This window comes from Aplidium turbinatum, chromosome 11 (assembly GCF_918807975.1).
Source record: "Aplidium turbinatum chromosome 11, kaAplTurb1.1, whole genome shotgun sequence".
NCBI classification, from domain to species: Eukaryota; Metazoa; Chordata; class Ascidiacea; order Aplousobranchia; family Polyclinidae; genus Aplidium; species Aplidium turbinatum.
Window position 1 is genome coordinate 11733497 of NC_137482.1, and position 144179 is coordinate 11877675.

General features: G+C 37.2%; 7 protein-coding genes across 8 annotated transcripts in view; 3 read left to right on the forward strand and 4 right to left on the reverse strand.

Annotated features, from left to right (window-relative positions):
- Positions 1-1085: 1085 nt before the first annotated feature.
- On the reverse strand, positions 1086-31886 carry LOC145779963 (uncharacterized). Its single transcript, XM_082591658.1, has 44 exons — positions 31398-31886; positions 30460-30681; positions 29723-29944; positions 28422-29257; positions 27206-27257; positions 26330-26422; positions 26120-26202; positions 25821-26015; positions 24385-24532; positions 23639-23817; positions 22685-22937; positions 21871-22013; positions 21167-21245; positions 20448-20636; positions 19744-19827; positions 19068-19234; positions 18582-18853; positions 18083-18209; positions 17220-17489; positions 16295-16389; positions 15794-15915; positions 15528-15639; positions 15355-15410; positions 14884-15004; positions 14405-14520; positions 13642-13790; positions 13196-13345; positions 12748-12855; positions 12218-12244; positions 11818-11910; positions 11017-11136; positions 10765-10845; positions 10175-10249; positions 9496-9549; positions 8976-9050; positions 7973-8044; positions 7112-7186; positions 6257-6328; positions 5774-5845; positions 5465-5539; positions 4719-4814; positions 4516-4599; positions 3338-3558; positions 1086-2249 (listed from the first exon to the last, which is right to left on the reverse strand). Exons 1-44 carry the CDS (start codon positions 31759-31761, stop codon positions 1910-1912), a joined length of 6639 nt encoding a protein of 2212 aa, XP_082447784.1. The 5' UTR covers positions 31762-31886; the 3' UTR covers positions 1086-1909.
- Positions 31887-35759: 3873 nt separating this feature from the next.
- On the forward strand, positions 35760-39976 carry LOC145779657 (putative tRNA (uracil-O(2)-)-methyltransferase). Its single transcript, XM_082591296.1, has 7 exons — positions 35760-36594; positions 36982-37158; positions 37347-37525; positions 37814-37997; positions 38156-38408; positions 38590-38711; positions 38839-39976. The coding sequence occupies exons 1-7, from the start codon at positions 35764-35766 to the stop codon at positions 39061-39063; spliced, it is 1971 nt and encodes a 656-aa protein (XP_082447422.1). The 5' UTR covers positions 35760-35763; the 3' UTR covers positions 39064-39976.
- Positions 39066-54150, reverse strand: LOC145779656 (uncharacterized). The gene is made up of 20 exons (XM_082591295.1): positions 54034-54150; positions 51368-51481; positions 50742-50843; positions 50076-50174; positions 49593-49728; positions 48809-48912; positions 47948-48088; positions 47633-47777; positions 47378-47440; positions 46184-46323; positions 45489-45643; positions 44814-44961; positions 44454-44631; positions 44075-44235; positions 43328-43468; positions 42998-43168; positions 42791-42915; positions 41752-41911; positions 39630-39721; positions 39066-39423 (listed from the first exon to the last, which is right to left on the reverse strand). Exons 1-20 carry the CDS (start codon positions 54049-54051, stop codon positions 39066-39068), a joined length of 2751 nt encoding a protein of 916 aa, XP_082447421.1. The 5' UTR covers positions 54052-54150.
- Positions 54151-58874: 4724 nt separating this feature from the next.
- LOC145780098 (uncharacterized) lies at positions 58875-95131 on the forward strand. Its single transcript, XM_082591813.1, has 18 exons — positions 58875-58925; positions 59050-59211; positions 65512-65598; positions 65945-66154; positions 67199-67237; positions 74336-74460; positions 74682-74799; positions 75162-75509; positions 75835-75922; positions 76451-76623; positions 79935-80091; positions 82646-82850; positions 83233-83385; positions 86765-86882; positions 87247-87335; positions 87528-87695; positions 93024-93491; positions 93795-95131. Exons 2-18 carry the CDS (start codon positions 59118-59120, stop codon positions 94047-94049), a joined length of 2895 nt encoding a protein of 964 aa, XP_082447939.1. The 5' UTR covers positions 58875-58925; positions 59050-59117; the 3' UTR covers positions 94050-95131.
- A 478-nt stretch (positions 95132-95609) lies between these two features.
- On the reverse strand, positions 95610-116901 carry LOC145780097 (calpain-15-like). The gene is made up of 17 exons (XM_082591812.1): positions 116322-116901; positions 114134-114416; positions 107780-107904; positions 105640-105734; positions 104022-104156; positions 103462-103569; positions 103041-103132; positions 101444-101627; positions 100108-100258; positions 99664-99874; positions 99308-99466; positions 98984-99148; positions 98484-98604; positions 98250-98352; positions 97709-97866; positions 97154-97332; positions 95610-96440 (listed from the first exon to the last, which is right to left on the reverse strand). Exons 1-17 carry the CDS (start codon positions 116875-116877, stop codon positions 96257-96259), a joined length of 3009 nt encoding a protein of 1002 aa, XP_082447938.1. The 5' UTR covers positions 116878-116901; the 3' UTR covers positions 95610-96256.
- Positions 116902-129339: 12438 nt separating this feature from the next.
- Positions 129340-138716, reverse strand: LOC145780043 (small integral membrane protein 20-like). 2 transcript variants are annotated; one of them, XM_082591748.1, is made up of 2 exons: positions 138444-138582; positions 129340-131453 (listed from the first exon to the last, which is right to left on the reverse strand). In XM_082591748.1, exon 2 carries the CDS (start codon positions 131330-131332, stop codon positions 130619-130621), a length of 714 nt encoding a protein of 237 aa, XP_082447874.1. In that variant the 5' UTR covers positions 131333-131453; positions 138444-138582; the 3' UTR covers positions 129340-130618. The 2 variants fall into 2 exon arrangements, with proteins under 2 accessions (XP_082447874.1, XP_082447875.1); XM_082591749.1 differs by having other exon boundaries at positions 131195-131453; positions 138444-138716.
- Positions 138717-142623: 3907 nt separating this feature from the next.
- Positions 142624-144179, forward strand: part of LOC145779524 (small ribosomal subunit protein uS3-like) — an 8787-nt gene continuing 7231 nt past the window's right edge. The window contains exons 1-2 of the mRNA XM_082591131.1: positions 142624-142741; positions 143102-143326. Of these exons, the coding sequence (XP_082447257.1) occupies positions 142712-142741; positions 143102-143326 (255 nt within the window). The 5' untranslated portion in view covers positions 142624-142711. The remainder of the gene's footprint in view (positions 142742-143101; positions 143327-144179) is intronic.

Sequence of the window (144179 nt, forward strand, 5' to 3'; positions counted from 1 at the left end):
TGAATATGCGTCCCAAACACAGCAGATTGTCAGACAAACGTTTTGATATGCTTGTTTTTCTGCAAGGAAATAACTAATAGGCTGAGCAGCTAATTACAATACAGTCTCAAAACATAATACCTGCTCTTTATTTATAGCTATTGTTAGCCTGAACTTGGTTGAAATATTTCCGTTTTATGAGATGCTGGCAAAAAATAGCGCTAGAAATTAGCGCTGACGCCGTCAATTTCTTTAAGAGCTTACGCAGTCCTTTATGCCGTAAAGTTTTTAGGCAATTTGCGCTGACGCTGACACCGTCAAATTATTTCAATGACGCCTACAACACTGGGTAAACAATATAACCGCATGCAATAAATAATATGCCACAAATAAACAATAAAATGTGGAATTATCAATTTGAAGAAAAAGTAGCCTGGCCATATGGACGTGGAGGCAGTAACAGCAATACATACGTAGATAGGTAAGAGTGGCACTGTGGTAAACCATTAGCCTAGCACCTTGGTCATAATTTCGTGCAAATTTTCACACTATTAAAAACTTCACACACACAATGCTATTATTTTAATATGAAAACGTGTTTTTACTTGTTACCAGAATATTTTTGTTGGCGCAATACACCACAATTCAATTATAATCAATAAATTTGTTGAGCATTATCAGAGTTGCCAGTTCCAATCAGACCAGTTTAGCAATCAGGGTGAGGGTTAAGATCATATGGTCCGCCAATCCCTGAAAATGCCGACGATTTTTAGGGTTGCTAGTTTCGAGGTTCAATCGCGAAACTAGGCCAATTTTTCCTTCTAATTGCGGAAAAATTTTAAAAGTTGCGAATTGTGGTTGATTGAATCTTTAAAATCTCGGACTGGGAAATCTTCTTGAAAAGCTTGATCCTGGCAGTTTCGCATAGGCTACTTGTAGACTGTAGAGGTTTTAAATTACTGACGCGTGCGTTGCTCAAGCGCACACCCCGAGAGTCGAACCAGCGCGCATAATCTTAAAGCTGCTTCGTTGTAGGTCACGCGCTAACCAACTGATCAATTATTATTCCATTGGTTTTCTTAAGATTATGTATATTTCGAACCGACTTCAATAGAATAAACATCATTTTTACTTGAATACATCCTTCAAAACTGATAATGAGTATTTAGAGTCTAGAGATACCCGGGGTGCGCTTGAGTAATGGATTTTAATCAAGGACAGCTCTTCATGCCGATGGTACAATTCAGACAACACTTTACAAACAACATGGTGGTTGCATTTGCAAACTGGTTTGTGAGCAACAACTAGACCTTCCACTCCAACAATCCAGTGCTTTGAATCAGATCACATAGATGATAGAACATGTCTGTGCCATCATAAAACTGCAAACTTGAGCGAAAATAAAACCAACGCAGGCGCCAGGCAGCCTAGGCTAACTTGTTCAACCCGATAAATAAGCAAGCGATTTGAATTAACTGATTAAAATCCAAAAAGAAGGACATTTGGGTAAGCTTTGACATTTTTGGAAAAAGTATTTATAAAAAAGGATATATCTTCCAAAAAAGGGACTTTCGGAACCTTTAAGTAGCCTATCGATGAAGAAACTTAAACTTATGGTTGCTTTGGTCAAGTGAAGATTTGTTCTTTCGTCAGGGACAAAACGAGTCGGACTTGCAAATAGGCTACTCTGCCGTGTTCGCTGCGCATTGCCGAAAGTCAATTCAATAATTTATTATTTCCACAAGGCTATTTAGTTAAGAGCCAATTATTTTATAGCTAGGCTATTGGCTCTAGCCCAGATTGATTTCTTTTTTAAAGGTTGACTCCACACAACAAAAAAATTAAAAAAAAATTTTCATACAGCACAGTTTTTTTTTCAGAAACGTTTTTTCAAATAACAACGCATGCATACAAACTTTTCTAAAATTACTTAAGCTAATTCGGGAAAACGAGTTATGCTGATGTGGCACGGTGGTAATTTCCACTCGTAGACAGTTTCTTGATCTCCTCTCTCCTGCTTTGACTTTGTGATGTTGCCAGAAACTGGTCTTGAAGCATTTTTAGAGCAATCTCCAAGGTATTTAACCACTTGCTTTTTGAGTGTTACAATATTAATATCTTTATTTCCACCGAACATAGGCGAATTTCCAGGTACTTCGAAGAAACTGTAGTCTGCTCTATCTGTTTGTTTGTCTTCATCGTCGTTTCCGAAACTGGGGTGTTGACTAGTTGGCTTTGGTGGCCTCGGTTTTGGGGGCAATAAAATAGATCTAAAAATAATTGGATGGGCGAATCAGTAAGCTAGGTTAAAGCACTAAGTTAGTCTAGGCCTACTCAGTTTGGAAATGTAGGAGAGAATAAGCTGCATGTTGAATGAAAGGGTCAGATTGAGCCTAATTTTAAGAGTTAAATAGGGTTTCCGGGACGCTAAATTTTTTTCCCACGACATTTCTGTCTCATTGGTTCTAGTCACTCTAAAAGTAAGATTTTCCGAAAGTGTTTTGAGAGATTGGTTGATTCAGATTGCGAAATAACTATTTGCCAATGAAATTCTGCAATGATAATAAAATATAAGGTTTCCCTAACCCTACTTCTTTTGAAAAGCTCTTGTGCACCGCAAAGTTAATTTAAAGAAAACAAAAGTTTGACTTCGAACCCTCGTTCTGACGATCAGTAGGCAGACGATGAAACCACTGAACCAACCGTGCCAACGTCGAAATGTTGCATTCACACGGTTTTAATACAAACTTTTACCAAAATATGCAAATGAGACAGGAATGTCGTGGGAAAACAAATTTCGCTTCCGGGACAGCACCAGAGTAAAAATTTGACCAAGTCTGCATGCTTTTATTGAAATTGCCTAAATATACGTACCGGTATCAAAACAACTATCTGCGTTTAGCTTGAAAAAATATAGCCTACCCATAACTGCAAAAAGAGACTCTGTTTCAAACTGGTAGCCTAATGCAGGCTATGGCATTGCTGTAAGTTGGGAAACCCGCATAACTTCGAGGTCTCTGTTTCAAACTGGGTTTCTGCTTCAAACTGGTAATGCATCTGGTCTCTGTTTCAAACTAACATACACCTATAACTGAAAAAGAGTCTCTGTTTCAAACTGGTAATGCAGGCTATGGCATTGTTGTAAGTTGGGAAAACCGCTTAACTTCAAGCCCGGAAAAAGAAAACTATGATAGGCTAGCCTATCTCATCGCAAATTCAATGACAATTTATTTTTTTCACATTGGAAACACGCATGCCACGTGTAGTTTTTGTTAACCTAACGCATGAAGATACCCATATTTTTAGAAAACGTTCATAATTTTACGTTATAAAACTATTTAGTATTCACACAACTTACTTGTCTAACACAGGCTTCTTTGGCTGAGGTAAAGTGCTGCTTTTCTCTCGAATGTTTTGCAAAATTTTCATTATATCATGCCAATCAGAAGAGTCTAAATCTTTGATCTTGATAATACGGCCATCTTCGGTGAGCCAATAGCCTGATAAAATGACCGACAGCTTTTGCTTGAAAAGCTCGGGCGAAGAAGACGACGGTAAATTTTTCAAAGACTCAAAGATCTGCAACAATGTATTTTCAATCCATCTATAAGTACTAAGTAAGCTACAAACTACAGCATATTTACTAGAATTTTTATTAGATTTTGGTAGCCTACTTGAGTTGAAATCAGAAGATGATCTAGCAATACTGGTAACAGGGAAAGACCTATTCTTTTTTAATGTGAAACTAAGCGTTTTAAAGTGATTTAAAATTCGGGAATCCGAACTTTTAGAACTCGGATGGAACTTATTAGTTATCAACACCTCACTGTTAGCGTTTATGCGAAGAAGATCATTCTCGAAAACGAGGAATATAAACATCATCACAGCAGGTAGACGTAACAGACTCCAAAAGAAGAGTCAAATGGAAGTAGTTGAGATGCAGGACAGTAACAAATTATTAACAAGACAGTTAATAACTTTTAAACGGAGAATTGATCACAGGTAGCTTGAAATTTGTGCAAATACCTTGCATATTGCACAGGCTAATGCGAAACAGATGGTAGCCTACTTTGTGTAAACAACTATTTTCATCAACGAAACACACCAAGAACAAGTTGAGAGCAGAAGCTACTGATAACACCACACGCATGATGTTACTGCTTATTTCTATAGTATAGGCTACAATTACATGCAACTCACTACCGAAAGTTCAAGAACCTTCAAATCAAAAGCAGCATCAAAAACGATGTTAACATGTGTTGTTTTCACTGTGATGGTCAAAAATAAAAACAACTGAACTACATTTATGTTGTGGTATCAAAAAAAGTAGACTATGCTGGTTTTGTGCTTTCGTTATAAACTGTTGATCTGAACAAAACTTAATCCGTTTGCAATTTTAAGCAAGATGGACAATCAGCGAGACCTATGGCCCACTGAAATCTTGCTGAAGTTAGTTTTTGCCCGTGGCTGGGAATAGGTTACCGACCCCTAGCATGGACTACAAGAAACTATAAATAGGTTAAAAAGAAATTTTACCTCATCTAACTCTTGCTTGCTTGGTTGTAGCGACACAACCGGCAAGATGGGCTTGTCTTTTGTTGGCGTAATGATAGATTTCATCTGAAATGTGATACAACTGAGTTCTAGTTATTACGTCATGCAGTACAGCCTACGTCACAGGCTTGAGTTTTCATTGAACATTTAAGCAAAAAAAAAATATGCTGAGCTTTTTGTCTCACTTGATTTGACGATTCTTCGTCAAGCGTGGTTAGAACAGGTGAAGCCTTGTCATTCTCTTTCAGCGGCTGTAAAACTTCGGTTTCTTGTGAAGTTTCCTAAAGTTAAAGAACCTTCTCATTGCTGGTAGTTGTAAAAACTTACAAATGAGTAAAACCAATTAAGTGCCCAAAAGCTCAATCGCTCGCGACAAGAGTTGGGTTATTAATGTGTTAAGTTCATAGTCTGCTAGAAATACGATTGTTTTTTTTTTAATTTCTAAGACACAAAAGATGCGTCAAGGTAGTAATAGTCTGTTGCAAACATCAAATCATGTTGCTGACATCACCGGATTACTTTTTGAATGTTTTTGATGTCACAGATCATACTTTTAAATCATTTGCATACTGTTATAAATACAGCATGTAACTAATGGGTTCCAAGACAGCAAAATCATCATTTTTAAGTTGATTCAATGTCTGCAGATGTTGCAGTTGCAAGATGATGTCAAAGTAGGAATAGTCTGCTGCAAGACTCACACCATGGTTGTGACGTCACCGGATTGCCGTTTGAATGTTTTTGATATCACAAACCATACTTTTAAATTACTTGCATACTGTTAAAAATACAGCAAGTAACTAACAGTTCCCAAACAGCAACATCCGTCATTTTTACATTGATTCAACGTCTGCACACGTTTTTTTAGATCAATCAACTTTTCGAAAACTGAAAACTTGGAAAAAAACACATGCTGTTCTTGTTCACTCACACGCTGTCCTGCTTCAGAGCGCTTTTGCATTTCCTTGAATTTATTCAAAAGAATGACATCATTCCAACAACGACGCTTTAAAAAGAAACACGTTATTCCCAAACACCTTGTAGAACAATTTCTAACAAAAATTTTACAATTACAAAGATTCCAACAATCAATCAATTTATTTTAGTATAGTTCTTGTAAGTTATTAGCAGCGTGAATGTACATACTTTTTATATCCTAAAATAGCGTTATTAAAACCGATAATAAGTTTCTCTTGTCCAATCATTTAAACCTAAAAGTCAACAGAATTAGCCATCTTACTTTGGTTGACGGAGTTGTAGGTCGAGATTTTTGATTCAATGAAGCTGAAACTTCTCCGCTTCGTGAAATTGCCTGGAATTTACAATATTTGATCTACATACTTTGTAGAACGTCTCCAGAAAGCTCGGAGTCAAGTGAACAAACAAAACTACTTTTGCAATCTTTGATTGTAAGCCAAGTACCTATATACGATTATATGCGCAGCGGATAAGGCGCTCACTTTCTAATAATGCAATCCTGGTTCGACTCCTTCGACTCACCTGGGTTGAGGTGAGCGGTTGAAAAACACCGCTCACCTCAACCCAAGGTGTAATAAATTGGGTGGACGTAGTTGCTGAAGGAAAGGCGGCCGAAAGAAAGGAACTGGCCACCCTACTCTCGTTAATACCGACGGCTTAGTATAACGAGAACCTTGTCTTCTCATTCCCCGATGCTTAGATTAGATATGGGACTCATCTTTACCTTATTTACTTATGTACTCACGTGTGCTTCTAACTGAATTTTCTGGGCGCTGTTTCTTAGGTTAGTCAAAACTTTGTCATCCGGCAAGCGATTCTTTAAAATGTATAAGTTTAAAGTTAAAAATGTGTTTAGTAATAGGCTACTCGATATGTCGGCCAACATACAGTAGACACGGAATTTAATGATTTTTGGCAAGACCTTGGGAACAATATTTAGGTCATTATCGACAAAAGATATTAGTTGACTAACAACATTCAAGCTCCAAAAATATCCAAAACAAAGCGACAAAACTTTAAAATTTAAAGAAGTGGCATTGAAATAAAAACAGTCGTCTAAATAAAATGAAGCCGTAAAGAAGTCTTCCTAACAAATAACTAGTGTTTTTATAAGGGGTTCGGAATCTAGATTAACAAGTATTTTCTATATTCTTTAAAATATTAGCAGTAAAGTAAAGAAGCATTCCGTGCAATGTTAAGCCTTTAGCTGGAAATCAAATGAACGTTAAACAACACAGGCATGATCGTTGGACCACTTAGCATGCAGCAACTCAGCAAGTGCTTCAACTCAGCAATTACATTTCAGCTACTGCCAAGTCAGCAAATGAGATTTACGTGCTCACGTCGCACTTGCTTAGTCATCGCTTGCTGAACTGAATTTACTGACTTGAGACATGTCAAGTTATGGCTTGCTCAGTTGGTATTGCTCAGTTTCATCATTCACCAACTTCAGCCACTTGCTCAAATGTTGCTAGCTCAGTTGTCACTTGCTCAGTTGTCGCTTGCTCAGTTCACAACTGCTGACTTGTAGGAGACTCCATAGGCCTACACTATTCTCGTGTGCACTTAAGCTTAGGTTTAATGAAGCTGAAGCACTCACGCATGTGTCTGACGGTGTTGAAGGTTTTAGCTTTTCTTTTACTGGTGGTAAAATGTCTGGTTTTTGTGAAATTCCCTGAAGTTAAAAACATTTTATAATTTTTTAGTAAAATTATCAAACGTTCTAAAAATTTAGAAACTTTGAAAAGATAAGCACCAAATAAAAGCCATCACATGCGTCTTGACATCAAATAGACAAAAAAAACTTGTTGGCATCACGATGATCACGGTTGGCATTATTGGGAAAATCACATATCCCAGTTTTTATTTGTACAATGAGTTCTTGTGCAATAAACTTCCAATACTATTATTGTAGCACACCAGAGATGGATTTGTTAGATGGTTTACAAAGTCAGTCAATCTGCACAGAAAAGATTTTTTGTCTACTTGCTTTAAGTGAATTTTCCCCAAAAAAGATTGTTCAGTTAAGAAAAGTCAACGCTGTAGTTAGACCAGAAAAACTACAGAAAACTTCTTCTGGCTTTAAATCTAAGATGTGGTGTCGTCGGTAAAAACTTTTGTTTTCTAAAGATGTTCTGTACCATTTGCAAGAGGAGAAAGATGCAACTCTAAGTTTATTGGAAAAACATGACATTAGCACGGAGACAGTTGTGGGGCAGCTTCCGCAGTTGACGGTCAAACGTCCTCTTTATGCCGAAAAAAGTGTAGCGCTTTTATTTCGGCCACAAAGTCGGATCAATACAACAATATATACATCTAAATGTTAATAAGACATCTGCAACAACTTGAGCTTTCCTTGACCCCCACCCACCGATGTCAATTGAAGAAATGCTTTTTGGAAGCTTAATAGTACATTAACAAACAAGTTTAATAAACATTTACTTAAAAGTTAAATACTCACGCATATTTCCAACTCAATTTTCTTGTTACCGTCTTTGAGATCAATGGGAACTTTGTCGTCTGCTAAGCGATTCTTCAAAATATATTACAAGTCTTATTTTGATGTAGCATGCAAATAGCATAATGCAAATGCTATTTTTACAAAGTGCTTGGAATGACCCAACAACGTCTCAAAACCCATCTGCAGACTCGAGGGCAATTAGGCCCACCATGCTGCACAGCGAATCGATGAGTTAATCTATTTTATACATTTGTAGCAGGAATATAAATTGTAGCCACATAATAAGTTTGAACAATCGGCTTATGGAAGACTATCATCCAAACGGCGGTTGTTTTGCTCGTTTAAACTGTTAAGTTTAAAAAACAAAATAGTGGAGTGACTTGCTTTATTTGACAGAGTTGAAGGCTGGAGTTTTTCTTGCAGTGGAGTTTTCTAGAGTTGAAAACATTTCACATCATGCCAGTAAAATAGACAAAAATCTCAAAAATATATAGCCTAACAAGACACAAAACAAATTGCAGGTAACATAACAAGAAAATTTTCTGCTGTTTTGCTTATTTGATTTCGATGAATCTGCCAGAAAACAAGATTAATCTATCTGAAAAGTTTAAAAAAAAACACAATATTTTGTCCAAAAAGGTCGGTAACTGGTGGAAGCTGACTGAAAATTAAACGGTGCAAAAAGCTTGCCTCTAAAAGTAAGACACTATCCACCTAAAAACAGCGGTGCTACAATAGCGTGAGGTCTACCGTCATAAGCCAATTGACCTGCCCTTATAAAAGAAAATAAATGCAGGAATTAGAGATTGAAAGCATGTCTACTTTTACTATTTAAAGCATGAGGGAAGGATGGATAATGCAGCGGTAGACCTCACGCTGTAGTGACACCAAAACATCTTCAACGTCAATTGAAGAAATATTTAGTGTACTTTCAACAGCTTTTGATTTGAAAGTCGCAATATTTATAAATCTCATTCACTCATACACTAACGCATACACTCACACATGCTTCTGGTTCACTTTTCCTTTTGCTGTCTTTGAGACTGGCTGACGAAAACTTATCATTTGAGAAGGGATTCTTTAAAATAAATTTTAAAGATAAGAGTTTATTTGTTGATTGGATGTAATAGAAAATATAGTATGCAATTAATATAAAATAAAAATAAAGCAGACGCCAGAAAACCATAATGTTGAAGCTGACTTGGCAAGTGGCCTTAAAATTAAATGAACAGAGGAAGTAGTATGTCACCAAATGCTACAAACATGCATCAACCGACGAATATTTTATACTCCAAAACAAAAAATACTGTATATATGTGAGGAATTGCTGTGTGCTTTGGTAATTGATAAATGCTTCACTGTTTGCCAGGCATTTGCTTTGATAAAAAAACTCGTTACGATTAGCCTCAGTCAAGCCTTTTTTTTGCTTCTTCAATTGGCAAGTTTTTTTGATGAGTGATCACTGATCATACTCTTGTGTTCAAATAAAGAAAAGCGCACAGTGAAAACTCTGTCTATCTTACCTCATTTGTAGATTTCTCAAGTGTGAAGGTGAAAGATAAAGACTTGGCTTTATCCTGAAATGGATGCAAATAGTTGCATTTTCTCATTTTTGCGAAGTTTAAAATCAATCAAGCTTGAAGCAGCATCAATCCAGACAGCAAAATCCGTCATTTTTACATTGATTTAACGAATGTAGACGTCTGTAAAGGTTGAATAATCAGACGTCTGCAGACGTTAAATCAACGTAAAAATGAAGGATTTTGCTGTCTGGAAAGCTTTCACTGTTATGTCAAGTTGTCACCAAAGTACTTAGCGATGGTATACAAGGAAACTAACGTACCACGTTTGCAAAAAAACTGACACTGATGATATTGTTACGTCTGAAATAGTCCACTACGAAACAGATTCTCTTGATCACCACACGACAGTGAAGACACTGAGCCAAGATTTTCAATATCCAAAGAAAATCTGGTAACTTATCAAGTAATAAAGTATCAAAAACAGGGCAAGGCTAAAAAAATTTGATTTTACTTTACTTCCCCAAAAACTGTAACTAAAAAAAAAATTGTAAACACTTTGTCCAAACTACGTAATGAACGATGAAAACATTTATGTTGTAAAAAAGAAAATTTTCCACTTGTGAAGTAAACAAAAATAGCAAATAGTTTAAAATGTGTGCTTTCTTTGAAAGCTGCTTACATGAGTCAGGTTTTGGAAAGGATTTTCAATTTCCTTAGATTTCAACCAGGTATTAGCGCCATCCGACAAGCAGGGCTTTAAAATAAATAAGTCGTTTTATGTTAAACTTGTAAAATCGCATGCATTGCAAATTGCTACAGAGATTAAACATCATAACTGATAATTAGGCTACAAGTAAAATGCTGCTATTCCACTTTGCAAACTTGGTCATTTCTGCGTTAAGTCAACGTCTACGCTACAGACGTGGCTGGAATTGCATATCAGGCTAGTGCAAAAACTTCAACAAATGAGGTGATTAAACAAGACGTAAGACAAACAGAAATGACACCGTGAACGTCATTTTGTTAATGTCTAAATTACGTAAAATTCAACAAATTAGAGAAGTTATGTGACGCTTTTGAATTGATAGTGATGTTTTTTTTATATGCTTATTGCCTATACTATATGTATCAGTGCATTACCAACATACACAAACACAAAAAATGCACAACAAATAGTTATTTGACACATTTGTAACGGATAATGATTTCATTATTGCGCATTTTGAACAGATAATACAAGATTATAAGCAGGTTTAATCCATAACATACCCTAGTCAAGTTTTGCTTGTTCATCTCAGACAAGATATAGTGAGCCACCGTATTTCTCCTCGGTTTGTAAATCGTTTTGACCTGAAATTAAGATATAAATAACTCTGCAGTCAAGTTAAGCACAAATTCAATGCGTTGTATTCAAAACGTACTTATTTAGCTGAAAATTTCCACGACCTGCGTAGTATATTAGTATACAAAGAAAGAAGTGGTGTGCAAAGGAAGCAGTTCCAACGTTAGGTGAAGGCTCACCTTTGGTAATTCAAAACGAGGAGATTCTGCTGGAACAGAAGGTTCGACATTCTCTTCTGGTAATTTTTCTACTGTTGCTGACATCTTTTTCCGTAAAACAGACTGAAGATGCAATAATGCCTGCGGGTGAACAAGTGTTATGTAAAAACCATGAATCATCACAAAACAATCGTTATAATTCATTGATATTATTTGCCCGGACAAGAAAAAATGTATATAGTGATGGTCTTTATCAAACTGGGCGTGATATTAAAATATGTGATTATGAGTTAGGTCATTATATAAGCAGACATAACTGAGCAACAACACAGGCATTTGACATTATAAAAACAAAAACATTATCGCAACGTTTTCGGCCATGCATCTAGCCCTTATCAAGCCTTTAGAAGTCTGTTCAGTGTTCAACTGTTCATGCATAAAAAAAAGTAACTTCCCCACCCAAATTAAATCAGTACATGTTCACATTTAAACAACTGTTTAGTGTTTATGTGTCAGTCGGGTGAGTAGCCTCGAAGGTGGTGATCAATAATGTAAAAGGACGACATTTTGTGGTGGCGAATCACGTAGCGGTGTTTGAAAGGTTCCGCAAGTAAATGTCGTTCCTTCTTGGAAACAAACTTCAATTCTACACCGAGCGATAAAAAGCAACCAACTGAAAATTCTTCTTATCTGAGAAGACAGCTAACTAAACCCGGCAATGCTGGCCGCGGTTAGAAAGATAGATCGTTTATCCAAAGTGGATATCAAGAAAAATAAGTATATTGCCATGACAATACATTGCCAAGGTGAATCAGCGATTACTTCGGTCGACGCTTGTAATTCGTCAGTGGATGGTAAAGGTTCGATCTTTTCTTGTCCAGAGGCGCAAGAAGCTTGAGAATGAACAGAGGCAACCTGCGTTTGATGCAAAACGTGAAAAACTGGACCTTTGATGCAGTGCAAAAAGTTTTCAATATTTTGCAAAGCAAAAACATTCGAGTAATGAATGAACGTGATATGATCAACATAGCTAACAATCAAAAGATAGCGGTAACTTTTGAATAGAAAAAACACTGTGACAAACGGTAGGGAATAAGTAGAATGTAATACAAGGGAGTCAGTAAAACGACTGAAACATCTTGACTATTGCTCTTCCAAACGAATGTTAGCAACACAACCTAAAACAAATTTATTCATTAAGGTCGCTTCATTCAATACTTACAACAGGAAGATTCTGCTCTGACAAAACCTGTAAAAAATACAACTTTGCAATACGACAAGGTTTAAATTGGTCTTTGCTGTAGTAATCAAACTACTTGTTGCATAAAAAGTAAATATAAAAGTAGTTAATTAATTTTCTAGCAAAAAACACTGATAAAAAATTTTATGAAAAGTTAGCAGGATTGTCGGAGCATGCCATTCAATGGTAGTAATTTTACGCGAAACCTTCCAAATATTTGAATATGCACAAGTAAAATAACATTTACCAAAATTTAAAGATGTAGAAACAAAAAACAAAACCGATCTAACGCAATGCATTGGCTTGGTTTAGTTGCGAATCAGATCTCCAACGAAATGCAACATTTGCGTTAAAACGAAATACTCAGTCAGATTTTCAATTTTTATGTTTCGAACTCATGCATCAGTGATAGTTGCAAAATTGACTTGCATCTCGTTTGATCATTATTACTTGAGACGTGTTCCAACATCTATAAACTTCTTCATAAACCAACTAGCCAAATCGCAAATGACCTTGTCTGGCGATGACAAACTGTGGTGGGAGGAAGGTGCATGTGAAAAGGAAAGCTCCTCTAAGTGTGAACCAGCCATTGTAGATAAAAGGGTATCGCCTGATTTTGACTAAAAAACACAAACGTAAATCTTCTTTAATAAAATAAATTTCGTTGTTTATTTAGCAGTAAAAGTCCAATACTAAACATTAGTAGACGATACTAATTAGTTCAACGCAATAAGTTCGTACATGGTAGTCTTGGTCGGACTACACATATTTCTCTACTAGAACGGGCCGCAGACGATAGGTCAGACCTTCTGAAACTGTGATCAACAATATTCATTAAAAATATATCGACTTGGATCATATCAACAGAGGCTTTGGTCAGTCACGAGAGAAGTGCAAATGCTACAATGCCATCCAGTTTGTCGAAACGAACGTTGCAAACATATAAAATGCAAAGCCTACACTTGCTGAAGAAGAAAGGAGATTCGTATCTTGTGCTTGATCGTCTGCTTCTGGGACAAGAGCTGTTTGAGGGCTGTCAGTGCTTGATATCAAAGATTCTGAAACAACTTTCGTTTCAACGAGTAGCCCAGCTTCATCTCGTAGAGATCCCTGTTGTATTTGTGATCGACATTAAGACATAAAAATTAACTAAAAAAGATGATACAGTGATGCATTTTATTTATTCGAGAGCTGGGAAAAGGTAATTCACTCTTCTTCTTCTTCTTCAATTGCCTTGCCTGAACCAGGCATCGACGGCCTCAGAAAGAAGAGTTTTCAAAACCAACATTTTTTAAATGCAAACTTTTAGTATGCAATACTTTATACAGTGCATGAGTACAAAAGTATTTTGATCGTATCTATTCTGGAAATTATTATGCACTCAATTAGAAACAATCAGTTCTTACTGTGGCAGTAGCAGAATGGGAAAGAGACTTTTGTGGTTGCCGTGAGTCAGAAGAAGATATGATTGTTAAGGAAGAAATGGATGGCTCGGATTTGAAGCGATCTAAATCTCGTTCAGAAAATCTTTTCTTGTGTGTTTCTTTGTGTTTTTCTATAAAAGGACTCACTGAATTTCAGAAGTGATCTTTAACGCCATTTTCCAAATTTAATATTCAGTCTACTCAGTCAATTAAATTGGTTTTCGATAGGAATAATAGTTTATATAAATCCCACTAACGAAAAGCGAAGTTTTTATGACAGTAACAACCAAAGTACTGAAAATCTATAGTTTGCAAAGAACAAACCAGGATTTTTTGTGCAGTGCAGTTGGTTAAAATCACAGAAGTAACAAAAATGCTAATTAAAAAACGCGAAATCCAACCGCTTCGCTTCAAAGTTTAATTTATTCAAATAATGTTACTTAATGGGTGATCTTTAGTCGTAATAGAATGCGTTATAACTATAGTTACTAACCGCTGCTTATGTTTAACTTTATTTTTGAGGCAGGTGAAGCATGATCAGATAAAGTTTTGTGTTCACAAAAGGTATAACAAATTTTATAGAAGATAAGGCTACTAAAAATGGATTTTGGTGACCACTGTAATAAAATTATTTCCTTCTGAAGTTATTGTTTACTGAATGCAAATCGGTTGATGCCAATACGCTATGCAATCATTATCCTGAACATAGTGCATCAATGGCATAAGTCAATTAAATTGGTCCTACTTTTTCGTGCCCTGGCGTGACTGTGATCACTTTTCGTCATTATTGAGGTTCTACGTAAGTTGCGAAGGATTTGCAGCGACTCTCTGTTTGAGTTGCTCGATCGAGAATGAATTAACCTGTAAATATCAAGAAACATTTTTTTCAGTACAACATCATAATAGAAAATGCATTGATTGAATAGCTGTCAGCTGTAGGATCGAACGTTGAAAGCGAATGTACGCTTGATGTACGACGCTGGAATGAATCTAGGTTCTACAATGTAAGAGGACCTGGCTGTGTCTTCGAAACTTTTTATTACCATGTTAAAATGAGTGGAGCTGACTCGATAACTTTCTACTGTCTGTTATGGTGTATTTGAAAATACACTTTAGACCATTGTACGTCGACACAATGGTTGACACAAACAAAAATAGTGATTGCTTTTAGACCCATTGAAACAAACTAACCCTTTCCTACCACTGTTGACTGCTGCAGCCTACCTGTCAGACCTTCTAGATGACTTATGTTGTGTAGTCCTTGAAGTGTTACCACTGCTGTCGGTTAAATACACATAAGAATCTGAATCTTCTGACAAATCGTCACGTCTCTTCAGTGCAAGCGCTAAACAAAATTTGAACATCACAAACTGAAAGAAAAAGTTATAAGCATCATCATCCATTTTGCTTCAGAGTCGACCAGTTGTCTGCAGTGACTCCTCTATCTCTCTCATTATAAGCTATCATGCTAAACTTCCTTTTCAACAACAAGTTTATTGCAACTCCGTTCGTAGTCCTGTCATGCACCATAAAGGAAAAACTTTCCATAAAAAACATCCACACACATAAATAAACACAAAGTACACAGAAAATAACTCACCTTATGTAATAAGCATATATCATAGTATACAACAATAATAATATATAACACATTATAATCAATAATCATACATTTAACATAAAACTTATTCATACCTGATCGTAAAAAAATACTTGAAGAAGAGCTGGACAATGCTTGGTCGATTTTGATGCTGTTTGAAATCATTCAAAAAATATTTTAAAATTTTGAACAAACAACCAACACAAAGCTATAGTTGAAGCTGTATTTCATTTCATTTGCATTTCATCAGAAACTCGAAGGAACCCACCTTGATATCGATGGTTGGTCGTAGCCAGGTTCATCAGCAATGTCAGTTCCAGCTTCATCTTGATGATCAAGTGAAGAAGTAGAGTCCACAAAAGATTTGGAGTGTGGTATAGCTTCGAATTAAGAATTATTTTTGATTTCACTTTAAATCCGGTGTTACAAAATTTCAAAGCAAAGTCATTTATCACATTTCTTGATGACCAACATTTTCTGCGATGAGCAAAAAGCAACAAAAAGCCTCATTAGCAACAAAAGTTAAAGAGCTACCTAAAAACGAGACAGTTCGCTTTTGTTCAACATCTTCCTCCTGTGAATCAGCTTCATGTGATATCTGGAATAGATCCTTCTGTGATGTGGATGCAACACTCAAGGATGAACCTTCCGGTGAACTGCAATGATGACACTTCATAATGCACTTGATGTTTAATTAATTTATAAACCTGGTAATTTTATAACGGTTATGACGCTGAAAAAGCTCTTTGAAGGAAAATCTAAATCAAGCTAGAACCACCACCGCAACCGCCTCAGTAACTAACCGGCAGAACAACGCGTAGTTCAAGGTAAACAAAAAATACTTAAGTCGCTCCGTACAAGAAACACATAACAGAGCCGATCGGAGCAAGAAGATTACAAATTAAAACCCTACTTTGTTTTATATTACAATAACTAGCTGTCATGAATGGTACTTAAATTCGTGAGTTCTATTTGAATAAGGTCACCTTTCAACGTAACAAAACTTTAACAATTTGAAATAAGCATAAAACTTACTACAGTGCTGCATCTGAAGGTATGGCGTATTTTTCTTCTTTTTCTGCAAGACCTGGTTGTTTTGAAAGTAGTGGAAGGATAAAACTAGACCAGACCTAAAGAATAGAACAGGCTACTATTAGTGCACGGCTATTAGCGAGACTACGCAAAAATATAAATATTTATTAAAAACAATGAAAACTATTAATACTACAAAAAGTGCTCAATGCTAAGCAAAAAGGCAAAGCAGAGCGAATTAAATCAAATATAGGTTATTACTATCTGAAGCCTTTATATTTTATATGAAATATTTTAAAGCATACTCTATTATTATCGTTTGAACATTAATATACCATAATACAGTATTTTCTCATTAATATACCATAATACAGTATTTTCTCATTATATTTCCGCAGACCTAAAATAATAATAATTGTTATTAAGTTTGAAGTTCTTTTATTTTGCATCACCAGCATATGCGAAAAAAAAAAAAACGAAAACAATACAAGATTACAAAGTGAGCTAGGTTGTTTGCTGATGATGATAGGAGTGGCAGAAGGACCGAACTGGTCATCAATTCTGCCACAAATTAAGCCTAATCGATTATAAATAAATGAGTAATTCAACCTAATAAAAAAATAATAGGCTATTATATATTATGTCACATACTATTACATATCCATATTTTAATCTACTTTCACCCAAATTCATGCTGTGTCATATAAGATCCATTTTTCAAAGTCTTGTACTCTTGCACCCAGATAATCATTTCATAACTGCTTATTCACTTTGTATTATGCCTGAATGCGTATGGGAATAAAATACAATCAAGCATAACGGGTATTTCTCAGATTGTTAAAGTTACTGCTAGCCAAATATCAAACAACCAAATCAAATAAAAGTGAAAAAAAAAATAATAATCACTAGAAGGGTCTCGTTTACGTACTGTTCCATCAATAACATCGACTCCTGCTTTTAAGAGTGCCTTTGCCAAGCCAGAGGTACAAGCAACTTCATCATACTTTTTTCCACGATACTTGTTTACACCAATCATGCGTGACAACGTGTGGACTTGACCAATGTCGAGTTCCGTGGACATGAACTTAACCGCACGAGCAGCAGTGGCAACCACAACTTCTTGGGTTTGGAAAGATAGCAGAGGAGTGTTGGGGATTCGGCGAAGAAACTTTGGCATAATTGCAGACATAATGACATCCTAAAGAAAACAAGAAGATGAGGTAAAGCAAGAAAAAGAAAACACTTTACAATATTGTTGGAAGGTCTTTATAATTTCTATAAAACCTTAACAGCGGTAACGGTTTACGTGTACCAAATTTGATTTATGACAAGTATGTTGATCACGACCTTAATATGTACTAAGCAACTGTTGCTTATAACAAAATGCTCTACAAAAACGATTTTTTTTGTCGTAAGCAGGCTTACAACCAATAATCAGATTAAGAGGATAGAAGGTGAATCTTTGTGTTCATCTTCAACCATGCCTTTAAGTGTCTTGCCAAAGACACATATTCTTGAGCAGTGTCGAACCAGCGCCCTTTCGAACGTCAAACCAGAGCTCTCACCACTCGACCATGATTAACATGTTTCAGCTTGAAGGTTTAAAAAGAAATAAACATTGCAATCGGATATTTTATTAAAATGCAAGCAAACCAGCAGTTAAATCAAAATGATAGGTATATTGTCGTTACCAAATCGTAAGAAAGTGGTGCCTTATCCCATAGGTGCAGTTGAAACCTTCATAAATTTGAAAGCCGTTTAGATTAAGCGAAACTTCCTTTAGAAACTTGCCTTCAATACGTCATTTTCGAATTTGCACAGCAATTCAACTGCAGCTTTTTGTAAAGAAGGCAAAGTGCTTAAAAGCATGTCTTGAACAGCCTCACCATATCTTTTTTGAACTGGGAGCGAGAAATATCTAAAACAAGTAAAGTGGACAGGCCGGTGATGATTTCTTCAACTAAACTTCTAAAGCATCGCTATTTTCTTATAGCAGACCTCAAGTCGTGGTTTCACTTTCCAACTTTCTTTGTTTGTTTCATCATTTTAAACATCTTCATTCCTTCTTCATTTCTACGTTTATGCCTACGAAGGTGTATAACTTAACAATAGATAGAAGAGTTAACAAAAAAGTCGTTTTTTGTATCCACCATCAAGCGAGTCATGAACTGGTATAACAAAAATATAAAAAAATACATAGACGTGTTCTCAGTGGATGTGACGCTCACAACTTCAAGAAGGTCTCAGACATCACAAGACCACATAAATTTTCACATCAACGCTAACCTACCTGTGGTAAATTTTTTTCCCCTCTTTGCCTCTGCATACATCCCACAACATGCACAAAAATTTGCAAATTTCCACTGAAGTTCGGGCACTGGCATTTATAAGAATATCTGCTATTGCAAAAAGAGCTTCGTCAAGATTCTTCAACGTGACTATGGATGGGCACCACGCTTCCCTGCTCAGAACTTCAAGCAAATTGGTCAGCTTGTCAGGAACACGTGGCGAGTCCATTTCTTTTCCGCTTACGAATGACGATTTTCGCCTTTGCTTCTTCCCCTGGAAAAAGCCAACATGTTGCAAACATCAAATTCAAAAAAATGCAGGCAAAATAGCATAAACAGCTAAAAACAATATTTAGCCAACGATCTTTTAAATCCTGATACGTAGTTTTGCAAACATCAGATTGACAGGAAATGCCTTTTTTCTCACGTTTGGGACGGCGGCGGAAGCTTAGGCTAGGTGTTAAAATTTATTTATAATAAAGTTATACCTTAGCGTGTTCAGCTTGATTTTCTTTTTTCCTTGGCCTTCTGACAGGGAATCTATTTTGTAATGATTGACTCTCCAAGACTCCCTCTTTTCTCCTACCTTTCAGGTAACTTTTCAACTCCATCTCTCTTGTGACACTGTGTCTGTTAAAGGGTCTATAGCTGGTACCTTTGCACAAGACGTCAAACGTTAATTTAACGATCGTATAAGGTTGTGATTACTGGAACAAAGCCAATCTTCGGGTTCAAATCAAATATATCGTTACATGGTCTGCCGAAAAAGCAACGCGCTTTAAGTGGGTGTCGAACCGGCGTCCGATAAGCTTTAAGCAAACGGCTTATAATTATGTTTTAGTCTAACTAATATCATGTACAATTGTTGCTCAAGGATAACATTTTAATTTTAAACACTGCGTAAGTGCGTAATAAAATATACTTTACCCTAATTTAAAACTTATTATAGTAACGCTAAGCCCTAACCAATATAGGCTACTGTACGACTGAAACTTAAGGCTGTTAAAACGATTAACAACAGATCAACGAAAACAAAAAAATGAAATTCAAACAACATTTGTTGTTTAAATACATGCAGAAAAGATTCCTGCCTGCTTTGTGAACATCACACTTTTAAAGGTCTACCATTAATATATAAAACATAAAGGGCAGTGAACAACCTACCAGAACCGGAACTCGATGTATCCGATAGCACATAACGAACATCATCGTCGCTCTCCGAGGGGAAATTTGACAGGCTCCCCATATCTGAACACAAACATTCAGTTTTTAAAAAATGTCAGTGCTAACTGGTCATGCATGTTTTGCCTATTTCACTTTGTTAGTTATTCAGAAAAGAATTTTTATAACGAATCATGAACAACTTTATCCTAGGGCTGAAAAAGCCTCTTTGGAAACTTATTCCTGGCAGTTTGGTGGGTAGGGTACTTGTAGAAGCTGCAAACCACTTACGTAGGCCTGGTCACCAAGAATGGTAGAGTGAGAAAATTTTCACTTGTTGCCTGTGAACTAACCCATCCACTAGATGCGGTTGAATGGTTGGAGAGCTGATATTGAAAAGGGTTGCTCAAGCGCTTAGGCCTACTCCAAAAGTTCCACCAGCGTTGTTTGTTCAATCGTGCCATTTCTTTGTTCACAAAATCCAGCTCTTATCCAACTGAGCTATGTTATTTTATTTCACTTGTATCCAACTGAATATTGGAGTATTTTTTAAAAACACGAATTAAATTACTGTACGTATCATTTATTTACATGCAATACAAATAAACCAACCTACTGGAAAAAGAATAATGCATTGTTTTCCTTACAAGCACAAGGTAAATGATCAACCAAACAAAAGTATTTTGCGAAAAATGCTGCAGAGTTACCTAAACTGGAAAAAGTATCTTTGCTGCCGGTGAAAATGATAGTCCTGTTCTTTGAACCTTTTCTTTGCATGAAAGCAAAGGCTGGTCGAGGATAAATTGATTTAACTGCATCTCTGATCACTGAATTAGGGATGTAGCCATCCGGTGCAACAGCATGCTTAGCCATAGCCTGTGGATTCAAACTGGCCACTACAAAAAAATATAACGAATGACTCTTTAATACTTATTAATCATTTACATATTTCGCAATATGACATTGTGTTATTTCATTCAGACAAACTTTTGCTATAAAAAATAGCAAAAGTTCCATGTATAGGAAACGCTTTTTGTGTAGAAATTAACTACTGAGACAGTTTTCCTGTACTTCTTGCAGTGGCGATGCTTCAAAGGTTACAAGAAATGAAATTTAGGCGAAGGTAGAATTGAACGCGCTAAAGTTAATCGAGGCCTATAAGATAATACCACGCATGACGGGCTTTTAAATGCGTGGTACGCCAAATAAAAGAAAAATTTAAGTAAATTTTAAACAAATTTTTTTTTTTAATGTGCAAATTAATAATAGATAGGCCTATATATAAGGTGACATGAATGAATCAAAGAAAGAAAGCACAAGTATGCTGGTACACACGTCATCCACAAGTCAACGAAATCCAATGAAGTCAACCAGACAGACCAATACAGCAGAAAGAAAACGCTCTCATGAAGCAATGCAACCTTACCAAAATCAGCAGCGTTATCTTGAGGTTTCGTGACAGGAACAGCATCTTTCAATTCGATTCCAAAAACCGTTTCACGTTCCTGCAACGGTAGTCTTAGATTTAAAACAATCGCTAATTGCAACAAAAGCAAGTCATAACTGTAAATTCACTTCACAAAACCCGCGTTGCAACAAATCAGTGAACATTGATCGGTGCATTTTGTTGTGGCAGTCAGAGTAGTTGACATTTTGCACTACTCTGACTATGTAATCAGGGTAAACATTGGCACCTGGATGTGAGTAAAACAATCTCACAACTTAAGTAACACTGTAGCAACCAGTTCAAAACACACAGAGTAGCCTTTTATAGTCCAATGAAATTTCCCACACAAAACCTGTGGAGTAAGAATACAGCCTGGCATAAAGTTAATTTAGTTTAATGGTACGTATGCAGCATGATTATACGGATGTACGGTTAGAAGTCTGATTTACTGGAATTCGGACCTAACATGTTTAAATGTACACTGTACAGTATATCACTTTCAAGCCAACACTCTATGAGAAAGTTATAGATCTTAAATCAATTTTCAACTCATGAAACGTTCTGCATTGCCACTGCCAATTGTAGCCTATAGAGAATTTGCAAAAGTTCACTTAGTTCGAGTGAGGCATAACGCATGTAGTTACAGATCTTTTTGTATAGTTTTGTATCAATAATTTTTTTACATTTTTAAATTCCTCCATGGCTTGCATTGCAGTGGAGAAAAACGTCTTTCGTTTCTTCATGTATCGCAACATTTGATTGATTTGTTTTCGTTCTTCATTTTCCGAAAGGAGTTCTTCTGCCTGCGTTGGCAATATCATGTCCTCTGTAAAACAGTAAAGTATAGTCAACTTTCAGGACATGTGCTGTGCAATTGCAAAAACAAAGACTTCTTGAGTGAATAACCTGACATTCACACCTCTTGTTTTTGAGAAAAACGAGCATCACGCTAAAACAGGTCGTTAATATCTACATTTTGTAGTAAGCAACGATCATGCTGCTAAAAGCGAAACTGAATCTAACTTATTGCATAATTCTTCAATCTCCAGCATGCACACTCAACCAATAGTTCAACGATGGAAGCAGGAGAGGGTGGGCTATTCTGCTAAAACAGTGTTGTCAAATGACTAGGCGTTAAAATAAGGCTTTCTACTAGGCTACAGGCCTAAATTTAAATTTTCACCCAATTAAGTTATGCCTCCTCATCATTTTTCCGCTGAAGTTGTAGGCTACAGTAAGCCTGTTTCATTTAAATATCATCAATTGATTAATTTGTTTAAACATGAATTGAATCTTTTAACAAAGGGGCTAGGCTAATTACTGGACTTCAGTCAAAGCGTTCGTAGTATCAAGCAGGTTATAATGTTTGCGTTTTGTCGTTTCTACCTTTTTCTAGAACTCTGCTATGTTTGGCAATTTATACAGTCTATTGTTTTTTCGTTGTAATGACCAGGCATAAAAACAAACTGATAATATTAATCTAATATAATAACAAACCTTCTGAAATAGTTTGGTCTTTTACAAAAAAATAAATACTCTCAGCTGGGCCTTCCATTGGTTTGGGCTCTTCGGGCTCTATATCCTCAACACCTCCTGCTCTGTCAATTTCTAAAATCTTTAGCAAGTACTCTGTGGGAAGGTAGCGATGAACCTCGATTCTAAGGATGTGCGTACGCATCAATGCAAGGATATCTCGGCCACGAAGAAAGCAAGCAGACGGAACACTGTCACCAAGAAGTAATTCGCGAATCTACGCAGAGATGCGGCACCAAGTGAACGGAAGATTTTTAAAATATCACATAAAAGACACAATACATTTGGTTTGTTAGAAGCTGCAAGAAAAAAAAAAAAAAAAAACGATGTCAGGGATTTAAGTTTCAATACTACTGCTGAGATTGGATAAACTCTGCACTAAACAACGTTTTCGTTGATGAGTACGTAAAGATGATAGCCTACTGTTTGTTTAACACTAACGAATCTGCCAACCACGGGCATTCGTACTTCAAGCTTATTCAATTGCACAAAGTGAGTATAGAATAATAACAGCTTTCGTTCAAGTTTAAAATTCACAGAACTTTGATCGCAAGTTTACTTTGTGAAACTACATATAGGCTAGGCCTACTTAGTAAACTAAAGAACAACACAAGGTTTTACGTGATTTTCCAGGCATGAAACAATACATATGACGTGATAATTTGAACGCTTTTAGCTTCCACGAAGTCATAATCAATAAAGCAACATGTGCAAAAAATAAAAGCAACAGTCAAAAATTAAAATTTTGCCCAGACTAGTGACATGCTATGGTTATCATCATGATAATTTATTGGAGAATGCAATTTTTAGATTAAGTCGAGAAAACACAATGTTTTCAGTTTGTTTTAAACAATAGACATGACAACAAAATCAAACTTAAGTACAACATAAAAATTTGTGCAAAATGTTATTACAAACCAGTTGGCCTTCACAGTCCCAAATTTTCAAGGTATTATCTTTGGCGGTAGTTACGAACAACCTTAACAAATGCGACTCATATACACTTGTCACCGTTCCTTTGTGAAGAAGTTCAATGCCCAAGGGAATTTTCACAAAAGCATGCAAGGCTATGCTGGTGCACTCCAACTTAATTTTTGCTAAAAGAAAAGATAATTGTGCTGTAACCTACATGTTCGATGACCATATCTAGACTAACGATAAGGTAAAGACTTAGGCCTACTGTTTGCTCATCATGAGGGATTGTTTTTGTAACATTTTTTAGCCAATCTGCGTGTTCACCTTATAGCACGTCATAGTATCTTACCAAGACGCAGTCGTGCGTTCTCTATATGTATCGAACAGACGTTCCTTCAAACGCCATGCAGACGCCCTCACCATCTTGCCTTGCAGTGTTGTTTACACTCAACTACTCAATCTCTAACAACGTAAATCAGCTAACTTTTATACCAACCTGTTAAGTTCTCTGTTGTAATATTTTTTCCGCTTATAGTATGACCAACCAGCTGCAATTATTTATTTGAGAAATGGGCCATTGAACAAATATCAAATTTAAAGAGAATTTAATTAAAAAAAAAAACATAAAAAAACTCTTGTCATCAGCATTTAGTTGAGTTCTATTGTGATGCCAACGTTATATGACATGACTGATGCATAATGAATTTCGTAAATTGCTTTCAATAGAACTACACCAACATCTACTGTACCTCCACGAGTTGACAAATAGCGTTTCCAAATAAATTTATCCATTTGGAGAATGCCTTTGTGAAACCCAAACAGGACAACGTTGGAGGTCACTGCTAGACATGTTGGGGTAGCCGTTAGGTGCATAAGCCGCAACTTGTGCAAGAGAACCTGAAAGTCAGTTGCAGTTGCAGATATACACTATAAACGACATGCAAATCACAAAAAACAACAATATTTTCTTGAATTTTTCGAAATTACTTACTTTTATGCGTTTTTACATACTGTTGCACCATAATCACATAAGCTTAACGCTGCGTACCATCACCAAATTAAAAAAAATATTTTTAAACACGCACAAAAAAGCTATGTTAACAAAGATTTACATTGAAAGGTTTGGATACACCATAGAGTCCTCATCAAGAATAACCATGATAAAATTTAGCTACATCTAAAGAACAAATATATATGTACTGTTTAACAGCTAGAAATTTATTTTATCCAAAACTAGCAGTAGCAATCGACATTTCTGACCACCACAAATAAAAAGTGAAAAAACTACACAACCCGGAGCAGAGCAAATCACGCGAAGTGTTACAGATGAGCAAAATTGGAGAAACTAATTAGTTAGAACACACAAAACTGAAAAGATGAGCTGCAAGCATAAAACTTACTGCCTGCTTAACATAAAGTGGTGTTTAACATTTAATATAAAGGGGTGTCTTCATTCGATGAAAATGCCCATTGCCCATTCCAAAAGAACATGTTTTTCAAGTAGAGCAAGTGATTGATCTCCAATGCCACCGCCCAAGAAAGGTAGTCTTCTTTGTGATGAAGCTCAGCCGCGTGGATGAGAACAAAAACAAGAAATTTGTCCAAACACTTTAGATGCGGGCATCCAGTTACAGTGCACAAAAAGTAATAAGTGGCAATCCCAAAAATGCTGTGACATCAAATAGGCGCGTAGTAGGCTACTCTACCAAAGAATAGACAAAAGCTGCTGTATGTAGGCCTATTGTGTCACTTTCCCTGTTTGCCGCTTACGGTTAGTGACAGTAAACACAGTTCAGCAGACCATAAGCCTAAGAACTTCAAAGAAAGGCCGTAGATATTTCTCTCTACAACATCTTACTGTTCATAATCATGAAAAAAATCAAGGGCTATAATCGAGAAGGCTCCACTTTGCAATCGATGGTTTGTAATCAATATTACCTTGATATAGTCTCGCCCTTTCCCTCAAAAGGCATGACCTACAAGGCCATAGGTCGTTGAACAAGGTAGCACAACATTGCTCGTGTTCTACAGCTCGAATGAACAAATGTGTATTAGGAGACATTTCCTCCATCAGGGCAACTAGACCGATAGCATACGCATGTGGCTGAAATGTAATTATCGCCAACCTGTCAGAACAACTATCATAGTTTTCACACTATCCCACGATTCATTGTAGATACATTACTTCTAATTTTAATGGAGTCGCTCCAGGAACGGTTGAAACTCTCCAAACGATCACTTGGTGGTCCATGCCGCACGATATGAGGATGTTGTGTATCACAATCTGATGACCTTGATCCTCATTTTCCTCATCGCTGATACTCATGGCCAAACTTCCTTCGTATGGGGCATACAAGGAAGTTACCTTTCCAAGGTGAGCCTAAATTAAGAAATTTAGTGGTAAATCTTAAATTACTACTGAAAACATATTACTATAATCACTGTTTAAAGTCACACTGAAAAGTTTAAGCACGTTCAAATTACCTTCATAGAAGACATTGTAAGGACTGGTCCTATTTTGTTTATTGAACTCCTTTTTCTCTTGTTCCTTTTTCTGTTTATGCGTTCTGCAAAAATAATGTGTTAAAATTTCCAGGTCACATTCAACGGTATGCTTACATAAAGCTAAAAAGACCATTCACAAATCAAACAAAAAATACAAATGATAATATGAAAGTTTAAATACTACCCCACCATAGCCACGTTTGGGCTCCACCTTTTCGCCGCCATCATGCAGGCAGATGTTTCCATTTTCCAAACCTATGAAAACTCCTTGCCTTCGGAGGCCTGAAACATGAATACAAATACACAAGTGTAAGTGATGTTAGCAAATCGAGTTTTGGAAGTAAACAAGCAGACAGCGAAACAAAAACTAAATCAATATTTGTAAGCGATGATAAATAGTACGTGATAACAAGTAAAATTAACCACAACTAACAAAAGATGGGTCAGCTACGCTTTATTCATAAATAGACTTTAAAAGGGGAACTTCAGCAATACCTCAGTTTGTACATAACATACCTTAATAGTTGATCTGGGCTTGGTACTTTGCTTAGTATTTTTTTATGCTACCGGTACGGCACTTCAAAAATTCCGTCAGAATTTAAAGTCTGGTCAGTTTATTATGTAAAATATTATTCTAAGTTTTTGTAACTGTTCTGATTGATTGAATCTTTATCCTCGGACTGGGAAAGCTTCTTTGAAAGCTTAACCTTGGCAGTTTCGCACATTTGTAAAATCTTTGAACCACTGACGCAGGCCTGGTCACCGAGTTTGACATAGTAAATTTTTCCGATTGTTGAAGTGTTGTTGTCTGTGAATTATTTCATCCACTAGGTGTCGTTGTATGAAGACCTCGCATCACCTCGAGAGTCAAACCAGCGCCACTTGATCTTGAAGCTTCTTCATTCGTGAAGTTACGACTAACCAACTGAGCTAACGGGGCGGACTATTCTGATGTTAACATTTAGTTATCTTTGAGACAAAATTCCTTTCGTCGCTCACAAACAAACAGTATTTAGCATCTGACAATCATAGGGTTTGTTTAACAAAAAACAGTCACTGTATTACCTAGTTTGCTGCCTTCCTCAACGTAAAGTTCCATTGAAACAACAGCATACACCTTTAGAACCGTAAACAAAAGTGATGCATTGAGATTTTACCGTTTCGATATTTTGGAGCAAAGCAAAAGCAGGCAACATGCTACAGCTGCTCTTGTTTGCATAGTTATTATTTTGCTACAAAAGCTAAAAGGTAAAACTAAAAGAAGGAAGGTAATGCTAGTTAGAGAGCTTAATAATACGATGAACCTCATGATTATTAAAATCATAGCCTGGAAAGTGGGTACATGCAAGATGTGCTAATGTCAAGAGAGCCGCAACAAGATTGGCGAAGTGTTTTGTTTGTGGGAAATGCAGTAAAGGAAGGAATGAAGTGGAAGGCCATGATGATGAGTTCTGCCATGGCATCGAAACAGTGACAGACTTCTGTTATCTGGGTGATCGGATAAATGGAAGTGGTGGATGTGAAGCAGCGGTGACAACAAGGGCAAGATTGGGCTGGGCAAAGTTCAGGGAATGTGGGGAAATGTTGTATGGCAGAAAATTTTCACTAAGGATGAAAGGGAAAGTATATCGGAGCTGTGTGCGGCCTGCAATGCTATATGGTAGCGAGACATGGGTATTGAGAGAGAGAGTGAACTGGCAATCCTGAGAAGAACGGAAAGATCAATGGTGAGAGCAATGTGTGGGGTGAAAACGAGAAGGGAAAAAAGGACTGAAGAATTGTTGGATATGCTAGAGATGAGAGAGACCATAGACCAACTGGCAAGGGCAAATGGAGTAAGATGGTATGGACATGTGACAAGGAGGGAGGAAGGAAGTTTTCTTAGAAAGGCACTAGATCTAAAGGTGGATGGGAAGAGGAAACGCGGTCGTCCAAGAAGAACGTGGAAACAACAAGTGAAGGATGAATTTAAAAAAGTCGGACTGAAGGAGGAAGATGCGAGGGACAGGGTGAAATGGAGAAAAGGGATTAAAACAATTGCTGCGCGGAAACAATCGGCCACCCCCACCAGTGGGGAACAAACCGACGATGGATTATGATGATGATAGCCTTTAATGAACATGTGAATATAGAGTGGTGTCCCAAGTTCATCTAAAAACTTATAGTTTTTGTAAATATATTCCGCAATGAAGTGAACAATGTTGAAACGTAGGCAGTTGATGATATTGATCAATTTAAATAAAAAGGCAAGATGGATTTGTATGTCAAAACAAAAACTTACATGCATCATTTTTTCTTTTTCTGGCGTAAAAACGTTTGCAACTTGACCAGGGTTGACCGAACAGTCAAATTCAACAAGTTTTCCATCCGCTAAAGCAACATAGTGGGCGTTTCCAGAGTTTTCTATGTCGAGACATACAGGGGGGCGATCAGATTTTAGACTGGGATAAATGATATTCAAGACTTGCCCTGAAACAGGTGACACTCCCATTATACAGTGATTGTCCAGAACGCAAACAAGGCGTTGGTCAAGAAAGGATTCTTCATTTTCGTCGTAGTGTCCATCAAAGTCAACGCTGTATCTTATGTGTTGGGACTCATCTGAACGAAGTAATGGAGTAGACTGTGTAGAATCAGGTGTCTGGGGAAACCCATGACTAACATCGGAAGATGTAACAAAGGGAATCATTTTTTTTCCTCGGGTTTTTTCCATATGCCCAGCAGGACTGTGAATAATATCTTTAAACTTTTTAGAAATCTTCTTTTTGTTTTGGTTTTCTGTAGGTAAATCGTTGTTTATACGGCGTACAGAACAAACCTTAAAATACTCTGCTGGAGCAGACAATGTTGTAAAAATACTATACAGCACATTTACATCATAAATTCGCACTTCACTGTCACTAAGATAAAACAGTCTATCATCACGTGCAAGTTCAAGATGATTAATATTCTCAGAAAGAGTTGTTTCATTGGTTAACTCCAAAGTGTCTAGTCTCCACATCCGAAGAGAACCACTTGTGTGCGACCATGATATTAAAATCGGTTGATGTGGAAGCGTCAAAACACCTGTGATACCATCTCGGTGAGCAGAAAAAGTGCGAATGATAGCTTGTACTCCTGTAGCAAAATACATTGTATTAAACGCAAAATACATTATATTATAGAAAAATATATTATATAAATAAACGTTTTACCTTGTCACATATTATTTAAAATAAAAAATCAAATTACGGTAGTAAAAATATTAGTTAATTATATACAATGCAAATGATGCAAACAAAGGTATTTCTCAAAATGCATCGCATGTAACTTATTGTGCAGGCCAGGTGTTGTCGAGGTACAAAATATGCAAAATATTATGCTATCTGTTAAATAGAGATAAAACATGCCTGGAGAAAAAATACAAAAAAGTGTAAATATAAACATTAGGCCTACATAGGCATGTTCAAGAAAGAAAATTAAAAGTACCAATACACACATCAGAATTCAAAAAGGCTTGATATTGAGATATTTACGATACATTGAGATATATTCAATTAATTGTCAGTACTGATACATTTCGTAGATAACTTAAATGCAGACCTGTGTGGTAAATATGGATTGTACCATCTCGAGCTGCTGTGATGTAGTATAGGTAAGGATGATAAAATGCACAGCTTGTAAGAGAAGCCTTGTGTGTATTATGAATCATATCAATTTGCATTCTAGACACCAAGCTGATCATGTAAACAGTCTCATCAGTTAAGGCCATAAGAGTTTTTGTGTGTTTATCATAGAACAACCGATGAACCCATTCACGACTAGCTGAAAAATAAAATATCAAATTAACATGCAAAATTAGGTGCGTGCAATTCGGTTTCAGTGTATATTAGGTGTGCATAAAAAAGGCTGCATTTCAGAAACAAGATGTGGTAGTTGCAAACGTGCTCAACAGATCACAGCACAATTACACACAGAAACAGTAAAAAACTGCAACCAAAAGTTAAATAGGCCTACTAGGCTACTGATTTTCTTGGCAAGTAAATTCAAGGTGAAAATTTTATTCAAACAAAATTCTATTTAAACAATAAAAATGTGTTGGAAACTTTGTTGAAACAGAACATTATTTTATTTGATTAAATTTACACATCATGATTGTCTTGGCAAGAAAACTGGAGTAGCGCTTAACTCTTTTGTTAATTTTTTACAGAAAACACATGGCCTAGTCCACAACCAACTGGTTTGGGAGCACTAAGCTAACCCATTCTTTTGAAGCACAACAATCTCAGTGATTTGTAGCTTTATAAAAAAAAATGTCTAGTTTACTGTATTCAACTTACAATTTACATCACTTCTAAGAGGGGGTTCCTTTATGTCAACCAGAAGACCAAAAGCTACCATCCTTATAACCCATGAAAAAACATATCCTTGTCCAGCTGTAATCAGTTCATCAAAGTCTTCAACATAGATCATACACAAGACTGTGCTATGAACAGTTAATCGTGATTTCTCTTCAAATTTGACTCCCGTAAAGCCTCGAAGAGTCATATCTCCACAATATCCTAATAATAAAAAAATAAAATGGTTTATGTTGAATAAATTCATTGCCATAACATTTTAATGTTGAAACAGCAATACAATTTTTTTTAAATATTGGTCTATGTTTATTACTATTTGCTAATTTGTAAATGGTATAATTCTTTATATTTCTTTGACATCTACAAGTAACAAGTATGCCAAATTTCAATAAAATCTATGACGTGTGGTGTAACCCATTTGGCATGGAATGACCCATGTATAAAAAAATTAACCTGGGTTTATTACCATATGCTGGATTAGTAATAATAGAAACAACTAGAAGTAAAAAAACAAGTAGGCTAGTTAGTATGCTCAGTTGGACATTAAATTAACTAAATACAGAACGTGCTAGATATTTAAAAAAAAATTGTAAAGAAAAAAGTGAAATTGAAAGTAGAATGTTGCACCTTGCTCAAGGCTACAGGTTTAAGTCTGACTTCAGCTAACGTCAGTAATATGTTTATTTTATTCTGACGTTAGCTCTTGAAGAGAGTCAGAAGAAAACCTGCAGCTTTGAGCTATGTGCAATGCAACCATCTACTTGCAATTTCAAGTTTTATACAACCAATCAACATTTCATAATAAAAATTGGCATACAAAAATGTTACACTTGTAATACAAACTAGAGTTGTGCAAAAATTTCTAATAATATGTAGGCTACCGTACTGTTGTATCAGCTGTATATATGCTACAGTCTTACCAATATATGCACGTTGGTTAGGAATCCAAATTAAGATTTTTAAGCTTTGACGAATTGATATTTTCTTGATAACTTTGCTTGAATCATCTGTTGCACTAAACTTCCATTGACCTATCACACTCTCACCAGTATCTGAAGTTACATAGTTCACTATATAATATTCCAAGCCACTTTTCGAACCTTGTCGATAAACAGCACTGAACACATGGCAAGGGTAATGAGATAATGTGTGCCTGTAGTGGATTCCATAAGTCAAAGAAAGCTCATTGTCATATGCATCATATCGCCCAGCATTCAGAGTTTGCTCGATATTAGCTTTTGATTGTCCCCAAGTTTTAAAGCTGAGTCTTCTTATTGTGCTCATATTCGATATAGTAGACTAAGCAGATATGATCAGTTACGATGTCATATCAATAATTGAAGAAATCATTGTCTCTCACAAACCCAATCACAAACTCTCACAAACCTTCATTTGATATCACAAATTTAACCCAGCCACAAATTTTCTCATAATTGTCAACCTAGTTATATTCAAATTATGCTTTTTTGCATTGATTCAGTGTGACATAACAAATAGCAGGAAGGAGTTTTTGTTATTGGGATTTCCCCTACAGCCGATTACTTTTTTTTCAAATAAGTTCGGTTAGATCATGTTAGATCTGAAGTCATACAAATATATATTATGCGCAGCACTTTTGCACTAAAAATATAAGAATTTACCAAAAAGCAAATAAACAAATCTACAAAACTTAAAGCAGGCGAAGGCTGAGCAAACAACTTTCTTCTCTGTCCCTGAAATGCATATGCCTTTTTCTGTCTGTTGCGGAATTTAGTTTTTTATGGTGCTAGTTTTTTCATACAGGTGATGGCAAGTATTTTTTTTCGTTGTGATTGTCAGAAATGAAAACAAACTGAACTGAACAGTTGAAATAAAAGTTCTTTCACTCCCTCTTATTTTTCAAGGGAGTAGTGAAGTGAATTTTTCGGTGAAGTGCTTCCGCACTTTTATAAAAAAAATAATAATAAATAAATAAACCCATAATTTGGGAAATTTTGAAGGTCTACTCAGAGAGTAAACCTGGTCTGGGAATTTTTTACCAAATTTTGTAATTTTTCCAAGTTTAGTACAAGTTTTTTATCTGGCAACGCTTCCACAAATTAGAGCAATTTGATGATTTTGATTTTGTTACCATTTTTACCAGTTAGAATTAAGGCAAAGGCTTTAGATCAGTGGTGCCACTGGTACGGCTTGTGGTTTAGCACAAGATCTTGTGTTTTTATTATTATGTTATTATTAATATATGAGATTTTGTAAAGCAGAGTGCTTATTTACCTTTCAATCACGTACAGTAAACATCTTTCGGAGCTGGTATACATGCTCCCATCTTTCAATCATGTACACTTTTACTTTTGATCTTGTGCTTTCCAATCGATTTTTGGCTAAATCTTGTGCTTTTTGATCAAAGTCAAATTAATTGTTACTACCATGGTTTGAGTTTGGCAGAGAATTAAAGGCTGGAACTAAAAGGTTTTGGTAACTAGGTTTCTGGTACGTAGGCTACCGTACGTAGGCATATTGGGGTGCAACCTAATTCGTACCATGAACAATTCGTACCGTCAGTTCGTACCTTGAAAAGTTTGAGAGAAAAAATTAAAAAAAGCCGAAGTCGCTGATCGCAGTTTCCGCAAACATTTTAAAAAGGTTAGGGTATCGGATTCGAAGAATCGGTTAGGTATCCTTGTCCTTTTGATATCCGTTTCCTTTTGTTGGTTTTATTCCCGTAAACTGTTGGTAACTTTATCATTGCTGTTGTTTTCTGACAAAAAAAAATAAATTGAATTGTATCGGTATCCGCAAACCAACAAACTGAAAAGATTGAGAGAAAAAATAGAACATTGCTGATCACAGTTTCCGTTTTTCCGCAGTTTCCGCAAACATTTTATAATTTCCGGTAATGATCCTAAGAGTTTTCCAAAGTCGCTGATTGCAGTTTCCGCAAACATTTTAAAAGGGTTAAGGTTGATCGGAGTTTTCGCAAACATTTTAAAAGGGTTAGGCAGGGGTCAATCTTAACTTTTTTTTTCACTAGCCCACCGGACTAGTTGCTCCCCGTTTTCACTAGCCCGCACGATTTTTCACTAGTCCGACCAGTTTACTGACTTTTCACTTATCTGATGACGTATTAAGATAAGTGTTTTGGCTTAGACTGAAACTAACTAAAGTAAAGGCTTTCAGATTTTAGTACGCACAAGAGAGCAACAATATGCACAAAAACACCTCGTACTACAGACGCAAACAATGCAATTTTAAAACATAAAAAAACTTTTCACCGGCTAATATTTTCACTAGCCGATCGGACTAGTACTGCAACATTTCTACTAGTCCGCGCAAATTTTCACTAGCCATTGGCTAGCGGACTAGCGTTAAGATCGAACCCTGTTAGAGTTGATCAGAGTTTCCGCAAACATTTTAAAATTTCTGGTATTGATCCTAAGAGTTTTTGTTTGTTTGCAGAAAATTTTGAAATGTTTGCGGAAACTGCGATCAGCGACATCAACTTTTTTTAATTTTTTCTCTCGATCTTTTCAAGGTACGAACTGACGGTACGAATTGTTCATAGTACGAATTAGGTTGCATCCGGCATATTGACCAATTTTACTCATTGAGTTATCAAGCCTGACAAGGTTAGCTAAAAACTTGCTCTGAAGATGAGTACGGTATGTGCTCGTCGTCAGACTCAGAGGTTGTGTTGCTCGATCCTAGATAACAAGAGCAGCAAAAGCCGAAAAGAGTACCATACATCAGCATCAAATAATGACAATCATTCACCAAGTCCCAAAACAAAAAGTGGTATAAACAGCCTTTTAATTGTCAATGTTTGAATGATCCTGATTTTAAAAGTTCGATACAAGAAGACAAAACTGATTGATATGTAGCCTTTTGTGAGATTTGTAATTTTAAATTAAAGACAACGAATCGAAAGAGAACAGTGATTAGTAATTAGTAAGCATGTATCTTCTCAAACTGTTCATTTCAGAGTCATGTTATTCTTCAAATTGACACAAAATGGGTCGCAAAGGTTCAATTTTGCAATCTTGTGCTTTTGTATCCAAATCATGTGCTTTTTTTCTTAAATCTTGTGTTTTTTCCAAATTTGCCGTGACAGCATTGCTTTAGATAGATAGAGCAATGCAGCTACTTTCACCAAAATTTTAAAGCCTATATTTGTAAAACGCTTGTTTCCAAGCTAATTATATTTCAGAAGTATCAAAATCTATTTAAAAGCATTGAAGCGTAAAGTTAAGCAGCAGTGTTTTTTGTTGATGATATTTATTCACAATAATCGTTAAAATCTGTGCAACCTGTGGTCATGGGCCAAATGCAGTCTGCAAAACGAAAATATGTGACTCGTGACAGGTTATGATTTTCGGCCCTTGCCACAAACACTCTGACCAGAAGTCTTCTAGTTATCAAATCACCATAGAGCACATTACTCATGCAAGTGACTGCAAGACACTAATTAGACATTGCAGTTGTGGGTATGAACTTATGATAAAATACAGGTACTGCCTGATATCTTGCACTCAGAGGTGTAAAGTAGCGTGCTACTTTTATAACGCTGCTATTCTTTTGGTAATAGGAAAGGCATTACATTTTTCTTTAAGTAGCAGCTGCAATAGCAACACTGCTTTTTCCAATGTAGCGGATAATCGGATATGCACTTCAATTGTTTCAGTTGTCTTTTCACTGCCCACTAGCCTACTTTCAAATTTAAAGTGGAAAAAAAATTGTGTTGGATATTTTTGATAACACCAAATCATGGTTCTGTCATTTTGCATTCATCCAAATGCTGGCATTTGCACAATTTAACCTCTCAGTGTAATTTATTAAGAATCAATTTCACTATAGTATTAGCATCTTCACTTAGCTCATGTAAAAAACAACAAATCATAAGAATAAAATTTCACTAAGAATGTGTTTTCTATAATGATGTTGAAATGGGTAGCATGAACAGTAGTACTTTACTTTTTATTGACTGATAGTGAACACCGCTCTTTTGGCGTATTGTAGCAGTAGTGGGTTTACTTTCAATCAATCAAGTTTTTTTCGACATAGCTCCAAATTTATTTTAATTATATAAATATAGTATATTACTTTTATTCATATAGAAGCTACACCATGGAGGCATTCAAAAAACCATGCAGTTATCTAAGTCAAGGTGCCCCTGCTTTCTAAGTAGCGGAAGCCTATTGCCCACCTCTACCTGTACAGTACAGTTTCTCAGCATGTCATATTATTGAACTACTGGTATTTTAAAGATTTTGTTTTAAGTTTATTTATTGGCTTTCCTTTTCAGGTTTGGAGATGTTTTGGAGTGCACTCAATGTTAGTTCATCTGAGATTTATTGTGATGATAAGGCATTTCACAATGCTGTCCGTGTTTGGCTTGAAAGGCCCAATGTTTGTAGCAAGATAATCAGCTGTTGCAATCTTCTGCCTCTTGATTGTTTTTTGTCAAAAACTACTGAGATTCATGTGAAGTCTGAAATTGTTCCACCAGAGACCCAAAACTATGTAAAAGATCTTCAAAAACTGCCTTTTCCTTGCACTTTCTGTAAGGAAACACAACAGATTTGCTTGAATAGTTCATCAAGCAATGGTTTGTATTTTTTACGAAAACTAGTACCTCGTCGACTCAACTCCTTTCGCATCAGCTATGAACTTATTATTACATTTCAAACCTGTTATATTTTCTTACCACTGAACTCTGATGGATATACTCCAAAAGAAAAGGCAGATGTTTATATGATAAATTTTAGTAAATGCAAGAAGTGCTGTAGAAAAAATGATGATGGTAAAAGTTTTGGGTTTGTGACCGCATTTCAATTAGTATATGAACAGTCAGCATCCACAAGCAATTTATTGAAGATCATTAACAATGAAAATCAAGAAGAACTTAAACCAAGAGTGTCCAGTGCACTTGTTGTGAATGATAAATTTCAACAAGATTGCTTTGTTTCAAAACAATGGGTTATGGATAAATTGCTACCAAAATTATGTCAATGGTGTGAAGAAGAACAACAAAAAAGTGATGATAAATCAATGCTTCCCCCATCCCTATCTTTGCTAGACAAGGAACAGTACACAATTTTATATCATCAGCTGAAAATGAAGTATGGAATTGAGCTGTCGCGAGTATGTGTTTATGGCCATACATTTCTGTCACCTTACGGCTTAATGCTTCCAGATAGTGTGCAAAGCTTATGTCTTGAAAAAACACTTGCTTAGCTGTGGTTGCTTGCCCATAATTTCTTCAAGCTATGCCTCCATGCGTAAAAGCATGTTAATAATTAAATTTTCCAACTCATAAATAAAGATTTGTCTGTTTTTAAAGCTTCTTAATCTGTGAAATACCAATGATTCATCGATTTTTGTTGCAAGTGTCAATGACAATATAGCCATTCACAAAGCACATGCTGCGCTTATAAATTTATTTTAAAGAAAAAATGACTGATTTTTCTAATCTTTCAAATTAGCAGAATCTTGAGTTAAACTAAAACATTTTGTATTTCTCCTGATTAGGTTTGGCCAGAAGTGACAGATCCTCAAAAGTTTGTTTATGAAGACATTGCCATTGCAACTTATCTGATCATACTATGGAAAAAGGAACGGGAAATGTTTGGAATAAATTCTAAGCAATCTTTCATTGACCTTGGTTGTGGAAATGGTCTGTTGGTGCACATATTAACTTGTGAAGGGGTAGGTCACATATATGTTATTATACTAAGTTTCTTGTATTGGGTTGTGATTAAACATATCTAGATTAATAATAGAATTCACATTCAGTGACTTCAAAAAATGTTAGTAGTAGTGTATTAACGCATGGCACGATAGGCGAATTCTGCTGTCTTAATATGTTGAAATCCTGTCATTCGGTTATATTTCAGCATTTTGGTAAAGGGGTAGATATCAGAAAAAGAAAAATATGGGACATTTATGATGCAAAAACTAAACTGGAAGAAGCTACGGTCACTCCAGATGACTTGGCACTAGTTCAAGGCTATGACTGGTTGCTGGGAAACCATTCCGATGAGCTTACACCGTGGATTCCTGTGATGGCAATGAAGTATGTGAAATGTGAATGCTTTAAAGTTTCATCAACGCTTTAACCACAAATTATTGTCCAAACTGTTCTTTCCATTGATGGCTGTTCGTGCTGTTAACCTCCGAATCACTTTCCTTTTGGCATAATTCGTACGGTATGGCAGTAACAATGACATTTTTTTTTTCAACTTCACGCAGGTTTCTCTGTCACAACTTCGCTTTACAAAACATTGTGCTATTGACTCAGTCAGTCTGTTCTTCTCTCGTTCCACATGTTCAATTTTCATACTATCACGTGCATTTTTCTCAGATGTGGATATAATACTCGTTATTGGGTTCTCCCTTGTTGCTTCTATGATTTTCATGGAAAATATGAACGATCTCAGTCCTCAAGTGGACAATATGAAAACTATTTAACGTATGTTAGTCACATTGGTGAAAAATGTGGTTTTGATGTTCTGATGGATGTTATGAGGATACCGTCGACTAAGCGAGTAAGTTTTTAAAGTCGTTTTGAACGCTTTAAAGTCAGTTTTTTTACCTCGAGTTTCATTGTAATGCATGTAATGCGCAATTAAAGTAAAGTGCGTTAGTAAGGTGTAATGCTAAACAAGATCGTTCTCTTTATTTGCCGTTCATAAATGATTTTTAGGTGTGCTTTGTTGGAATGACAAAACGTCATGCCGAAGTTGAGCAGACGGATGCGGTCAACAAAGCGAACGAGTTTATTCGAGAGAGATGCAACTTGAAATCTGTTGGAGATTCCGAAAAACATTTTGAAGCAAGGCCGAAGGAAGAAAAAATTAAAAATTGTACAAAGATAGACAGGAACATTCAAACAGAAATTGTGCAAACGATATCTGCGCACTTGTTATCACAAAACAACTTAGTTTCAAACGCAAAAGGTAACACCAATAATAACATATTGTTCGCAGTAAGTTTAAATTGCAACTTGGTAAACTTGAAAAGGTAAAGGTTAAAAAATGCATTTTATTTGTTTTCTGCCATCACAAAAATCATCACTGTCGTCATTAAAAATCTATCAATGTGTTGGGCTTGCTCACTATTTTTTGGTAAATTGTGTAGAGTGGAACCGGGGCGGGGAACTTCGTTTGCCCGATGCCATGCTTTTGTTGAGAGACGCCGCCAAGCAACATTTGAAGAAGGAGTGTGGCGGATTGCAAACGTTATTGAGAAACAATAATCAGGTAAAATACATAAAACCGTGGCCGCGCACGTATAAGACACGCCAAGTATTTGGAACATTAACTGGTTAGCTGAAAACAACATAGATCTTCGGTACATACTTAAGTGCAGTAAATTTTTTTTCTTCAGATTTTCGAAATCATCAAAGGAACTGTTCGTATTCGTGATTGGTCGTCGCCTGATCAACCTCGACGTAAAAAGAGAAAATTCCAGAAAGCCTCACAAGGTTGTTGGAAAACTAAAAGATGTTGGTTTTATGACAATCATCCAAATGGATGCCCTCGTTCTGCAGAGGATTGTACGTTTCTGCACGACTCCATTGAACCAGATGCAACGAATAGTCTGGCGCATTAGTGCTAGTAAAAGCTGCTGACACTTGCATACGAATCGCCGGTCGGTAACCGAAAGCTCTTTGGCGACATGCGGGCGTTTTGCACACCGGTAGAGATAATCTCGTATTGCGGAGTGCTGAACATGTCGGACGATTGTCGCGAGCAAGACGTGAGGTCGTTTCTGCTCCATCGTTTTGAATCCCGCGTTGCCATGTTATCTCGGCTCTTTCCAGGTGGTGATGAAAACCAGGACAACCCGGTCACTGTGCGATCGGAAGTGGCCGTCTGTCTCTCCGATTGCTTGCTGTGTTGTAGTCCAGCCACACTTGAAACCCCGGTCGTCACACGCACGTCCATAGAACCAAGAATCTTTGACGCTTCCCTGAATTTTATAATACTCTTGAATAGTTAGTTGATGGTACAAAACTTGGCAAGAAGAAGGCGGTTTATGGCTCTCCAGTCTCCACCCAGAAAATCAATATTTTTTACATTAATTAAACGGCTACTTCAAGCCATGATCACTTTCCCACCTATCTCGCCATAATAACTTTAGATCAAAATGTAATCTAAATCAACTGCACAAGTTACCTCGCCAATGGCCCACCTCCTTTTTCCCTTTCACGCAGAGCTCTAACTACCCGGATGTCAGTGATTGCAAGGGCGTGAAACGTGCGCATGATCTGTAAAGCGTAATAAATCGAAAGGTGGTATTCGTTGTTGTAGCATAAAGGTTTCTCGCTGGCAGTGGCGGCTCGTGGTCTCAAAACATGGGGGGGCTGCATCAACCAGTAGGCTAACCTAATATAAATAATTATAAACCTGTATCGGACTGAGGTATAAATGCACTGAGTTAAGGTTAGTAACACAGTAACATGTTCTTTTAATTGGCTGTCGTTTAATGTTTTTATCATTTAAAGTAAACTTTTGATAATGGCTTGAATGTGGTCAAGTTTAGGTGGTCACCAGATGGAGCTAGTACTATTTTGGGACTTGGTATTAACTTAGTTGGTTAGATCTATGCTTGTGCTTTCCAACGATAGCAAATTTGTTGAAATTGAACAACAAATGAATAAATGGGAGACAATTTCCTTCAGGTGCTTTTCAGTGCCTTTCCACCCCGTACTTCCTCCTTTATAATAGTCTATTCCAACCTGTGTGACGTACATGACGTCATCAAAGAGCACCAATAATTAAAGTAATTGGCTTTACTTTACATCAAAACTAGTCTGTCTCGGTGACTTCTCAAAACACAGATCAAGTAAAGTAACCTACGATCCCTTTACCTAATCACCGATAGCTTCCACACGCTTAAACTAAAGATTTACGAGAACCAAAGTTGGAATCCCTGACCAGGGTCTGTTTTATTTGCAGTCCCCACAGCGCTTGTTCAGTGATGCTAGAAAACTTTTTTCTGAAAAACTACGTCATAAAAAAAGAACAAGCAACACCGGTGTAACGGTCCAGGAGTTACTGCGGTCTGAAAGTTACCGTAACTTCTGGACCGCGTATACGCGGTCTGAAAGTTACTGCCAGTCCAGAAGTTACTAAAACAGGGTTTTCAGATTTGACGCTTGCAGCAGATTTGTATAAATGATTTCAACATTGGAAACATGTTGAACTTGAAGACTTATCCACCATTGCATCTTAACAACATGATTTGCAGCTTGTTAGCCGCTGGTCTTGAGTTGTAGTTGACGAACATAGTCTTTGACTATTAATTTTATGTAGGCCTATTTCGTGAAAGTTAAAACCAAAGTTTTCTAGTGAATGAAGCACTGAGCCTATTTTTGGTCTGGTTTTTCATAATTACTGTTTTGAAGAAATATAAAGTAACTTAGGCTACATGTAGGCCAACCAGTAGTCAAAACGCCATCAACCTTCAGTGAGTAGGCTATCACAGTCTCACACGCGGGGAAGGCTTTAGCTTTTACGAAAGTGTTGAACACTTTGAGATTCCAATGAATTTCCGTTGGACTCCCATCGAAAACACGTGGCACGAAACTTAAAAGTCTAGAATTATGGTTTCGTGGTGAGAATATTTATCCTTGGGATTCATCTTTCGCACACTTGCAGAGGGTTTAATCTACTGACCAAGTGAAGTTTCAGTCCATTCACAAGTTTTCCCAAAAGAATTTCGAAAAAGCACACCCACTTACAATAGCAGTAACTTTTGGACTGCTTCTGCGGCGTTGCAGTCTGGAAGTTACTGTCAGTCCAAAAGTTACCAGCGGTGCCAGGCGTTTTCACAATCGATAGAAAAGCGAAAATTGTTTTAACTAAGTGTAATGAATTCATTGCTCTCAAACTAATGCAAGCTTTTCAGTTAACATTACAAAATACTTGTAATTATTAATCTGACCTTTTGAGAGGTTAAAAATTTAATTATTTTTTTTGAAACAAAATTAAATAAAATTTAAATGAAATATTTGGCAACTCTTGTAACTTTTGGCATGCAGTAACTCTTGGACTGCTACACCGGGTCTGCAGAATTTGCAGACCCAGAGTTGCCAAATAATTTTTGTAACACAAATTTTTAATATTAAGAGTTTTTTTAATTTTTCAAGCGAAATAAATTTAAAAAAACATGGCAAAACTATCTATATGTAATATAATTCACATATGCACAAAAATGTTGGGGGGGCTGCAGTCCCGCAGTCCCTTATGACGAGCCGCCACTGCTCGCTGGTATTTATCACCTTGGATCAATTACCTGCAGTCGAACATAATCGCTAGAGTCCAAGCCAAGCATTTCAACTAAAGATCTCAACGTTTTATCACTTCGTAGTCCGACAGCTGACATCGCCATGACCGCACGCGATCGAATTTCTGCACTGGTGCTATTGATTTGATTGCCCAAGTCTTCCAGCAGTCTGCAAGCAAAACACGTGCTTTGATCATATACACTTTAGTACACGTCGGCTCAGTGACTGACAGATTAGCGTAAATTTCTTATTTTAAAACGTCTTAAATCAGGGGTTCCCAACCTGGGGCCCATGGCCCCCTAGTGGGCCGTGAGCCTTTTTCAAGGGGGCCATGAAAAAAATTGAAAAATAATTATTTTTTTTAATTTACCATTTCTAAGTCCACTCCAACACTATACAAAAAAATAAATACATTAAAATTTAATAAAAAAGGCTTATTTTGGGCAAAACTAAGCAAATCGTACCCTAAGCTTAATCAAATTGTCGTGCCATTGCTGTTGCCATTCACATCAACATATCATTGTGAATGTTGGTTTTCAACAATGTTACTTCTGAACACAAAGCAGCGCAGTGTCTTGGATATTCAATATGACATACGGCTTGCTCTTTCCACTACCAAACCAGCAATTAAGACATTGTCAGAGCAAAAACAAGCTCAACCATCACATTAACTGCATACCGTATGTAATAACTAATTAATGTACTATTATGTTTATGGTGTGTTGTATTTATATCATTTTATCATTCTAACCACTGGTTACTGTATAAACAAGTTTTTAATTAAAATGACGTTTCTTAATTTTTTCAAAAGGTTGAAAAAATAGGGGGCCATTAATTATTCAAATTTTTTAAAGGGGGCCACGGTGTAAAAAAGGTTGGGAACCCCTGTCTTAAATGGACTTTTTTTTAGTAAACAGTTAATTTGGCAGGCCAACGTAACAAGCAATATTCGTTATTTACAATGGTTGAACGTCTGTTGACGTTGGATCAATGTAAAAAAGATGTTTCTTTTTCTCCAGTTAAATGACTGATAACGAAGCTTCTCACCTATTTCTCAAACCAAGTGAAGTAAATGCCTGCGACACACCAAGCCGAACTTCACGTTTCGGGTCGTCCCACAACTTGGGAAAGAAAATGTCGAAAGCATCTTTTTCTTCCATCAACCGGAACATCTACGTCACAAATCCGCAAATGAAGTACAACTTACCGAAAAAAGAAGCGTTTGTTCATGAATAACAAAAACAACAAACCCACCTGACTTGGCCCAACGTAGGCTATTAACAGCGCAGCAGACAGTCGGTCCTGCCACTTTCGAGCGTTTTTCAACTGCGTAATAATGGCCTTCAATGTGAGCTCATCAAAGTGGTGCAGCTGTCGAACGAGCACCTCCAATCCTTGTGAATGCCAATCCCATTTTGCTGTGCTCTGCACGAAGTTTAAGCATTAGTAGCTGAATACGCATTATCCTTGTAGCTAAGGAACTTAAGCACAAGAAGTTGCAGAACTACATTTTATTTCAAAGAAATGTGACTTCTTTCATCAATTTTTTTGGAATGTTGTTTACAATATGCACATAATATTCACTTGAATAACTTGTAGCAGCTTGGACGTGGCAATATTGGCTGAAACATCATCATAGGTCCCGCATATTTCTCCAAGGCAAACACTCGCTTGAAACGATATCTCATCATTCTCTTCATCACATGTAGCAAGTAGACGAAGTACCTACACAATGTATTTAGGGTGTTTCATATGTTCACTATTTTCAAAAGGCCTGGGACCTGATGTGGTTGACTTTTGGATAAAAACTGGACACCCAAATTTTTAGCTGACGTCATAAAGATACGGGGCACGGTCCAAAATACCCAAATTTTTACGTATTTTGAAAACTACTTATCGCAGAGTGTCAAAATACGCAGAACAGAATGTTTACTATGAAATGAAATATGACAACTTAAGCTAGTTTTAGGCACTACATTTTCTCTTGGCCATCATTGTCTGGCCGCGACTAAGTCCGCCTTCTTAAGTTCCTAAAAACCTCACCAGACCGAAATCCTTCCCATCGATAACAGTTTAACCTCATTGACCCAGGAAAAACATCTTTGAATCCCTTCCTAATCAAGAGGCTGTTCGAATATTACATGACACCTTCGGGATGAGGAGTCAAAACGGACACATTGCGTTGTAGTTAACGGGTCGATAAAAAAAATATTTGGCGGCGGGCTAATATACAGTACATACGTGAGTGATGGAAGCACTGCTACCATTTGAACAACCTCCAATGTGACAATCTGCATAAAATTTGCTCCTGAAAACTTTGTTTTATTTCACCTTGATCAACCTTTGAAGTTCCGGCTTATCTTCAATCTGTAAATGAACAAATGTAGCTTGATCGCTGCAAGCAAGTTGCTCGAGAACATCGGTGCGAATTTCATGCGTTCCTTTGCGCAATCGTGTGGTCAGTTCCTTTACAGCGAGTTCGTGCCACTCACCTGCGTAATCACAAAAACATAAACACTCTGTTGGTAAAATAGTTATCAATTTCTTTTTTCTGATATCACCATGGGATAACGATTCTCAAATTGTGATTGGCTTGAAACAATGCCGTGGTTGGAGGCTTAGTTGTTTTTGCAATATTTAAGATTAGCGTCTAGGCCTACACCACCCAGCCCATTTCACTAGTTACAAGCAGCCTAGGCCTCTATCATACCTAATCGAATGAGAGCTTTTGCGACCTCAAATGTAACATCAGCACTAGAGTCGTGAATAGCTTTTATCAAAACAGGGATCGTGTCTTCTGTGGCAGTGCTGCCAAGAGATGCGAGCGATCTTGCCGCGTAAACTCTGTCGTCAACTCTAGGAGAAGAACCCAAAGAATTCCACAGTTCCTGCAGAATGCAGTAATAAGATAATAATGATGGCTGAGTTATGTTCAACACAAGCCAAAGTAAGTAGGCTGTAGGGCCTAGTAGCTAAACAGAAAAAAACTGGTTGCTTTGTTGCATGTGCTTTAGCCTACGTGGGGGCTACTCGCAAAGTAAATTTCCTGAAGTCGATTCCTTAATATTACCTGGAGTCGATCTCTCTGAATGTATGAAAGTGCTGTTCCATTTGATGACTTGAGATTTTCAATAAACCGAACTGTGTTGTTTGCTTTGCGGTACGATCGGTTTGAAGTTACACTAGATGGGGTGATAAGGTCACGAGTTGCACTTTTTCTGCCAAAATGAAAGGAAACTGTTTCTTGTGTTATGTTAGAACGACAGGCTGACAAAATACAAAAAAAAATGCAACTGTAAATCAGAAATACAAACTACTACAGTATATCGTTCACCACGTTTTTACAAGATATTAACTTCACGGTAGGCCAATCTGCTCAAACAATAAGAAACAATTAAAGTTGTTTGAACCAATTAATATAATTAAAGTAGGCCTAGCCGTGCCTAGACGAATAATGTAAGCCATTTTAAACCAGTAGCATTCATGATATTAGGCTAATAGGCTTTATTATCATGAATCAAGTCATTTAACCCTTTTGTAAAGAACTCGAATTTCAAACAATTTGACGTCACAAAGGCGGCATAACGACAAGTACGAGACAATTGTTTTGAGGATGCTCCACATTCAGATTAAAATCTAGTATGGAATCACAGAAATAATCACATTTCACAACGACACTTGCGTGATTGCTCACAAAAATTTAGCAAATTGCAGAAGATTTTGCATTTCGGTGCGATGAGCCTACCTTTGTTTTATTCGTCGTGGAATGAACAGTCTCAGCTTTGTCTTATTTTTTAAATCTCTTTGGTTGACAATAGTTGGTTGAACAGCAAGGCCGTGTATATTTGGTTGAGCATTGGACCAATGTCCGCAAGAAAAAGGATACTTTTTTGTAGCATTCTAAATACAATCACGTAATCTGTTTGAGTCGATTATACAAGCAACAAAACTATAATAAAATTTACCAATTTTACTTCATAAAATGACCTCTGACGTAGCTAAAAATACAAATTTAAAAGAGGGTACCGTACGACAGTTTTAGGGTAAAAAACCTTTTTAATGAGCAAAGAAAAAGTACCGATAGTCTACCTAAAAATTCGCCTTTTATTGTTGAAAGATAAGATAAAACATTTGAGTCTTCGTTGGCCCAGGGTCTACTTCCCTATTATGTGCCTTAAGCCTATAACTCGATCGATAAATCTACAGACATTGCGAAGGAAGGAATAAAAAAACAAATAGCTTAACGACAGCTCAATTCTTTGTGTGTGCAGTTGTGCAACACCCAATTAGTGCACTGCTACCTAATCAACGGTAGGCCTACCAATTGTATGGAAAAGCTCACTGGCAGCAACAGAAGCCAAGCATTCGGCCATAGGCAAGGCAACAAGCCGAAAACTCATTGCTGTCAAACTTGATTAATTAATTCGCAAAGCAGCCTACCGTTTTAGTGAGTGGCAGAATACGTTGCTGATCATGCAAGAATTGTGATTGAGGAATGTCGATAGAATGAGCTGTTTTGTCACTTCCTGATAGATCGGATAATTGAGGAAAACTTTCACCAGCAATAGAGCGCGTGTAAGCTGCAAGCATTCACGAAGAAAATATTCATGAAAAAAATACAATGAACAGTGATCGCTGCTTACTCATAACCTTCAGAGCGGATATTAACTTTTTATACTGTACAAAGAATACTTTATTACGTAACACAATTTGGCTACTTAAATTTTTAAACGTCAGAACATAATGTATGACAATGGCAGATGCAAAATGTGATACTACTACTAACTTAGATTTTGAGTGACCAGACAAACTTAGTTTTTAAACAAGAGGTGTGAATACGTCCAACTTTTATCAGCTATTGAAAGAAATAATTGCGATTACTGAAAGAAAAAAACGTTTGCAAAAGAAATTTCCCAAACAAACATAATGGAAAAATCCAAACTACTTTAATGTTACAGTAGGTTACAGCACGCACAAAACAGGCAATCTAAGCTGCGTCAGACCTAATGACACCCATTTAACCTACTTCAAAAGAGCTGTCCTGATGAATCAAGTGGAAGGAATTCAATGCTTCTGCTGTATCTGCAATGTTTTACTCTCCGTCACTGATGTCCATTTTTCACGCTTCCTCCAAATAAATGAACAACGCATCAGTTGTTCTGACAACACACTAATTTTACTAAGCTTCGCCGTCGCACATGACTAGGGAACTGTGTTCCGTCAGCCAGTGCAAACCGCTACTACTACAGCGAACTCGCAGCATCAGGCCGTTAGTATCTACGTACATTGTGAAGTAACTTTACTAAGCTATACTGTATACTTTTTACTTCATAAACATTGGGCTAAGACTGTGTTACAAGACTATTGTATTCTCATTCTGTTTGAAATTTTTTGTTAGCTTTGTTGGTGCCCAAACGAACTGAAGTAATAAACAAAGTTCCATGTCGCCCTGACACTGCAAACTTAACCTGCGCTCACGAGTAATACAGATATTTCATTTTTTTCTACCCAGGAAACATTCTTGATTTTCGATGATAAATTCAGTTTCATCAGCCCACCTTGAATTGAATCCAAGAACATACTTAGATAACCCTAAACATCTGTTTAACCCAAAACATAAGTAATGTAGCCTACCTGGGATTAAATGGCGCCCAGAGTGTGAGGTAACAGGAGTTTGTGCCGCTTGCGGTGTCATATCTAAAAAAAACAAAAAAAACATGCCAGACCGTACTCTCCATATAACTTATTGGTACTGACAGCACCAGGTGTTAGAATATTTCGAGAGCATCATTTTATTTTACAGTAATCGTAAACTGAATTAAAACACTCCATGGTCGTATCTCATATCAAATTACACAGCGTCTTAACTAGACTATAGTGCATACTTACAGGTCCTCCGGATAGACTCCTGACTTTGAGGTTTTGGTGCCAGTGAATTATCAGGTTCCAACAAGTTAACTGAAAGGTTCGCTGCATTGTATATCTTCGTGTGAATACGATATATTCGCTTTTGAATGAGTTCTAGATCATCTCTCTGCAAGAAAAGTGGACTTTATAAACTACACCACCTAAGACCTAAGTGATAAAGCTAGGCCGAATCATAACAGCAACATACACTTGATATAAACATTTCTTGCATAAATAAACCCGTAGTTAGCTCTTTTAAACCTATGAAGTTAGGATTATATAAATTTCGTGAATTACCATAATGTCAAAATTTCCCTTCATTGGATCTTGATCGTCCATCCAAGGTATAGATGATCCGGTTTCGGCGGATAAAACATCTTTATCTACGTAGCTCGCGGGTACGGCAAGCCCAATGCTGTGGTATGACAATGGATTTTCCTACAAAACGTTTCAAGTAGATATGTTGTTTAAAGGAAACCACACAAAACTAAATAAACTCCGATAGCCCCGATTAATAAACAAAACTAAATAAACTCCGATAGGTCCGCCCCGATAGCTCAATTGGTTAGCGCGTCACTTCTGGAACGAAAAAGCTTCAAGATCAAGCGGCGCTGGTTCGACTCTCAGGGTGTGCGCTTGAGCAACGCACGTTAAGGACTGCTCTCCATTCAGCGGCATCTAATGGATGGAATAGTTCCCCGGCAACAAGACTTTAACAATCGGAAACTTCACTCTGTCAATCTCGGTGACCGGGCCTGCGTCAGCGATTCAAAGCCTCTACAAGTATGCGAAACTGCCAGAAGAAGCTCTGAAAAAAGAAGCTCTGCAAGAAGCTTTCCCAGTCCGAGGATAAAGATTCAATCAATCAACTTGATGATTGCACCTACTCGAGCCTTTGTATCATTGTACTGGCATTGCAATGCAATTTAAAGAAATAGTCATCAACGCCAGACAGTAGGCTATATTCATTCCTGAGAATGCTAACCTTCCACGTGTCTGTACTTTAATTACAACTAAATTACGTAGGCTATATAGCGGTTTCTTCTTTTTGCTCTTTTGCCGCATTTCATGCTTTTGTCCAAGGTAATGCAAGTAACAAAAAAAAACACAACCTGGAGCTAACGATTGTGTTTTAATTGATCGTTCATTTTTGCCTACCTTAAGCAATCGGCCCATGTTTGGAGTGTAAGAAAATCTATGATGACCAAACATCCAATATTTTTCACCTTCGTCCAAGTCTTCACCTACGCTTATTTCTTTGTCTAAATAAAAAAAAAACAAAAAAACATCAGCATATTAATTATACAGTATTGGTACTTGTAATCTGTAGGTAGATGCAACAGATAGGGTATATTGACCGGTAGACACTAACACAAGACAATTTTCTCTACGAACCAGCTGACTGTAGCATTGTGAGCCTTCTAGCACTCAGTCAAAGAGTTGATCCTTGGTTTGAATTTTTTTTGATAATTACAGAATAAAAAGAGTAGTGGCAGATGTGGGAATCGAACCCGTGTCATCGAAATGACTATTCCCTAACCCTTTTGGCCACGCTGGTGACGGTAAACCGTTTACTTTCTAGCGTGCATGAGCCGCACGACTGCAATCAGCTGATTTAAATCTTGCCTTCTGATTGGTTAATAAATCTCATCTGCTGCACCGACCTGCAGATTACAAATACGCATACAGTAGCCTACACTGGGTATGTATATGCCAGGTTTACAAATATATCACAAAAAATAATAAATAGGCTATATTGGTTCACAACGAATAATAGCTTGGTTAGTCATCAAACAATCATACTTTTGCAAAGCCTTTGCCAGTCAACCACATAGCTGGTTGTTGGATAAGTAAAGTAAATTTAATTTTGTGAACAAGTGTAGCAGCGTTTAACACTTTTGGTACAATTCAACATACGTATGTCAAAAACAGTCAAAAATACCTTCGTCTTTTGATTCCCCATGCATTAACACAACAGCTTTCTTGGAAGGAAACAATGGCCTAGAAAAGCGTATTTCTCCATGCAAGATAGATTTCGGTGCTATTGTTTCAGGTGGAGGATGAAGTGATGGCAGTTCCTAAAAAATTTGTCAGAAGACTTGTGCCTTGCAAGTTGACAGTAGCTTTTTAATTTGACTCTATGATTCCAAATCACAAGTTGGAGAGAATGAAGTGTGACGCAGAGAATTACTTGTACATTCACTGAATTTTTTTCGTGTAATAGTGTAAATAGACCGATGAACGCCAATGGCAATACTTGTAGCCTTATAGGCTCCAATTACATATGAACTGAAGGCTAGGCATGTGGCTCGATGATGTGATCTAGTCTGAATGAATTTAAAAAAATGTTATATTCATTTGACTGCTTTTTTACTACATTGTGTCTTCAAACTGAAAATGAATCAATAAGAAACAAGTAACCTACCTGAAAAGTTTTTGATAATTTCTCTTCAGAATTACTGATGACAACTTTTTCCAGTCTTTTTTCAAGCCAATGAATTCGTTGTCGAATCAGTTCCGATACCTGAGATAATTACGTTTGATAATACCGGCTCGAAGGCTTAAGGTTTCCGCCTCTGAATGGATAGGCATGGGTTCAATGCAATGTCAGGTCATACCAAAGACTTTTTAAAGTGGTACTGCATGGCACTCAGCAAAGATTCAAAATAATGTGCTTGGCTGCATAAAATAAGTTATGGCAGTTGTTTGTAATGGCTTCTTTCTAAGTGGATCAGGAAAAGAAAAGAAAGGTCCGAAAATAACATGGAAAAATAAGGTAAAAGATGAAGCAGGCAAAGTTGAACTGAAGAAGGAAGATGTAATAAATGGAATGAAGACAGAAAGAAAAAATAGGGTGAAGATAATCCCTGCAAGGAAAACATCGACTTAATTTAAAATAATGTTAATTAAAAAAAAGTTGAATTGTGTGATGTATAACAGTAGGAATCTGCAATTTAAGCTTAATACTTAATACAGACAATGACAATTCCAACAATATCTGACAGAACACAAATATAAAAGCATCACTGAATAGCAAGAAAGAAAGCAATAAAACTAAAATGTACAAAGATTTTATGTAAATTAAACTTACCTCCAAGTGACCTTTTATTGATTCATGCAACTTTTGGCGAAGATAATTTATTTCCACATTGATTTTGTTCAAAACTTCCAAAACAAGTTTCAAGTGTTGACTCTGACAAAAAATACTGAGTTGACTGCATATCAATTCATACATATTAATAATTATTAATATTAATTTTGAATAAATTGTAATTATTTCAAAGTTAATATCTTCCCAGGTCACTTTTGTTGAAATTCAACTTGGTTATTATTGCCAGCAAACTATTATGCAAACATTTCTTCATCGTTGCAGAGATCAACTGGTCAAAACAATGTGCAACCAATAAAACTTCTATAGCAAAATAATTAAAATACTCATGTTGAAACAAGTTTGCTTTTTGGTACTGTATTGAAAAGTTTAACTGTGGAAAAGTACTAGTATATAACAGCTTTGTTGCAACACTGATCTCAAATTTAAAAGTAATAATAAAATTTAGCACCACCGTTTCTAACCTTTCTTAAGTAACATGCAAACTTTTTCACACTTTAATAACTCAATATTTTTTATTAACTGAGCTATAATAATTTGATTAACTAGATTATAAAACTTCAAAAAATCAAACAAATAAGCTATATTAAATCCTATAATTAGTATACCTTTCTGTTTAAAAGAGCAATTTGTTGTAAAATTGACTTTTTCACTTCAGGTGATTTTTCCAACTTTTCTACAGCACGATTCAAAGACTGTATAACTTTTTTAGCAACAGTCATCTAAAAATATGATCAAAAAGATACTTGTCAGTAAGAACAATTCAAAAAAGAAATGATTAACAAGCATCATACGTTTTACAAGTACTAAGTTATATTTTTACAAATTTCCAAATAGGTTACAGTAAAAATAACGATTAACAAATTCAAGTTAATGAAATTATATTGCTGAGAGATCTTTGTAATTTCTATTTGCTTGGTTCTTGGTAAATGTAAATATTTATAAAAAGTAGAATTATTCAATGTTGCAATGATAGCTAGGTATATTGAGTTGTTTTAAACTTTTTATGGCTTGTACCCTCCTGCCGAAGATAATTATTAACACCTGTCACATTAAGACACATTAAAACATTAAGACACGTTAATACCAACAAGAGTGACACCAACATCAGTTACGACTCTGAGGATGAATTTTTTGGTGTTGGTGCCATCGCATAAAACATCGGTACAGGAAAAAGTCAAATGGAGAGCCCTTTTTTCATACAGAAGCAAGTCCTCAAGCTTTACTGGTGCCGATTTATAACATCACTGTAATAAATACAACACCTCCATTCCTTCCAGTGTTACGGTCGAAAAATTTTCTCTGTTGGAAAAGATGTGCTGAAGCCAAATCACGACGAATTCAGTAACTTGGATTTTTAAATGCTTGTGTTTTTGAAAGATGCATAACTGTAAATTTCACCCAGATTGTGCTTTCAATGACAAAGTCGAAATTGTTTTCAAATGAAAATGAGATCACTCAAAAACAAATTCATAATTGAACCTGAAAACATGTGATATCACTTGCTTTCAACATCATTTTCATGTCACAAAGTCCTTCCTGTGTCAGTTAAAGTTAAGACAAAAGCAGTGAGAGAAGTACCAATAGTGTGCGCTACTTCAGCCTGAGTAGCAGTAGCCGGTAGCGCGCTACTTTTATCGATTGGTGGCGGGTAGCAGTAGGCATGGTACTTTAGCCCGAGTAGCAGATAGTGTGCTACTTTTTAAAGTAGCAGATGCCTACCTATGTGTAAATTCAGAGGACATCAGGTCTGATATAAAGCGATTTGAGGAGTGAATGCAACAGTTGACAAACAAAAACATGTTTTTTTCTCAATAAAACATCAAGCGTTGTTATATTATTCATTACTTGATATTCACGGGCAGTCGGGCCTTGACATAACAAGGCAAGTTGTGCAATATTCTAAAAGAATCATTGTAATCATTTTATACTGGAAGATCGTCAGCGTATTGAAGTTCATCTGGTCCTTTGTCTCCATTTATAGAATTTGAGCATACGCTGACGACGACTGGAAGATCGAAACTTGTTCCACAACTGGGATGCGTAAAAGGACATACAATAAGAGCAAAATACAATGTTTTTACAGCGGGTGAACATTTAGCGAAATGAGATTTTGCATTGTTTGCAGCACAGTACTAAGAGAGTACCTGCCTTGAAATATCATTTTCATTTGAGAGAGAACTCTCAATAAACACACCCAGGTATTTTACAGAGTCTGTAAACACAATTTCAGATTTACCTGATTGATTGATTGATTGAATCTTTAGAGGCTTTGAATCACTGACGTAGGCCCGGTCACCGAGATTGACAAAGTGAAGTTTCCGATTGTTGAAGTCTTGTTGCCGGGGAACTATTTCATCCATTAGATGCCGCTGAATGGAGAACAGTCCTTAACGTGCATTGCTCAAGCGCACACCCCGAGAGTAATAATAATATTTATTTGCATCAGACAAAGCTGTCCATATCCAAAACAACGAAATACTACACAAACTGCAAATGCACAAATAACGAACAACAACAACAACGAAATAACAATGTAAAACAACGAAATAATACACAAACTGCAAATGCACAAAATCTCACTAAATAGGCTATCTACTGTTACAAGTTTACAGACAATGGTACGGTAGTGTTACAAGTTAGAAAAACTGAAAGTATATCAGAACGATAAAAACAATCAGATGACATGGCAGCCATCAAAACTAGATAACAGCATACATAGAATTATTATAATGAATACAGTAATTTGATACACGATGACAATCAGACCTCATCAGGTAGGCAACTATAGAGTTAGATGATACTTTGCATCTTCCAACAAAAGAAAAAACATATTTACAAAGTAATGCATCAAATGTTATAATGTTGCACAAGACTTGATGTTCACGTACGCTATAGTGTTTAGGAAAATTGTGTATAATTCTAAATATTAAAGATTAAATATCAAAATTTTTTTGCACGGGTGCCCCCCAATCTAAAAGTGCCCAGGGCCCCCCATCAGCTAATAAATAATAGTAGAGTTGTAAAAATATCATAACAGTTAAATAAAAGAAAATCCGCACTGCTAGTTTGGAGCTGGTGTACAAGTCTTTGCTCTGGTCAAAAATATAATGGCATCATTATTTGTCATACAATGATGTATGATGACCACCATTATGTTTTTGACCAGGGCATAGACTTGTACAGTGTACACCAACTTGTGACTATAATTCCAGTGATCATTTCCAATTAGACAACAATTTCTTACAATAACAAAAAATAACAACATAATCACCTGTTTCTCAAGAAGCATGTCAGATCGATGAAGTCTTTCTTCTGAACATATTTTCGTATCTGCATAAGATCCCGTTCCCCACAGATCAGAAGATGGGAGCTGTTCAAACTTTTTTTCCATTTTTGAATAGCATTTATATTTTATGTAGTTCACAGAGTTCAGTTTATTTTCGTAATAACATGGCACATAACTGATAGTTTAATTTGCACATAGGCATGCCATACGGAAATCGTAAAACCAACCTGAAGTCCAAAAATATAAAAGTAGGCTAGCCTTCCATTTCCAACCCAACTATTTCTGCGCGCGTTGGTCCAGACCAGTGGTTACCTTGGTGGCAGAGCTACCAAATTTTTTTCTTTAAATTCTAGCTCAAATGCGATTACATTAAAATAATGACTGTGGGGTAGAAAGTAATAAAAATAAATCTGTTTTATGATTATTAGCTTGATACGTTGACGTCGCTATGATAGTGAACATAATAACAATAATGCTACTTTAGCGTTGTAGCGACGTCCACGTTTTATGTAACAACTTGCAAGTGGAAGATGCATAGCAAAACAATATTTTCAAAGTGAAAAGTCCGATGGAAATCATTAGTAGCATATTAAATGCCCGATTTTGTGCACGACGAAACGGCAAGATTAAGCAGCACTAGTTCGGCTCTCAGGGTGTGCGCTTGAGCAACGGATGTAGCGCGCCCAGCCAGGCCAGAATTTAGGGGGGCAGAGGTTCAGGTGCCCCGGGCCCTCCGACTTTTAAAAGCCCCCTACGTGGAAAAAATATCATTTTGTGTTAAATTTTTTTCTTTCAGCACTTGAAGTTTCTACAAAATGCTGTGCAGTGCTAGATCAATGCTACTGTAGATGTAGAGGTAAATTTTTGCGCCGTAAATTTTTTTGCACGGGTGCCCCCCGATCTAAAAGTGCCCAGGGCCCCCCATCAGCTAAATCCAGTCCTGTGCCCAGCATGGGGTAGGGGGGCTCAAGCCCCCCCAAACCCGCCACAAATAATCAAGTTTTTGTATGTTTCCAATTTATACCTTTTTTTTACAGGTGAGATATGAATAAGACACAACAATACAACAGAGCTGAGCATTATAACAATATATTTTACATATTTACAAATAGTTATAACAGCCGAACGTTTTCGGCTTAACTTTAAGCTCTCATCAAGAATCTGAAAACAATTAAAAACTGCAATAAGTTTCAACTTCTTGAAGGTAAATTTACATCAGGAAAAGGCAACTATACATAAATAACTACAAAAAATTCGCACCACAGGGAATATGGTACACCAAGTAAATGATGAGGAGAATGGAACCGCCTCGAGCAAAATATTGTTTGTTTAATTTTGGGTTGTAGCGTTTAATTAACAGTGCTTCCTGAATTTTGGTATCAATTTGGGATTTGTCTTGTGTAAAATTTTAAATGAGACAACAGAGAGTTTTCAATCTGTGCCAAAAAAAACACTCCATGATAATATGATCTTTTTAATTGATGGTACTTTTCTCTCCATAAAGTTCAGATGCTCCCGTACTCCCATGGCCAAATGTCTGGTGGACACACCGATGTACCGTACGTCAATGCCGAATCACACGGACATGTAAAACTGTAGGCCTATATGATATTTGAGCAGAGAGACAAAGGCGTCAGAGACTTTAGTTAAAAATACGAACTAATTTTGAATGTTTTGTTAGTACGGTACGAAAATGTCCGAATCAAATTTACTGTTTACAAAATTAGTGTTTTGTTTCAAACTGTTTTCGTGCTAATTGTTGTTTTGGCACTTATTTGTCTTGGCAAACGGAAAACTAATTCTATTTTGTCATACATGACAAAAAAGTCGAGATCTATAGAAGATTGCAAAAGTGGACGTAGGAATGAGGGTGCTGATGATGCTAATAGCATGGGGTTCACTATAGGCCAACTTCTAATCTGATTGAGAGAACGAATCCTGATGTATTGGCTACCGGTGAGTTGTGGGCCGTGAGTGCCTTTAAATAATGATCAAACAAAGGGATGGGCATTGGCCTACTGTCACTATATTGTCGCAAATCACTCGGCCGACATTTCTGAATAATCCCCCCCCTAATTTTTTTCTTTCTGGGTGCGCTACTGAGGATTGCTCTCCATTTAGCCGCACACTGGGCAAAATGTAGCCTACAGACAACACTTCGACAATCGAAAACTTCACTCTTCTAACTTGGGTTAGCGGCCTGCTTCAGCAGTTCAAAACCTCTTTGAGCATGCGAAGTTGCCAGGAATAACCTATCACAGGCTTTCCAAATCCAAGGAATGATTAATTGAACCTTTATCTTCGTAGGCCGAGCCTACTAGGAAAGCTTGTACGAGATTTAATCCTGGCAGTTTGGCATGCTTGTAAAGGCTTTGATCCACTGACGCAGGCCCGGTCGCAAATTTTTTTCCCACAAACTTTTTGCTACTTCGCATAGAGTTTGTATTTATACCGTGAGAATGCAAACATTTTTCGTTGGCGTGTTTGCTTCAGTGGTTTCGCCTTTTGCCTTATAGCCTAATCGTGAATTTTTTTTCTTTGGGCCTAACTATAGGGACGGTACATTACGGGACGCAAGAGCTTTTCAAAAAAAGTAAGGTTAGGGCTAATGGGTTCGGTCATCGAGATTGACAGAGTAAAGATTCCGATTGTTAAAGTGTTGTTGGCAGGGGTGCCGGAACGACTTTTGACTGGGGGGGAGGGGGCAGGATTATGAAATAAGGGTACTTTTTTTTGCTGGAAGACTTTTTTTTGAAGTTTTAAGATAAAATAAGTTATAGCTAATGCTCATCTATCGGCTCATTATCGAGAAATGATACAAGTGTCCGTTATACAAAGAACAATTGCACGGAAGCGCATCAAACTATCCTATGTTGTAATGATGTAACCTACTGTGCTGATACAGAATTTTGTGTCGTGAATTGCTATATTGCAAAATGTGCAGTAACATGCATGATTTTAAAATGGCACCATTGCCCCCCATCCACAGAAAAATTGAGAACAAGGGGGGCATCCGCCCTTTCCAGCCTTCCTTATGTACAGTATTCCAAAATGTAGCCTTCTTGATTGGATGATTGATTTATTTTTTCGAAAATTTGATAAAAATGTTTATCATCGGAACGTCTTCAAGAAAAGAATTCGCCAAGGCAGAGATCTTTTTACTGTTTTCTCTGGGAGTCTGCTTAATTATACCAAACTAAACAGAATTGAATTTGATGGCTCAATGACTGTATTTCATCATTAGCTCCTTTTGGGCATTTGCTTGGTTATATTAATCTTTTTTTTCATTCTTTACTACAAAATATATCAACACGAAAACGATGAAAATCAACGCTAAAAAGTTCTTTGATCTGCAAGCAATAAACCATCTTGTTTGTTAAAACCAGAGAGAGACTGTTCACCAGGCATTTGGTAATAAAATTAATTTGCGTTCTTCTAGTAAATAGTCACCAGAAGAACGCAAATTAATTTTATTCATCTTGTTTGTTGTTAATTTTACTTTCAATTCGGGGTGTGCGCTTGAGCAACGCACGTTAAGGACTGCTCTCCATTCAGCGGCATCTAATGAATGGAATAGTTCCCCGGCAACAAAACTTCAACAATCGGAAACTTCACTCTGTCAATCTCGGTAACCGGGCCTGCGTCAGTGATTCAAAGCCTCAACAAGTATGCGAAACTGCCAGGATTAAGCTCTGCAAGAAGCTTTCCTAGTCCGAGGATAAAGATTCAATCAATCAATCAGATGAACGTAGCAACTTGTGCTAGAAACGAAGACTCACGGCTTGCTGTTACGAAACCGCCGCTGTCTCATTGGCCAATCAGCGTTGCAGCAGCTTTCACGACCTTTGGATGATATGGTTGACTGGTTCTTGTTGAAACACATTTCACTTGGCTGACTGACATTGTTTAGTTTGTTTTTATTTCTGACCATAGCGAATAAAAAACAATATATGACAAACATGGCAGAGGTCCAGAAAAAGGTAGAAGCGACAAAACGCGGACGTTATGGCGTGCATGATACCAAAGCAAGACAATCAGTTTAAATTATGGCACGGTCGGTCGCAACACCTGGGAGTGCGATTGTGTGGTGCCAGTTCAGCAGTTATATTTCTAATTTTTGAGCACATCCAAACCATAAAATACGTCTCATTAAAACAGAAAAATTTGGCAATTTTTAAGACGTTACAGTACGGTATGTAGAAAAAAGAATTGGAAGAATAATATTGGGGAATTTTTGCAGCAGCAATGTGGATATTAATTTGGGGTACCATGACCTTATCTGACTGAATGTTTATTCTCGACTGAGAAAGCTTACTTCTGGCAGTTTCGCATAGGCTTCATTTAACCAGCCCTGTGTCAAAAGCTTCTACAATTATGCAAACCTATCAGTCTGAATCCCCTATCAAGGCTTTGTCAGTCTAAAGATAAAGATTCAAAAACCAAACCACTGTGTTTGACAGAGTGAAGTTTCCGACTGTTGAAGTGCTGTTGTCTGCAAATTATGCTATCTACATAGTGCTACAGAATGGAAAACAGTCCTTGAACTACGATGTTTAAGTACACACCCCGAAAGTGGAACCAGTGCCGCTTGATCTTGCAGACTTTTATTTGTTTCAGGAGTCAATGCAAACCAACTGAGCTATCGGGGCAAACTGGCTGCTGACTGAGCTAATACAGACTTACCACTGGTTATAATTGGCAAATGGGTGTTATTTCAATTCGTTTTCGTTTCAATTTTAAAATTCAAAATTAATTTTGATGTTTGTATTTATTACAAACCTTGATAATGCAGATTAGTATAATTGCTGAATAAGATATTGAAATGGATGAATACAAAATCTCAGACTTTAAAGAGAAGTTTTTAGAAATACTCAAAGGTATGTAAAATACTTGGTGAATGTTTGCTGATTACAAAACCTGCTGTAGTAGGTTACAAAAACCATTTTTTATCAAGCATGACATATATACTATTTATTGACTTTTCTAAGTTTGAATTTTTAGATTCTGAAATAAAGGCAGCTGTCGATGAAAGAGATGTAAAACGTATCAATGATGTTGATAGATATGCCATGTGCTTTCTTAACTGGAAAAAGGGGGATGTTGATTCTGCTGTGTCTTTAGCAACAGATGTTTTGAAGTGGAGGAAAGAAAGAGATATTAATGGTACACTTATACAATAATTATTATGTAGTATTTAATTTAAATTAAATTAAATAATATATACAGCATTAAGAAGATTCAGGACACTATGCTGTACTTTCATACAGAAAACAAAACATTGAAGTGACCAATGATAACAAAATGTTTTATTGCCCAAACCAGTATTGAGCATATAAATAAGGCAGTGGCTATTTAACCGGCTCCGGTCTTTGAATCTGAAACACTATTTGACCGGTCATGACGTCACTACATAAGCACTTTTTTCTCTTTCAAAGCAAAGGACGATAAGCGCCTTTAGTTTTAAATTCAAAACGATCTCTTCAACTGAGTCCGTGGCGCATACGTAACGTCTCGGGCTGCCATTCTAGAGGGAATGAGTTCGATACTATCTGGAAGCGCTCTTTTTTTTTTTTTTTTAACTAAATTTTGACCCAAAGTGCATTTTTGTCGTCAATTTTTAATTTGAGTAGCCTACAGCCCATTTTTTTAAATCTTTCCAAATGTGAGTAATAAAGTTAAGTTTTTTTAATTTGTGAATAAAAGAATAACAGTTAACCTCTCAAGTACATGTAGCTCCACACAGAGTGAAATTTACATGCCTTTTGACTCCTTTTTATTTCTTTAAAAGTAATATCTAAAAATACATTATTGACCCAAAAAGAATGTCTAAAAAGACATTATGAAAAGCAACTACGGACAAAGGCCAGTGTTTCGATCTCTCGACCTCTTCAGCGTAGCGTAGTAAAGTGAAAGTGGAAAGTTGTCTAGAAGGGTTGGTTGAGATGATGATTTGAAACTTGACTGATTGTTGTGCGACAATGAGACTGGATTTAATTTTTAACTTCAGACTTCAGCGAAACGTAATCTTACAGCGTATTAGAAGGTGTGATTTTTTCAGAGAATTTGTGCTTAGAAATGAAAGGAATTTGTTAAAAACAAAGACTAGAAAAAACTTTTTTAATTCGTTTTGAAACTTTTTTATTCACTTGTTGATTCATTCATGTTTCTCTGGGCAAGAAACTTTACGATAATTGCCTCTACCCAGTGATCGATTTCGAGTAATGGGTAGTACCAAATTTAAGTCATAAGTAAAGTAGACAACCGGAAACAGACATTGCGGTCGGCTGCAGCGTGGGTCAGGTGTACGTCGGAAGGCATACACCGATGCATAGCGCTCAAGTCCGCTTTCCCGCAATGCAGGATAAAGATAAACAAACAAACAAAAACAAATATCAGTTTGTATCCTTTTGTAGTTAAAAAAAAAAAAAACAAAGAACGCTTCTAGATAGTATCGAACTCATTCCCTCTAGAATGGCAGCCCGAGACGTTACGTATGCGCCACGGACTCAGTTGAAGAAAACGTGTTGAATTTAAAACTTAACGCGCTTATCGTCTTTTGCTTTGAAAGAAAAAAGTGTTTATGTAGTGACGTCATGACCGGTCAAATAGTGTTTCAGATTCAAAGACCGGAGCCGGTCAAATAGCCACTGCCTATAAATAATTTAACTAAATTGTTACTGCAAAAATATCCTTAACACAACGTTTTTTGATGTTATTTTCATAAAGAGTTTAATGTGATACCTTTATGAATGTTGCTTGCTCAAGAACACTTAGTTTAATGTTTGTTAGAAAATAATACAGAAGTACATTGGATATTTTTAATACATTAGCTTGTGGAAAGATGTTTTAAAGTGACATATTTCCTAAAATTGGTGTTTCTTAGTTAAATATGGCACATTTTTTTTCGTGGTTGTAACCTGGGTTTTTTTATTCGCTGAGAGTTTTCGGTCATTTGTTCGAAATGACTTGAAAAAATTCGGTCATTTTTTATTTAATTCGGTCATTTTTTATTTAGTTCGGTCATTTTTTCTGATGAAAATATTTCCTTGAAGTAGCTGATACAAACCAAAATTTGCACTTCCTGACTAGCTACAACATTAAGTTTCGCTGAGAAACATTGTCGTGTTTTATCTGAGAAAAGTTAGAACAGACAAACGTCTCTTTAACGTTCATCAGCGAAACTCAACCTTGCAACTCCCGGCCGCAGACATTTTTTATTGTCAAGTCATAGCCTATCTATTTTGTGAGTCGTGCGCTTGAAATGGCTTTGCCGTGGCAGGATTTCTTTGTGGGCTTTTCTTTGCCTGCCTTGCTCTTTGCTATGAGCTAAACACATCAAGACGTGTTTCCCTCACGACCATCAGCACTCTTGATAACGCACTATGGCCGATCTTCATAGCAATTGTCCATACAAATCTGAAATATATCAGCTAAAGCTATGTTGGCTAATAAAGCTATAGCCTAAATATATGTTGTTTATTTTTATTTTTTGTAACATTTTCTTTTTTTTATTTTCCTTTTATATCTTAAATTTTTCTGAAGGTGTTGCGAGTTGCGACCGTGCCAAATTTCTTTCAACTCAATAACTTACTTCGGTCACATGCACGTTTCAACGTTCGTGTTTTGTTGCTTCTACTTTTATCTCGACCTTTGCTACGTTGACGTGTATTGTTTTTGATATGATGGTCAGAAATAAAAACAATTGAACTGAACAGTACAATTGAACTGAAAGGAATAAAAACAAGTAAGAATGACCAAATAAAAAAAACGTTACGCTCTTATGATTCGCCATCTTCAACAATTTCACCGCTCACGTTGTTAGCGTGCTCACTTTGCGTCACTGTGCTAGTGTGAGTAGGCCGCATCATAATTGAATGTTTTGTATGATGCAGCATGCATTTAACCTCAAACCATGGCGATCTATACTACTGGCCATCCCAACGTGGCAACAGCCAAATAATGTGGGGGCCTATACAAAATTTCAATTTACCGACTGGGATAAGTGTTAGCCTACAACATGAAATCAGCAATTTTCATTGCTCAAGTAATGTTTTTTAGCCTAAAAATTATAAATACAGTGCCAAAACGTAATTAAGATGTAATATTATTAAATAAGTGGCAAGAAAGCAGGACAATAGCTACATGTTAAGAATACCATGAGAATCAAGATATCAACAGAATCAAGGTACACGAAATCAAGAGTGACCCAACTTTCAAAACACTCAGTATGTTAAAAAATTCGTTTTCTAATCCAGAAGTATTTGTTTTTAATAATAATTCATGCAAAAACGCCTTTTTTACGCCTAATACCTGTTAGTTGCCAAAATTTAATAGGCCCCCACATTGTTTGGCTGTTGCCACGTTGGGAAGGCCAGTAGTATAGATCGCCATGCCTCAAACCCATAAGTTTATCTGCAGTTGAACAGCGCAAGCGATTTCTTGTTGGAGTTTGCAACCGAAAAAGCAAACTGAATCCACGTTCTACGGTTGCGTTCTCTGCATTAAAAGTCAGCAAAGCAATATTTTTTTTCGGACATTTTGACCGAATTTACTATATTTTTTTCGGACATTTTGCTAAAAAATCGGTCAATGACTGAAAAAAAAAACCCAGGTTGTAACCATTGTGCGTTGACATTTGTGTGCAAATTTTATGGAACATAATTAATATGTCTAATTGGGATGACCTGATACTAGTGACCAACTTATTTCACATGCTGTTGAATGGTTATTGTTGTGTTTTCATTGTTAGCCACTTGAGGCCGGCAGTTATTTTTATTTCGCTTAGCGTACAGAACGAGATTAATTTCAGAGAAATTTTTGTTACTGTAATTTTCTTTCTGAATGGTTTTTCAGTTTGGTGGTGTCTGCAGTGCACAACATAATAATGTTGCCAATATTTAAAATAAAGAATTGCTAAACCCGTTTTTTTGTCAACAGTCAAAATTCATATAATTATATTTGTCTTATGTATGTTATCTGTATATGTATGCCATCCGTCTGCAAGTGGTTGAGCATTGTGATCACAACAGGGATATCTAAAGAAGGGGATGCGATTGCGAAGGCTCACAGCGATTGCCTTATTCTTATGACACTACCAGGGCGGGAGTTTGTAGCGTGTAAAACAGGGAGCAAGTCTTTTAGGCGCAGACAGTTAGGCGCTGGTCTAATAGGCGCGCACACTGTGGCGTCTGGATATTTAGGTGCGGAGCACTGTGGCGCCCGGTCATTTAGGTGCTATTCCTAGTAAAGTATGTAGATTGTATCAGCATGGCAGCTTGCCAGAAAATTATATCATGGCTTCCGTGAGTGAAGCTGCTTAAACCGGCAATGCTTTTCACACAAAATGTTTCTCGATCAAAAAGACTGTAGGCTAAATTACATAAACTTTTTGCTTAAAATTTTCCAAATTTTCTCCATAATCATTCTGCTGTACCTCCTAAAGCATTGCGCGCAGAAACGAAGTAAAATTTTTCTCATGTGCAGAATTGTTTTGGCATTCGATTAAACTACATATATTTTCAAATTATTTTATCATGCTTGGGTAGTAAAGATTATAATGAAGTACACTTTTCTGCCAACTTTTAATTTTTTTAGAAATTAGAAAAAACACCGTATGGAAAGTTGCTAGTTGTACATTGAATGTTTTAAATTTTATTGCAAAGCTTTGCATCTTCGGATAGCTGAAGATGTATGCTTTCATTTGATGTCAAGATTGTGCGTCTACGTCGATCACATGAGATGTTTTTACGGCGTAAATACAACAGATTTGTGTGAAAAATGTCTGGTTATTTAGATTAAACGTCTTGACCTCGGTGGTTGCGAAAGAGTTAAGTCAAATAATAACTACACTAAACATCAGTAAAAAAATCATACCTTAGCCTATATTGAAGCGGGTGGTTAAAATTTTGGTGTGCAGTGCCTGACTTTGCAAGTAGCCTAGGCTACAGCAAAGAACCCACAGCAAGCTCTTTTGTTTGAGAAGGTAGGCTACACGAGGTGGAAGGATGAAGATTTTTATTAAACAATTAATAAATAGCCTACGAACAATGCGCAATCAAACACTGCAACGTATACATGAAGCCATCAGCAGCAATTTTTTCAAGCATAATGGTGGGACTTTGCTCGTTATTAAACCTAGTCGGGGCTTTGACGGAAAACTAAGTTACTCTTCACTTAAGCCTACCGCCCGGTTGAATACAGGCTACGGTACATTTTTTACTGATGTTTAGTGTAGTTATTATTTGACCTAACTAAAAGTGAACTCATACATGTTCGGAAACTTGAATAATTTATTGATAAAGCTTTCGCCGACGCAAACCTGGACTAACAAGAAATAAATGCTGAACACGCGCATTAAAAAAACAACATATTTTTCTGTTCAATATAACATTTTATGTGAAAATCATTCCCGGTTTAAGCAGCTTCACCCATATATTTTTTCTGTTGAATATAACATTTTGTGTGAAAAAGCATTGGCGGATTAAGCAACTTCACTCACTGAAGCCATGACCAACAACGCACACGCATTAACAAAACAATATATTTTCCTGTTCAATATAATATTTTGTGTGAAAAGCATTGCCCTACGCCCCTACCTGCTAAGCTGATACAATCTACAGACTTTACTAGGAATAGCACCTAAATGAACGGGCGCCACAGTGCTCCGCACCTAAATATCCAGACGCCACAGTGTGCACGCCTATTAGACCAGCGCCTAACTGTCAGCGCCTAAAAGACGTGGACCCGTAAAACATGCAGTTCTTTTCACAATTCCAGAAAGTTTTGTTGCACAGCTGGTACAGTCAGCTACAGAAGACAGTTAATAAATGTTGCATAGAACATATTTAAAGAATACTTGTTTGGAAAGACAGTTGAAAAGTTACCAGTAAGCCCTTTTTCTTAACAAAGCCTTTGCAGTAGGCCAGATGTAAAGCAAGTATACGAGTAGTTGAATTAACAAGTAACCATGAGCATGCAGTGAGTATTCAGGCCTGATGTTAATAGCGCAATGCAGGTTATCATAACAAGAGTTATTAAACTACTACCGGTGCTAATTCTCATTTTACGGTAAACAAAGATTATTTACGATAAACAGAAGCCCTTCTATTGTGAGACATATTAAAAGCCTTCGTATCCCCTTCTCTAGATATCCCTGGATCACAATTGTAGATTACAATTATGCACCTTGTCATGATTATTTGAGAAGTTTCAGGAATGTGTAGCGAAAAAGTTGAGAAATGTTGATCTACTAGTTCACTTAATGTGTCAAAATGATCAAAATAAAAAGTACTAGCATATTATAGATTCAGAAGCTAATAGTCCTTGCATTATCACACGTGTTTCATTCTTGATATTATATTTTTGGTAATATTAAGAGATTAGATACATTTTAGGTGTAACAGCCTCCACTGACACTGACAGTTGATCAACTACATTAACATAACACATCATTGTACATGTTAGATATAATCGCAGAAGACCTTGATCAGGATGTGCTAAAGCGTGGAGTGATTTTTAGTCATGGAAAAGCTACTGATGGCACGAGAGTAGGTATGGTATTCTGTTCATGGAATTATAAATTCATAATATTTTCATGGAATTAATAATTCATAATCATTGTAGGAGATTTGTTCAATGTAATTTTAAGTAATTTTTTATTCAGACTGTTGTAATGTTTTTCTCCATTCACATCGGAAGTTGACTCTACACATTTTGTGCTGATTATCTTGTGTATAAATTATGTTTTATATATATTACATGTAGTAATTATAGTATGGGTAATCCAGTTGAACAGTTAATTATAATCTGGCTACTTTTACATTACTTTTCCAAATTCCTTTTTCTGGTATTTCTACTTTCTAATGTTATGATTTATTTGTTGTGTGGACATTTTTAGTGTATTTTGTGGCACGGCATCAGACAAAAGATATCAAACCACAAGTCCAAAAAGTTATGTGTTTGTGGCTTGAGCGCTTGCAACACCAAGAACTTGGTCAGCACATCACGTTTGTGCTTGATGTTAGCAAGTCTAGTATGAGCAACGTCGATCTTGGAGGCATTAAGTTTTTGTTGGAATGTTTTACACAAAACTTTCCAGATATGTTAGGTAAGAGCACTCTAGATTTTTACGAAATAGTGTTCGTTTTATAACGCTGGTGTTCTTTATGTTTTGTTGAACATACTGCTGTCACAACATGGCATAAGTTGTAGTGTAGTTTTTTAATGTATAAAGTAAGTTTTGCTAAAGCTTTTATAAGAATGAAATATGGTGTACAAATGAAATGAAGCACCATCTAGTATTAAAATAAAATTGCTCAAATTTGAAATATGAGAGTCATGAACAAACAATGATACAATTATCTTTTGTTTGATATGAATGTTATGAAACGCTTTGATGAAGTTTTTCACATTTTAAGGTAAACTTGTTGCTGTTTATGAGGAAATGTCAAAAATTATCATAGGCTTTTACAATTGACATTAAAGGCATGCACAGATCAAAAATTCTCTTCTAACTCATTTAAAATTTTACGCAATTTTTAGGTGCGTCTATGCTCCTCAACGATTACTAAATGTATCATGTGGTGCAAATTCGTTTGTAGTTATGTAGTTGCCTTTTTCTAATGTAATTTATTTTTCCGTCTGTTTGTTTTCCGGGTCTGCTACTATTCGGTGAGTCCGATTTGGTGAGTCCGATTCGGTGAGTTCCTAACCTTTAACCCCAAACCCCTAACCATAAAACGGCAATGATAATTAGGCTACGGTACCCAATAATTTAAAAAAAAAAATTGAAAAAATCCCCCGTTAAGGGATCGGACTCTCCAAATCGGACTCACCGAAACGGGCCATTCCGCTGTTTTCCACACTATTGCTTTTAATCGCTGCGTATTTCTTGAGGCTTATTGTCAGTTAGCTAGTTACCTCGAAAAAGTTGAAATTTATTGCATTTTTATAAATATCTACAGATTCTTAATGTGAGCTTAAGTTAAGCCGAAAACGTTCAACTGTTAAAACTTAGTGAATATGTAAAATATATTGTTATAATGCGTAACCCTGTTGCATTGTTATGTCTTGCCTGTCTTTGGTACAAGAAACCAAACTCTCTCCTGAAACTCCAAATTTATATATAATATATATTGTATTGCTTTTGCAGAGCGAATAATTATTCTTGAAATGCCGTGGATTATGAATGGTAAGTTTTGCTTGACATTGAAAATGTATACATATTACATACTCATTTTTATCATTTATGAAATTATTAGCTTAATGAAAATTCGATATAAAATGATTAGAATGTTAGAAAATTCTACTGTGCCTCATTCAAAGTAACCTCAACAATATTTCACTAGTGTAGATTCAACATTATTTTTAGCCTTATGCTGCTGGTTCGCTATGGTTTTTCACGAGCCTTTGAAACACAGTTCCCTAGCCATGCGCAAATGATGAGTTGTCGTTTGCATCATGCACTTTTGGTCATTTGCACATGACTAGGGAATTATGTGAAAGCTCGTGAGCAGCCGCTTTAACCACAGCAAACCAGGAGCAGTAAGCTGAAAAAAAAACAATCAATCAATACTTGTAAAATAATGATCTATCGTGCTGCTAAAGCGAAATTCAATTTCTGAATTGGGGTGGCTTCCTGAATTGGGGGGGCTGCAAGCTGGCATATCCAGGAATTGTTGGTGGGCGATATTAGACGAGCTTCGCGGGCGTGTCGCCGAAGGCGACACCCACGGCGGGGGTCTGGGGGGCCTCCCCCGGAAAATTTTTTACGATTACATTTAATTTGGTGCATTTTGAGAGCATTTTCGAAAGAAATTTGGGAGTGGAATAACAGTCAAAAATGTTGCTGTAGAGCTTGAAAAGTACTAATATTTCAAATTTTTATATTCAAAATAAGTGCTAAATACAAAGGAAACTATGTTCTATGCACTTCGTCGTTTTCTCAATAGTTCGCTTAGTTTATTGTTTGCAAATATTTATTGTTGATCGCTGGCATCGGGTACGAATGTCCATATACAATCCACAAAAAAAAATACACAGAAACAAAGGACAAACAGAAGTACATTCACAGCAACGACGCTGAAGTAAGCAATAAATTAATTAATCAATCGTCCGACGTTCATTTCAGATCATGCGATCCATATCACACAAATTAAACATGCGAAACAAAATCAATTCAAAATGAAATATGACTTAATCTGTTCAAACACCCAACTATAAAAATAAATTTAAACTTTATCAATCGATGAATGTTGATATCACTTCTGTGCCATAGCAGCCATTAAGGTTAGGTAATATATACTTAGGAAATATATACGGCATACATAGATGATAGTGGTAGGTAGTTTTGTAGTAGTTTTTGTAATGAAGGAGGTAGTTTGAGTTGCGATAGCAGTCAGACATCATCAGGGAAGCAACAATAGAGTTTGACGATGATTCACATCTTCCAGCAAAAGAAAAGGCAGATTTCCGTTGTAATGCATCAAATGTTACACAAGACTTGATGTTCACGTACGCTATAATGTTTGGACAAATTGTGAATAATTCTAAATGCATTATTGAATGCAACACGCAAGTGATTAATGTCACGTTGGTGATAATTTTCCCAAAGGAGACATGCATACATTGGGGTACAAAATGAACGAAAGAGAACATTTTTAACTTCACTGGAGCTCTTGTAAAATTTTGATTTTAATTTATTAGCAAAACGGTATAATGATCGCACTTGTCGGTTTACATCCTTGTCATCACACATTGCCGTGTCAAGAAATACACCCAAATATCTGATGCTATCTACAAATTTGATTTGACTTCCGTTGAGCCGTGAAATTGGATTTAAATTTAACTTTAAGTGATTAGTTAGAAAACACATAGCAAACAACTTTTTGCAGTTAAAAACGATCTCATTACAAAGTGCATAATCTTCGCACACACGCAGTATATTGCAGCATACACGCAGTATATGTAACCGTAACTACGTCTTTTTTAGAGCACCCTGTAGGCTATATACCCACTGCTCCAGAACTAAAAATGCTTAAAAGTTAACAATTTTTATTCTTTCCTACAAAATTATCTTTTGCCAGCTGAAGCCAGCTAGCAACTCTGCATGTATCACAAAACAGAAGGACAAAGACAAAATCTTAATTTTATCACAAGTATAAATGCCCACTGGATGGCAAGTATAAGTCATAACCATTAACCATTGATCTCGCTCAAGCCATAGGTCCCACATTTCATCTTTGCTACACATTACTGAGCATCACATACAAAGGACAGCTGACCTTTATTTTAGATAAATTCCATTCGGCGACTTTTTGCATTGGCAAAATGGTCAATTACCCTCTCATTGAAATGTTTGGTTTCAGTTATCAAGCTATTTTCTATTGACACCATGGCTAATGCAGAAAGTCTTTCAGTACACATGGTGCTGCGAGAAAAGGTTTTAATCCTTTTTAGTGACGAAAAGCAACGTTTTGGTTCTGCTGTTGACATTGGAGTGGTAAGTAGAATTTTAGCTAGCTTTATTACTTCAGAAAAAGTTGATTGCATTCCTTCCAGGTTTAGCAATGAAAGCAGCTGCACAAGTCCACTCACTGAATGCATGTCATTTCTAGAATAGAGAACAGACAGCTCCGGTTTAAGCTTGTCTTTAATTAGCATAGGGTATGCTTCACAACATTTTTCTTAAGCTTTTTTTGGAAACTGTCTTGCATATTGTGAAGCATTTTTCAAATTAAATAAATTGCTTGCTTCAAGATGATTGGTGAACTTGAATCTTTCTTGACACTGCATTAAGACAACATCACATACTTCTTTAGCATCAATTATTTGGGATTCAGGCATTCTTCGTGTGGGTGAAGGTGACTCATTCTCTGCAGCAATGCCTTCCCTTACTCTTTGTATTGCTGACAGAAAATTATCTTGTGAGCACTGCACTTTGAATGACTTAAGCTCCACAGACTGCAGCTGAGCAAACAATCTGTCAACATGAGGCATGATTTTCGAAAAGAAATCTAACCAAAACACAAATTTTGGATCTATGAGCATTCGTTTTATACCAGCAGCAGCAAATCCAGTCACCGAAGAGTTGCTTTGTTCCAAAGTTGAGCAGCATTCTATCAGTGCGTCTTTTACCTCAGATACAGCATTCACTGTCCTGCTTTTAAAATTCCATCGTGTTGCTGATGGGCGAGGAATACGCCTTTGAGCAACTTAGTCCAAAGCAGCCATTCTTTGAGGAGATTTGGAGAAAAAACTTGGGATTCCTGAAAGACTGTTAAAAAAGACTCTGACACTGGTATTCTGCGAAGTGGCTTTTTGTATAACCAAGTTTAGCTGGTGTGCATAACAATGGACAAAGTGTGCATTGCTATATACTTGCTTGATTCTTGATTGGACACCATTTCTTGCACCATTCATAGCAGCAGCACCATCATAAGTTTGTGCTACAAGTTTGGATGTATTGCTCCCAAGCAAAACTTCCAGTTCCTGATTCCTGAAATAGGATTGAAGACAGAGCTTCTGCTATCTGGTTAGCAGGATTAAAAAAAAAAAAATCTTTTAACAGGCTTCCCATGACTTTCATACCATAGTACAATTACCATCTGTGTCTTCTCTGAGATGTCAGTAGTTTCATCACACATGATTGCTACAAACTCAGACTGTGATATTTCTTCTTTGATTTTGCTTTTGCAAAGCTCAAGAATCGTTTCTAAAAGCTCATTTTGAATAGTTTTGGATGTACCTTTGCAGAATTAAAATGATTTTGGAAGCGTGAGTCAAGATTGGAAGCAAAATCAATTAACCCTATGAACACACCAGGATTTTTTGAGCCTTAACTTTCATCATGTCCCCTTAATGGCAATTCAAATTTGCCACAAAATTTTATGCAATCTATAATCTTTGACAATACTGTTCTGTTCTTCATCATTATGTTTAGTAATGGAGAGTTGATATTCAGAATCTATAAGTGTAGCAATATTAACTCTGCCAAGCATTGAAAGGCTCAAAGTACTGTTCATGTGGAAAGTTGATCTACTATGCTTCTCTGTCTTTCTACTTAGATGTTTCAGGTCTTTCACACCTACTTTGGTCCAGGAATGTTCTTGATCTCCACCAAACAGGGAAAGCAAAAGAAAGCATTTTCACTGTTGCAGCCACACAGCCAGTCATGATCATCATACACAATTACACATTTCTGTTAAACTTCCTTGCATAAGGGTTACCTCTACTGGTGGATGATTGGGACATGTCAAGGTTTGGAGTGGGTCTTCCTTGTGCTTTGATGCTAAGTTTTTCTTGTAAAGACAACTAGGAAAACCTATTTTTTTTCAATGACATTACAGAATTATCCATTGTATATAAATTGCAAAATGTTCCAATTAAAGTGTAAATTATTATAGCATAAACCTGTTAAGACAAATGAAATCATAGTCAAAATTTTTAAATGAAGGTAGATTCAGAATCAAAATAAGAGTATCCATATATATCACTCCTGACGGATCACTGAGTGGAGACAATTATCGTTAAGTTCCTTGCCCTAGGAAATACTATAGCCTACCAACCATCAATATCATACAGTAGGCCTACCAAAGTGGTCCCTCAGCAGCATGGAGTCACATGCAAAGATCAAAACTGCGCAAAGATCAAAACCCTAACCTTATTCCTAATCCTAACTCTAACCCTTACCCAGGGTTGGAAGTAACGACTAGTTGTCACTATTCGATAGCGTTATTCGTTGCTTTCTGAATATCGAATGCTTATACCCATTCCTTTTAAAAATAAATATCGAATGCGCGTTATTCACTGCTTTTTTTATGCAAGCAACGAAATCATTAATCGTTTTTCACTAATCGATATTTAGGAGAACTGCTGAATCGTTTTTGTTGTTCACTTACTTCGTCGTCAAAACGAATTTACGAGATTTTGTTTTCGGATTAGCCTACTATCCGACCTGGACCCCTTCCGGTTTTTGAACTTTAAAGGATTAAGAAAGATTTTGCGGCAACACAGTGTAGAAAAACCAAGCCAGTGAGTCGTTAACAGTATTGCCAACCTTGGGGTTTTCCCCCAAGTTTGGGCTTGTTTTTTTCGAGTTTCCGTATTTTTTTTTAGTTTGCTGGTTGCTTTTTTTGGGCTTGTTTTTTGGCCAGTCAATTTTTAGTAATTGCTATTCATTGCTTTTTTTAAGTATTAATAGCAGAAAGTCATTGCTTTTTTGGGCACTATCGAATAATGAAATAGTCATTGCTTTTTGACTAACAACTTCCAACCCTGCCCTTACCTTAATTAACCCTTCCTAACTTTAATTCTAACTCTGGCAATACCTGATTGTAACTATGACAACAAGTGTGTAAAAATAGCCACTTCGTAATAATAATAGGACGGAAAAAGAAAACCGGACATAAAAGAAACCCATCCTCATGCAAAGGCAGGTTTCGATGTGGCCCAGGAGAGCAAGGTGTTGAGCTCTTTCTATGGTCAGGCTGCACGTCACACAGTAGCCTACGACAATTGAGGTTCGAGATCCAGTTTAAGTTATTATTTCTTGTCCTAGCACTTTTGTTTTCTTGCCCTAGTACAGGGGTCACCAACCTTTTTTGCATGCGGGCCACTTTGGCATTTAGGAAAGCTGTGGCGGGCCGCATTAATAAAATTTTAGGTTGGTTGACTCTTATGCTGGAAAAGAACGCATTTTGTACCCAGTATCCAGCGTTACACGTTGTTAATATTTATCTTAGAATACCGCAGCAACAAAATTAGTCAAACAACGCTACTGCCAGGCCAAGCTCCTTTCACAACACTTTTGACTTCTTTAACAATGCCTAATCAACGAGGCCACTTGTTTAGCTCACTTATAGCGAGGCGAGCGGTTTCATCAGAATATTCATCGCCAAGCAAGAGTGGTGTTGTCACTTCACTTCACAAAAGATATCTTGTCATTAACAGTTTCAGTAAACATGGAAATATTTGACACATCGCAATACAGGCAGCAATAGTGACCTGCAAACATATCAGCGAAAAATAGGCTTCTATAACAGGGAAAAACAAACCAGGCTCCATGAAACAAACACTTGTGGAAATCACCGAAAAAACGTTTCTATCGTAACTCATGAACAGTGTTCCCTCTAAAAAGCAATGAGTTGGTTTTTCATCCTTTTTGTGAGAGTCTATAAAACCGTCTTTTCTTGATTAATTATTAGACAAACGTCACTTGCGGTGCTTATTAGCAATACAAGAATTGTTGGTTAACAACATTTTGCAGTACTAAGCTAAATATTTTCATAATACAACCAGAAAAAGTCTTTAAATTTATATATAATATTTTACAGATTGTTATAAATTGAGTCGGCACACCGACCTATTTTGCCAACAAAAACTTGCATAAAGGAACACTCCTCGTGAAACCCAATAACGGTGAAACGCACACTAGTGTTTACAGGACATTTACAAACTTAAAATAAGCAACACTATTCTCACAGACATTGTCGAAATTCTAAAACAGACGTTTTAATCAACCATTGGGACAGTGTGGCTGGACATTGCATTGGAATAACTTTGAACGACCCCTACTTAAAACTACGATCTGATTGGTCGGTCGGTGGAATCGTATGCAAAGCGAAAATAAGCTTCCCGGAAAGTATTTTTTGCCTTCATGCTGTTTAACTCCTCAAGAAAAGTATTTTTGGTTATACTTGTGCGCTGATATCTTCTGCGGGCCGCACAAAAAAGCGTGGCGGGCCGCATGCGGCCCGCGGGCCGCCAGTTGGTGACCCCTGCCCTAGTACATCCTATAACCTGTTGAATACCCTAACCCTACAGCTATCACTCCTACATTCATGGCTCATCGCTACTCTGCGAAACAAAACCTAACTTTAAAAAGTCTGTAAAATTATTCGGTTAGGGAGGGCTGTTTTCCATGCAGCCCCAACAGATTCAAAAATTGCTGTAAAATACCAAAAGAGGTGGAGCTTCAAGGCTATTTTTTAGCCAATCAGAGCGCTCGAAATCCAAAATCTGGGGCTGCAGAGAATGTTGTCCAAAAGCCATGTTTCCAAACGAAACTTTAAATATTTTAATTTTCGATCCGCAATCCACAAGTGAAAAAAGTAATCGGGTCAGACAAACACAGAGGAAAACATATTTTCCCTCTTTTCTCTTTCTTTCAGGGGGGGGGGCTGCAGCCCCATGGCACGAGCCGCCACTGGACATAACCTTGACAAGGTTAAACTCTACACCCAGTATAACATTTTGTATAACATGTTGTTTTTATGTTATTGTGTAATAGCAATTTGGAAAATTGTAAAACAATGGATGACTGAGGAGCAAAGAAAAAAGACTGTGTTCTGCAATTTCAAAGGTTTAGCGCAATACATGTCTCCGGAAAATATACTGACGTACATGGGCGGTCAGGTATTATCTCGTGTACAAGTACCAGTGTAATGGTTGACGTTCTGCTTGTGACATGTCATTTACAAGTTGTTGTTTTTTCTTTTAAAAATAAACTGAAAATGTGTAACTATAAAAAAATGTATTTACATTGTCATTGCATTTTATTGATTAAAAAAAGGTTCTTCAAATGTGACCAAGCTAGTAAAATGTATTTTGCATCAGCATGATGTTGATATTTTTAGGACAATTGGAAGTACAAGTATCCCCCTGATGACGATGTTGTTCCGAATATATTTCTACAAACTGACTTCAGCAATTCACCAAACCATGTACCTTCAGAGAATTGTGAAAGCATGCAAGGTTTGCGCCGAACTTCGTTTCTATGTTGTATTTTTCTGATGACTGCGAGACAAAGCGTCGCTTTGAAAGCTTTGCAAAATTGTAATTTTACATACAGCATGTGCATTGTGCAGGTATAACTGTTTACTCGAGGAACATTTTGTCTGATTGTTTGTGCATCACGACTGAAGACCTTGATTTTTGATAATCATGCTTTTTGTATTGCAACTTATTTAATACAAAGGGAAAATTCTACCTGGTTCGCATAAAGATTAGAGTCTATTTCACTAAATAGTGCATGCCAATCATTGCCATTTACCATTGATCTCCCTGATGGTTCCTTAGCGTTGTATGGGCATCATTTACACTAAGCACTTTTTTAGACGAAAGCATAAATGAAGAGGATGAATACGTAATGGACGATGTTGAAATAACCACTTCGGAAACTACTTCCTCCCCTGGACCAGAGGTTGGGGCTTTATCCAACGCGGAAAAAGTTGATTCCGAAAATCCCGCAAGCCAGTCGACAAGCATTCGAGATCTAGACGAGATACCAACTCCAACTGTTGGTGCAGATTTGAAACCGACCATCTCCACTGCTAATGGTCATGTCACATCTGAAACACCACAAAGGACTGACAAACAACAGAGAAACGTTAGGACTGATATTTCTCGTGAACAGTCTGTGTTAGATGCAGAAATTGTTAGTCCCTCGTACAACGTGGAAAAGGGTAGGTTGAGTTGTGGAATGTTAGGAGTAGACTAAATTAACTTACAGATTTTTTGCGCTTATGTTACATTGTGGAAAAGGGTAAGTTGGTTTGTGAAATGTTGATGGTAGATTAAATTAGCTTCAATGCTTTTTTTTCGGTTATGTTACATTGTCACAACATTGCAGTTTCGTGTTTGTAATATTTCTGCTTGCAATGCTAATTAGATTTTACTAATAATATAATGAATGCTCTTTAATTATAGTTCTTTAGTTGATAAACACATTGATTGGTAGTTGGTACTTAGTCTGTTCAAATTCAAGTTGTTGTCTTGTATTTTTTCTAGGCATCCAACGAGATAACAAACAGTCATTTCAATCAACAAAAAGTACACCTGCCAATGAAATCAATTTAAAGTCTTTATTATTGATGCGGTATATGTTTTGATGTTATTTAAATCTTCAGCTTTTTAAATGGATGGTACAATATCATTTGTGAATGCATTTTTCTTGAATTTATTTTGTTAACTTCTACCTGACTATTGGCACAAAGTTTGAGCATTCAGTGCGCTCACGTTTACTCAACCATGCCGGTTTGGCTTGAAGATGGCCTTGACACTTGATCAAAGGCGCGATACTGCCGAGGTCCAAAGCAGCTACTTGTTACCATGGTTGTTTCTGCGGCCCGTTTGCGATAAGCATTTTTCATGGTGATAGAAAGCTTGAAAAATGTATTTACCCTGCTCAGACAGCAAATCAACTGTTTTTTACATGGATTCTACGTCTGCAGACGTTGAATCATTGTAAAAATGATTTCTGTTACCATGTCAGCAGTTTACGTTTTTTTTTCGACATAGTCGTCATGCTTCACGGAAAAAAAGATGACGCAAACATTAGACATTTTTTGTAATAATATTAAGAGGTGTTGAATTAATCGCAATGTTGTTAACAAATTGTAATCAGGCCGATCGCGGAAGTCGTGTTCCAGGAGAACGTCAAAGATCCCAAGTCCGGAAGATACCAATCTGTTATCACTTTGACAAATCCCAATGAAAGTTTCAGCGTCGCCTTTAAAGTAAAAACAAATTCCCCCGAACGCTACCACGTAAAGCCCAGCACGGGTTGCGTACGTGCAGGTACGATCCTTCGTTTGGGATTTGCGTAGTTTACGAAAATATTTAACTTCAAGAAGTTGCTGCGAGATTCTTCAAGAAGTTGCTGCGAGATTAGTTTGAGAAACTGTATACTCGTGTTGTTGAATAATAAATACTATCAACACTACAAAAAGTGCTCAATGGCAAGCAAAAAAGCCATGCAGAACGAATTATATCAAATATAGCTACAGGTCACTTAAAAACCTTTGCAGCTTGTTGCACCCTGTTTGTGTTTGAATAACCTTTTGATGATTCCAATTTGGGTGAACACAGGCTGTAACTGTTGTGTTGTTGTATAGATTTGTAACCGCTTGTAGTCATAAAATTGCTACACGATTTGCTTTGGCTGAATCTCCTATCACTGTTTAGTCGCTTGATAAATCACGAGATCCGGTTGCTTACACAGCTTAACTTAAAATGAGGTTGGTAAACAAACGGCGGTATTGCATATTTATGTCACAAGGAAATAAATAGCCTAGAACATTAATAGGTTGGCCGAAGTACTTCAAGCTTTTCGGTAGTTTTAATGTTACTTTTGATCTAGATATAATTGCAGTTATCGCACTGCTATGACTTTTGTAGTGGCATTATGGCTTAGTTTCATTCCAATATATACGTTTTAAACTAATAGTTCTTTATTCTATAAAGATTAGATGCAATTAATCCCATGACTGAGCAGTTGCCATGGGAGCTTTGTGCCTTTGTGTTAAAATACTGTCAAACCAAGTCGTGTTGATTTTGTACATTTGTGGTTTAAACTCAACCACCGCTCTCTTTTTGAAATCACTCAGGAGTGAATCAACCATCCTAAAATAAATTTCGTCTACAGAGCTAAATATACTAGAGCAGTGAAAATGAACTGCAAGATAAACGCCCGTAATCTGATGCAAATATAGATGATGACTATTTTAATCTTAATCGTTAAGTAGTTGTCGTATGCATCATATTCGATGCAACCTTCGATGAACTAGATCAGTGGTTCTTAACCTTTTCTAACCTGCCGAATCCTTACGCTAATCTGCAAGCTTTCGTTGAACCCCAAATTTTCGTTGAATTACAAAAACGAAAATCTACCACATTTAATAGTAATACATTACTGTATCAATGAGACTTCTGTTGATGTTTTTGTGGGACCAATAGTGAGATTCGAAGCTTTGTTTTGGAAATAGCAAATTCTCATGTCATTTTCGCATGCAAGCCGGTTTCGTTTTTTTTTTTTGCTTTAACATCCACCAAAATAGAAAACGCATGCTTGCATAAATAAATGGTTACGAATGGCATGAGAACTTCAAGGGCAACTTTTGTAATAAAAAGATAACTTTCCATTTGTTGGCACCAAACCGTTTGAAAATTTGTTGTGTTGAGGTTTTTTTTGTATGTTGCTTTCTTGAAGCTCGATAATGTCATCCAAGTAGCCTATGGACTGTTTATATCTGCTGTTGTTGAAAAAAATTAAAATAGAACTAAATTTCCTTAAACTAAGGAAGTTTCCTCAAAAGTGAGAGCCCTGCTTTTGCAGTTCCATGCAAATAGCAAACGTGAACAGGCCTCGAAATTCCGGCGGTCATGGCGGGCATGACCTCCGGAATGACCTCGAATGTCCGCCGAAGCCGACTCATTGGTCGGTCATAAATGACCGCCGCAAAATTCTTGACAAAAATAGAGCTAATGCAGCAAAAATATATTTTAAATTTGAATTGTTACAATTGTTTGTTTAACGCGAACAAATACGGAGCTGAAACAATAATAGTACAGGCAATTGCTTTAAAGATCACATTAGAGTAGCGTGATTAACAAGCTGATGGAAAAAGTAGCCATTTTTACATCATTTCAACGCCTTGCAATGTTGCCTTAAAATAAAGTTGTCTGAACTTTTCGGTAGGATATGTATTCTAATTTTAACAATGAGGATTATTGCGTTACATTGATCGTTTGTTGAAAAGAAACGTCACAGAGAAGCAAGTCTCAGCTGGGTTCCGCACGTGCTTAGGCGAGTGTGGCGACCTTATTCACGCTGATACTGATAGAAATAGAATTTCTGCACGGAAGGGAGTGTGTTAGACTAACACTATTATGTTAGTTAGTTAACACTAACACTATTGAGGGCTAACACTATTGAGTCACTGATGCGCATTTGTCTGGACGGTCCTGAGCTGGAGATTTACGATCCTGCGCCGGCAGCAATCGCTTGGCACAACGATTCTATAACGCGAAAACCACGGAATAAGTGATCGTAGTTGCTTTTGTAATAAGGAAATTTGGATTGTTGTTTTCAATTGTGTTTATTGCGTCGTTACACGACTGTCATTAACGCACTGATTTATTTGCAAGCAATCTGCTCCAGTATACTTCAGGGTCGGTTAATTAAGCCATAAACTATTGCAGAGTTATTCTGTTGTAGAAAATCTTCTTCTACAAACACGACTACCGTACACAATACTGTAGTGTGATTTTGTGCAAAATCTACATCCAAAAATATGTCCGGTTGAGATATTAAATGTCCGCTGAAAGGGCCAGTCCGGTAGGACATGCTTGACCGCCGGAAAAAAGTACAAATTTCGAGGCCTGGTGAAGAAATTCATGCTTTAAGAAAATAAAGTTTTTCATACCGATTGTTTTTACAATGTTAGGTAAAAATATAGTTTTTTGCATTCTGTGTTACATGCAGATGGCACCATTACATCACGCGTCAATCACACAGATGTTTATTTACCATCATGTAAGCCGCAATCAAGTCTCGGCTGGACAATATTTTCCAAAAATATTCGCTGATATACCATTCAGTAGGCCATGTGTTAATGTTTCAGAGGACGTTCGCGCCGAACCCCTGAAACAGCTTCGTCGAACCCTGGTTAAGAACCACTGAACTAGATGTTGAGCTTGTGATTCTTACTCAGCGTTCTTGGTGCCTTGCGGTGTCTCAAAATGATTTTGGTAACGTAATCGATTTATCTTATCGAAAATTTGATAAAAATGTTTGCCGACTACCTGCCACGCGCACGCCTTCCAAGGATGCGGTCACCGTGGCAGAGATCTTCATAGTCCTTATTTCCTGATAAGTCCGAGAAGTTTAAGTTTTCTTTCAATTATTGAACTATGCTGTTTGTAAGTTTTCTTTTTAGTTGCACCCTATTTAAAACTTCTACATTTGCGACATGACTATGTATAGCACCCGAGAATTCTTATGTAAAACAAGTAGAAGACAAGAAAATTTAAGAAGTGTTGATGTATAAGTTTTACTTACCTTAATTTAGGATGCTTTTTACGCTCCTAAAAGGTTAATTTTGTTTCAGGGGAGGAGCTCACCATCCGCATAAATTTAAGTCCTGGCCACGAGGAGTCTGTATCTAGCGACCGGTTTTTGATTTTATACCAAAAGAAAGAAGACGATCTCAATATTGCAGAATTTTGGAAGAATCACCTGAAAAGGGAATTAAGATTTGAGCACAGGTGCTAATGCAACCTTTGTCACTTTCGAGCACTCGTGTGAAATAACATTGGTCAACAGCAAATTTTAGTCAGAAATGGTTTTAAGTGTCCTTAAACGCATTTATGACGCTAATTTCAAAAATGTTTTTACTTTTTTTCTAGCTCATCACGTTTTTGAGATATTTACATTTTTTGCTTGTGTAGCTTGATCTGTGGTAATATATCGTAATGTATGGTTTTATATGACCTTGACAACGGTAAGCTTAATATAAATCCATCTGTTCCTGTGGCACACTCTGTGCATTTAAGGAATCTAATGAAAATATTGAAATCCTCTTAAGTGCGATTTAGTACAGTGAACACAAATTGAACATTCGTAGAGATCTTAAGGTCATCGGCATTTTAATGGGAATGCAGAAAGAATTCACTAAACACTGCTGCTTTCTCTGTCTGTGGGATAGTCGTGCTACTGCAGAACATTATGTCAGAAGAGACTGGCCAACAAGAGACTCATACATACCAATAAACGTTAACATATATAATACCAACAGTAGGCCCTTAATTGAGCCGAAGAATGTATCATTGTCACCACTTTATATAAAATTGAGCTTAATACAGAATTTTGTTGAACAGCTGGGGAAGGCCAATTCCAATGGTTTCGCATTTCTCTGCAACAAGTTTGCGAAAATAAGTGAAGCAAAAACGAAAGAAGACATACTGGCCCAAAAATTCAATAAGTTTTGAAAGATCCAGATTTTGAGAAAGCGCTAACTGCACTCAAACTGCGTGCTTGGAAAGCATTTGCGTGGCTGCGTACAGACTTTTTGAGCAATAGAATGACACGTTTGTGAAGAGAATTGGTTTGGTTTTTGAATCTTTATCCTTGGACTGACAAACCCCTTTGATAAGTTATTCCTGGTAGTTTCGCATACTTGTAGAGGCTTTTGACTCCTGACCGATTATCGAGATTGGCAGAGTGAAGTTTCCATTTGTTGAAATATTTTTACCTGGAAATTAGTACACCCACTAGTAGGGACAGTACATTACGGGACGCGCAACTCCATTGTTCCTTCAACATTAGAAGGGTCAATTGCCAATTTAACATTTTTTTTACGCTTTACTGCTGGCTTGCTTTCAACTAAAAACCTTAAATTACTTTAAAACCAACTTCACTCTTCTTATATAACCCATAAAAAGTAAAATATTTTGTAAATTAGAAAAAAACGTAACCCTTCTAGTGTTGCGGATAAGCCAAAAGCGGATGAAGTTTCGCATCCCTATGATCTACAATCCCTAACCCACTAGGTACCACTGAATGGAGAGCAGTTCTGAAATGTGTTGCTCAAGCGCACACCTCGTGAGCCGAAACAGCGCCGTGTGATCTTGAATCGGGCGTTTAACCACTGAGCTAACAGGGCAGACTTGCTTGAAGCTTACAAAGAGATGGGCTGTCGCATGTCTTTAAAAATACACGTTCCTCACTCACATCTAGATTTTTTTCCTTGCTAATCTTGGTGCAGTTAGTGATGAGCAAAGTAAACGATTTCATCAGGATATACAGGCAATGGAGGCACGCTTCCAAGGTTTATGGTATGAAGGAATGATGGCGATTGAGATTGCTGTATTGTGATGATCCGAGCCATTCTTACAAATGAAAATAATATTTAAAGCATATTTGAGGTGTTCATAGTAGTTTCCTTATCAACAAAGAAACCATGCGTTTGGTTAGGGGACCAAAGTGTTTAAAAGGTTTGTGAAGAACAACTAGTTGGGTAAGCGTATTCAATATGTGTCAATTCCACCAGTAAGAAAATCGAATTATATGCAATTGGATTTTTACATTTTTTTTCACCTTTTTTGCGTAGAGCTGCTGTTTTTGTTTCAAAACATTGATACGGTTTAATTCATTAATATTACTAAATAAAAATACGCAAAACATGAAAGTGTAAAGATTTTGAAAACCTGGTGTGCTAGAGAAAAAAATGACCGCATATTCGGAATCAGCCCAAAAATTCATCTAGAAAAGTTTAGTAGTATTTCTGATTAAAAAATGTGTTGACCAGCGTAATTTTCGCTTTACGTTCAAATTAATCCGAGTTTGAATGATAGAGGATTTTCACACAATGAGCATTTGTTCACTCTATACACCATGTCTACAGTATAGTCCATATCGATGTCCATATCTAAAGCTGTGGTTTTCAACTTGTAGTATTATAAAATTATTAAGTTTATAAAGCTCTTTTAAAAGTGAAATTCTTGCAAAAATACTCCAATCTAGAAATTGCCGTGCTTACATTTTACTTTTTTCTAAAATAATGCCTTTATTCATAAATCCTTTAAACTTTTCCGTGGACCCCAATTCATTTGAAAGCACTGTTCTAAAGCTGGGGCTATTCGAAGTCGTTATGGTAATTGTAACTGTGTGCTTACAATTCGTTTACAAAGAATCCAAAAATCGATCCTTTTCCAAGAATTTCCTTACGATTGCAAATTTCTTTAGGCGCGGTTTAGTTTAACATTTTTATCACAGTTTTTCATTTTCTCGACGTATGTAAAAAAACGTCACTTCATACAGGGTCCGCGCAAAATTTCATCTTCAGTCATCGCAAGGATCCGAATATTCACAATCAACTTCATCACCTAACGTCAGCAGATCGCACATGGCTGATCTACAAGGCATTTCGCCAATGCCTGCTGCAGCCCCCCAATCTTCAACGTCAATGTCCAGTGAACAACAACTAGAAAAACTCGCAAGAGACTTATCTGCTTTGAAAGCAAAGGTACAGATCTTTATTAGGTATTATTCTGATTTTTAATTTCTGTTTACGAATAATATGAGGTCAAATAAGATCGATTGACGACTTTTAGGCTTAAACACATAGACGCCTGCCAGATCCTTGGTGACAAATCCGTCATTTTTACATTAATTCAACGTCTGCAGACGCTGTCTGGCCAGGCACTTACACTATGGTGCTGAGATATTTAGTTTCTGCCGTATTGTGATGCCATATTGGACTAATAATGAAAAAAGTAAAGATTTTTTTGTCTTTATATATTGATTGTAGCCCATCAGCTGTGGTAGAAACAACCGTTGGAAATTTGGCATGCATCATTCCTTGTAGATGTTTGATGTTACTTATAGTTTTCATTGTCTTTTTTCAGCTGCTGCTATCGGAATATGAAGCCGCTCGCTTTCGCACCAAGTTCCAGTATTCAATGTTACTGCAAGGAGGTCTATTGCTTCTTCTTCTTTACATCATCTACAACCTCTCCTTAATAACGGCAATTCTTGAACTAGGTCTCAGTCTTAAAAATGTTTAATAATTGCTTAACAGTTGTTGTTTTTTTCTACAAAAGCTATTGAAAGGTGAATTTTCCTTAATCAATGTTAATTTTGCGTTTTCTTGTCCTTAGGCAATAGTCCGATGATTGATTTATTCTTACCAAGTGATTTGTGCCACTTAGTTTCCAGTGAGTAACCTTCCCACTATAAACTATGAAATCACATGAAAATTTTTCATATTGCAATGTCAAGTGTTTAATTCCACCTCAAGCTCAATCACTTTGTGTTCATTCCGATGACTTTTTGATCGCAAGTTATCACTGGTCATATTTTTTTGTTGCAACGCTGGCTGGATTTTATTTTTCATATCACGGGAGCTCTCAAGTCCAAAATTATATAAAAATTCTGTTCAACTAATCACACAGAACATTTCTTGTCACTCAACATACATACAACCAACAGTCCGCATGCGAAACAATAAAACAGTCGACTCTTTATTATGCACTGCAGTAGCTCTGGTGCTGATGCATTCGATTCTATGTGCTGACGGACTTGAGGACAATCGTGGCATAATCCAATAATATGCTCAGTGTGCAGAGATACGTTATGTCAAGGCCAATTGTAACAGAGAATAAAACTACAAATCGAAGGATAGTTTTGCTCGCACGAACTGTACAATCGTCTTGATGTCGCTTTTTCTGTTTATGGGATACCTCCGCTGATTTTCACGATACAAATTTCCCAGCACTAGTTGCGTTGCAATGATATTTTTTGGCAAGTTACATCATTTGACTTCAAGTCAAAAGGTTTTGTTTTAGTTTAATAATGATGCAATTTTACAATAATTTAGCCAAAATTATTAGTTTGTACAACTGACGATGCTTCAACTCCCACCACTCATTCAGCAAATCATTTAGTTTTTACATTGCTTCCACGTCTGAATGTTTGACCTGAATACGCAGAATCAGCGTAAAAGGGAGTGATTTGCTGGTTGTTCAGGCACTTCAGCAGTCATATAATATAGTTTCGTAGAGTTTCTCCTACTTTCTCACCAAACATATTTGAAATGCAAAAACAATTTACAACACCGTGTTTCTTGGTGTTTGTACTCAGGTTATCATACACAGAAGGGCCGAAGTCGACGTTAGTACATTCTGTCTGCAGTTTCCAACCACTTCGACATTTTATTTAATTTTTGTGACGTCGTTATGACATCACAGAGTCCCGATATACAAGTTGATTTAAGTGACCAAAAACGGCGTTGTCTCGTGTAAAGCACATTGTAACTGCTGTGGCATCATATATGTATGTACCAACATTTCTCAACAGCGTTGCCGCTGATAATTTTACAGTGTAACATTCAGTAAGTGCGTACTTTACAGATAGCCGTCTCTTCATATTTGTTGTTGATGGTTATCTAAAACTGTCAAGTTAAAAAATTCTACGTGTCAAAACATGTCGTGTGATTTTTCAGTCAAAACTTGTTATTTGAGGAAGAGAAAAGGCAACAAGTTATAACTCACCTAACTTATTAGTTACTGCGCAGAAACTCGTTCGCTTATTACTGCTATTTCAATTGCGTCATTATTTTCAGCCTATTGTTGCCATTCCGTGACAATGCCATTCGTTAAAAAATTCTTCCTGCACCACAACTTTACTTCAATACATTTTTGACGTAATTCTTCACATAATTATACGGTGAAATGGGGGACAGCGTAGGGTAGTTTGAATACAGCTGCGAAACTTTACTAATGTTGAAATTGTTAAAAATCCTTATTTTCGTAGAAAACAAAAATTACCTCTTTGTGCAAGTATACAGGCCCCCTCTTCATAAACGACGCGACAACAATTGAAGAGGTACAGTTGTTGACCGCCTCATCTGTGCATACTTGTAATTCTTATGCAAACGCACTTCATTTGGATAGACTCATAACTTCCCTGCAATTTGTCTACGTCATCAGGCATTAAAGCAACGTAGATATGAAAAATTTATCAATCTCGGTGATTGATTGGTTAAAAGAAACAGCGAAATGTAGTTTGATAGTAGCCTTAGACATGTGGTTTGTGCGAAAGCAACACTTTAGCGCACTCCGAACATTTTTAAGAATCTATACTGAAGTACCGTATTATACTTATAGCATATCAGAAATCTGCTAAAACCCAGCTAGCAAAATCCGTTCTTTATTAGTTTTGTAATTTTGATTCAACGTCATGAGACATAGGTAATCTGGAAGTTATTGATGAAGAATATTTACGTTTAAACGATGTTGTAAACAAGTTTTCTAATTGTCGTTGCGTGCACGTTCATTTTTAAAACTGTTTCCTCTTTACCTTGAGTGTAAAAAACATTTGTTATTACAAAATTTCATATTTAGAAACAGTAGACGTTTTACGTCCGGAAGAGATCATATTCCTATTGTTTTCTGGTTATGCATATTGGAAGACTTTGTCGAATAAAAAACCTCGCACTTAAGTGGTGCATATTTTTTTGCGAGTTGTGAAACATAGGTCATGCAGATGCAATGCATTGAGTTTCGCTTTCAGTTTCAGCAGCATGATCGTTGCTTACTTCCCAATGTAGATATTAACGGCCTGTTTTAGCCTGATGCTGCGAGTTCGCCTAACAACACAGAAACTCAACAGACAGCAGCCTCAAGCCAAACAAAAGAACCACATAAAACAACGACTCACTGACTTCAACACCATTCGTCATAGCACATGACTAGGAAACTGTATTCCGTAAGCTAGTGTAATTCGCTATTTCCACAGCGAACTTGCAGCATCAGGCTAATACAGGTCGTTAATATCTACATTGTGAAATGATAGGTCATGTATTATAGAACGTAACGGAGTGTTCTGGCTTACATTTCGATGATATGCAGTTTCGCAAAGTTATGATGTGTTTCAGCGGTCAATAAACTGTTAAGACTTGACTTGCAGCTGTCGTGTGATTTGCATTGATCATAGCGGACAGACAGAAGAGATCTACTTCCAGAAAGCAAGCGTTATCAGCTGTCGTGTTATACAAGGTTGAACATAAAAAAAAAGACTCAGCCTACCACGGCGTTGTTTGTTCAGTAACCGCCAACAAGGAAAGCGTTGCAGTCAGTTCGAAGTTACTGCATTAGTATAATTTGGTTGGTAGGGAGTGGCAAGAAGGCGGTGCATCGCGTATGAATTTGTCAAGTATGGTTGCACTTTCCAAAACGTTAAAGTTGTTGGGTAAGTGTACTCGGAAACAATGCGTTTGACTTTGAAACAATATAATTACCATTATGGAGTTTGGTTTGTTTGCGACTAGCCTAGTAGAGTTCAGTAAGGATAGAAAGAGTTCTGTGGTTGTAACACAGGCACCGATACATCATGGTTGCATCTGGAAACTCAAATCTTGTGGTATTTGTTTGTGATTAGGTTTTGTATTTTGCAGTGGGATGCTTCTTTGTTCATTTTACCCAAGCTGTCAGCAATGTGTCTATTATGGGCCTTCCTGATGACCGACCACTAATTATAGCTCACAGAGGAAGTTGTGGTGAGTAGTTGGTTGGTTTTGAACCTTTATCCTCGAACTGACAAAGCCTTGATAGGGGATTCCTGGTAGTTTCGCATACTTGTAGAGGCTCTTGACGCAGGGCCGGTTACCGAGATTGGCAGAGTGAAGTTTCCGATTGTTGAAGTGTTGTTCCTGGAAATTATTTCATTCACTATTTGCCGCTAAATGGAGAACAGTCCTGAAATGCGTTGCTCAAGCTTTAATATCGGTTGTAGAACCCAGTTTACTCTGCAACTGCAGTAATGATTGAAGTTTGATTTATTGAGTGAATGCTGCACAGATTTAACATAGATTTCTTTTTAATTTTGAGACTGTTTTTTCAAAATGATAAAATGCTTTACAGGAATGCTACCTGAGCATACAGTGGAAGCCTATCAATTAGCTGTGGCACAAGGAGCTGATGTTATTGAGTGTGACCTAGCCGTAACGAAGGTTGGCTAATGTGCTTAAGCGTTCACGGACAGTAAAATACTGGTGTTGATATCACGGATGAAATAAATGTCTTTCTTTTTAAATGATGATTAATGCAAACATACTTGCTTGCGCAGTATGAAGGCTATTGGTATTAGCAATGTCATAACGTAAAGCAAATGTTCAGAAAGTGACACCAATTCTTTATTTCAGGACCTGCAGTTAATTTGCACACATGACGCGTGGTTGAACGCAACTACAAACATTGCTACCATACCTGAGTTCAAAGGTCGTGTAAATACCTACAGAGTGGATGGTGTGGAAAGAACTGACTATTTTACGGTCGATTTTACAATGGCTGAGTTGAAACAAGTGCGCAAGGTAAGCGAATTTTGAATGTTTGACTTCTTCTTCAGCAAAGCAGCCAATGACATATTTCAAATATAGGTCTAGTTTTGATAAAAAAAGCAATTATTTTTACGACTATTTACTATGTTTATTAGGGTGTCCCACTTTTAGGCGACTTTTCAGGAAAATTAGGTTCGGGTCAAATTCTGAATGGATTTTCGTCACTGATTTCAAAAATGACGTTATTTTTTCATTATGACGTCATCTTGATGTGCCAGCTAGCGGATTTTTGCTATTTTGACCTTATCACGAATATGGCAAGAGCTAGAGACTTGGAACTTGTGCCAAAATGACTGGAAGGGACGATTTCCTATTTGTTGTCAATACAATATGAAACGCTAACTGCAACAGAAAAGGAGTTATTTTGAAAAAAACATGTTTTTGCTCATTTTTGGACAAAAAAATGAGAAACACGGCAATTTTGCTGCAATGATGCTTTTATTTTGATTGTTAAGTTGCTCCACCTTGTTTAGCAATTAAGTACAGTGGTAGTAGTAGTGGTACACACTCTTGAATGTCTCTTCCATGTAAATGAGATTTATTTTACACACGCAAAAAGCTTTTTGGAAGGCAAAGTGGAAGGCCCTAATGCATACGAAGATGGTGGTTTGATGAACATAATTAGGCTAAGAAAATATCAAAACTTAAGCCCCAACATCTGAAAATCCGACAATATTGTAAAGTTTCATCACAGCTATAGCCGCAAATCATTTAAAAGTCAAGATCTTATGGTTTTCTGAGCACAAGAAGCCAAGATTCATCTTTTCGGAGCGACCATATATGTCTTCTTGCTGTGGCAGTTCATTTAGTGATGAATGTTCCAGGAAATTTGAAACCCCTACTTTTTTATCGTCAAGAAAGGTTATCCAATGCGCGTTGAATAACAACAGCGAGTGGTTACTTAAGATTGCTGATTTTTGGGTATTGTGTTGCGCCTCAGGATATCCCTAAACTTCAACGTATGGTTTCTTTTATTGTTTGTGTTTATTTGCCAGCATTTTTAGTCATCCATCTTAAACCTTCAGCTGCTGAAGGTCCCTCAATTGGTACTGCTTACAAGAGATTTATTACATGCATATAAATTTGTGGATGAACCAGTATTCAACGCTGTTCTGAAACATTTCGTTAAGCATGCATCCCAATGGTTGAGCCCTAAAAACGTTGCTTTAAGTTTAAGTTCTCCACACTGAAGCTCCGCCTTTTGCTGCTGATGCGGCAAGACAGAAAAGTTTTCCAAGAAACGTTGATATCGAGCAGACGCTTTTGAAGCGTAACAACTTAAGTGATTTTTTTCTCCGAAGAAAGTAAAATGGCTCCACGCAATGCATGTTTTTCATCTCCATCAGTGTTTTTGCGTATGATCAACAACAACAATCGAGGAACAGAGCGCTTTATTGGCAGACTGAAACGCGTTGTGAACGGCTTGATTCGAGATGACCAAGATGATTTGGCCAAAACAGACTTGCGCATTTGTGCTGCTTTGCACAGTATGGTGTGATAAATAATCCCATTGACCTGTGTTGTGTTGTTGAATGGTGGTTTTGTTTGATAGATCTTTGATCGAAATTTTCAAGGGTTTAAAGTTAGCTAGTATTAGTAATTACAACATGCATGTAAAAATCAATGCTGAGCTATATAACCAATTGAAAAGACAATATGCTAGACTAACTACCACTGTACTTAATTGTTAAACAATGTGGCGCAGCACAGCAACTTAACAACCGAAATAAAAGCGTCACAGTAGCAAAATTGCCGTGTTTCTCATATTTTTGTCCAAAATGAGCAAAAACATGTTTTTTCAAAATAACTTCATTACTGTTGCAGTTAGCGTTTCATATTGTATTGACAACAAATAGGAAATCGTCCCTTCCAGTCATTTTGGCGCAAGTTCCAAGTCTCTAGCTCTTGCCATATTCGTGATAAGGCCAAAATAGCAAAAATCCGCTAGCTGGCACATCAAGATGACGTCATAATGAAAAAATAACGTCATTTTTGAAATCAGTGACGAAAATCCATTCAGAATTTGACCCGAACCTAATTTTCCTGAAAAGTCGCCTAAAAGTGGGACACCATGTCATAAGTCTGTAAATTAGGCGGCACTAAACATGTGCGTAATCTAGAAAAGCTTATAAATGTTCGCAGCAGCGTTATACTGACAGTGGCTCCGAGAGGGGGGGGGGAAGTCGGGCCATTTTCCCCCCTAGCAAAACATTGTAAAGGAAAAACGAGTAGTTTTTTGTTTTTGCACTTTTGAGGGGGGCCCATTTTTAGTACTAAAGTAAAAATGTACCAACTAAAAAATCAACAAATTCTTAAATGAAGTGTGTAGTTCCAAGTATTTCTCAATCATTGTAAATGTCACTCTCGATGCTTCTCATTAAGAACAAATCATTTTCGTGTTAAGGTAGGCGATGTTGAACAGCTTCAAGACATAAAATCTGAAGCTGAAATGATTTCTGTATCACTGAACGGTTTCGATTGTATTGATAGTTTCAACTTGAAAAGTGGCGCTGTTTTAGCTAAGCGGGAACTATTTTTGCTTGACAACTGAACCATAACTTCAAAATCTGCTTTGGCCATGCATAGGATGTTGTATCCAACATAAGTTATCTGGGAAAGTTAAAGGTATCAGTCCAAGCACGATTAAAGAAATTAAATCATGTATATTTTTTGTTTATGGATCATCATCATCATCAGTCATTATCTCCTCATGCATCAGATTGCGCATCAACATGAGTTATTTGCTTCCAAGAGTGGCGATTTGAGCCAGCTCGCCCAGTGTCGCCAAGTTCAAGTTGAGTCCGGTCCATGATTGGATGTTGTCTTGCCATCGTTTTGGTTGTCTGCCACGTTTTTTTTTTTCTTCTACTTTTCCCTCTGTGCAAACTTTGCTGATTCCGAATTGTGATCTTTTAGTGTGGCCGAACAGTTTTAAAACTTTTGATTTTATCAACTTATTGCTGCAATTGGATGTAATTTTGTCATAGTTAAAAGATCGTCTGTTTTCGTGTGGTCAAGTAGCCTTTGTTAGTCATGCTTCTCATGATGTGATTTGGAAGGTAGTGAGTTTTTTCTTTATTTGAGTTTTTTGTTTATGGATGTTGTTGCTTAAATCTGGTTGGAATTCATGATGTTGCCTACAGACAGCGTTGTTCAAATGTCTTATCCTTTTTGGAGTAATTGATTATCTGTAAGCTTGTGGCATCTTTAAAGTTATAGCCCAGTCAAAGGAAAATTTCTGAAAAATCTAAAGAAAGCTGTCCTATCATCTCGCAAAGAAAATTGACTTCGTGAAAGTAATCAAGGCGTGGTGCAGTCAAACCCAATGCTTTACATTACCCTTTTGCAATTGGAGCTCTAAAGACGTTTCTTAAATGCATCAAGTTAGAACCAACAAGAGCTTGATCGGAAGCTGAGTCAATGCTAAAGTAGCCTACAACTAGCAGTTTTAAATTTGTGACTGCTTTGCATTATGTGGATTACGGTCCTAAACAAGATTCACTGATGAATTTAATGAAATTAAAGGAAGATGTAATCTAAGTAAGAGAAAGCTGAGAAGAGTAGGCTACTACTCGCAAGCTAAAGTTGCAGTGGCAATTATAAATTTAAAAGAAAATGACTTTTTTTTCCTGAGGACAGAACGCTTTTATTACTCCACCTAACTAGCTGAATCATTCGAAGGAAATGTATTCTACCGTACATTGCAAAAGATTCGATAGTTGTTGGAATTGACAAATGTATCACCAAACACAAACATATCGTCGATGAGTTTGAAGTTCCATGAAAATTTCATCATATGTCTGTTGTGCAGTTGCGGGCATGTGGGACAAATTTAAACCATTTGTAGGCTACAACAATGACATTTTTGAAGACATTTTGGATGAGTTGGTACTTTTGACAGAAAGCCACACAGCAAACTTCAGCTGCAAACCAAAACGAACCACCCCATAATCTCTACACAAGGAATCATTGATTGCAATTTTCGAAAGGTTTTTCCCATGGACTTCTAAATAGTAGCATCTGGACTGGAAACGCAGTGACCAACAAAAGGCCAAACAGTTGGTACAACAGTTGGCCAACAGGGTTAGTTACTTGGCTGTTGGCCCACTGTTGGCCAACTGTTGTACCAACTGTTTGGCCTTTTGTTGGTCACTGCGTTTCCAGTCCAGATGCTACTATTTAGAAGTCCATGGTTTTTCCAAATAGTTTTGTTATGATTTTTTTTGTGTTCCGGTAGCTACCTCCAACGGTTGTGCTTTGAGAACGTGGTTTTAGCAATTACTGAAATTTGTAAAGAATTGTTTGCGCTCCAGTAGGCCTATGACTAGTAGGCCTATGACTCAAAACCGATTGAAAAGCCTAACTAGACATGTTGTGCATCATTTCAGACGTCGCAAAATTTTATCATTTGATGCTGTGATTCGTAACTTTGCGTTGCAAAAAGTCCAGAAAGAGTTGAATTAAATCAGGCATGTCCAAAGTTCCGCCCGCGAGCCAACTCCGGCCCACGAGACGTTTTTGTATGGCCCGCGCCTGTTGTTGTAGGCTACATTGTGTTATTTTTGGCCTGCAGACACACAAAAGACTCGCAATTTTACTCGCAATCATTCTCGTATCATTTGTTCAGTTTGTGCTTTCAGTCCAGTTTCGTTACAGTTACAGTGCATAGTCAAATTTATCTTACGATTTTTCATTTTATGTATTGCAGATTTAATTCCTGATGAGGACACACGTACGTGTCGAAAACGTTTGAGTTTATTTTATTTAATTATGTTATATTTTGTGTGAAATAAAGTATGCTAAACCCGCTAAAGTTACTATGTTTTATTTCTCTATGGTTCAACAAAGCAAACTCTCTACCAAAGCTTTAGACACACAAAAATCATATAAATTCAACTTGCAGTTTTCAGAAAAATTATTGTGGCTGTTGGCCCGCGAACACTTATTATCAAAACTGGCTCGCTTGGGAGAAAGTTTGGACACTCCTGAATTAAATGCTTGGTTGAACTATTTTCGTTGCCTGTCGGCCTATTGTGTGTTTACAAAACTTTCTAGACAAAATAGTTTGCCTCAGTGGCATTTTTGCTGCAAGTGTAATCCAGTGATTATATATTGATGACTTTTACATTGAACGAAGTTCTTTTCATGCTGAGGAAAGTAGGCTAATTTCAGCTTAACACGAACATGCAATGCAATATTTGCTAAAAAATATTATGGGGCCCATTTTTCGTGTTTTTTCCCGACCAGTGCTGAAGTCTCTCGGAGGCCCTGTATACTGATGGACAATTTTTTTTTCAACAGATGCAAGCTCGTAGTTACCGGGACCAGTCATACAACGGTCAATTTGCTATGGCTAGTTTTGAAGAATATGTCGCGGTTGCTCAGAATTCCAGCAATGGAAGAACAATAGGAATATACCCTGAAACTAAAAACCCAGCTTTTTTCAACTCAATACTGCAACCAAACAAAACTACAATGGAAGATATATTACTGGAATCCTTAGAAAAGCATGGTTATGTTCACGAGTCCTCACCATGCTTTGTGCAATCATTCAGCGAAACTAGTTTGCGTTACATGGCCAATCGAACCGCTTTACCGTTGATTTTTCTTACCTCTATAACACTGTCGGATGCCAAACTTGAAGAAATGTCGACATTCTGCTATGGTTTAGGTCCATCTAAAAACACTATTGTCGTTGTAAATCCGGCTACCAACAAAATTGCCACTACAACTGGGTTTGTTGAAAAGGCTCATTCGTATGGATTAAAGGTAAACTTTATGTTAAACTATCTCTTACTGTAGCAGAAGCTACGCAGACTTCTGTGATGTGTCAAACATTGTGCTGATAGCAGGGAAGAACGTCCCTTGTTTCACAAAGTCATATCAAGTTAGCAATTTGCGGCTAGCTAAAATTAACAACATGGTCGTGGTTTTTTCATGGAGGAATATTGTTTCTGAAAACATAGTAAAGCTTTTTGTGTCAATTAAGTTGCAAAATGTTTGGTCTATTCAGCATATGTGCATTGTGCAACGTTTTGTGCAAGTTTTTATCAAAACGACTTTTTGTTGCAGTTGCATCCGTACACATTTCGAAATGAGTACCAGTTCCTAGCCTGGGATTATGGATCTGATCCTTACCGAGAATACGAAAAGTTTTTAGAATCCGGCATAGACGGATATTTCACCGACTACCCATGGTCTTTGTCTAATTACTTATCGAATGTGACATTCACCTGCAGTGGTGTCGCCGCGTTTATGCAGGCATCAAAGCAAATGGCATTGTTACCAATACTCGGTACTGCTCTGCTTACATTCTACAATATTTGAGGCACTGAAAGCCCATTTGGATTGTTTCACATTATATTTGTTGAGAATCGTAAAGGTTTGAAAAACATGCTAGTAGATTGATTGTAGCCTACTGCATAATAGACCGAGCCACGTACATCTCGACCGATATTGACCTCCTCAGGCCCAAATACTCCATTTATAGATCACAGCTTTGTCGATATACGCTGTCGATGACATCGATCTTGGAAAGGATGAGACTATAATTCTGTTGCTTAATTAAATCCGTCGGCATGCTGATCATGCAAGTTATTATTTACTTTAAAGATTAACTCTTTATGACTTTGCGATTAGCTCAAGTGTAGTTTTTCCAGATAACAAAATTTGCCCTATTTCCTTATCTCTACTGGACTATTAAACGATGATAACACTGGACAACATCAAATTTATTCCTCAAATGAAAATATATGACCTAGACTAACTTTGGGATGCTGATTTCAAATCTGACCTCAGATTTATCCTATCACGTCAAGTTTGTGAGATATGATACAGGGATATCTAAAGAAGGGGATACGAAGGCTTTTATTACGTCTGACAATAGAAGGGCTTTTGATTATCGTAAATAAATCTGTGTTTATCGCAAAATGACAATTGGCACCGACAGTAGTTTAATAAATTTTGTTACGATAACTTGCATTGCGCTATCAGCATCAGGCCTGGATATTCACAGCATGCTCATGGTTGCTTGTTAATTCAACTACCCATATACTTGCTTTACATCTAGCCTACTGCAAAGGCTTTGTTAAGAAAAGCAGCTTATTGGTAACTTTTCAACTGTCTTTGTAAACAAGTATTCTTTAAATATGCTCTACGTAACATTTGCTAACTGTCTTCTGTAACTCATTGTACCAACTGCACTACAAACTTTCTACGATTTTAAAAGGAATCGCATGTTTAAAGCACTACAAACTACCGCCCTGGTAGTGTCATGAGAATAAGGCAATCGCTGCGAGCTTCCATATCCCCTTCTCTAGATATCCCTGATATGATAACAGCAAATTGTTACTTTTGCTAAAAGTGTAAGGTTTGAAGTTACGTTTATTACACATTGTGCTGCATCCAGAAATCCAGGCCATGGGGTGCATAATAGCTGATATACATCTACAAACTACAATTTTGATACTAATTTGTTTTGGAAGCAACATTATTAACAAAGCAATAATATCAAGCTAAAAGTAAGTAATTGACCCCCCCTGTCTATGTTTTGCATGAAATAACAAAGATTTAAGAAGGCTTATGGCAATGCTTGTCCAGTAATCTTATTTAAGCTATTTTGGCCTGTCTAACACTAACCTTTCACTATGGCACTGCATATGTTGGTGGTAAACGGTACGCCAGATCTTCCATTTTTGGCAAAAACAAGGTATTTTTATTATCATATCTCAACAATGTGATGCGTTAGAAAAAATCTAAGGCCAGATTTGGATTCAGCATGGCCACATTAGTCTAACCAAACTTGAAACGAGCAAGGAATAAAAAATAAGTTGTAAAATGTTGCCCAGTGTAATTCTTTACTGAGTAGTCACAGGCCGGCAATGGAAATCAAGTAGGTACATCGATGTATTTCACACAAATAAAGACACAGCAGCATAATAATGTATTTGTGGTGGGCTTTATGTATACTTTGAGGACCAGCCAGGCATTCGATGCCGCTACTTAGGCTTATAAGATTCAATGTATGGAGACTGGCTTGCTGGAAGAACTGTGGAGTCGGAGGGATTTTGGCGTGTCCAAATACGGCCAGTTAAACCGAGGAGTGGTATATTTTTCGCTCGACTCAGTTAGCCCTGCTTGCGGTTGTCTGGTAACACATTCGAGATAAACGTACGTTGGAGATGTTTGACACAAGTTTATAAGCAATGTGATAGCAACGTATCGACTAGGAATGAGAACTATTTCAAACATATACAGCGAAACATATCAGTGATCAATGTTGTAACACAGTGCAACTTCATGAAATTCAAGACTGAGTTTACTTCAAGTATTTTGAAACGTTATTGATTGACCTGAGTCCAAATATATTTCTATCTCGGCAAGCAATAAATACATTTTTTCATACGACTGTGTTTAATTCATAAATCATTTTCAAATGTCACCTCACTCAAGGGGACACTCGAACGCAATAACAAATGCATGGTTTGTAAAACAATGGATTGCACAGTGAAGGTTCCTCCATGAAAAACAAACAATCATAAAGGGCGCGGTTGATGCAAGTCTCTGATGTTAGGAGCCAGTGGAGGAACGTGGGGCACATTCGGAGGAGCCCAATTACCCAAACTAGGAACACCACTCGTCGACATCCGATGGGTCAGCTTGTACGTAATAGAGAAGGAACTATAGAAGTCCAGTTGGCTTAACACAATCAAGACTTGTCTGCGAAAGAAAATTAAACAAATTAATCGTGGGCAAGAAACCACATTCATAACAACGTAAGAGTATAGTATTGGGAATAAAAGATATGGAAGGATCAACCTCAGCTACTGGAAAGCATGGCGGAAAGGCTGCAAAATCTGACAGACCCCTGCTCGAAGGTGCAATCGCCGGGTCTTACCCATCAAAAATGAGTCAAGCGGATGATGGTGAGATGAGAGTAGCCTATAGCCTACAATGAAACGACTTGCAATGGTAAAACTTCTCAAATGTTGTGAAATAAACACAGGTAGTTGTTTTTTTGAGTTTATAAATACTGCACCAGTCAGTGGCGTAACCAAGGGGGGCAATTATCCCCTGAAAAAATGTCTTGCTTCCCTGTAAAATTCAGCTAATGAGACGTTAATCAAGAAGAACTGTTTATGATTAGAATTCTGTATCTCATAGTGCATTACAATAGTTCGCCTATTTTAATCAGATTCGCAAAATAGTTTTTTTGAAAAAATTTTATATGCTCCGAAACAATATGCTGGTTTGAATGATCTGAACCTTCATGAAAAAAATAAAAGTATATATAATTATATATTACAAAAATTGGTATTCCAAAGCGGAAATTGTCAGATCGTTCAAAGAGTAAATCGGTGCACACCTAAAATGTCGGCATGATTATAACGAAACTAATCGACTCAAGACTGACAATCTCTGATAGGCCATACCTGTGTAAAGGAGGAATTGCATCGGAGACACTGAGGGCTCCACGCGTGGAAACGATATTAGACGAGTTTTTGCAATCACATTGAACCTGAAAGACATTACTCGGGTGTCTGTTCTCCACAACAACGACCAAGCCAGCCCATCCTTTCGTCAATGAATAACACGCCACGCAATCCCGAATCTTCAAATAAAAATATATCAAATAAACTCAAGCACGATCGTTAAATATGTGTTAAAAATTGTTTAAACATGATCGTTGGATAACTAGCAACTATAGCCATGCGAATTACCTTCCACGCTATCAAATCAAGCAGAAACGACGCCAAAATAACAAATTCACTTCTCAATAGTTACGCAAAATCATCCAGTCAGAAAAATTGCCGTTTTTACAACGTTAAAATTATATCAAAATAACAACTTATGTTTGCTGCGTGAATAAAGTATATGCGGTTAGCCGGTTACGCGCCGACAAGGCGCAGCAAAAGCATTACATGATAACCACTGATTTTCCACGCGTTTCAATGCAATAAAAAAAATTCAAACTAAAGTCTACTCACGTTTTGTTCTTCGCCTTCTTTCAACGCCAACAAAATGACAGCATCAGCAAGAACGCCTTCCACAGCATTGCAATGCGTCAGCGCCACTGGGCGACTGCTGTGCAGAGCCAACACGTAGCGTGGCAAGATCGTGCGTTGTTCGTTTGTTTGTCTTGAAACTAAAATCAACAGTGACGACTGACTGGTAAATATTCAGAAATTGACCTCACTTGCGCACAGTGTTTGTGTATTCCATGGCAGTGATCTTTCCTAGTGGTATTTCGTTGATGTTTGTGCTATGTTTTCAAGCGGTGATATACATGTCCTACGTGCTGGTCTTGTAACTCGTTCATATTTCGTAATGAACATAAATCAGGTTTGCTTTCAAACGTTGGAGTAAAAGAAGATTCTTTGTAAGAATTGTTGTTGTGTTGGGAAATAGTCAGCTTTGGATACGACCCCAAAAATATGGAGTGTTTCTCTGTTACTGTAACTTTAGGTCGCTAACCTGTAAGGATTGTGGTTAAACTGTAGGCTACTTCTACATAACAATGCTACGTACCTTGTGAGTCTACAAAGCCAGACAACCAGTGATTGAAAGCCATACAAACCACCAGATAAGTACCGGGATCCAGAAGACAATGACAGCCCAAGTGTTTCTTGACCTGAACAAATCAAAACAAAGCTAGAAAAAAACTTGCTCAGTAGAAGCGAACCAACATCTTATAACCTTTGAAATCCATTCAAAGCCTGATCTTGCTGAGGTACCAAAACATCTAATACCTGTTGGCCTCACCTGTCGACGACCGCAAGCTACCAGCCTTCCCAGAGGAAATCTTCCGTCAGAGTTGGCTTCAGTTGATCGGTACACACATATGCACGTGTCCACTGGATGTTTGTCGGAGCCTTCTTGGGTTCTGCAAGTCAGCAAAAGAAAATAATCGGTGCCAATTGTCCAGAACACAAACTCATTAAACAAAGCTGTTGACGCTGTTGAAATGAGGTTATCGCTTGAAACTAACAAAATACACGACAAAAACACTTAAACAGAATCAAACGTCGGCTGCATAGCCGAGTGGTGAGCCCTGGAACGGCAATCGAAAGGGCGCCGGTTCGACACCGCTCAAGAGCATGCGGCTGTGTCTTTGGCAGGACACTTAAAGTCATGTCTGAAGGTGGACATGAAGATTGGCTTCCTTGCCTTCCCGTCCACTTAATCTAAACCTTCAACCACCAGGTGTAAGCCTGGATACGAAAAACAAAACAGAATCAAACCAAAGAAAGTTTCAAACTCACCTAGCCACTTGCTGAAACAAGCTGAAATCAAGCATGGATTGATCGAACACGGTCATGTGATATGCGCGAAGAGGCCGAGCGGCTGAATCCGGGAATTCCCCTTTCACTCTGACTTCCACCCAGTCGTCGCCGCGAACCTTGCAAATGTCGATGCAATCAAAATATCTGAAGCATAAAGAAAAACCAGTTTATTAAATTTAGTAAAAATAGTGCATACCTTGGCAATCCTCGGTTAGTGCAGATTTAACGTCTGCAGACGTTGAATCAAGGTAAAAATGACTGATTTTTCTGTGATAGTGATGCGCTATGAAGATGGCAACTTACGCAATGACATCATCCAAGCTCATCCAAAATCTCCCGTCCTCAGATCCATTCGGAAGTAATCGGCGGTTCAAAGCAGGATTTCGTTTCCATTGAGTCGAGCCATCTGACCAGTCACCTTTCCACGAGTACTGGCCCCATGGGTTGCGAAGTTGAATCAATCTGTACAATTTCATGTGACGTTTCAACAAAATAATCGGTTTGCGTCAAAAACAGCGTATTCAAAAACGTCAGAGTTACACAATTAAAATTAACTTCCATTCAGTGTTTAGCATGACTCAGTGTTAGTTCACCGGTGTTGTAACCATTCATTGCAAGACAAGAAAACCGTTACCAGGCAAGAAAAACACTGATCTTACTTGACCACACCACTCTCCACAGCCTCGGCTCTGACGTCAAGAACACTGTAGGCGTGTCTTGGCCTCAAGCCCTTTTCATGATATTCTCTCTCGGGTCTATTGGCGGTCCCACCACCACAAGATGCTCCCATTAAAAATCCAGCTTCCATGGAGCTAAGAAGTTGGGCCCATATCATTTGATCATGTATGTCCACCGAGTTCGGGTCACTATCTGTGAAAAAGACCAAAAAACTCATCGTTAAATCAAATAATATTTCTTAGCTGTGGTTTTACGATTTTACTTTTTTACCATTCAACTGACTCGCAAACTTCCTCCGAATATGTTTTTGTAGACTTTAAACTTAACAAAAAAATTTCAAACTGCAACAAAGTTTAGTAGGAGACTGCGTTACAAATTTGAAAATAACACTTTTGAAAAGCATGATTGAAGGCAAGCAAGCTTACTTGAAGCGTTGAGCTGCAAACTCTCGCAAGGAGCTCCCGTCAATGTGGCAAGACCTTCCAACGAGCGGCCAGCCTGCAAAGCTTCGTAGCAACTATGAAGTTTCGCGAGAGCTTTTTCTATCAGTGGAACCCAGAGTTGTTTTCGCTTGGCCTGCATTAAGTGACGTCATAGTCAGTTCAATGATTTGCTGAGCGGGGAACGTGCGGTTTCAAAATGGTTTCTTCTCCCATCCGAAATACGTACTTGTGTTTACTTTGACGGATACAGACGCTTTAAAGTTAATTATTATTCAGACATATAGCTTGAGATGCAGCGCATGAAAACAATGAAAATTTGTATCCTTGTTTATTTTGGCAACATGTAGTTTCGAGTAGTTTCTTGTATGAAGGTGGAATATTATGAACCAGAATATTATATATATATATTAGCCAATCAAAAACAGAGTATTGGGTCATTCCATTATAATTTTAAGAGTGAAAATAATCTGAAGACAATGTTAAAAAGTAACCTTAAATGACCTTCTGTTTAATTTGCATGAAATTTACAAAAATATTTATAAGATTTGCAAATTTTTCTTTGGTTAATACCAAACCGTAAATCATACATTTGATAGTAAAATGCAAATCATAAATTATGATTAAAAAAAAATTTGTCCTAAACTTTTCCAAACATTCCAAGTTCGTAATGTGCAAAGTATGAAAACTTATTTTGAAACGCGATTTTGACCCGTTTGGGCTAATATAAATGCATTCTACACGCCATATTTGAATTCCTTGGCCCCCAAAATAGGGGGATACGTATATTTACACTTAATAATGTGACCACAACATCATATATTAACAAAAAGGCCTGCTTGACCACTTCGCTCAGACATAAATCGCCACCTAGTGGTGAATATTTTAAACGACTGTATATCGAAAACCGTTTAACCAATTTCAATTTGTTTTGTTTATTAGTTTTCTACTGATCAACACACCAAAAATTATAAATGTTGGAAAACCCTCTGAAAAAAATCATGAATTCTCTTAAAAATTAAGAAAAGAAATCAATAGCCTTTTTTCTCTAAAGTCTGAACTTTAAAACATTTGACCCACTCACAATACTATTTCAATAAAATTTAATTTAGTGTTAGGTAGATCGCCCATTTGAGGAAGTGTCATAGTACCAGATCGCCTTTTCCAGTTAGTTTTTTCCAAATTTTGATTTTTTCTCCTAAAATTATAATAAAATGACCCTATTGTATTTTCAGACGGTCAGAGGTATATTAAAGACAAAGTATTCAAATACGACTGAAAAACAGAATAGAGGAGAGACACAATACAAGTTAAAAAATACCTGAGAATAAATCAATCTTTTGTTTTCATCGCAAGGCAATAAGTCATCAACGACAACAGGAATCCAAATTCCTGCTTTGCAGAGGCGCACGACATACACTCCCTCCTTGTTGTATTCTTTCGTCACCATGACATGTTTAAGCAGATTCGGCCTTTCGGCGAGCACTGCTAGTCCACTTAAAAACCTGAAAGAACACGGCAATGGTGGCTAATATTTTACATAGGCCTGGATTTAGGGGGGGTAAAGGGTGCAGGTGCCCCGGGTCCCCCGACTTTTGAAGGGCCCCCTACGTCAAAAAAATGTGATTTTGTGTTATTTTTTCTTTCTTTCAGCCTTTGAAGTTTCTGAAAAATGCTGTGCAGTACTGGATTAATGCTACTGTAGACGCAAAGGCGCAAAAATTTTTTTTGCACGGGAGCCCCACGATTTAAATGTGCCCCGGGCCCCCCATCAGCTAAATCCGGCCCTGATTGTACAGTCAATGTGAAGGGAGCGTTCTTCCTGGCTATCAGCACTAGGCTGAGCACTCACCAGTACAGCGAGCAGTTGCGATGGGCTAACCATAACGGTGTAGCTTCTTTTTTCTACCAAAATTAATTGGCTTGTAAACTTTAACCATGTTTTTCTTCTTTTATTGTTCGAAAACGAGTTGTTTCTACAAAAACATGGGCGAATTGCTTATTGTGACGTAACTTGAACGTAGCAAGACATTGCCTAGCAATTCAATCGAGAAGTTACTGGGAGGCTGAGTTGGTAATTATTTTACACTACAATAAAAAGTAAGATGTTGCGACAGCACCATATTTTAAACTGATTGTCCTGCTTTGATATCATACACGTTATAACGTCCGCGTTTTGTCGCTTCTACCTCTGCTATGTTTGGCATATATTGTTTTTCGTTGTGATGGTCAGAAATAAAAACAAACTGAACTAGACTCAAGCCTAATTTTACTATTTTAAAAGGATTTATTAAAAATTTAGCTTGCTACTGTAGTTGATACTTGGCTGCGTCATTGGTAACAAGACTTAGGTTAGTGAGAGGTTTTTACTAAATAGGCTACATAACCGTGCAGCAATATTTCGTGTACATCTTTTGAAACTTTAATAAAATCATTAGGATAAACATATCAAATCAAGCATGCAGTCCCTCCATTACAAATAATCACGAACCACCACTGAATCATGGAAAACTTTGAACAGCACGCTTTGCAACATGTTGCTGCAATAGGAAGCGAGATCAAGACACTGACGACCGAAATTTTAGTGGCGTGGAATCTTTGGCAGGCTAGTTTACTTATGAGGTAGATTCTTGCTGTCACGTGGAGTTGGACAGTCCCGGTTAATGGAATAATACTACAAGACTAATCAATTAGTCGGTAAGCAATTTCTTAAACAACGAGTACATCACGAAATACAGTAACCTACTTACTTCCTAGTTACAGTAACCTAGCAAATTACGGGAATAAAAAGCATGCCGGAAGCACTAATAAAAACAAAAGACAGAACAAAATGGAGGCAGTTCATAAGGGAAATCACAGCTGATCAAACATGATCAATCTGTTGAAGAAGGGAGTTACTTCCTGATAGAAACCCTTACCAACAATTTCCCAAGATTCCTTGCTTTATATCCGACGGTCGTGGGTTTCTTTGAAAAACTGTCCATTGCAGTGAAGAGTCATTTGAATACAACTGCGTTTCAATGTATTTGGTAAAATTAAATCGCACAATAATTAAATCTAATTTAAATTTCTGTGTTCAAGCTAATCCTGATCATACGTCATAGGATCAACCATGCAACAGTACATTCAATCTCTCAGAAAGTGTTCGGTTGCATAAACTTTATAGAACCAAACATCAGTGAAAAATTGACAAAGGAATGAAATTGTGTCCAAACCGTTCAAGTTCTTTATCGGCAGCTTTGTACGTATCAACAAGAATTTTGTGTTATTGAAAGCTATTACTATGTCAGCAAGGCCAGAAGTTCGCAACGCAATTTCCGCCTATTCTAATCAACGAACCTCATGAGGCCTCAACCATTGAACGGTTCTAGAACTCGAAGAGGAATTAGGAAAAGTTAATGCTTTAGGTGTTGGAGGAAACTGATCATCGACGAAGCTGTGGTTGTTCTGGAAAGTAAAAATATGTGCTTTTTATAAAGTAAGCGATTTCAGCAGATACGTAACCAAGATATGTCGACAAGTAGACGCAATTGCGTTAAGAAAACCTACGATGGAAGGACGTTCGTAAAAACACCGAAAACAAAATGGCACAAACAAGTCAACGTGTACGATAGAGCTTTGTCATGAGCTTACCGCAGTAACATAATTGTAAAGTTTATGATGAGCAGAGTTGGTACAGCTGACGTCTTGAAAACAATCAACGATTTTCAAATTCAATACATAAAGTCAAACGGTTCCGAAATGCACAAACAGTACCGTGAGTGGTTTACTATGTTAAGAAGCTGGGTCCGATTTACTTTGAAAGATCAAAACTTGTGTACAGTACTGCACTGAATAAATGAAGTAACCACAGAAGCAAACGGGTAATTTAACAAAATTCAAAACACGGTTCGTCTTACCACTCTACAATAGCTTTTTATGTGTTCGACGGTTTCGAGACTTTGCTTCTCGTCCATCTGTCGCTGGTATTCCATGCTGGCACTCTCTTGATAATGCCCTAGCCCAGGTTCATTGCCTTCTGAAGCAAAAGAGTTCTGCAAAGGGAATTTTAGCGTAATATTGGCAGGTTTTTGTTGAGTGAATAGTACACTGCACAATTGCAAACGACGTTTTGTGTAGTGCGCGAGTTAATTATGGAAGGTTGGGTGACCACCTCCAGCAGTTTTTTAACCACAGCTGCGATAAATATGAATGTAAACAACGTTTATCATAGATCACAAACTCGAAGATATTTGTTACCCAAAAAGTATATACTTCTATTTAAACAAAGCAGATGTCAAGTTTTGCAACATAGAAGAACCGAATACACCAAAACAATCTCAAAACAAGAAATTTAATCGCTGACAAGTTACATCACCTATTTATATTTGAATGAAACCTCAGTTGTAATAATAATAATGTGTCTTACATAGCGCTGTAACTATCGCAGATATTGTTGCTCTCAACGCTGTATAAAGCAGATAGTGCCAACGCAGCCGCACAGAAGCGTTTGCAAAACTCTTTTCACAAATGCAAAGCGTGTTTTGACACTAAATGGATACATTTTCCGCTTCCAACCAACGTGATTCATTATATAAATACAGCCCAAGTGTACGTTAACCTTGCAAGCAAACCTCACACTTTTACCATCGATGGTGACTGGTGAGCGCAATTAGAACCATCAATAGAAGGGGTGGGACAGTAGATTAAAGATGCCTTAAAGTGCTGTACCGATTCAAGGCCACATTCACCATTTTTATAAAATAAATGAAGAATGTTTTCTGGCTAAGCGAATTACTACATTTTTCAGACTTGTCTTGATGTTATGCCTTTAGAGACGCACCAACTACCAATACCTCTTTTAGACCGATATTGCCACCGAGACATCAGTACTACAAAAATACGTAACAATAGCTGCATAAGATAACGAGGAGTATTATCAAACGCCAAGACGGATTCAGATTGCACAAAACTGTTCAACGTCATTTTCGTTATGTTCTAATGTCGCAAGATTTCTTCGCCATGGTTTTGCTTCAAAGTCACTTTCTGAAAAATTTTGTTCGATTTGCTAACACGACACTTTTGCAAATAAATCGAAATTCGGTTTGAAAAAGTTCATTTTAAACGTCTGCAAACCTTGAAACAATGCAAAAACAAAAACAAAATATATATATTTTTTTTGTAGTTTTTCCAAATCAGTCACTGCTTCAAAAATGACTATCTTATAAACAAACCTTTTCAGCATTAGTATCAGTGATAATATCAGGCGAATTTTACCTGTGCCGATATAGCTATTGGTAAATCTCTACTCTTCATGTCGCAACAATGGGGGTCTTGTTTTACATTGTTTTAAATAGTCATCGAAGCTGGGATGGGAAACAACATTATCAGCTAAAAGCTCTCAAATGCAATAACTCCTTTCGTTTTTACAAGCATGACATCTCTGAAACACTAGGCCAGATCTTTGGAAGTTCTCAATTGTTAGTATCATTTTATCAATTCAATAGTTTTAGCAATTCTTGATATCCTAGCACTTACAGTAGGCAGGTTGCTAGCAGCGTCACTCCTAGTGTTGCCTGTTCGTGGCGTGGCTGTCGCTGGCGTGGCTGACGACGTGCTGGGTGTTGGGCCTGCTATAAAGCAAAAGAGAGCGGAAAATTAAAAAATTGCTTGTTGGTTTGTCGCCATATGTTGAGTATTGTATAGAGTTAATCAGCTTCTTAAGCCTGGCTTAAGGGATATTTTCAAATTTTCAATTCTCAATCAACTTACAGTTTGGAGATAACATACATTAACTAGAGAGAAATTTGTGAAAAAATGATTCTAATTTTTCGCCACTGATTTTTTAGGTAGAATGCATGTTTAATTGCTTGACCAGATGCTCCAATATGCCAATGCCAAATACTCTAGTTGTGATTGTTGTTCTTGCTTACCTTTATTACAATAGCAATTCACAGTACTTATTGAAAACAAAGATTTTATAATCCTACTTCATATTCCAATTTTTCCAGTAGGCTTTTAAGCTACAATCTACAGTATGTAAGCCGTAGTAGACCTATGCCATTGCGCTGTAAATCCTTAACTTCAAAATGATGTTTTAGGTAAGTAAAACTTTTTTCATTAAGTGCCGTTGCCAGAGAAAACCGTCATCCTTCGACTTCATATAAAACTTAATATTAGCCTTTAAAAACACATGAAAATGCTTAACAGTTCTGCTGCTGGAAACGAGTTAGCTCGTGCAATTGTGATGTAATTTAACGTCACATGACGTCACAATGCCCCAAAAATCCTAATGTGTTGCCAGTCTGGCGGCCTGACAGGTTGCTTCAATTTTAAACCAAAAAAAAAAACGATTTTTAACTCATTTCCCCGCCAAATTTTTAAAATTAAATAAAAGTCAAAACACCAATCAGTGTGAACAAACAATAAAAAATCAACCAGGTTTGGTAACTACAAAAATTTATTGGTAGAGCTTTCGCCGCCGTAAAGGCGGCTTCATCAGTACTCTTATTCAAATAGAAACTATTTTATATTTTTGTATGTTTCTATTTGAATAAGAGTACTGATGAAGCCGCCTTTACGGCGGCGAAAGCTCTACCAATAAATTTTTGTAGTTACCAAACCTGGTTGATTTTTTATTGATTATTATACGTTTGGTTGAATCCTCTCACATGGATCCTACAATTATTGATGATTAGCAATTTCCATAACACCGAGAAGCCAGAACTGAGGTTAAGAGTCTGCAGAAACCTTTAATTACTAGTGTGAACAAAGCTTGAAATTCAGCAATGACTTCGAGGTCTAGAGATTTTTAGACTGGGATCATGATGCCAGGCTACTAGTATATTGATCAATGCACATAGGTCACGTAAAAGAGCTTACTTTTTATGCAGCAAGGTAATTGAAATATTCTATTATTTTTTAAGGTTTAGACTAATTTACCTATTCATTTAGAGTCACTAGACTAGACTGCTTACTGCTACTAGCTAGAAGTCCTGTAGGCTATCTAACCCTAGTCGCTAAAAAAATCCAAGCAAGCATTTTCTTATGAATATAGCCTATAGGCCATGACTATGCTATGATGTCAACAAAACTTTTGAATGTAATGTAGCCTAAAGGCAAACCAAACGTGGTAGCCTATAGGTTTCATCGAAAGGAAATATGTTTGCAATCGCCTAGTTGGTTAAGTTAAACTTCGGTACCGTACAGTAGCCTAGCTACCGGCCAGCAAAAATTGTCATTTTTACATCGTTTCAACGTCTCCAGACGTTGAAATCGTGTAAAAAAGGAACTTTTGCTGACCAGGTATAGGTTGCAACTGAGAAATATTTACAAAAGCCATTCGATTTGTTCAAAGAACCGAATTAGCCTAACAGTTCGTATTTACATTGATTCAATGTTTGAATACGTTGAATCACTCGGCCTATCGTTTTTCTTTACATTGATTTCACGTCTGAACAGGTTGATTCAATGCAAAAAAAAAACTGTTTTGCTGACTGGCGCGCTTGTAAATGCAATGGTCATTTCGACGATCAATTGCAACACCGATTTGCTCCAAAATTTTAAAGTGCGTTTCAATAGTTTGGCAACCTATTTTGTCATTACCATGGCAACGAGAGAAAGAGGAGAACTTCTCTCACTTTTTCAAAATGCTGGCAGCTAAAGTGTAATGACATACCCGTTGGTAGGGTCAGTCGTTCAGAATCAGATGTAGCAATAAAACCTTGTGGGCAAGGATTTTGACAAATACCGCAACGAAGATCTGTGGCTTCATTATCGAAAGTGCAATGGCTACACCTCCAGCTGCGAGAAAGATAACAAAAACAACATCAACACTATTTACAGCTGCGTCAGTGACGCAGCGTCACAATCAAATAAAATCTCAGTAAATTGTCAAATAAAATCTCAGTAAAACTCTTTTCAATTTTCTAATCATTAAGTCAGTCAAAAGTGCAGCGGGCTCCGTTTATTATGGCCACTTTGGGCCAAACGCTGTGGCCTATATTTAGTGGAGGGCTACAACAAACGAAATTCAAAATTACTAAGAAGCACCGTGAGCTTTAAGGTTTTCTTCAGTCAAAGCATAGAGACAGAGCACTGGCGAACACAGAACCAAAACCTAAAATTATGCATCTGAATCTATTTCAAAATTGTTCATACCAGACAAACAATCAATTGAAAAACTCATCATTGTCTAACGTTTATTTATATTCTGCAATGCACAATCCTGCAGCTTGTTTACACACATCAAAAACATACACAAATTCCTCACTGTATCCACGTTCAATTATACATCAATGCAAAAATACAAGGTTTTCTTTCACTTCTGCATGTGTTATAAGTTGGCTGGGGAAACGATCGTCACTTTCTAAATCGTCGTTTGCAGGTGATAAGCAAATAGTTTTTGTTTTTGCTCCGCAAAAATGTCCTACAATAACCGGAGGCCATAACAAGCGAAGCTCACTGAACAACTTAATTGCAAAAAATGCTCTGTTCTTATTTTAATAACATATGATCATAAGCGCCGACTTTTCAAAAAACCTTGGGGGGCGAGAAAAGTGATGACGTCATAACCATAACGCTATTTTACTCAATTAAAGTAGTCTTTGATTAAGCTTAGTGTCTTGTTTATATTGACACCTAGGTCGCAAACCGAATTTATTAGAATCGCTGCTTGAAACGATTAGTTCTACGCATGCAGTCGTAAAAATTTTAATATTGTTAGCTCATAATTGGAACAGTTGGAAAACAAGCCGATTCATTTTCTTTTCGTGCGAGTGAATAACAACGATCAAGAAAGTGAAGTTATCGAAATAAAACGCAAAAATTTATGATCTCAAGCAGAGTGGAAACCCGCTATCAGTTTTATTAACCTCGTTTTGCTAATTACTTACCTTCAAAGCGTTAACAACGGCGAAGTCTTTTCTCTTCTGTTTTTTATCGAAAGTCTTTATCGTCTTTTATCGAATACCGTAGTGCAGGAGTGTATATTGATGAATGTATAAGACTGGGTTTTTTTTTCGCTCATTTATCGGTCATTGACCGATTTTTTAGCAAAATATCCGAAAAAAAATATAGTCAAATCGGTCAAAATGTCCGAAAAAATATATAGTCAATTGACTCAAATATAGTTATTACTATCTGAAGCCTTTACAAATTGTTTCACCTAACGGATCATCAGAAGGTCTTATTCAAATAGAATCAACTAGATTAATATAAATAGAATTAGAATAATAGAATTCAAATAGATTCTATTTGAATAAGACCTTCTGATGATCCGTTAGGTGAAACAATTTGTAAAGGCTTCAGATAGTAATAACTATATTTGATTTAATTCGCTCTGCTTTGCCTTTTTGCTTGGCATTGAGCACTTTTTGTAATATTAATGTCATTGTTTTTTATAGTCAATTGACTATATATGACCAAAAATGACCGAAATAAATAAAATCGACCGAACTTTTTCAAGTCATTTCGGACAAATGACCGAAAAGTCTCAGCGAAAAAAAAAAACCAGAATGAGATGTATATAATTTCACAATATATACATCAATGCAGTGCTTATTGAAGCAAAACACGGATGACAGTTTTGAAAATTCCATTTTTATTTCAGCTGTTTTTACGTAATTGTTCGTTGTGTCGTAGTTTCAACTCGATAAAGTTTGCTAAAATCGATTTCATGTTTGAAGTCACAAAAAATCTAACGGACGTTTGGATAGCTCCTGAAACGAGAATAAACATTCAACCTCGCATCGCTTTTTCGCTACCACGCGTTTTGACTTTGAAGTTGCTCCTCACGCGCGGGAAGATAAACAGAGTGTGACTGTGAGCGTGCCGTAGCAGCTCAGTAGTAATTCACGTTCCAGAGAAAGCCATGCGACCAGCTGCTGTTTTGCGGGCAAGAGCAACGTAGACTGTTTTTCGCTTTCCGCATTCTTCAAGTCTATTTAAAGTTTTTAAACGATCTAAATCTCTTTCGCAAAGTATTTTATCTTTGAAACAACACTTGCAACAGCCATTTTTGTTGCCCCTCAACCATAAATTTACGGGGGGTGCCGCCCCCGGAAGTCGGCGCGTGTGCATATGATGTAACAATGTTTCGAAAGTAAGCTTTCACATAAACGGGTCTTCTATATCAATCAAAAGACATGCCAATTTAAAACAAAACATGACAAAATAATAAGTTTAGCAGTGTGCAACTTAAATTTAATGTACAAGAATTATATAATTCAAGCTGGCAATAGAGATGAACAGTATTTTAGATGAATAATAATATGCAGCAAGATCAAAGGCAGTTTTATACCAAACTTCTATCAAATACTTCACTTCTACTCTGTATACCATGTTGTAATTTGCCAAACATGCCATTCCATGACTGTGCAGTAGGGGAACGTTCAAATATTACGTAACGCTTTTTTTCCGAATTTTTGACTCCCCCCTCCCCCATGTAACGCCAACGTAACGCTTTTTTCAATCCCCCCCTCCCCCATGTAACGCTTTTTCACTACGAATTCAGCATAAAAAACTACCATTCTGTACTCGAAAGCGTTACGTAACGTTTTGCTTGAACCCCCTCCCCCCCCGATGTGACGCTAACGTAACGCTTTGCATAAACCCCCCCCTCCCCCTCGAAGGCGTTACGTAATATTTGAACGTTCCCTAGGGTGGATCAAAAAAACGAATTTTTGAGTTCAGCTTAGTGCATCTGCCAAAAGATGCAGTTTAGGCTATCTTTTACATTGGTACTTGAAAAAACATTTTTTGACCCCGTTTGACCCCTATCCAAGAGCGCTCTAGTGGCCGCCAAGGCAAAATTCCTTAAATTAGCCATAATACTTTTTCTAGTGGGTGTAGGCTAATGATTTTGGTGTCTAACCCCACTAAATCAAGTCTTAGGAAGTCACTTCTGCAGTCTAAAATGATGCATGGGCAGCCAAAATTGCATAATGACATTTTTGCTCTAAAAAAGGCATTTTATGGGAAAGAAATGGCATTTTTAGATATTTTGGGCAGTTTTATGGATGAAATACTAAAAAAAGTGTAACCTAGGTAAAACACACGAGGATGTGACCATTTGTGTGCAAACTGGCCTCTAGTCCAATGAGGTGGTTGAGGTGATATGAGGTCCAATAGACTACAGAAGCATACGATAGTGCAGCTGCATGCCGCATATATATTTATTTGATAGTGTAAACTTAACTATTGCATTTATTACAGCTTTAGATATTGTTTATTTCAATGTTTGTAAGTATCCGATCACTCTTAACTTAATTGAGTTTATATAATGTTTAATAGAGGCAAAACTTGCATTTGGCTTCTGAATAAGCATCCCATTGAACACATCCTGGGTAGTGGGCACTCAACCCCCTTGTTTTTTACTTTTTTTTGTACTATTGACTTGTAGATTTGTGAGATTGTTCCACTAGCCAAGAATCTTTGCTGGTCCAAAAATCAGTAGAATTGGGGGCACGTTTATGTGGGCCACCATCCCATTCAAATTTTTAGGTTTGCCATGAAGTAAATATTGAATTACCAATATTTTCACGCTTCTCAACAGAATTTGTATGTTTCAACAAAATAATATGCATAAAACTTTTGCCTGTTCGACTATCTATCGTACAGGGAATTAAAAGAATATGCTTGTCTATACGAGTTGTCTGTGAATTCACATTTTTTACGCGTTGGAATAGCTAAAAATACAACTCCAGTGAGCGGAAGTGGTCTAAAATTCTAATTTCACACTGGAAATAGATCAAATGCCTTAGAAAGTTACCAATATAGGCTAGTAAGTTTGCTACATGAAAGCCTGGTATTGAATCTGCATGTATACAGTAACTGTAAACTTTTACTAACACATTTTGTCACAGAAGGCAATGTGATCGACTAGTCTAATCTGTGCAAGAGGATATTAGTTTTTTTCCTTTCTCAAATTAGGTGTGTCTTTTCTGTTAGCTTCCACTATGTATTTGTAAAGTGTTTTGATAGTGTTCCTCGTTTCTGGCACAATGTAGGTAATCGGTGCTCAGTTTAACTCCATGTTCAGCCACATTGTAAACAGCTTTCTGGTACGACTCTGATTCAAACCATTTCTCTACTGATAAAGGAAGAAAATCATCATTTATCTCTAAAACAGAGAAAAAGAATCGAGAGTCCTTTGTGATAAAATCTGTCAGTTTTGATTCCAGATTGATTTCTGATGGAAAACGTGGTCCGTAGCTGGCCAGTGCCAAACCGATCTGCTGGTGTAAAAACAGAATCTGTAGGTTTTACATGTATAAGTTCATCAGCCATCTGATGTTTACCTCTTCCTGAACTTCAGAGCTGAACGTGAACAGTGCCAGTCCAGTGGTACCATCTCAGCAGAGAGATACCAAAATTGACGTTTGAAGCTACGTTCAGCAGCATCTGATATCAACTTATGCACTGCTCCATATCTGAGAATGTTCTTGTACATAGTCAAACGGTTCCAAGGAGCATCTACAGCAACACTACACCGAAACCAATATATACAGTAGACGAGGGAAATAAAATTCATGAGATCTTTCAGTTTAGCCACTTGTGAACCTGATGTGATAGTTCCCTTAGGTAACTTAGCTATTTAATTTTCCAGTAGCATTAATTAATAGGAATGAATCAATTTGGCCATCCATCTGGCCTTGTGTGTGGCCCCAGAACGGTAGAATTTCACATTTTGTAGACCAGGACTGATATAAGCAATGCACATTGCACAAGTTCATAAGTTATTTATAGTCGCCTCAAATGAACTTGTATTTGCTTTGTGCAAGTTGAACAACGTCATTCTGAATGAGATCGTGTGTTGTTACTGGAAAGCTGTTGATATCCAGTGTACTTAGCAGTTAGCCACTGTGGAATAGAACCCCAGTTATTGCGGAGTCTTATGAAGATGCTCATTTCTGGTTATTTTAAAACCTCTAGCTTCAAATCTTCAAAGATACATGACACAACGATTTCACCAAAGTGATGTAAACAACCTGACCAGAGAAGTTCCTTATCTTAAGAGCTACAGTAGAAGCAGTTTTTGCGTTTCTTTTTTTAGAGTGTTTTTGTTGTTTTTCTGCACTAAGAATCCTACTTTCTTTCCTTCTGACTCGTGCGAATAAAATAGAGTCAAATCCAGCTATTGTGGCTGTCCTGTCTGTCATCATTCCTTTTAAGAATGATAAGTCTGCAGGATTTGATATAAGCTCCTCAACAAAACACTAACTCTAACATACTGATTTCGCCTGAACCCGTTGTCATGCATTTTGTGTCCATTACTGTATTGCTATGGATAATTGGATGCACAAATTAAAGGCCACATTTTTGCAATTAACTTCATACGGTAATTGTTTGCTTTTATATGTTTGCTTCAGTGTATTAACAGCAATACCTTTAGAAGGATTATGAATTTGTTTTTCTTTGCCCTTTTTTAAAAAAAAACAATAAATTTCCAACTTTTTCAAGCATTTTTGCTGAATAAAGGCTCTGATGTCATTTTGCTAGCCCATAGATGATTTTAGACTGCAGAAATGACTTCCCAAGACTTGATTTAGTGGGGATAGACACCAAAACCACTAGCCTGCACCCACTAGAAAAAAAATTATAGTCAGTTTAAGGAATTTTGCCTCGGCGGTCACTAGAGAGCTCTTGGATAGGGGTCAAACGGGGTCAAAAAATGTTTTTTCAAGTACCAATGTAAAAGATAGCCCAAACTGCATCTTTTGGCAGATGCACTAAGCTGAACCTAAAAATTCGTTTTTTTTGATCCACCCTACAGTGTGCAGTGCAATTCACTTGTTTTTTTCATTCATTTAGGTTTAGCACCACCACATATAAAGCTGTATTTATTATATTCCCTCTAATAATAAAAAGTTTAACATCAGGACATATTCAGAGAACCTTACAATACTGCCACAGCAAACCACTGCGACTAAACCACCACACTTAAATGCTGTGCACCTGGATAAATATGGTAATTGCAGAGTTAATAAACACACATTATTACAAAAACATCTTTATCAAAAAAACTACATACTTGTCTATAAAAGCTTTGTTTGATGTTTCTGCATTTGAGGTAGTGCTTGTATTTCTTGAAGAGTCATATTGTACTTCTGCATGTTGCGTGTGTCGCAAAGGATTTATGTCATTATTACGTTCATATGCCCCTCGCCTCTGCAAACATGATTGACATAAAACAGCAGAGGGAACATTTATGGTTCTGCAATGAAGACATTTCCACGATCCACTTGATAGAAGCGCTTCTGATAAGCATTGAGTTTGATCAGGGGAGAGTTGCACACTGACCATCGATGTCGGATCTGCATACATCGACATATTTATTCGGATTTGAGCTCAAGCTGATGAGCGATACTATTTTCACTTGTACAGTGCAGAAAAAAATCTTTATACATGATTGAAAATCTGCGAGGGTAGTCAACTGACTGTTCCTACCAAATGCATAGGCTAGTTTCATAAAAACACTCACAGTGTTATCTCATAGTCTCCGAATTGGCTATGCCTAACTACACAACCATTGCTGTTGCTGTTTCATTTTGTGTTTCAGCATAGTAAATATAAAGTCAATAAAAGTGAACAATATTTTTTATTTTCTAAAAACTTTGCGGAAATGTAACATTTATTTCAGAAGCTAAAATACATAGGTCAAAAGAAGCGGAATGGCCCGTTTCGGTGAGTCAGATTCGGTGAGTCCAATCCCTTAACGGGGTTTTTTTTCAATTTTTTTTTAAATTATCGGGTACCGTAGCCTAATTATCATTGCCGTTTTAGGGTTAGAGGTTAGGGGTTAGGAACTCACCGAATAGCAGCAGACCCCAAAAGAAGATGCAAACATATTGTGCCTTGATTTTGTAACAGTGTAAAGAGATTCTGTGAACTCCTCCAAAAACATATCAGACGTTGGTCTTTAAAGGACATTTTATAATTACAAGATTTGCTAGGGTGGGATGAAAAACAGTTTTTTTAATTTAGAAAAAGGGGTTCTGAAAAGCTGCCAAAGGACATAAAACTGATTTCTCAAAATTCCAAACCTAATCATTTCGTATGTCCAAAATTGTTATATCTCGAGAACTACATAAGCTGGAAGGGCCAAACAAAGCTCAAAATATGCAGAAATGCAAAGTTTAAGCCTGCCCCAAAGGGCCTGCTACTATTCGGTGAGTCCGATTCGGTGAGAGCCTTTTTCGGAGAGTTCCCTATTCGGTGATGTTTTGAAATTTTCTTTGAAAATTATCGGGTACCGTAGCCTAATTATCATTGCCGCTTTTACATCGTTTTAACGTCGCTAAACGTTGAAAAAAGACCTTTATATCCTAGTTGCATTGCAAAACGTAGGGTACATCCAACCAAAGTTAGCTACCTTGAGTGCACGATTAGACTAACCTCCATCAGCTTCAAGTCTAAGTCAACAGATCCAACCATCACAAACTTTATAAGCATAGGTTTGATTTGCACTGAGATCGTCAATAAAAAACAAAAAGTTTTAGTTGAAAATAGGAGAAACCCTGAAATACCTCTATCAGGTTGCCAGGCCTAGTCGACAGTCGTATGTTGGACTCATTGTTCATTGCCATTTTATTCATAGAATCAATAACCCTAGACCTGTAACAGTCACAGGCGACTGAGAAGCATAAAGTAATGCAATACACTGTTCAGCTCAGTAGAAGTGATATAACTTTATAATTTACAATCGCTGTGATTTTGACCTCTTGATTTAGCATAAAAAGTGTTTTTTTCAAATAGCTTAATTTAGAATGCAACTAGCATAAAAAGATCTCTTAGGGCAGATAGAAAATTTGAATTTCTGCTTCTTTTGAGCTTTGACCCTTCCAGCTTAAGTAGTTCTCGAGATATGGCAATTTAACCTTTTGGGCTGGGTGGCACGATCGTTAGAGGGGGCTACTCCAAAAAATTTGGAAAATGAGTTTATCCATTTGGAAGCTTTTTAGAACCCCTTTTTGAAATTAAAAAAAAATTCAGCCCAACCTAAAGATTAGCTAATTTTTTTATTTAAGAATTGCTTCTTTTAAGTTTAAGTAAACTAAAAGCCTGTGTCAAGTAATCTGTATATATCACAGATAAATAATTATAATAAAATATAACCAATACTCTATAAATGCAGTATATATCAGTTTAAATGTTTGGCAAACACCATATGCACAAGATAAGATAATTGATAGATAAGATTAATGAAAGTACACATCAACCTGGAAAATGATTTTCCACAATTTGTAAACTTGCTTGCATACCACCACTGCTTGTTTGACCAAAGTTAAGAGAATTGTTCATGTCAGACAGCATGTTAAGATTTTCCATAGATGGCAACATAAGACCATTGCCAGTTGTGTGTGTATCATTTGCACTGTAAATGTCATCATCACCTAACAACGCTTCATCTAATTCACCAATTTGAAAAGTGTCTTGTGGGTTATATGTGGTATTCTGAAAAACACTATTAGACTCTGCAGCATTAGTATCTTGTCTGTCATTTGCTGCGGTGCTTGATTCTTCTGATATGGGAAATGGAATTGCACGAGCAGACACTTTACTTCTTTGTTGGAAGGAGGTTTCTGGTGGCATCAAAATTGGAGATTTGAATGAAATAAGATCACCGGTTTCTTTAGACTCATTAGAGTAGTTGAAATCATCATTTAACATACTATTGGGCAAAATAGGAAAGGATAAGTTCTTCGGTCCATCGCATGCTGCACAGTTCTTTTTTGACTCCTCGTTAGACAAAGTACAGCGAGGGCAGTCCCACATAATATATGTACTTCTCAAAATTAACAATAGTATTATATATTGCTTTGTTAAAAACACTGCAAAAATAACAGTAATAAAAAGTCAAAATATGCAAATATTCAACATAAGCAAATTTCAATGTATGGCATCATTGCTTTTGCTAAAATAATAATGCACATCTTATTTGAAAGCAGCCATTGCAACAATAACAAAGCTACAAATATCAGGGAACTACACTGACCAATGGTGCCACTACCAGTGTTTTTTCCACTACATCTAGTGTTTTTGGATTGCATCTTAGCGTTGCAGCGCTATGTTGGTATGCATAACTTTGGACAGTGTTCAAAGTAGCCCTACCTATTGTTTTGTTTGGCTGCATCAATGTGTTTGTAGTGCTTTTCAAAGTGGACAACAAGTTTTTTGTCCGGTTATACCCAATGATGACTAAATTTGAGATATTTAGCATAAATACTTTAAAAAATAAACTCAAATAACTGTGAAAAATGTTCAAAGTAGCCCCACCTTATGGTATGGTTAGTCGCTTACATTTTAGCTATGGATTATAATGGTAAAAGATGAGGGCGAGGGGACATTTTATTTTGCTCCTAAAAACCTTTCCACTCGAGTTTTGAAGGTAAAACACAAGGGCCTTATCCAAACAGGTTATTTGTGCAGATTAAATTGCCATGAATTTGACTTGCTACACTTGTTTATTACAGTATAGCCTAACTACAAAGAGCTTGATCAAAGATGTTATAGACAAAGCTCCGCACAAAAGATATAGTACCTCAACAATGTAAAACAAAGGAGCGATTCACATGGTATTCCTTATGACTCTATTACAGACACAACACACATCTGAAATTTGTATCAACTTCAGGGCTCTCACCAGGGGTATCTAAAGAAGGGGATACAAAGGCTTTTATTACGTCTGACAATAGAAGGGCTTCTGTTTATCGTAAATAATCTCTGTTTATCGTAAAATGACCATTGGTACCGATAGCAGTTTAATAAATCTTGTTATGATAACTTGCATTGCGCTATTAACATCAGGCCTGGATATTCACAGCATGCTCGTGGTTGCTTGTTAATTCAACTACCCATATACTTGCTTTACATCTAGCCTCCTGCAAAGGCTTTGTTATAAAAAACAGCTTACTGACCAGTAACTTTTCAACTGTCTTTGTAAACAAGTATTCTTTAAACAGGCCTCGAAATTCACGGCGGTCATGTCCGCCGTGACAGCATGTGATGTCCGCGGGAAGTACCATCTAGATCGGTCATATTTGTCCGCTGAGAAATAACACAGTAACTAGCGTTACAAATCATCGTTGCATAGCACGAACATTCAAACAACTGTTGCGAGAATTTAATTTCCCGCGCATTCTAGCGCGCATCTATAAAATGTGAACACAGGGCTACTCAACTGGCGGACCGCGGTCCGAATCCGGACCTTCTGGGTATTGATAGTGGACCTTTTGGAAGAATTAACTTCTTTGCCACGTTTCAGGGCTTCTTTAAACATTTCTAGTTCATTTCTACTGGAAGGAAGCAATTTCTACTGTGATTATTCTAGTTGCTGGGGGCTTCGACTCCCAGACTCCCCAATAGTCACTCCCAGATAGTTTAACTTTCGTGATTGCGTGTGAAATAAAATTTTCACCGGACCACTAAAAATATTCAACTTGTCAAACTGAACCTTTGTTAAGGTAACGCTGCTGTATTATATCCCTTAGCTTCCATTCAAGCAGGAAAACTTTTGATTTTTACATTGCTTTAACGATTGATGACATTGAATCAGCGTAACAAAGGTGAATTCAGCATAACAAAGGTGAAATTCACTTTTGCTCACATGATACGCAAAAATAAACCTATAAAAAGCCTAGTGAAACTTTGCACAGCAGAAAATAGTAGCGTTAGTGTAGAAGTTTTCCGATTCGTGCCTAGAGCATTGTGACGCAAGAAGCCACACGACCTCGTTAGGTAATCAGTTATGCGGCGTATTAAGCAGCTACACGGCGCTTTGACTCTTCAAGCGCACGTCGTTGGTCTGATGAAAGCCTTTCAGAGTGACTTCGCTGAAATTAAAAAAAGCCTTCTAAGCCGTAGCTATAGTTCTCAAATGGCGAAGAATTATCACGATGAAGTGATTAAGCATGACGATCGACGTTAAAACTCGTGTGTCCGCCATGAGACTTAATTTGTCCGCCGAAATAGCTGCTCATACCTGAGACGTTTGTCCGCCGTCAACAAAAACGAATTTCGAGGCCTGTTTAAATATTCTCTACGTAACATTTGCTAACTGTCTTCTGTAGCTCATTGTACCAGCTGCACTACAACACTTCCTACGATTTTAAAAAAACCACATGTTTAAAACACTACAAACTACCGCCCTGGTAGTGTCATGAGAATAAGGCAATCGCTGCGAGCTTTCATATCCCCTTCTCTGAATATCCTTGGCTCTCACTTTCAAGGAAATGTCCTTATTTTATGGAAATTTAGTTCTATTTTGAACTTTAACACTCACTAAAAAATGCCATTGGCTGCTATTTTTGTACATTTTGAGGAGCTGGTATACAAGTCCCCCCACTCCCCCTTAGCAACTCATGACAAAGAGGAATTGACCAAAACATGTGGATTGAAGTGTGTGAACAGTAAAGCAAAGGTAAAGTAGTTTCACCCTATATGTTTGGTTGAGTCCTGTTTTTGTCATGAGTTACCAAGGGGGGAGGGGGGGACTTGTATGTGTATACCAGCTCCAATTTTGCCTGTAATTTGTAAATGATCGTGTATTTATCATACTAGTGTTTTTTTATGAATCCACTTTTTTTTTTCAGTCAAATCTAGTACTTTTCCATAACAAGAGAGTGGCAACATTGACACTGATATACCCTACCAAGTCCAGTCTTCGAAATTAAAAACACTGCAAAAATAACGGTAATAAAAAGTCAAAATATGCAAATATTCAATTGCCGAGGTGATTGGCAATTGCCGAGGCAGATGCATGAATGGCACATTAGCCTCGGCCATAAAAATGCCAAGGCCACACGAGCGCTTGTAGGGACCACTATATTACAAAAATAACCCTAATTTTCTTAGACCACACCAGACTAGGAGGTTGATTCAATCTTACTATTGCTTGATGTTTTTATTTGGGTTACTTTCTACTTCGCCGGCGCTTAGACACGTGCCCAGCTGGGAGAATTGAATCTTTTATAGAAATATCACCCTATTTGCATTGATTCAACGCCAGTAAAGGTCAAATTATTGTAAGCATTTACTCCTTATCGCGCTTCGCCTTCCGTTATCTCGTCCAGCTGTATCAGAAACGATCGCGCCGCTTTCACAACAAACCACACAACATCAACAGACGTCGAATACATGTAAGTAATAGGTTAACGCGTTAACCTTTTGAGTGAGCTTTGTTTATTGCGGTTTGTGATAGATGTCTGGTTGCGTAACAACAACAGGTGCAATTTTATGCGCTGACAATGCTCATGTGAACTATAAAAAAAGTTTGCAACCTTATAAATACTGGCTTAATTGTTATGCAAAAGTTATTCTTTCATCGAATGCTTGTTCTTTACCAGTGTCATTGCCAATATAAATTGGCAACGCGTTAACCTTTTGAGTGAGCTTTGTTTATTGCGGTTTGTGATAGATGTCTGGTTGCGTAACAACAACAGGTGCAATTTTATGCGCTGACAATGCTCATGTGAACTATAAAAAAAGTTTGCAACCTTATAAATACTGGCTTAATTGTTATGCAAAAGTTATTCTTTCATCGAATGCTTGTTCTTTACCAGTGTCATTGCCAATATAAATCATGGCAAAGGAAGATACCTGGAATTTACCTGCTATAGGTTATAAAACAGAGGGGACAGATGGAAAAGTTAGTGCAGTATTTTGCAAAATTTGTAAAGAATTTTATGACGGAAACAAATCGGAATTAGAAAAGTTACGGGGCCCAGTTAAAAACGGACTACAAAATTGGATACCGGTAAATGGTATTCGGCAGTAAAGAAAAGTAATGCTTCCGATCATATGACATTGCGCGTTCATGAACAGGCAGTTTTGCGTCTTCAAGCTTAACCTTCAAGCGTCTTAAGAAATGACGTCGTCGTCGTCATTTCTTATTGGGCATTGTTGTTATGCAATACAACCGGTCGGGAAAATTAAATCGATTTGTGCTGACTCGAACGTTGAATCAACCCAAAATTAACATATATTCCCCCCCCCTGTGAGTTATTTAACATGAATTATCGTAACAGCGTGCGTATCGCGTTGCTCGCTTTATCGCTACTTTTGGTATTATTACATCACAACAAATCAAACAATGCGGTCTTGATAGACTACTCTATTATATTTTTCGCTTTTCGTTTTACATGTTGTGGTAGCCTACAATTTTTTCGTAATAAACGTTCACAGCAATTGCCGAGGCGATTTCAACTTTTGCCGTTTGGCCTCGGCAACTTTTTTGCCGAAGTAAAAATATGCTAATTTCGAAGACTGCAAGTCAGCTTCACTGCCATCCTTGTTTTGTGAACTATTTCCCATTTGTGTTGGCACCCTGGTTTGCCAACAAAAGCAAATAAACTGAACTGGCCATCACAGCAAAGCCAATGCATGTAAACTGCAATATCAGTTTAAATTTAATAAAGCGAAAGGAAGAATGACGCATTTCAATAAGATTGTCGCCACAAAAACCTTTGTATTCAGTAGCCTACAGCTTCCAAAATGCCTTGAGGTCTTGTCGTAAATACCGAAACATCAGATGGCCGAAGACCAAGACGAAAGCCTAAGGTCCGAAACAAGACCGAGACGCTAAAAATAGTATCTCGAGACAGTCTCGAGATATATCACTACATTAGGCTACTGCCCCTTAACCTACTTTCACAGATGTTTTAAATATTTATTTTTAACTGAACTGCTTTGACATCTTCTTGTTGCTGACTAGGATTTTAGATACCACCGTCATTCCATGTCACCATCAGTTACTGTGTATGGCCTTATAGAACTTAAGTTTCACCTTTTTTAACTTGTTTTGATCAAATTTATCTTGACCACGTAGGTATTAAACTCCTCTTCAACTTCTATGTTTGGAAATTTTTGCTTTATATGACTGTCTAAGACATCTGTCAGGTGGACACCCGCCTTTTTTATCTGGAGGTGCTATAAATACTCCAGGCAAATACGTATTATTCGGTCATCAATAAGTCATTATTGTTTGAGAAATTACAGATATAATCATTCGCATTACGGTAGGCTACTGTTTGAGTCGTTCAGACACTTTCTGATAACTAGTTTATTTGCATAAGAATTCGTATGGTATTTAGTTGAGAGTCCATTCGCTGTCTCATTGGATTTCTGAATCCTACGTCTGTGTCTTCAAGTGTCATTTGTTCTTTCATCAGGGTGCATCCCTAGGTACGAACTAGGTTGCATCCCTTGCATCATCTATCAACAGTTCAAACTCACAAAAATATAAGAGTGGAGAGTCCTTTTAGCCAGCCTACCCCTCGTCAATGTAGGCTAGTAGGGTAACCGTTACGTTCAGAAGTGCTCGGACATTATCAGGGTCATCAATTTAATTCAAACATCACTTTAAACAAAAGAAATCAAAAAAAAAAAATTCTGAACACTCAAAAGTTTTGCCATGACCATAGACAGGTAGCCACTTTAACAAGGAAAAATTCTGCCACTGGAATTGACTAGAATGCACCGCCAACCAATCATAAGCAACGTTTTCTATGACGCAAAAAAGAGCAAAAAGATGATGATACAAAGCAAATCAAGTGATGGATTTTCTGTCAGCTGGTTGGCTTAGGGGTTAGGGATAGAAAGTAGTTATTTTGTTGACGCTGGTTCGATTCCCATCACTGCTATTGCCCTTTTTTCTTCTGTAATTACCAAATAAAGTTCAAAACAAGCATTAACTTTATGGCTGAATGCTAAAAAGGTCACAATTGGAGGGTAGCCTCTTATAAAATGTTCTGATTGGTTGGCGGTTGCATTCTAGTCAATTGCAGTGGCAGAATTTCTACTTGTTAATGTGCCTACCCCATAGACAAGCCATGACCAGGGTTGCCAACCTTTGAAAATGTTTCCAGCTCAAACTGATCACGGAACCAGACAATTTTCAATATGCTTTAAACTTTCAAAATATTTTTGACAGACTCAATTCAATCATATATATATACAGGGCCGGATTTAGCTGATGGGGGGCCCGGGGCACTTTTAGATCGGGGGGCCCCCGTGCAAAAAAATTTTTCGCGCCTACGGCGCGTAAACACTATCTCTACGTCTACAGTAGCATCAGTCCAGTACTGCACAGCATTTTGCAGAAACTTTAAAGGTCAAAAGGAATAAAATAACACAAAATCACATTTTTTTCCACATAGGGGGGCCCTTCAAAAGTCGGGGGGCCCGGGGCAACTGCCCCCTCTGCCCCCCCCTAAATCCGGGCCTGTATATATACTGATGTCTAACATATCTAGATCTTATAATTTTACGCTGAATTTAGCATTTAAGTGCAAAAAAAAAACAATCAATGTGTAAAAACCGAAATAATTACATTGCAAACAAAATAAGAAATATGTAACTTTACTAAACACAGGTCAGCACCGCAGGCACAGTTGGCTATGTCCAATTTTGACCAATTACACATTATCTACACGTTTATGATCATACATATTCAAATCAAACTTATCTAATAATTTCAGAGATGGCGATATTTTGCCCACTTTTCAATGGTAAACAATGCCTTGCTATAAACACAACAGCGTTGAGTAAAGCTTTGTAGGCCTACTGAACTTTTATGTAAACTTTCTTAATGAAAATAGAAAAATAATAAAACATTAATTTATGCATTTCACAAGCACAAAATAAAATTGCCTTCTTTATGAGACCAATCTAATGGCTGACATGACAGCAATAGAGCGGCAACTTACAGCATTCTATACAACCTAACTTCAGTACATTTGAATCTCGACTACATTCTCTTTTTTTAAGAAGCTTTAGCAATCTCATGTTGTTTTGAAACACATTACTCAAACCAGCCCAAAAACCGCAACCCGCAACCTTCAAAAAAATCCCGCAACTCAGGACAAAAGCCAGCCCAATTGGGCGTGAAAACCGCAAGGTTGGCAACTCTGGTCATGACTGTGATGGCAACCCTATAAATGAAAAAACGGAGAAATTTTTTGAAAGGGTCGCAAATATTCTATAAAGTTTTGATGGATAAAGTTCATAGAAAAAACATTAAATCAGCATATAACTTAGATTACCGTACTTAACTTTTGATGCTTTATTAAGAAAAAAAAGCTATGCATTTTCAGAACGTTGCTAAAGATCAAATAAAGCTAAAGATCAATCCACTTTTGCGCAATGTTATGTCTTCTGATTGTTTTTTCATATTTCATATCTTTATCCTGCATTGCGGGAAATTGCTATTTTAATTCTACATTTTATATTTACTACAACAGTATTTTGTATGTTGTAGCCTGCTTGGTTGCAATAAAATTATTATATAGACTAACAAGAAAAAAACAATTGCATGACAAGCTGCGCTAAATAGAACCATGGTAACCAAGTTTTACTCCACAGCAGAAACTAATAGAGCTGCAACATTGGTCACTAAATCTTATCAACGTTGCGTTTTGTGGTTGAAAACTTCGTTCTTTTTGGTGGACAATAGGGTAGAGTGAATTTCACTTAATGTTTTGGATTTTGATTTAAGGTGTTGTAATGTTGTTTTTGGGCCTAAAAAACAACCCCAAACATAATTTTGGTTCGCCTACCCCTAAATTGACCCTCCTACCTGAGGTCAAAATTGCTCTATCTCCACTTCTACTGGAGCTAGAAATCTGTTTAATAGCTTAAAAGATTCAGAAGACCCATATTTCTATCTGTTCTAAGAGAACTTTTTCTTCTATTGCTACTAGAATTTGACTAAACAGCCAAAATGTAGTTTTTGTGGTATTTTTGCATAAACAACATTATAGTTAGCAAACTTCAACAGCCAAAATAGTAAATTTCAGCAATTGGTTGAATTTGTTGTTTGAGAATAAGTGTATCAAACATCGAAATATTCTTATCTGTAGCATTGATGAGGAACTGAAGTTTGAGCTAAATATGAAATTAATGTTTTGATGCATTTAAGATGACATTTTAATGGTTGAAACTTGAAAGGCATGAAATTATTGAGAGAGAGATATCTTTTTTGCCAACAAGTCACACTGCGTACAATAATAATTATTACATAGGGCTACCATATGTCCTCTTTTAAGAGGATTTGTCCTCTTTTTTCAAGAACAATGAATTGTCCTCCGAGGACACTAAAAAATGTTCAAATGTCCTCTTTTTTGACAGTTTGAGTTTTCATGCTTATATTTTCAACGGGATTATATTGCTTGATGGCGTTTCAGTGACGGCTTGTAGGCTATTTGTTTTCTAAACATTTTGTATAACAACGTAGCCTAACATGTTGATTTATAAATTTTACAAGAAATTGGCGCATTTTATGGAACTGTTGTTGAACGTTTATGGCCTGGTTCATTGTAAGATATTAAACGACATTTTAAAGGCCATGCTCACACTTTCACAAAAAAAATATTTTTTTACGAACATACGTTTTATATTGATACAACACTTGTAGACGTTGCTGGTTACTAACCGAGTTTAGCTCGTTTGTTACTTGAAACAAATCAAAACGAATGTCTAAAAGTGCTCCACTCCAACTCCACCCACACTCCAACGCTGTTCGTTCAGGAGCAACTCATGAGTGAACGAATTCACAGACCCCTCCATTTCTCACTCTGTCAAACTCAGTGACTGGGTCTGTGTCAGTGGTTCAAGGCCTCTACACAGTGCAGCCTACTGTTTTCATATTTCCTGCAAATAATTTAACAACTTCGTTAAGGCTGACTATTCCTTGTTGAAAAAAGTTAAGGCTTGACGTGGAGGTCGTGCCTGATTTGTCACATTTTGCAGATTTTGTGATCATTGCTGTCTGACTGAAACTGTCTAAAAATTAGGTCTTTTTTTCACCTTTTGCTGACTTTTAAAAATGTAAAATCATTTGTTGTCTTAAGGAAGCACTAAAAATGAGAAAAAATAAGACGTTCAGTCAATCTGTTTTTTTTTTGTTTTTCTTTGGTAACTTTTGCTGCGTAGGCCTATACTGTAAAGGTAAAGGTGAGTCCCATTCTTGATCCAAGCATCCGGGGATGAGAAGATAAGGTTCTCATTATACTAAGCCTTCGGTACTAAAGAGAGTAGGGTGGCCAGTTCCTTTCTCTCGGCCGCCTTTACTTCAGCAATTACGCCCACACAATTTATTACACCTTAGGTAGAGGTGAGCGGTGATTTTCAACAACCAGGTTAAGCCGGGAGTCGAACCAGGATTGCATGATTGGAAAACGAGTGCCTTATCTGCTGCGCCATCCCACCGCCTATTCTGTAATCAGTGCCGGTCTTTGGGGTGTGCAAACCGTGCGATTGCACAGGGCCCGCAATTACTTAGAAAATGCAGAAAACATAGAGACTTAGCTTTATTTCCGAAAAATGTCGAAGAAAACATATGATCTTATCTTTTTGCTATAGCCTACCACCGGACAGCACCATTTTACAGTAATATTCATACCCAAATTTTTGTTAAACATGCTCTCAGAATGCACCAAAATCAACGTAATTTTTCAAAATTTTCTGGGGGAGCCCCCCCCCATACCTCCCGCCGCCTTTTGCCCGCCGGCCATCAAACCCCTTCCCCTTTCAAAATACCTAGCTAAGCTACTGAATTGGATGATTTGGATAATTATCATTGGGTTCCGCAAAGCATATTCCGCACAGGGCCCGAAATACCCTAAGACCTGCACTGCTGTAATGATCTAAAAACATGCAAAAGCTTCTTCAAGCATAAAATTCTACTTGCTGGCGATACGTGTCCTCTTTTTAGGCGATGAAAATATGGTAGGCCTATTATTACACAAACAATCAAAATTTAACTAGGCCTAACCAGCAACAACAGGAAGGCTGCGAAGGGACCACCGACAGGTCTTCAAGTCAAGCAGCATCTAATGAAAATCCCATTGCTTGAAAATGAAAATCCACTTGCGCTTTTAAACACTCAAAAAATGTCACAAAACATTTTGCTTCCCTCATTTTTAGGTCCCGGCTATGCCCCTGGTAACTATAACGAAACAAACAAGTGGTTTTTATGCAATCATATTCAGCAGTAAAATTGCTTTTTGGTGTTGAAAGAGGGCATCAACTTCCGTGATTTGATCTTTTTCCGGATCACACCATCCCGTCTTTCGAACCTAGCCACATGCATGGAAGCTTCTGTTACGAGCTCCACATGACGCTTTAGCCTACAGCTTGATTGTGGGCATGGGTGGTCAAGTTCAAGCTTGTTTGTTTTGAAATTTTGTATTGCATCATCATTTATGACTTTGTTTGTGGGTAGTTCTATGACATGAATTTCATTAAAATTTACCATGTTGTGGTAGAACTCGGCGTTGATATTGATCTCCGGTGTGATAAATTTTCGAACAGTTACTGTGCTCTCTGCAATAGATTTCGCCTTTGCACTTTCATCATCTGGGGTCATTTCAACATCTTTGCTTCTGCGTAGCGATAGCACAAATATTGACAGCTTGCGATCGAATTGTATCATCATCGTCAACCATCATCGAAAGAAGAATGTTTTCGTGGTGAGCTTTTTTTGTCGTATCCAGGCTTACACCCGGTGGTTGAAGATTCAGATTAAGTGGACGGGAAGGCAAGGAAGCCAATCTTCGTGTCCACTTTCAGGCATACCTCTAAGTGTCCTGCCACAGCCGCATGCTCTTGAGCGGTGTCGAACCGGCGCCCTTTCGAGTACCGTTTCAAGGTTCTCACCACTCGGCTACGCAGGGGTGAGCTGAAAAGCCATTACGTATCAAAGTTTTTGATGCAAGGTCTCTTGCTTGCTTCTAGGGAAGTTGGTTGATTCGTTTGAGCAAACAAAATTCTACCAGAATTCTCAAATTTTTGCTCGGCTTTATTTGGGAAGTGTAGCATTTTAAAATGCGACATGCAAGTGTCAACCATCTTGCATGTAACAAGCCACCTACTTCAAACTGTGCTAAGTCATTCTCAAGTTTTCCAGATATGACAGCCAAACAAATTTGGTACGGTATGCATAAAATTGATCGGAACTCATTGAGAAAATTCAATAGAATATAATGGCTTAAATTTAACCACATGCCAATCAGACACTAAACCAATTAGCTCTTTACCAATTGGGCCTGAAAACGAGTCGGAGTTTAAAGAGACTCCATCCAAGTGCTAAAGACTTGCCTGAGAGGTAGTTCGTTGGTATGCAGGAGACAGATTGCGAAGGTCTTTGCCGCAACTCTTCTAATGTGGCAATAGTGTTTACCTGTCATAATTGTTGTTCCATCTGAGCCTATGATCGACAAATTGTTTTGCAGGTCGGTATTTTCCAGTGCTTTGTGATGCTCAAATAACAATCCAACCAATTGCTGAAATTTACTATTTTAGCTGTTGAAGTTCGTTGACTATAATGTTGTAAGCCTATAGGTTAAGCAAAAATAACACAAAAACTATATTTTTGCTGTTTAGTCAAATTCTAGTAGCAATAGAAGAAAAAGTTCTCTTAGAACAGATAGAAATGTGGGTCTTCTGAATCTTTTAAGCCATGAAACAGATTTCTAGCATCAGTAGAAGTGGAGATAGAACAATTTTGACCTCGCGTGACCTTTAACCTCAGGTAGGAGGGTCAATTTAGGGGTAGGCGAACCAAAATTATGTTTGGGGTTGTTTTTTAGGCCCAAAGACAACATTACAACACCTTAAATCAAAATCCAAAACATTAAGTGAAATTCACTCCACCCTAGTGGACAATGTTTAAGCTGTGAATGCAATTCACTGTCCACAAACCTATCGCACGGGGGTTTTGACCGATTTTTCTTCAGGTTGCTACAAGGAGAATTTTTCTGGGTGACGTTAAGATCACTAACTTACATCATAAACAGGGCGTCCGTGAGCACCACCTTGCCTACCCTACGAAATCCACAAGTGGGCCCTATTTTTGGTAATGGTGACTAAAATGATTGTCAATGCATCATTAAAAAATTGGGCAAGGAAGCATTACGCTTGAGCATTAATTTTTTTTCTATGCAGAAAAAATAAAAATTTTACTTTTATCATTCTAGCAAACAATAAATTCTTTCTTTGTAGCACGGAATAACAATCGCTTTATGGGCATAACATGATATTTTGACTGCCCCCCACCCTACAGCAATAAACCAATTTAGGCTATTGTTACAAATTATCGTCTTTGTGGCATCGCCTGGAGTTTGGAATCTGGTTGTCCAAACAGAGGGCATAAAATCGCAAATGATGTGTAATAGACTACAAATTTTAATCAGATCATATTTGAACGCCAAGACTCGCACAAAATAAGATGCAAACATTGAAACGCTTTGCACACAATGCAATTTATTGTTGAAAACCTCAAACGAAAAACAGCAGGCTCTCACAATGTTGTAGGCTACTAAATTACCAAATGTAGCCTATAATGTACGTTCCACTACAAGCCGAACATGCGGTAACAGAACAAAAACGGGGCCGTTTTTAGGCGTTATTGTTGGGCTGCAGTCAGCGTATCAGCTCTTTTTCTTCAAAATGACAGACCCTAGACTTCGAAAAACGTAAAGTCGATGCTGTCGTGCAGGTAGGCTAATGATTACAAGTACTGAATCGACTCTGAAGCGGTGCTAGCCGTACCAAATTTGCCATAGTAAAATAGGGTGACACAGCAGGTTCTACTGCATATTCGCGTGGCAACGAGCTCCAAACAATGGACCATCTTCTGCGTGCCCTCAAGCTCCACTGCGCAGCAAGTTGAACCTTTCAGACTACAGCTTATATTTCTGAAGAATGTGTCAGTTTGTGAGCTGGTAATGAAACCCAGAAGACTTGGGAAAATCACCATAGCGAGAAATTGGCACGACCATACAAACCATAAACAAGCAATCTATCGTGAAACCTTTTGATCAGAATACAGCTGATGTACGTAGGTTATCAGTGCAACCAAAACAACTGTACTTTGGGCAAAGTTAGGTGACAAAAACATGATGCATAAAATGATATAAGCAGGGCTGTGGAGTCGGTAGGATTTTGGCGTGTCCGGAACCGTTAAAAAACGACTGACTCCGGCTTGAGAAAAAGCGATAAACAATAAGTTTTTTACGTGCAATACACTTTTTCAAAATATTGTTTCTTATTCTCAGTACTGCGCTCCAAACCTTTAGCAAAAAATAGAAGTGTTGGTTTTGGTAGTTTTAAAAAAAATAAAAAAAATTCAGAAAAATCTGTCAACACCGAAGGCGGAGTCGGCCCGTTATAAACCGAGGAGTCGAAGTCGTATATTTTTTCCTCGACTCCACAGCCCTGAATACCATTACTTAATCGAATTACTGTATTACAATACTCAAGTTTTACAAGTGTTCATAATTTTCATAGGTAGTAAGTTTCTAAAAAACCACCCCTTTTGCATTTGATACCATCTGAAACTTGATCAAAACCAAGCATATTAAAGCTAAAATGAGCCAAGGAATTGGTAAAAATATAAACGAGGTGTGGCCGATACATTATCAGTAAGTAATTTTTTGTAATCTTGGGTCTTAACTTTGTATAATTAAACGAGGCGTGGTATTTTCCTTTACGTCGGGGAGAGACGATTTAACATCAGATATTATTGTGTTTTAGTTGTCTTCAACTCTTTGATGGTAAGAAAACAGCAAAAAAACACAGAGGCCAAATATCCAGTGAGACATCCAATTACACACGGTATAGGCCAAACCTGCCAATTTCGGTCCCAATCTAGGGGTATTACAACAGCCGAAGCCCAGCTCCCAACGATTGCCCCCAGGGACTGAAGGTAAAGAAATCGTTCAGTAGCATTGGTAAAATCGCCACAAACCAACACTCTATACCAATCATAGGCATCTGAACCAAGTAGGCATAAAGTTGGTATTGCTATTATTGTTGTTAGTAAAAACGCCCATGTTGTGGTTTCCAACATATTTTGAACCAATGGAGCCCCAAACAATACACACATCGTGTGGCTTGTAAACCAACAAAGTACAAACATTGAAGATCCCTTCAACCAAACATCAATGTCATTTTTAGGCTTTGTTCCAAGGTCTGCTCTGTCGGTGACATCTTGAACCAATTTACAGCGCTTCCATATGTGGCAAAAAATAACGGATTGTATGATGCTAAAGCTAACAGCAAACTTTAAAGTAGCGGGGATAACAGAAGCTATAAAAGGAAACTCTCCAAATAAAATTGTTGGTAAGATACAATACATCAACGTGCAAGCTACCAATAGAAATTCTGGAAACACGATTTTGAAAAGAGAAATGGCATGAATATTTTGCTGGCTATGAGTTGACAAAGGAAGCATATTCAGTTGTTTTCATTTGATTCTTGCGGTTTTGGTTCGAAGGGATTTGACCAAACTCTCATGCCACCAGGTTGAATTTCTTCTTGGTTTATTCCACCACGTGCCTTTTCCTGAATTTCCTCTAAAAATACAGAAGGCAATAAGAATTAAAACATTGTTGAATAATTACACTTCATAATAACTAGTTGGTTATTACATTATGAACAGAGCATTATTTCTTTGGATCAATTCAACGGTCCAGTTTAATAACACCTGATTTCAAGTTATTTTAAATGAAAATTTGAAGAAGCATCATGCAACAGTGACCTTCAGCTACAATTCTATGGATTTTATAAAATAATACAAGAATCAAAGTTTTGTAATAAAAAAACAAATTGTGTAGCTTGCTTTAATAATAACTTTATGGCACCAAGGCAGGCCTCGAAATTCACGGCAGACACGGTGGTCAGGTCCGCCGTCACAGCATGTGATGTCCGCGGGAAGTACCATCTAGATCGGTCAAATTTGTCCGCCGAGAAATAGCGATAGAAATCGTCATTGCATAGCACGAACAATTGTTGCGAATATATAATTTCCAGCACATTCTAGCGCGCATCTAGAAAATGTTAATACTGTATCCCTTAGCTTCCATTCAAGCGGGAAAACTATCGATTTTTATGTTGCTTCAACGATTGATGACATTGAATCAACGTAACAAAGGTGAATTATTCGCTAAGAACCAATGGGAGTACCGGTACTTTTACACTAATCACGTGCAACTTAGTTCAAGTCTTACGTCACAATGTCTGGCTTTGATCTCCGATTAATATTGACAAGACAAGGTTGGTTACAAAATTAGATTATACGAGTAGGCTATTGCAGCAGTGCCGGTCTTTGCGGTGTGCAAACCGTGCGATCGCACAGGGCCCGCAAATTAGGGGGCCCGCAATTTACTTAGAAAATGCAGTAATTTTGTCATTTTCAATAGAAAAATTCAAAAAGTGAATTCAACAAAGGAATTAGCTACAAGAAAGCAGGGTCTGCTACTACTCGGTGAGTTCGATTCCGTGAGTTCCTAACCTCTAACCCCTAACCCTAAAACGGCAATGATAATTAGGCTACGGTACCCGATAATTTAAAAAAAAAAATTGAAAAAATCACTAAATAGGGATCGGACTCACCAAAACGGGCCATTCCGTTTTTGGTCATATATAGTCAATTGACTATATTTTTTTTTTCGAACATTTTGACCAAATTGACTATATTTTTTTCAGACATTTTGCTAAAAAATCGGTCAATGACCGATAAATGACCAAAAAAAAAAACCAGGTCCGATGACAAGGCGCCAGTGATGGCGAACAAGATTTCTGTCCAGGGAAAGAAAGTGGAAAGACCAAAAAAAGATGGTTAGAGTAGGTGAGAGGCGATATCAGTGTAAGGAACCTGGACAGAATCAACCATAACAGCAAAGCATGGCAAAAAGGCTGCAAAACTGGTGGATCTTTGCTGGCAGGGACCAACGCCAGGTCTCATCTACTAAAAACACACATGAATGATTATTACTGTTACTCCAGCAAAATGATGATTTCAACATGCACTCAGGTGTGTTGTCACATAGGCTCCATATCTTTTTGTGCAACCATAGCACTACGTGCAAAACGTAGTCGAGCATGGTTTAATAAATGTATCAAAGTAACAGTATTAAAAAAATGAACAAACTAAAACCCTTAAATAATACATATGTAATAAAGCTATTTTCTTGAAATAAGTATTGTGAATTTTTGCAGCCACCAAACTTACTCGTTGACATTAAAAGATAAAGTGCATAAAATCAGTCATTTGTAAACTAGGCTAGCAAATAACATAAAAAGAAACTTTGACACAGTGACCTGGAGTAAACAGTTGTGCCGTAAAGATCACATGCAAGTTTGTTCGGCAAGCGGGGTGACAACTTTTTTTAGCAAAAAAAAATTACCAAGAGCATTTCAATTTATTTTTCTTTATCAGAAAACAGAAGAAACGATTTTGTGGAAATGAAATACAGGAACAAACCTAACAAAAGGAAAAGGTGGCAAAACCTTAATGGTTTAAGTAAAATTAAAAAAAACAACTAAATTTGATTATTCATACTGTTACAGCTGGAAACAGCAAAAAGCACTATTTATGGATCAAGTTCTAAAAAAAAAACACACCTGGGCGGTGACTAACTGATATTCTTGGGGATCTGAAACCAATATAGACTCAATGAGCCACAGACCTTCACGTTAAAATCTGTCGAGTTTAGAGGTTATAAACCCAGCTTTTTTGTTGTTGAAGAGGCGAGAGAAAATATATCATGCTTGAGTGAACAAGTGAATATAGGCTTCAGGATTCAAGCTTTGGTACTCAGTGGGTGTAACCTATTTTGTCCCCTGAAAAGATTGAGAAAGAAATACAACACAGCCAAAGTCGCAGATCGGAGAAGCCGCAAACATTTCAAAATTTTTCCCTTGAAAAGTTCAAGACAAAAAAATACAGAAGCGCCGAAGTCGCTGATCAGAGTTGTCAAAACAGTTGACCACACTAGATATCTTGAAATAACAGTTGATACACCGAACCTCACTTTTGGGTTAGGGTTATCCAGAGATACGCCACAAATTCTACGCCGTAGACTTTTTGTTTGCGCTAACGCTTACGGCCACATTTTTTTGGATAGTTGTTGCTTGAGGCTACACCGTAAAGTTTTTGCGGTTTTTTAGCGTATAGCGTCAACGTATACTTTTTAATGGCTTAGCTGTTGTTTGCATTTTTTTTTATCAAACTTTCCAAATATTGAATAAGTTGAAAGAAGGTTTTTAATGGACAAAGACATATTGAAACCAAAATGCAGCAAAATGTCAGATGAACACTTTCAGATGCTTACAAGTGTTTCTTCGTGGAAATTTAAAATAAAACTTGTTTGTTTTGAGTGGTTTATACCGTGTGAATGTTTGGCACCTAGCAAACAAAATGAGTTTACGCTAGTGTATGCGCTGATGCAGCCAACTTTTTTACAAGTTACGTTGACGCATACAGCGTATGGATTTTCAAATGTTTGCGTTTACGCTGACGGCGTCAATTTTTTTTTTGTATACGGACTATACGCGTACATCACTGGGGTTATCGAAATAAGATTGTAGTACCTCCATTACAAGAGATCGCAAGCTATCATAAAATTACAAAGAAAAAATTACACTTGTTTTGTGCTGGCCCATAAAAGTTAAATGATTAATTCAAGGGGAAAATTTTAAAATGTTTGCGGAAACTCCGATCAGCGATTTCAGCTTTGTTCTATTTTTTCTCTGGATCTTTTTAGGGGACAAAATAGGTTGCATCCGTACTCAGCTGCACCTCTATATGGCTGCATAGTGCATAGTCAAAAACATAGCCTATGGTACTTATTAGTCTAAGTATTAACAATAACGGGATGGAACACTAATTCAAAACTATATCAACAAAAAGCTGTGGAATCTAAGTTATTACAGTGGTGCTATTTTATTTGTATTGTTTGTACTTGTACCATACTATTCTCGCAACAGATGAAATAAAAGTTTTCTCTCTCATTCTTACAATCCTAAAGTGCATTTATTACTGATAATATCAATATAGGCAAGCCACAAACGAATACAATAAGCCATACTTTGTATTCTGCTGGCCTAAAATTTACCAACTCAAATGACTTAGGGAAGCAAGTTGATAAATTTCTTTTAAAAATAGTTTTATGGAAGTGGCTATATTTCCACACTTAATGTCATGGTTACAATCAGGTGTTGCCAGAGTTAGGATTAAAGTTAGGAAGGGTCAACTAGAGTTAGGAATAATATTAGGGTTTTTATGTTTTCTCAAGACTAAAAAAAATTTCCAAAATACAAGTTTTTGTTTTCAACAGTTCTAAACTATTCTCAAATTAGCAGGCCTCGAAATTCCTGGCGGACATGTTCGCCGTCACAGCATGTGATATCCGTGGGAAGTACCATCTAGATCAGTCATATTTGTTCGCTGAGCAATAACACAAGAACTAGCGATACAAACCGTCACTGCATAGCACAAACAATTGTTGCGAGAATACAATTTTCCGCGCATTCTAGCGCGCATCTAGAAAATGTGAATACTGAATTTGTATCCTTAGCTTCCATTCAAGGAGAAAAACTTTTGATTTTTACATTGCTTTAACGATTGATGACATTGAATCATCGTAACAAGGGTGAATTCTTCGCTAAGTATCGACGGGAGTGTAGTACTTCTACACTAATCATGCGCAACTTAGTTCAAGTCTTACATCACAATGTCTGGCTTTGATCTCCGAGTAATATTGATAAGGCATTAAGGCAAGGTTGGTTAAAATTAAAAATGCGAGTAGGCTATTACAGCAAGATGCAGTAAAATTTGTTAAGTTTTGGGATTATATACAGTAAGAAAAGGCCCAGGAAAAATTCGGATGCAACCATTAACAATTTGTACCGTCAGTTCGTACCTTGAAACATAGACGCCTAAAACGCATATTTCTGCGTGGGAGCAACTTTTTATGTTGCATTGATATATAAAACAATAGTTGAACTAGCGATCGGCAGCAGGAAAACACTTTTAAATGCAAACCGCAACAGCTTCGCAATAAATAATCACTAGAACGAGTAGCGATGCTATAATCCCACCCCAGACAAAATTGATTCAACGTCTGCAGACGTTGAATCAATGTAAAAATGACAGATTTTGCTGCCTGAGACATAGCAAAAATCTACCATTTTGCGTCGATTCAATGTCATCAGATGTTGAATGCACCCAAAAACAACATAATTTGCTACGTTGACGCAGCGTGCGTTTAGCTTAATGCGCTTGCAAACAGACTCGATGTCGCTTTCGAAAGTCGAAATCTCTGCTGAGAATTGTCGTGGCAGTGAATCGCTTGCTGTGAAAATGAACTTGAAGTCTCGGCCTGAGGTAACCACTAATCAACGTAACAAGGGCTGGCACAAACCGCATTGCGCACACACGACATAATCAACACAACAACAGACTCACGCAAACTGCATGGCGCACACACGACCGTTGCCATAGAAACCCGATCAGAGGCGGGGAATATGCGCATCTTTTGTTTCATCTGCAACACGGGCGTATTACAGCAAATTGAAACTTGAAAGCTGGTCAGCGATATTGTAGTGAAAAGGGAGCAATGTCAAGTCGAAAACTTAATCAAACGTCTTTCCGTAACTATTTTTTAAGGGCTGTTTACGGATGTCAGCAGCTTTTAAATTTATTCAAGGTGACGTGCTGTTGAATTGATGTAAACTTGAATGATTTTACTTTCAACAGGTATATTTTCAAGCGTATGATCAAGTTAGTATTTTCATTCCATTTACAGTGTACCTTTTAGTAAATCTTTTCGTCTCTAGTTTTATGCTAATAAATCTAATTCATTGCTAAACTTTATGTTGTGCTTAGCTTAAAGAGTCGCAGTCCATCAACCGCCAGCCAACGCAGACGCATAGCATGTCACTGTGTTTTGGTCGAGTTTTGTTTATAATAATTAACAGTAAGTCAAACGTAGCGATAACTCCGAGTGTGGCAATAAAAGCAATTCTAGTGTGACGACATAATTACGTCATCCATCTGCGTAACATTTCGCTGAATTTACGTTGCTGCTGATGAAACACGCTTTCGCCCCCACGGCCAAAAAAATAGTTAGGCGCCTATGCCTTGAAAAAATCGAGAGAAAAAATTAAAAAAAGCCGAAGTCTTAATTTTAAAATGTTTGCGAAAACTCCGATCAACCCCAAACCCTTTTAAAATGTTTGCGGAAACTGCGATTAGCGACTTCGGCAAACTCTTAGGATCATTACTGGAAATTTTAAAATGTTTGCGAAAACTGCGGAAAAACGGAAACTGCGATCAGCGATGTTCTATTTTTTTCTCTTGATCTTTTTAGTTTGTTTGTTTGCGGATACCAATACCTAACCGATACTCCAATACCCTAACCCTTTTGAAATGTTTGCGGAAACTGCGATCAGCGAGTTCGGCTTTTTTTAATTTTTTTCTTGATTTTTTAAGGTACAAACTAACGGTACGAATTGTTCATGGTACGAATTAGGTTGCAACCAGTCACCGGAAAATTCACTTTCGCTCACATGATACGCAAAAATAAACTTGAAAAAAGCCTAGATACTTTGCACAGCAGAAAATAGTAGCGTTAGTGTAGAAGTTTTCCGATTCGTGCCCAGAGCATTGTGACGCAAGAAGCCACACGACCTCGTTCGGTAGAAGCTAATCAGTTATGCGGCGTATTAAGCAACTACAGGGCGCTTTGACTCTTTCAAGCGCACGCCGTTGGTCTGATGAAAGAGTTTCAGAGTGACTTCAAATGCTGAAATTTAAAAAAGCCTTCTAAACCATAGCTATAGTTCTCAAATGGCGAAGAATTATTAAGATTAAGTGATTAAGCATGACGATTGACATTAAAACTGGTGTGTGTGTGTGTCCGCCGTGAGACTTAATTTGTCCGCCGAGATAGCTGCTCAGACAGGACACGTTTGTCCGCCGTCAACAAAAACGAATTTTGAGGCTTGAATTAGGGCTGAATTCCTTATCTGGCAACACTATTGAGGCTTTTATTACACTATATAGTGTAAATATAGCCACAGCCTAGTTTTAATGACTTTTTTGTTGATATTTTGCCTGAACTTATAAACTGAAGCCATATAAATTTAAACCTGTGCTTTTTAAAAGACAGAACACGGTTTGAAACATAGGCCAGTGCAACCAATCAATCATCATATTATTTGTCATCATTGACGCATCTGGGACAAAAAAGATACTACTAACTACAAAAGTCGATATAGAACTACCAGCACATTACCGGTAATGAACAGGAAATAGCGGCAAAACCTTGAAAGGTTTAAAACGTGCCTGAATAGAAAATTATGTAGAAGGTTGTATGTCTGTAGTTAGCAACAAAACCCAAAAAACAAACAGCAAATAATAAAACAAAAACAGAGAGAAGCACACATGTAGTACAGTATCCCTACCGGTATCAGACCTTGTGTATAATACCAAACAATTCAGGCTAGCATACACTAGTCACCTACAAAATAAAATAATCTTAGCTGATTTTGATACTTACTAAATCTTTGTGGGTGATACAACGGAAATATATAAATCGGATACAAAGCTAAACCAATTGCTAGAACCCAGGCAACAACGGGATATATTGCGTTTGCTCTTCCCTTTCCAATTCTGCGCTTTATTCTAAAATCTGGTTTGGGAAGTTTAACTTTCTCAAATAAAAGCTTGCTTAAAATCATTCTTCCACAAACCACATCCAATCCAAACGTTTGTTTGCTGCCAGCGAAACCAACTCTGTTTCAGTTTTTCCAGATCCAGGTTGAAATTAGGAAAGGTCACCCCTTTTTTAGTTAAACGTTCAATCTCAATAAGTGTTTCTATATCGCAACTTAACAATTCACAGACAGAAAGGTATTTTTGCCTAACCTAAACTGAACACTGATAAAAATTGTTAAAATGGATTATAAATATTTCTTAAAATATAATTGTGTCCGAAACGTTTTCCTGTTGAACGTGTTATTTGCAGACGTATTTGAATGTAGTAGAAGCCAAGTACCACCAGACTCCATTTGTTCATCCTTGATTCCGACACACGTCCCATCGGCCTGACCCCACAAAGCCATGAGTAGGTGCGCGGCGCCTCAACCGTTTTCGCACGGGCGTTGAGTTTTTCTGCTCAAGCGGCGCCCGGCTCAAGATCACGCGGCGTTGGTTCGATTCTCGTGGTGTGCGCTTGAGCAACGCATTCAGGACTGCTCTCGGTTCAGCGGCACCAAGTAAATGCAATAATTAGCCTACCCTGCAACAAAACTTCAACAATCGGAAAACTTCACTCTGTCAATATCGGTAATCGACCCTGCGTCAAGAGCCTCTACAAGTAGGCCTATGCGAAACTACAAGGAATTAATAACCTACCAAGACTTTGTCAGTCCGAGGATAAAGATTCAAAACCAACCAACCAACTCATTTACCGAACCGCTAAAAATATTCAACTTGTCAAACTGGACCTTTGTTAACATTAGTTGAGTAATCTTGACCTATAGTATTCATATATATATATATCTCTTTATTGATGTTGAAATAAGGTTTGGTGGCCGAGCTAAACTATATTTATCGATGCTTTATCGACCACGGCATTCGGCCACGGCAGCCGTGGCCGAGTGGTTAGCGCGTTGGTCTCGCAGTCGAGAGCCTGCATGTTCGACTCCAGCCACCCGCACTTGCTGTTGTTTCTCTGGGCAAGAAACTTAACGATAATTGCCTCTACCTAGTGATCGATTTCGAGTAATGGGTAGTACCAAATTTAAGTCATAATTAAAGTAGACAACCGGAAAACAGACATTGCAGTCGGCTGCAGCGTGGGTCAGGTGTATGTCGGAAGGCGTACACCGATGCATAGCGCTCAAGTCCGCTTTCCCGCAATGCAGGATAAAGATAAACAAACAAACAAAACATATACTGCAATATTCAGTGTTGTACGCGTCATTGAAATAATTTGACGGCGTCAGCGTCAGCGCGAATTGCCTAAAAACTTTACGGCGTAAAGGACTGCGTAAGCTCTTAAAGAAATTGACGACGTCAGCGTCAGCGCTAATTTCTAGCGCTATTTTTTGCCAGTGTCTCATAAAACGGAAATATTTCAACCAAGTTCAGCCTAACAATAGCTATAAATAAAGAGCAGGTATTATGGTTTGAGACTGTATTGTAATTAGCTGCTCAGCCTATTAGTTGTTTCCTTGCAGAAAAACAAGCATTTTAAAACGTTTGTCTGACAATCTGCTGCGTTTGGAACGCATATTCAGGGGCGCCGGAGCGATTTTTGACTGGATGGGCAGGAGTATGAAAAAAGGGCACTTTTGTTGCTGACAGGCCAATTTTTTTTGTTAGTTTTAAGATAAGATATAGCGATAATGCTCATCTATCAGCTTATTGTCGAGTAATGATACAAGTGTCCGCTATACAAAGAACAATGGCACGGAAGGGCATAATGTTATTTTATAATGATGTAATATAACTTACTGTGATGGAGAATTTTGTGTCGTGAATATTATTTTGAGGCAAAAATAGAACATTATAATTAGGCTAATAGCGAATAGCATAAATTGTTATAATGCAAAGTGTGCAGTAGCTTACATGACCTTGAAAGGGCACCATTGCCCCTCTTCCCTCCCCATCCACAAAAATTTGAGGGCAGGGGGGCATTCGCTCCCCCTGCTCCCCCCCGTTTCCGGCGCCCCTGCGCATATTGTCTTTTCCATGTGAAAACATGCGTTCCACAGCAGCGCTGGTTGGTATTGGTGTGTTGTATTTCAAAAACAAGTTGAAAACGTTTAGTTGGAAAGGTATCACTGTTCCAAGCGTGCTGTGATAGTTTAGCATGTATAAATCTTTTAACGAGGTCCACTGCACCAACATCGCTCTTTTCAGGGGCATAGAGCTCTTGAAATAAAGTAGGCTATATTCAACGTCCGCGATGCCATTCATGGATTTTTCGCTTTCTGTCTCTGATCCCTCGTTCTCAATACATGGGTGATCACCATTTGGCGAAGTTCTTCCGCATGTATTCCAGGGAGCCATTCCAACCAACGCAAAAGCCGGTAATTCGGATGAGTCGCGCTGACCAGAATACATTGTGAAACTCTTATTGTGAAACGAGATTTTCCATGAAAACAAAAAATGACGCTTAGCGCTTGACGCTTAAAATCGGCAAAATAGTTGACGGCGCTATCACTTCCGTCAACTGAAAAATAATTTGACGGCGCTAGCCTCAGCGTCAACAAAAAGTTGACGCCGTCAAATGACGCCGTCAAATGACGCCGTCAAATTGACGGCGTCAACGTACAACACTGGCAATATTAGATCCTTTCATGCACGTCTTAAGCCATTATGGTTTTGCCACCTTTTCCTTTTGTTGGTTTTGTTAGGTGCTGTATTTCTTTTTCACAATATCATTTCTTTTGCATTCTGACAAAAAAAATAAATTGAATTGAATCCAGGGATATCCGAGAAGTGATCATTAACTTTTTGAAATTCTTTTAAAATTTTTTATTTATATGATTCTAAAATTGACAAATTGTTTGTGTTATGTTGTGATGTTTTTATTTTTTTATAAATTCAATTTAATAGTGTTTGATGTTTTTTTGCTCTGTTCTTTTTTTAATTTTTTTACACCAAATACAAACAAATAAATGTAACAAAATGAGATCATTATAATCGATACTGGGGATGGTAGAAGTAGAAGATTGCTCACTCAAAAGTAAGGTGGACAAATGAAAAGTCATAATGTTATGACAAAGTTTGATGCAACTATAGCCTACAGCTTGAGGTCTACTACCATATGTCGCATACTCAGGTGCAGTTCATATGACCTGTCCACGTTTGTACAAAGTGTGTATCGCCAAAATAAATGTAGGAAATATGTGATATCATGATTATTTAATAGTATTGGCCACAGCCGACTCGGCAGCTGTGGCCGAATCGGCAGCTGTGGCCAAGTGATTAGCGCGTTGGGCTCGCAGTCGAGAGCCTGTATGTTCGACTCCAGCCACCCGCACTTGCTGTTGTTTCTCTGGGCAAGAAACTTAACGATAATTGCCTCTACCCAGTGATCGATTTCGAGTAATGGGTAGTACCAAATTTAAGTCATAAGTAGAGTAGACAACCGGAAACAGACATTGCAGTCGGCTGCAGCGTGGGTCAAGTGTACGTCGGAAGGCGTACACCGATGCATAGCGCTCAAGTCCGCTTTCCCGCAATGCAGGATAAAGATAAAACAAACAAACAAACAAAGTCATGATAATGCAGTGGTAGACTTCATGCTACATTGGTAACGGTAGGTAGACTCACACTGCTTCCGTAAGGTTTAGAAGATTCTGTAGCACCCAAAATTTTAACCAAATATAGCAATTCATTTGATGAGAATGAATTTACCTAAAACCAAAGAAAACGTTGTGCAATTCTGCTAATTTTTGAACTTCTTAGTAACCCTCCAGCTGTCCATTTTGCAAGAAAAATCAGTAAAGTGAGTCGTCCCGATATTCTACTGTTCCTAATCGATACATTTCAAATATTTGCAAATAAGTTAAACAATTAATCGTTTTTGGCTTATCAATGAAGTCCTCATCAGGAATATTTGTTTTGTAATGGTAAAAAAAAAACTACAAAAAAAACTCAATGATCGGATTCTAAATTGAGTTGAAATCAACAACCTATTTGTAGTAAAAGTCCTTTTTGTGTAACAAAAACCGTATTTAATATTTCTATGGGGTTGAGATTTCAGTAAAACTACTCCGAAATTTCTCAAGCTTTCTTTCTTTTTCTAACACCATGGCGGTTCAGATGTCAAAAAAGCGGAAGGTAAGCTGAAGTTATCAAAATATCTCACAGCTAATTGTTTTGAAAAAAACAAATATGTATTTCGTGGCGCATTATCTATTCGCGTTTTTCGGATGTCTTTTGTTCTTGAAGATCTTTCATGATATAAAGTGGCTTCATATGACTTCAAAACTATGAATGTTGCATATGATCAACGAAGTGCGTAAAATGATGATTGTGAATTCCCCTAACTGAATTGTTGAATGTTGTGAATATGTCACGAATAATCTGATTTGCACTTCTTTTTTTTTTTTAATTTATGCCACCTTACTAAGTTGGAAATGTATAGTAGGCTATGTTTGTAAGCAATCATACAGTTTATAAAAATGATTGTCTTTTTAGTTTGTCCTTGATGGACTCTTCAAAGCTGAATTAAATGAGCTACTGTGGCGAGAATTGGCGGAAGATGGTTATAGTGGAGTTGAAGTCAGAGTTACTCCTTCAAGAACAGAAATCATCATTCTTGCAACTAGAACACAAAATGTTCTTGGTGAAAAGGGTCGTCGTATTCGGGAATTAACTGCTATGGTTCAGAAGCGTTTTAAGTTCAAAGCTGATGCTGTCGAGGTGAATATTAATCTTACTGGTCCAGTGCTGCCAAAGAAAATTTTATGTTAGTAGCCTTGTTAAGTTTAGCTTCATGTGCATTATGACTGAGTGATTAAGTAAACATACAATGTATTATAGCATATGGTAGGCTACGACACAAATTTTTCTTACATGGTCCGTATACATATTTTTAACAATATCTAAAAATGGGACCCTGACAATCGTATTTGTTAATGAATCAATGTAAAAATGACTGATAACGTTTCTCTTTTTATAATAGAAAGATATTGTCTTACTCTTAAGCATTTAATAATTTGATAGCACTGTTGTGTATTAAAATTACAATAGAGCATTTTGTGATTACTGTTTTAAATCCTAATGCTTCCAGACATCACTGTCATTGTGGCAGAATAACTCTGCACAAACTGCCTAATAAAAATCTGTAAAACAACGCCTTACCAACTCACAGACCCTGATAAAAACTAGGGATAGCACTCCTCGTTGACTAATTTATTTGGCAGTGGTTATTTGACCGGCTTGGTCTTTCAATCTAAAACACTATTTGACCGGTCATAACGTATTCTTTTTCTCTTTCAAAGCAAAGACGAAAGGATTTTTTTACTGTGGTTTTGTAATTAAGTCCTGACCAGTCTTCAATATCATTAGTCCAAATTTTTGGTGGTCTGCCCTGGATGCAACCTAGTTCGTACCCTGAACAGTTCGTACCCTGAAAAGATCGAGAGAAAACATTAAAAAAAGTGGAAGTCGCTGATCGCAGTTTCCGCAAACATTTTAAAATTTTCCCCCTGAAAAGATCGAGGGAAAGATAGCACAAAGCCGAAGTCGCTGATCGCAGTTTCCGCTAACCTTA

Coding starts and splice junctions, on each gene's coding strand:
- LOC145779963 (XM_082591658.1), bottom strand. CDS start 31,761: ATGAGCACAATAAGAAGACTCAGCTTTAAAACTTGGGGACAATCAAAA. Junction 23,818..24,384: donor CTATTTGTCAACTCGTGGAG/GTACAGTAGATG, acceptor CTTTTCTTTTAG/CAAAAATTAAGTTGGAGTGC. Junction 9,051..9,495: donor TTGAGAAATCTACAAATGAG/GTAAGATAGACA, acceptor TTTATTTTAAAG/AATCCCTTCTCAAATGATAA.
- LOC145779656 (XM_082591295.1), bottom strand. Junction 48,913..49,592: donor TGGGGAATCAAAAGACGAAG/GTATTTTTGACT, acceptor TTTTTTATTTAG/ACAAAGAAATAAGCGTAGGT. Junction 43,169..43,327: donor AGCTGCTACAAGTTATTCAA/GTGAATATTATG, acceptor AACTTCGTGCAG/AGCACAGCAAAATGGGATTG.
- LOC145780097 (XM_082591812.1), bottom strand. CDS start 116,877: ATGTGGGACTGCCCTCGCTGTACTTTGTCTAACGAGGAGTCAAAAAAG. Junction 99,875..100,107: donor TTTGCAGCTCAACGCTTCAA/GTAAGCTTGCTT, acceptor TCTTTTTCACAG/ATAGTGACCCGAACTCGGTG. Junction 99,467..99,663: donor GTGGAGAGTGGTGTGGTCAA/GTAAGATCAGTG, acceptor GAAATTGTACAG/ATTGATTCAACTTCGCAACC.
- LOC145780098 (XM_082591813.1), top strand. CDS start 59,118: ATGTGCTTTCTTAACTGGAAAAAGGGGGATGTTGATTCTGCTGTGTCT. Junction 75,510..75,834: donor CTCGTACAACGTGGAAAAGG/GTAGGTTGAGTT, acceptor TATTTTTTCTAG/GCATCCAACGAGATAACAAA. Junction 80,092..82,645: donor GAATTAAGATTTGAGCACAG/GTGCTAATGCAA, acceptor CACTTCATACAG/GGTCCGCGCAAAATTTCATC.
- LOC145779657 (XM_082591296.1), top strand. CDS start 35,764: ATGTTTTGGAGTGCACTCAATGTTAGTTCATCTGAGATTTATTGTGAT. Junction 36,595..36,981: donor ATGGAATTGAGCTGTCGCGA/GTATGTGTTTAT, acceptor TCTCCTGATTAG/GTTTGGCCAGAAGTGACAGA. Junction 37,998..38,155: donor GGATACCGTCGACTAAGCGA/GTAAGTTTTTAA, acceptor AATGATTTTTAG/GTGTGCTTTGTTGGAATGAC.
- LOC145780043 (XM_082591748.1), bottom strand. CDS start 131,332: ATGCTTCCTTTGTCAACTCATAGCCAGCAAAATATTCATGCCATTTCT.